The sequence below is a fragment of the Centroberyx gerrardi genome, chromosome 9 (genome assembly GCF_048128805.1).
Source record: "Centroberyx gerrardi isolate f3 chromosome 9, fCenGer3.hap1.cur.20231027, whole genome shotgun sequence".
NCBI classification, from domain to species: domain Eukaryota; kingdom Metazoa; phylum Chordata; class Actinopteri; order Beryciformes; family Berycidae; genus Centroberyx; species Centroberyx gerrardi.
This window is the reverse complement of record NC_136005.1, coordinates 3,019,100-3,140,995: the sequence shown is the minus strand read 5'-3', so window position 1 is coordinate 3,140,995 and position 121,896 is coordinate 3,019,100. Positions and strand designations below refer to the sequence as shown.

Genomic DNA, 121,896 nt, shown 5'->3' with positions numbered 1-121,896 from the left:
TGCATGATGTTTCAATCCTGTTGTATATTGTCTTTGTTATCGTTTATATTTTGTAATCTGTATTTCCATATGCGTTTTTAAAAGATTATTTTGGATATGTGCATGCTTGTGACTTGGGATTCATTTCAGTATTCAAAATATTTGTGTTCAGAATTTTGATTTCCACTAAAACAAAACGAATCACGTCTGCTACTTAGAATAAAATAAATTAGATAAGACAGGGCTGCACAATTATGGATAAAATTAAAGTCCCAATTACTTTGCTAGACATTGTAGTCATAATTAATTAGTTTCAATTATCCTTGATGAGTAGAGATACAAAATTATTTTTCTGCACTTTCTGCATCTTATATCAACATGTTCATGATTTTCAACTACCTCGGCCGTTCTGAATTAAATATTTCACTACTTCCGATATGCTAATATCCTATGATTATTGATTATAGAAACTAAAATTGTGATATATGACTATGCACAATCAGCTGTGCAAACCTAATAAGTGCTGAGATTCAGAATACATCATTTACCAAAATCCACTTTTATTCTTAAGTCACAACAGTTAAATCTTTGAAATAATTCTTTCTTCATAAAGCATAAACTGAAAGGTAAATATACAATTGACAATATTTTGTGACAAAATTATTTAAGACCGAAATTCATACAGAAGAAACGTCTTATTTGTTAACAGTCCAACAAAACACTTTATCACTGTTGGATTTTGGAGAACAGTTTGTTGGTTTTCGTGGTAAAACTGGAGAGATTTCAGAGACTTCTGGTCGGTTTTGCGTACTGTTGATTCTTCTGAGACCCAGTTGTGCGTTGGAATGTGTTCCCAGAATCCCCTGGGCCTGACCGCTGCTCATTAGGACACCAGCTGGACCTGCTGCTGCCTGTAGGTGTCGAAGTCCTCAGGAAGAGTATCTGGACAGAGAGACGATAAGACGTTAGGTCGCTGTTTTTGGTGTTAACATTCATGAAAAGTGAGAATTCAAAGGAAAATACCCAGTTAAGGAGAACAAAAATCACTTTTGTCATACATCTATTTTGCATTTTTAAATATTGGACTATTTACAACTAAATGGCTTTGTAATAACTGAGCGTAATGTCGCTTAACCATGGGCCGTGTATTACCCTACAGAAAAGTATTCAAAGTACACATTACTGCTGTGTTAGCACTTCTTGAAAATCTGCAATATATAAAGTAGGTAGGGTGTAATAACAGTTTAATTATAAACATTTACATTTGTACACTTTGTACATACATTATGTTGTTACACCCTTGTTAAGCACGGCTTTAGGAAAATGTCTGAAACCTTTATTTATCCACGGAAAGTCAAGAGCACCGTGTTATTTCCCAGCAACACATCACCCTGCTTCACCTTCACACAGTTCATCACATTCCCACTGGGAGCCGCCCAGTACAACCAGTCTGCTACTGGTGGACACTGACTAGTTCACTGGCTCAGTCGCAGGTTAAGTGCTTTGCTCAAGGGCTCACAGGCAGCAGCCCAGAGATCAGAGAAGCAGCAATGTGACTGGAGGGGTTGGCAGAAGCAGGAATCAAATCTATAGCAAACTGAGATAAGACTAAGACTGAAAGCCTCCAGTGAGAATAAACTCTTAAGCTGTATGCACCAAGTCCAAGACTCTCTGACTCCAGTAAGGAGGGAAGAGTCTAAAAGCTTGAAATTTATCATAAATCAAAGACTAGCAAATCAGGCACATGCAAAAATGATGTGTATAGACAGTGGAGGACCAAACCAAGGAAAACCGGAGGATTGCCGGTTTGGATTCCTGGGCCAGCTGGGAAAATGTGGATGGAGAAAGTGAATGAGTATCGCTTTCATCCTCACTCAACAACTACTGTCAATGTGCCCTTGAGCAAGGAACTGAACCCCCAACTGCTCAGTGTCCAGCAGTAGAAGACTGTGGTTGTACTGGGTGGCTCCTAAATGTGGATGTATGGAACTGTGAATGTGAAGCAGGGAGTCACTGGAAAAGAGCAAACGTGTTCAGTCGGCTTTCCATGGATAAATAAAGGTTAAAATAAAAAATAAATAGTTGTTGAGGGAAGGGAGAGCTCTTTCCGGTAGCTGTCTGGTCACACGGAAACGGTTGCCAGTTTGAGTTTCTCACACTGTCAACCATGTGGTCCGAAGCGCTCACCGTTGCAGCGGTAGCGGAGGTTGGCCCAGATGATGTTCTCCTGGGAGAAGCAGAAGACGCCCAGCCGGCCTCCTCTCATCGTGGTGTCTATGATGATGCCTGTGTCCGCCACCATCTGAGGACCCTCATAGAAACGCACCCTGCACACCAACAGACAGCAGATACTGACATCATACAGCGGGTAATGAATCCATTGTTATGTGGGGATCCTGGCATGTGCTGAGTTTGCTACCGCCTCCCATTGGAAGAAAACAACGAAATAACAGCCAAAATAGTTGTAAAATTAAAAAATGTACTGAAATACATGTTGCTTGGTGGATTGGATATATGCCTAATTGAAGGGTGGAGCCTAGCAATTTACATGATGCGTGTGTCTGCCAGTGAGTGAAGAAACTTTAAACTGCCAAATTTCAACATGCAGTTTGCAATGATGTTCTTTCCTGTACAAATAGAGAATGAGAGAATAGCGCGTTTTGGGGCCAATAATTAAAGGTGCTATATGTATAATTTTAAACACCAATATATCAGTGTCAAATGAATTGTGATACCTTGGTAAAATTACTGTAAACAAATTAGATCATGGTGGAGACAATTGGTAGGCTCTATCTCATGGTATTGTTAGTGCTAGCATTTCTCCACAATAAGACTACATTTCCCATAAGCCCCGTTGCTTCCTGTCCCCCCCCCTCCACCTCCCTGAAGAGGATGAACATTTTGGAAGTGATTTATTCCATCGGCCTTTCACTCCTTCCACCATCTGCTGCCAGAAACTCAAAAGTCTGTTTGCTCTGGAAGAACAGAACCTCTTCCTGTTTTGTGCCGTAAAGCGATCCAGCAGATTTCCCTCCAGATCCACCAGGTGGAGAAACAATGGAGGATGCAGAGTAGAGGCTGATAGAGGCTGACAGATGGTGATGGTCTTGTTTGGTTACAGTAATTATACTAATGTCTCAAAATGATTGTGGTCTTATTGATCTTGAAATGCGACACGTAGCTCTGTTAGCTCAGTCGGTACCTGATGTAGCCGTCGGCCGGCCGGTGCTGGAGGAACCAGCGGTAGGAAGTCTTGTCCTTCCAGCCGACGTTCCTGGCGTCTTTCCACAGCAGCTTCACCTGGTTGCTGGTGTCTCCGGTGTGCCACAGGGAGTTCCTCAGGTTTTCACCGGGTCCCGTGTCCGACTTGACAGCCTGGTCAAAGCCACAGATCACAAGAAGTCACAAGTCTACTTTCTAACATATTTCTCAATGCTTTGGTGCTAATGATGGCAGATTTTTATGGCAGTTTGTGCATGAGATGTTTGTGCATGTCTTTGAGAATATATCTGTGCTTTAGGAAGAACAAATCAACTTATACTTATACTGACTTTTCACTTTAATAAGGCAAGGCAAGTTTATTTATATAGCACATTTCATACACAACGGCAATTCAAAGTGCTTTACATAAATAAAATAGAAATAGATAGATAAAAAGACAGTGCAAGAAGATTAAAAAGATGAAGAATAGTGAAAGTGCATTAAAATCACATTTAAAAGAAAATGTAAAAGCCATTTTCACTTGGCGAGAGACATTAGCTAACCTCCAGCCATTGAGGTTCATCTCAAGAGAAATGTTTGTATACTAAAACTAAGATCACAGGTTTGAACTACAGCCATGTATCCTGTGAAAACGTCCCTGCGTAAGACACTGAGCCAATCCCTCCCCACTCATTGTAAGGCACTCTCAGTTTACGTGTCTAAAATGTAAATATGAATAAAATATGACTTTTAAGTAGGTGGACCGGTACCTTGAGCTGGATGCCCGGCTCGGCCACGGCCCTGAAGGGGTTTGCCTGCCAGTAGATCTGCTCCACCTGTTTCCACATCACCACGTAGAAGCTGGAGCTGTCCTGGTACCCGAAGATGAAACCCGCGTAGTCGTCGTCCGTTACCGTGTTTACATGAAACGTCCCTTCAAAATCCACACCGCTGAAGGCAGTGTAACCTAGGTGTAGAAAATATTGCACACAGCACCAGGTGTCTTTTTAATGGACTGAGAAGTGCTGGTCAAAGGGAAATAACACTCAATTTAAGAATTGATTTACGTTGTTGTGTTTTTATAGCTGAGGAGAGTGGAGTTGGCAAACATAAAGGACTTTCCCCCAAAAGCTAAGATATAGGGGTTTGTTTCAATGGATCAAGGAAACCTGAAAATGAACCCTCATCTCCAAGAAATCATTGTGGACACACTCAAAATCACTCTGTTTTTTTCCTATTCATTCTTTGAATAATGGAATAATAATTTGGTGTGACTCTGTAATGAAGATTCACTATTACAGATTGAGAAATGCAGGGGTATAAGAGCAACTAATTTTAGTTATTATAGTGTTATTCCCCTTTGATTAGCTACTGATGATGCCTTCACTTTTTGAGATTTATTAACCAGGTGGGTCCTTTATACAAAATTCAGAGGCAATTGCCACAATACAAGGTGTTCAAGCACCATCTTCAGTAGATCTGATTTTGTATTTGATTGTAGTTAGTTTTAAGTTCTTAGTAAGGACTGGATCTGTGGCAGATTGGAGTTAAACTCGTCTGGTTTTTGGCTCCCTCACCTACTGCTCTGTGCTGTGTGTTGCTGCCTTTTCTGCCTTTTTTACTGGTCTAGCGTTAAGCTTAGCCAGATAACTAAACTGTGGCTAAACTTTGGCTCCACCCAATGAGGTTCAATTCAACCAATCAGGTTATTTCTGCCTCGAGCAGCTCTGCCTCCAAGAAATGGTTATATAAATAAAACTCCTATCTGCTGATCAGTTGGATATGTAGCCTGTTTAGCTGCCTGGCTAATTAATATCCTGTGTTCCAGTCAACAGGCAGAGCAAGGCACTGACACTGCTAGGGTTAGGGGTTCAATTCCCATTGGGGCCACCCGTGCTAAAAATGTATGCACTCATGATATTGAAAGTCACTTTGGATAAAAGTTTCCACCAAATAGCAGATGTAATGCTCTTACCGACAGCCAGCCCGGGATCACTGTTCATCGTTTGGACAATCTCTCTTCCCTGCAGAAAAAAACAAGTTGGTTTAAGGGAAAATATTTCACACTAAGAGTATGTTGAGCATGTTGCAACCATTAGTCAAGGGAAGTTAAGTCAAAGTTAAAGCACTTTTTAATAAAAAGACAAAAAAACTGCCGAGCCACTTGGTACTCACCTGGTTCAGCACCACCCAGTTGGGGTCGATCTGAGCGTCTCCCTCAGGGTCTAAAACGACGGTCTGGTACTCCCTGAAGTCGGTGAGGGCGACCTCGGCGTTCTCTGGACAGACGTCGATGGTGTCCACAATGGTGTCGTTATCAAAGTCTTTCTCACATACGTTGCCCACACCGTTGCCTGGGAAAGAGGAAAGATGCATGGTGAATTATAGATAGATAGATAGATAGATAGATGACTATGAGCTTATATAATCATGCTCAACCTGCTCACAGCTTAAATAACAACTTAACAGTAACAGTAACACACAACATTAAATAATAATCTGTGACATTTTCGTATAAATAAATGTCCGTTTTGCAACTATCTATTGCCGATTGATATAACAATATGATAAACAATAAACACATAGTTTATATAAAAGCTCTGCTCTGGACTGGGACTAAGCAGTTTGTTTACAACTTAGTCATTTAGTATTCTTCAACAGCCATTATAAATAGTTAATGTGGGAATTAGCCTAACCCAAAATCAACTAATCTGCAACATTTTCATTAAAGTAAATATTCCTTTTGCTACTTTCTACCACTGATTGCTCCAACACAACCTTGATCCAATCTATACCCAGTTCATAAATCTTCTCCTCTGTCTGTTCTAAACAGCCGGTGTCTGGCAGCTCTTTCCTGGGAAAAATCCTCTAGCGCACAGGAAGTGATGCGTTTTACGTTTCCGGGTTTGTTTGAAATCAACAGAAGAAGAAGAACTGGGTAGTTAGCATGAGCAGTGATAGCCACCATGGCTGAACAGACAAAGAAAAGAGAAACTCAAACTGCAGCAACAGAAAATCCAAGCTCCGCCCACACTGTTTGATTGACAGGTGATCTCTGGGAAGTAGGATTTTTAGGATTACCACTTTAACACAACTTAGAGACCGGAGCGGACTGTCGGTACCCACCGTCAGAGTCTTCCTGCAGGGGGTTGGGGATCAGACGGCAGTTATCGGGACCGGGCGGCAGCAGGTCGGGGATGCCGTCGTTGTCATCGTCGTCATCACACTCGTCTCCCTTGCCGTCCTTGTCGGTGTCCAGCTGGGAGCTGTTGATGACGGCGGGGCAGTTGTCCCGAGAGTCCTGGTGACCGTCGCCATCACTGGAAAATAGAGACTTTGTTAGCACAGGCAGATTTACTGTAGGTCTTCAGCACGCTAATTACAGCAATGACAATGATACATATGGGTGACACAGATTGTGATTGATTAGGTGAAACAATACCTGTCTTTGTTGGTGTCACATGGGTCTCCAATCAAGTCATTGTCCACATCCAGCTGAGCAAGATGACATGAGTTACTATCAGCCTTAGCCCAACACATCGGCCTGTGTTACAGATGTCCTATCAAACTAATTTTCAAAAGCACACTCTTGATTTAGAGGAAGCATAGTGTTTCTACCAGGTTAGTGACTTTAACTAACTTCTTCAACTCTGTATGGTAATGAGTGCTTGAATAATACATGGTTATGGGCTGAGAACAGCATGGGTCACCTGGTCGGGGTTGGGGACGTAAGGACAGCTGTCACAGGCGTCTCCCACTTTGTCTCCATCACGATCTCTCTGGTCGGCGTTGGGAACCCTTTTGCAGTTATCCATGTGATTGAGGATTCCTGGGATTGAAGTGGACATTAGTGAATGTTAAGTAACCTGTAGCAGTCACTTATAGTCTTAAAACTCCAATCAAGAATTTCAACTCAAAAAACTGGTCTGTTTTATATCAATGTTTACAAATACAGCCAATTTTTTTTATTGCAAATTAGTCTTTTACAGCCTCAAAATCTATTTTAACCCATTCTAAAATTGATTATCTGTTACATACTGTCAGTTCTTATATCATATTATATATTATACGTTACATCTTGTATCAGTTCTTAAATCTCAATTACTCAATTTTTGAGTGTAAAAAACATAATTAAAATGAATCGAAACATACAGTCAGTATTGGAGTGAGTGTTGCAACAAGGGGCCCCATTCTGCAATTAATGATTTGGGCTTTCAATATACAGTAGATTAATGACTTTAATATTTATAGGTAGTTGAGCTTATTAAGTCACCCAGATGGCATACTGACCATCGCCATCGATATCTTCATCACATTCATCACCGAATCTGTCCACGTCTGTGTCCTTCTGGTCGTTGTTCTTGACGGCGCGGCAGTTGTCGCAGGCATCGCCAAAGTCGTCCTCATCCACGTTCCTTTGGTCCACGTTGGGCACCAGCACACAGTTGTCCTGTCAAACAAGCAGCTTTAAAGTCTGGTGACACAATACACAGTATTTCATGCATTCATTCATTTTTTTCTTTACCCTTTTAATCATTTTCAGGGTTGCAAGTGCAGGTTTTTCATTTAAAGGTGCCATGTGTAGCAATTTAACATCAATAAATAATTACCACATTAATTTTGAGACATAAGTATAATTACTGTAAACAAACAAGACCATTGCCTATAAGCCAGTCAGCCTCTATCAGCCTCTACTCTGCATCCTCCATTGTTTCTCCACCTGGTGGATCTGGAGGGAAATCTGCTGGATCACTTTACGGCACAAAACAGGAAGAGGTTCTGTTCTTCCAGAGCAAACGGAGCTAAAGCTTTCAGAGATGGCAGACGGTCATGTTTATCCTCTTCAGTAAAGCCAAAGAAAGAGAAACAAATGCACTTCTGTAGCAAAATCCTCTTTGTAACAGGAAACAATGGGGCCTGTGTCATCTCACCCATAGTTGTCCAAGTCCTTTACTACTTGCTGTGATTAATGAATTCCCGTCATGTGGTTATTGTATCTTGGATGCAGTACTCAGACCTCGTGACTCCAGACCAGAATGGTTTAAAGGTGGAGGCAGCAAAACGCTACTCTGCTGCATCCAGTTTGCCTAAACTCTTTTATCCTAAGGCCTAAGGTTTATTACACACCTTTAATTAATTTTTTAGAAGTTTTAGCCCGGCACAATATCTGTCACTGAGGAATGGTGATGCATGAACCTGTGTGTTGAGGATCCCATCGCCATCTGCATCCTCATCACAGGCGTCTCCTATTCCATCTTTGTCTGCATCTTCTTGACCAGAGTTGGGCACAGTGAGGCAGTTATCCTGAAAAGAAAGACACTCACTTTAGAGCAGACTACAAGAGAGAAGTACCAAAATCAAAAATAAATGTACATTAATTTGTCTTTTTATGGTATTGGTGCAAAGACATTGACAACGTGACAACTGGCACACAAGAACAACAGACCTCACATTAAATGCAAAGGCACAATGCATCCCATACACTACTATGGATCAGAGTTTCCCTACTATTGAATAGGTATGGTGGGTCACTCTGCCTTAAAGAGCTGCTAACACTAAAATAATTTCATTAGTCTGGGTTTCAGTGGAGAGTTTTAGTGTCCCATGATGGTCTAAATACTGTTTCAGATGATTTTCCATCCTACCAAGAATAAAATTCTGGGGATAACAGACTATAAATATTTCACATCTATAAAAATCAAGTCTACATAAGAGTGTCAATGTTTTATTCTTTGCAGATGACTACATTCTGATCTGTCTTTGCTTATGACTGTTTCTCGTCTCATTATTTTTCAAAGACTTTTAAAAGAGCCTGACCTTGGCACAGTTCCTCTCAGGACATTCCAGTTTCTCATCAGGGAAACCGTCGATGTCAATATCAGGCCCGCAGAGGTAGCCGTTGCCAGCCCATCCGACTCCACACTGTGAGGATGGAAAACGTTTTATCTACTGTACAGACTCTGCTCATTGCCTCAGTTATGTACTGAATACAGTATCCAATGTGCATAATGGCTCAAACAGAGCTCCGATGTCAAAAGACCTGGAACGAGCACGCAAAGTGAAATATTTCAGCGGTGAGTAAGAAATGTTTAAACTTCTTCATGATGTGTTTAACAGCTTTGTAAAACCTCCACTACTTTTATACTAACTCGTATATTTTAAGGCTGTAGTTGTCGCTCTCATCCTGAGCGACTTACAAAGAGTGTAACAGTAGAATATGCTTTGATTTCTAGATTTACAACATTACAAGCAACCGACAGAGTCCTGACAGTACATGTGATAAATATTCCTGTGTCACTCACTGCCATGATCATTTATGACGAGACAAGCTAGGTTAAAGCTGCACTAGCCAAGATTTTTTACGTAAAAATACCCCTGTCTTATCAGGCTAAATCACAAACTGGGACTGCAACACAGTAGAGTGTCCCATCCCTAGTAATTGAGACGCTGTAGATTCACCCTGTTTGCCCAAATCTATGTAAGGTGTTGGGGTACGGACCTGCTGCAAAAAAAAAACAATTTCACCATCTCCGACCCAAGAAGAAATTTAGGCCTGAGGTGTACACGTTACATCATTTCTGGGTAAAGAAGTCCTTTAAACGTTCAAAAAATTCAAACAGTTATCCCTGAGTGTGAAGTTGACCTAGTGCAGCTTTCAGAAATAACAACTGAGGAGAAAAAGTAGTTGGTTTTATTTTTTCACCTGACACTCGATCATCCCCTCGCGGTGGACGATGCAGTCGGCGCTGGCGTGGCACGGGTTGGGCTGGCCGTTCCCACAGGCTCGCTCAGGCTTACAGCCACGCCGCTGGTCCCCAACGTAGCCCGTCTTACAGGGACCGCACCTGAACGAGCCCTGGCAACACACACATCACATCCCTTATATCACTCATATGGGGACAGCTAGCAAGGCACATATACAAATCAGCACATTCTGTTCTGTAGCCTATTACCTCCGCCAAGGAGGTTATGTTTTTGGTGCTGTTTGTTTGTTTGTTTGTCTGTTAGCAGGATTACGGAAAAACTACTGGCCCGATTTTCATGAAACTTTGTGGAAGGGTGTAGCAAATAATCTCATTGGCTGAGTTAAACCTCAGTGGGTGGAGCCAAAGAACCACCATTTTTCTGGCTAAGTAACATTAGACTGAAGCCCAGTGAAAAAGACAAGAGGTAAGAGAGGAGGAAGCTAATATTATTAAGCACTCTGCTACTAACTGAAAAAAATAGAATCTAGCCAAACTAAGTTATCTAGGTTAGCTAGTTAGCTAGCTGACCTTCCAAGTTCAAACTAGCCATACTAGCCTTTAGCTATCTAGGTAAGCTAGTTAGCTAGCTGCTGACCTTCACCATCATGATGCCATGGTCATGAAGGAATAATAAAAGAAGTCATTCCATTTATATTTTTATTTATATTTTTGACCAGAGAACCTTCTTTGCCATTCAAGTTTGCCAGTTCTCTGAAAACTTTTTGTTTGGCTCCGCCCACTGAGGTTTAACTCAACCAATCAGATTATTTCTGCCTCCAGAGAAACTCTGCCTCTGAGAAATGTTTGTAGGCCACAACTAAAACTACAATCTGCAAAAAATTTCACTCAAAAATTTGAAGTGTGTCAAGGTCATTGTTTTTTTTTCAATGATTCACCCTCTGCACCTTTAGGCTATGGTGCAGCTATATGAGCTGTACACTTCCCACATGAAACATGAAACCTGATCACTGATAGCTGTAAATCAGAACAGTGTTTATACTCACAGGAGTGTTCATACAGACTGAGTTCTCCACACAGCCTCCATTCTTGGGACCTTCACACTCATTGATGTCCTTGCAGACCTTGATAGGACGAACAAACAGAAATAACATCCAAGGACTGGATCTCAACAGGCTGAGAAGAGTTTCATGTTAAGACTGGAATAACCAAACCTGTATCACAAACTCCCATAATCTCATACAAGGGCTGGGCACAGATGTTATTTTATTATTTTGTATATTCTGCATGATTTTCTTTTTTCTTTTTCTTTTGCTTTTATTACATAGATTGCTTAATGTAATCTGACTGTGTAATGTGTCGACTGAATGTTGATCTACTGCATAACTAATTCTCCTTTGGAGACGATAAAGACCACAATAAACTACCAAGCACAAGTCTTCCATTTTCTATAGCCAATACATGGGCGATATGGTTGAAATCAATATCACGATAATCATAAGGACTTTTCTCGATATCAATATATATCACGATATGGTTCATGTATGCAAAATCACGTTAAATAATCAAATTAATGTTCATCTCATTGAACCGAATGGTGATGTTAGTTGTGATGTCAAACAAAACAGAAATATTCAAATAATATTCCTACCATACCTCATTTTATGAGAGTTTTTAAGTAAAATTTGCTTGTCATCATCAATTTAGACAGCAGAAATGTGTGTCACGATATTAAAATATATTCATATCATCACAATATGATTCCACTGAAAAACGATAAACGATAATATTGAATTATCGCCCAGCCCTATGATAACATGATATGATTGTTTTGTTTTCTTTATTTTTAGAATACTACCATTACTAGTACTATTACTACTACTACTTCTTCCTATTCTTCTCCTTCCTCTTCTAAACTGAACTGAACAGCAGTGTGTTAGCGACGCTGACCTGTTTGTTGGCGGTGGCGTAGGCGAGGCCGACCCCCTGCACCTGGGGCCCGGTGTATCCAGCGGGACAGGGACCGCAGCGGAAACCTGGGGAGGTGTTGATGCAGCGGACGCCCATGTGACACGGCATCACCGAGCACTGCAGACACAGAGGTTACAGTTACAGTTAGTTACCTGTGAGCCATGTCTGTGGTACAGGAGTCTATTTGTGTTAAAAGATGCATTTTACGACAGTTTCCACTCATATCTCTGCTCACCTCGTCCACATCAGTGCAGTGGGTGCCGTTGCCCACCATGCCGTCAGGACAGGGTCCACACTTCACACCCTGAGGTGTCTCCATACACTTCACCCCAGGGTGGCAGGGGTTGGGCACACAGGAGGGGCGAGGCTGCAGCCCCCCCATCCCTGAGGAGAGAAACAGGGTCAGTATTAACTCAATTATCCCAGGTGAAAAAACAAACATATAGTTAAATTGTACTTATTGTCCATGTATTTATTATACTGTAATCATGTTTACACTAAGTTCATACTACATGTGCTATTTTGGAACAACTTTAAACATATTAAGTGTTCTTTAAATGGAACTTAAGATCAGTTTTATTCTATTGCAAATGTATTATGGTGTACTTACTTGTGTTAAAAATGGAACAACTTGTATATTACATGTATATTTATTGTAATTGAAAAATATTATTTATTCATTTAAATATAATTTGTGTATACTTACATATACTTATATCATATATATATATATATATATATCATATTATATGATAATAGCTCATTAATAGAATATATATTTATCTTGCTGGTCTACTCACCACAGGCTTCACACTCCATCACTGTGTTCTTCAGGAATACTATCTCTTTTATCTGGAAAGTATCATTGATTGATTGATTGAATTAATTGATTCAGACCTGTGGGCTTACACCAGTTATCAAACTGAATCTGATCCATCAGACACAACATTCTCAGCAAGTGAAGAGTTTCACTTGAAAACAAGATAAAAAGGAAGCCTGCTCACTACTAAAATGATTGCTGGCATGAAAGTAAACTTCATTTTGGAAACACATTTAAGTTAATAGCTCTTCTATATTTTTGAGGATTGAATCAGTTACATATTTAAATATCATGCGATGAATTTCAGTTATCTCATCTCTATACCTACAGTCCCATGTGTACCTGAACACATCTGATGTGTTCAGGTGCACACAGATAACCAGTGTTATGAACAGATTCATGTCTTTTCTCTTCACTTCATACCAACTCTGAAGCTGTCTCACCTGTTGTTTCAGCAGTTCTTTGATCTCAGCCAGGGCGAGGTTCGTCCCTTTGATCTGACTGATAATTTCCCCATCTGATCAGAAAAGAAACACTGATCCATCAGCAAAGGAACGTCAACAGATTCACACATTACACAACCGTTTGTACTCTAATCAACTGATTTCCCATATGAATCAGCCTGTACATACACATATTTAAACTTTACCCTCAGTCTGTTATTTGTCTTTGCCAGGCACTAAGGAAAAGCTTCTGTAGCCAACTGGCACTTCCCTGACCAAAAGCTGATATGTTAGCTCGTTGTCATTTCTCATTGAAACTAATGGTTAATTTTACTGCTAGCTGCAAGTTGCCTTATTGTGCAGCTGGTGCCTATTGGTTTCAGTGAGGAATGCTAACAATGCTTAAAACCCATGTTAAAATAACTGAAGTAAAAATGTTGAATACTTTGTCCCAAAATGTGACACAACTGGTGAAAATAACATTTAGGTTTTTTGCAAAAATAATGAAAACACTGAAAACAGAGAGAGAAATAATCTGATCTAATCTAAATAAATACAATTTGAGCATGTGATACAAGGGTCTTTTTCATGCAAAAAAAGTTAGATAAAAATCCAGACGACAAAGATCCAAATAACATCCAAACTCAACGAGAAGGAGAAAACTCTTAATTAAAAGGTAAGAGAAGTAAATTAAATTCTGAAGACCCTGACGCAGAAGATTCACAAAACAGATGTCTCTCTACGCAACATCATGATCCACTGCCTGTCCATCCATCATCCTCACCGCCTCATCTCTGTCTCACCCCCCCGCTTCACACACACACACACACACACACACACACACACCCCCAAGTCCCAGACCTGGCATTCCTCAACCACCGCACGACTGAATTACATCCAATACACAAGCAGTTGCTGACACTGAGCAGAGCCAGGTATTTGAGTCAACGTCTTTTTGATGCGGCCGCAAAACCGATTTTCCAGATATGGAACGATAAAAGATTTTCTGGAAGATACATTTTTGGAGCTTGCGTGCTATAAGGAGCTGAACCCCGGGGGGGCGTCCTGCTGGCCCGGCTCCATACCATGTGACCACGATGGAGACCACAATAAACTAGGAGGGAACTATGGGCGCCTTCACACCAGGAGCGGTTTCTCTGAACTCTGCAGTGTTTCCTCCTTCAGTTCAGTTGGTTTGTCCAGGTGAGAACGATGACCTTTTAACTCTGGTGGCACCAAATAACGGCACAGAGAGTCTCAGTCCTCTAACAAGAGAACTGTGGTGCGGTTCGTTCGGAGTGAGAACGTGATCCAACCAATGACAGGAAATGACCCCAAAACACAAGGGATTATGTGTAGAGGGAGATGGATGTTGACATCTGATAACCAGCAGTTCCTCATGCTTAGAGAGGGAAAACTGAGAAGGTAAATTACAGCAAACAGCCAAAGTCCATCATGCTGAGCTGAAGTTACAGGAACTGGAATCATTTGTTTTGACTCGCTCGCTGCCAAAACCTCTAACCTGCAGGATGACTTTTATTTAAAAGCCTTGGTTCACTTGTAATTGGACAGTGTGAATCTAAATGAACCAAACAAAGTGGACTTTTTGACTATGGCTAGGACCCCAAAAAACAACCCAAAAGGCTCAACAGATCAGCAGCTTCACATCTTGTCAGTATGGATCCCCTGGAAGTTCAATTTATGGATTTACTTATTTACCCCAGGGAGGTTCGCTGCTAGCTGGATAAGATGCTGCAGCAGACAGCAGCCATGTTGACTATAGTAACTGACCCCCCCTTCGCTCCCCACAACACACACACACACACACACACACACACCCCTCACCCCCTGGGGAGCTGTATAGGGCAGAAGTCTCTGAGCGTGAAGCAGAGGAAGTGTGTTCTTCACATTAGCAGCATCTCTGTTTACTGAATGAATTCCACAGAAGAAGAAATAAACGTCTGCAGAGCTGACAGATGCTGGAGGTGAATCACACACTGATGACACAAAGGTAAATGAGTCATTTTACAGCAGAAAGCTCTCTCTGATTGATTTTCTCATTGTGTGAAAGTGACATTTATAACAACAACAGTGGACTTGAGAAAATAAGGTTTTGCATGAAGATTTACTTCATCCAGAATGCTGCAGCTCTTCTGAGCTTTTCAAAACCTGTTGAATACTCATTTCATTTCTGAGGTTGTGAATGAGTGTAAAAACAACCAGATACTTTTTTATGAGCAAAAGAAATTCCTAATTCAAAGGATTTTTCAGACCTTTTCCCACCTTTCATTTTCTCACAACTCTTACACATTTTATTTCTGTTATTTCTCAATTTTTAAATTTTTTGCAACATTCCAATAAGAGCTTGATATTCAGTATGTCAATCAATTTGTGTTTATACGTACTTATATTTATACATGCTAACTATTTACCTACATTTATGTATACAGCACATATTTCATTTTTAGTAATCTATATTTACGTAAGTAAGGAGTAAAGAGGCAACTATAAGTAAATCCATACATCAGTAAATTCATACTCTTTCCCAGTCTTCAGTCTGTGTTCAAATTGTCAGCATCATATGTTTATTAATGCCACTGTTGTTTCTATTGTATTTTTTATTGCTTGTATTGCTTTCATTGCTTATTTTATAGCTATTTTTGTGCTTTAAATTTTCACCTTTTCTCTTAATGCTGCAATGATCCAATTTCCCGAAAACGATCAATAAAGTTTCATCTTATTTTTTCTTCATCCTAACTCCACATGCTCCCAGATAATGAGTCAGAAAGGTGTTGATATTAAATATTAAAGTGGAGTTGGGCTCACCTCTCTGGCTGGCTGCAGTGTGTGAGCAGAACGCAGCGATCAGCAGCAGAATCCGCAGCATGGTTTTATCTGCTGCAGGATGAAGCTCCTCTCTTCTGTCTGCTCGTCTCTGTCCTCCAGACCCACAGGAGGCCAGCTGGGTTCCAGCAGACTGTTTCAAGTCTTTCCTCCCCTGCTTTGGTTTTTATATCCAACCCCCCCCCCCTCTACCCCCCCTCTCCACCACTTGGTTGGAAAGTCCAAGGAACAGGGAAGAGTGGTGCTGAGGCTTCTGATTGGACGACACTGTCCACCCCACATACTGCTGGCACTAATACCAATACAGTTAATACAAGGATCAAACTAAAATGACACAAATGCACAAAAGCATAAGGCTTCAAACTGTAGATACACCAAGAATATAAATATGGTTGGTTGATTGGTTGTTTCATTGATTGATTGACTGACTGATTGATTGATTGATTGATTGATTGATTGGTTGGTTGGTTGGTTGGTTGGGTGGTTTGTGGGTTAGTTAATTGGTTGATGGGTGGTTGGTTAATTGATTTGTTGATTGGTTGGTCAGTTGGTTTGTTGATTGGTTGGTTGGTTGGTTGGTTGGTTGGTTGGTTGGTTGGTTGGTTAGTTGGTTGATTGGTTAGTTAATTGATTTATTGGTGGTTGGGTGGTTAATTGGTTTATTGGTTTATTGGTTGGTTGGTTGGTTGGTTGGTTGACTTTTTTTGATTGGAAACTGTAGTAATATAGTCATTTTCACAATCCAATAATTACAATATCTCCAAATGTAATGTGATATTAAGTATATACATTCCTGTGACCTAACCCTGCACCTGATCATGAATATTACAATTGTGATGTGACCACCTCTATAATTATTCTGAGAACCGATTTACTTCAAATGTCTTTAAACATGCCTTTGATACTTGACTCTTCAGGAAGCTCCTAGTAGGTTCAGGTAAACTGTTCCGTAACTTACAGCACAATAAGGAAACCTCCTCTCCCAGTTGATAGTCTCGTCCCTGGTTGTGTTTGCTGCTCTTGTTCCAGCTGAATGTCTGTGCTTCACTTGCTGGAATCTGCTGATTAATAAATAGCCTCGGCCTCTTTTTCATTTGCAAGTTATAAAAAGCATGGAGAACTCTTTTGTCTGTCAAATCTGTGACTGATGACCACTGCAGAATGTTTTGTAGTTCTACTGCAGGAGTATCATGTGGACATCTAAGATTCATTTTTGCAGTCTTATTTCTCCAGCAGCAGCATTACACACAACGGCTGCACAACAGTTCACTTGACCCCCAATCAGGGCCTGAGCCTTGTCTCAGTATCTTCATAGGTATTTAGCTCTCAGTCTATTCTCCTCTAGCTGCTTAATTAGTGCCATCGGCTATGAGTCATAAACTGGGCTGTAACTGACTTTTCCTCACAGAACCCATGAGCATTACCTCTGTTTTCTTCATACTCAATACTAATTTGTTCATATCACCCCATTCTGCATGCTGATTGACAGAGATTAAATCATTATAGTTTCCATACAACACTGTTTACTAATTATGCTTTCCAGGGTTAGTTAGTTAGTTCCAGGTAGGGTTGAAAAAAAACCCAATAGAAACAAAATCCACTGGACTTAAAATGAATCATTTTAAGTCCAGTGGATTTTGTTTCTATTGTTTTTTGGACAACCTCTTCTGTTGTTATAGAGGGTAGGGAAAAGGAACATGTCTTATCCAGCATTGTGTATACTATATACTGTGTGTGTGTGTGTGTGTGTGTGTGTGTGTGTGTGTGTGTGTGTGTGTGTGTGTTGTTTGCCAGTAATGGCAGCAGCAGATGTGGTAACATTCCTCTCTGGACCCTGGAGGTTTGGGTCCACAGCACCTTGACAGGCTCTCAGCTCCTCCGGTCCGTCCGCCCGCCGCTGGAAACACAAACAGCAAACTGACTTCTGTCCTGCTGCTGCTGCTGCCTGACGCTTCACCACACACACACACACACACACACCTACACACACACACACAGTGTTTCTACGGTCCTCCTTATCTGTTATCTGTTAACTGTTACCAACAGGAAATGAAGAGAGGATGACAAACGTGGATCAGGGTGTGAAGTAAATGTTTTTCTTTTCTTTATTGGCCTCAATAATATCTGTAATTTCTGAAGGATGCATGGATCCATTAATAAAATTGTTGATTAACTGATCCATAGATAGATAGATGGATAGATGGATAGATAGATAGATTGTGTTTGGGGTTACTAGTTACTTTGTTACTTACTTTGTTAACATGTTAGAATACTCAGATTACATTTTTCAATTCTTGTGATCCGTTATTAGTTACTTTTTAAATTTGGAATGTTGTTACTTTTACTTTTCTTTCATATTGTTTCATTTTTGTTGGCTTGAATTTTTTAAAAAGTAGAAAAATAAAATCCCGCCCCATCTTATACAACAGGCTGCTAATTGAATAAACACAATCTGAGTATACTTGATATAAATGAGATAGATAGATAGATAGATAGATAGATAGATAGATAGATAGATAGATAGATAGATAGATAGATACAAAGCTGGTTTCTGTCTGACAGAACGGGACAGGGAATGCTTGTTTTAGCTCCATGATCTCTTCTACTGCTGTGTGAACTGTAAGGTCAAAGGTCGAGGTGTCACTGCCTCCTGTAAAGTTCATTAGTGATGGTTTACTGCCTGCGCTACAAAGGTTTGTCAGCAGGGCAGCGGGACGGGGGGTCCAGCTTTCTCAGGACGTGACCCCGAGTCGACTTCAGGCCGGTCCTGTGACCTCCAGCAGCTTCACTGTTATGTAATGGAAGGTTTAGGTTTGAATTCTGCTGATTCACAGCTGATTCCTGGACTCATTTTCACTGAAATTACTTAAATAGCTTTTGAACTTTGGTAGTAGTATGCAGAAACTACAACATCTGTACTCTGTAACGGATGTGATTTAAAATATTTCAGCAAAATGTACTTAAAGGTCTGTTGAACTTTGGTAGTAGCTTGGGTTGTGTATCTTCCTCCATGATAAAACCCTTAAATCAGTGATTCTGTGATCTGTTGCTTCGGTAGAGGAGATTGAAGATATATATATTTTTTTTTCTCTCCATTCACTGCCATTGTCTGGAGAAACTTCTAGCACATAAAGGAACGCCGACAAAGCAGATTCTGACAATATATTAAAAAAAATTGTCATGTTGCTGAATTGTTTTTAAGTGAATCTCTTTCTTTATGTTTATTAAATCTTTCAGTTTGAACAGGTGTAACACCAAAATCCGGTCGTCGGAAACTTATGCTGATGGAATAATTAAATAGTACGTTTATCAATAATTGTAAATAGGCGGAAAAAAGTGAGAGACTTGTTTTTTATATATTGGCATAATCTGCTTTGTCAAAGTCCTGTCTGTCTCTGCACTGGAGCAACAGATAATCAACAGTACAGCATCCTCTGTAAAGTACTAAAACTTTCAAACTCAGAAAGCAACGATTTCAGCGAGGACACATCAGATGTGACGAGCTGAAAGTAGTGCAGCATTGCTGGAAATAGAAAGTAGAAGTTAATGTGGCCTAACTGAAGGAATTTGAAAGTAAAGCCACCAGGACGCCTCTGTTCTCATGACTTTATTACAAGACATGAAGTTGTCTTCTTCATCTCAGTGTAAAAAGCAGCAATGTTTCTTCACATATAATGCTTTATTCCCATTTGAATTTCTGATTAAGAGTCAGACTGTGTTTGCATTTCCAATTTCTTTTGGCACTGAACTAAGGTTCGATGGACTGACAGAAACCAAAAACCACTGATACTCGGTAATTCAGAACGAAGGCCATCCTAAACCAACCGCGTGTCTCCTACAGCGTGGATCTCCACATAACTGCTGCACACAGATGCGGATCTTCACGGATGAAAAACAAACACATAAATAAATAGGTCAAACTGTCCTGGCGGGGTTGATGTCTGAAGTGTGAAATGTGAGCTGTGGTATTTACAGAGTCCTCGTACTATGTCAAATGCAGAAAGCACCGTTTTGCTCCAATAGAAAGGGCCTCATTTGGTAAAACATCAAACTGCCCCTTTCCCCAGCAAGGAATGGGAAAGCCCGTCATGTGGAAGCCATGAGGGGGAGGTCGATGCAGTTTCCGCCGGCGGAGCGCGGCGTCTCTACTCGGCTTTCTTGGACTTCCTCTTGCGAGTGCCTTCGCTCAGCTCCTCCTTGGTTTTGAGCGGTGAAGACGGGGCGCCGCCCGCGGCGGCGTGGTGATCCTCCTCGCCGCTGCCCAGAGCGGAACCGAACAGCAGGTGGCAGACCCAGGACTCGATGAGGGTGAAGGGAGAGCCGTGAGAGTGGCGGGCGGTCATCACCACCTGGAGGAGGGGAAGACGCAGGCGGTTAGAGGGGTTAAAGGTGTTCAGTCTGTTTCACCAGAAGAGTCTGTCAGGACCCGCTTTATTCCAACCTGGTGTCAACAAATTTCATGAAACCAGCACCATGTCTTAAAATACAAATAAGAAACTCTGTGCAGGAAAAGTGAGAGTAATGTGTTTCCCCAGCAGGAGAGGATCAGGTGGAGGAGACACAACTAGAAAGCAGTTTGACATTGAAAGTAAGGGTGTGGAGGTCGGTTCCATTCATCATTCAGAGGTTCAACTCATTCATGAAGTGATGATTTCAGGTATAATTTGGGTATAAAGAGCAAATCTATAGTGTCTCAGTTAGAGGGGATGGGAAGCTCTTCTCTGTTGCAGCCATACTTTGTGTTTAAGTCTGATAAGACCGATGGATTTTTAGTTAAAAATCTTGCCTAGTGCAGCTTAAACAAGGCAGAATTTAATTTATTTCAAAAAATGCTGATTACTTTTATTACTGATGAGGCAAAGTGGCCTCGGTGGTGAGAGAGATCATCTCTCTGCAATGTGTCCATCAAGCAAGACACTGAATTCTGTCATTCTGGATGGGGACATCTAGGCTTGGGCCGATATTCGATATTATCGAGTATCGCAATATTTCATGAATATCGCGATATATCCCGCAATATAAAAAAAATATATTTTTAATTCAAGTGGGTTCCGTTTTCCCTTTTTTTAAGATCGAACTTCTAGGCTGTTAATAATAATAATAATTATTATAGCCTAGAAATTGTATGTAATTTGGAAGAAATAAAATAAAATACCCCCCAAAAAAACTCTGATACCATGATAATATCCTACATCGTGATATTTTGGTGGGACAGTATCACAATATTACATTTTGGATCAGCTAAATGCCTCAAATGTAAATGTACATCAAGACACTTTGACCCAAACTGCCACCCAGCAGCAGGCAGGCCATCATGGGTGCTGCGCTCACCTTGCAGGTGGCCATGAACAGGGTGAAGACCAGGATCAGGGTGCTCTTGGACACCGGCAGCCAGTGAGCCTCCTGCAGGGTGAAGAGGATCGCTCCGTACAGACTGGCTTTGGTCGGGCTGCAGAGACAGATGACAGAAGATCAGGGACTAAAATCAGCGTAAACCCACCTCAACTCAGATTACCGCCTTTTTATTTAGCGAATACAGTTTATCACCTTTTTACGGACATAAATCTTTATGACATAAATTCATAGTATGCATCCTTGTAAATACGATGCAGCTCTGAAGATTTGTATCTGCAAATCAATACTTGTTCTTTGTGGGGGGGGGGGGGGTTTTGTTGCATGAATGGATTTTCAAGCCTTCTATTGTAGACTCCAACGCTAACATTTAACAAGCCTGCTGGGTGTTTCAAATAACTTGTCAAATTTCATGCATCTGTACACTTGTAACACGTTCACCTTTAAGTCCTCTTCTTCACTGTGTGACTGCACTACTTGTCTTACTGTCCCGGGACAATCGGGGTATTTCAAACTAGGGTTCAATCAAAGTAGGGTATTTGTAGTGACAGTGAGTAGTGATATTTTTGTACTGAAGCTGCTGATGGACGATATTTAATGCGGATATTCAATATCTTTAAATGTGACCTCCGTGTCAAAAAATTGTCTTATTTAAAAAAATAAAAAGGGGTTTCTACCAGAATTGTATTTTTGCAGGGTGGAAAAGCCTCTGAAACAGCATTCAGACCATCATGGGACACTAAAACTCTCCACTGAAACCAAAGTGATGAAATTCTTTTAGTGTCAGCAGCTCTTTAAGGCAGAGTGAGATACTACAGTCTCCTTGAAACCAGACTGCAGGTTTTGGTTACACACAAATCTAAAAACTCCCACATGCTTGTCATGCTTGCAGTGACGAGTGTGTTCACCCATCAGCAGCCGGGAGCTGAAAACACACACACACATACACACACACACACACACACTTACAATGACATGTTGAGGACCTCGTTGGTCTCGGGCCTCCACACTCCGCGCAGCAGCTGCTCAAAATTGGAAATAAGAGCCACTCCAGAGCCTGGGAGGGTAAAAATAGAAAGTGGAAAAAATTGAGGACAAAAAGTCAGTGTCTCGCCTCACTGCTCCTGTCCGGCTTCTGCCTTTCTCCCCCCTGTTCAACAACATGGACGCCTGCAGGCCGGGAGGGAGAGGGAAGATCATTTTCATTTTCTTTAGATCATTTCTTTGGCATTTCAGCTTCAGAAACATTTGGGTTTTTGTTTAGGTTGACTTAATTTGTAATTTATCACTTTCTACATTTCCTTTTGTCCAAGTATAATCCACGATCTTATGTAACCTTGAAATTAGCAAGCTAACACTATTTGTTAGCCTACCAGAGCTAAAGTTAGCAGCTAAAACACCACCTACATGGGGAAATTTTATGTATCGTGCATGTGTGTGTGTGTGTGTGTGTTGGGTAGGTGGGTGTGATTAGTTATCTTGTAATTGTATGTTTTTAATTGTGCACTTTATTGTTCCTTTTGTACTGTCTTTTATGTTTACCTGCTACAGAGGGAAACTAGCTAAATCTGGTACAACGCATCATCTCTCATTACTTTTGAGACTTCTGTTCTATTGTGCATTGTCCCTGTCTAAATAAACTTAATAATAATAATAATAATACAATATTTTAGGCTACCTCAGGTGACCTTACACACCAGGAGCACCAACAATCTGACACTTTCCTCCAGGTGTTATTTAGTTTGTCAGGATCTTCAGAAGCTGACAGAGGGTCATATAATTCAAGAAATCCTGACATTAACATCGTAATAATTTCAGATTTTTGTCCGAATATGATCGATGCTGAGACACGGACCTTTGACGTATCCGACGATGACCATGATGAAGAAGCCGTGGTGGTAGGCGTGGTGGGCGTGGTGGACGCCGGCGGCGATCTTACGGGCGCGGACGACCTCCTTCAGGGCGACCAACACCAGCTTGACGGGCAGGAACGCCACGCACTTGTAGAAGAGGTTGAGCGGGCAGTAAAACAGCAGGTACCTGAGAGCGGGTTTGAGACAGAGAGAAACATGGTGGCTGAGTGAGGGAAGGGGCTAAAAATCCTGTTTCATGTTGTCATTACTGTGATGGAGAAACAGCTTTGATGGTGAAGTTTCTATCAACTCTGATCCATGCAGTGCATCTTGGCCAAATTTTCTATCAGCAGTGTACAGTCTTGTCAATCTTTGTATCAGGAAGAGGGAAGGAAATGTTTTGTCCACTGGCCACAGTGACAGGAGCATTCATGTAACTCAACAGTCACTTTAACTAATTTACCGGCCAAATTAAAAGCAGAAAGGGGACGTTCTAAAAGGCTTAATGTGAAAACGGCTTAACAAGGCAAAAAATATTTAACGTTGACGAAACATTTCGACTTTTTACCCAGGTATACAGCAGCATGAGAACTAGCAGTGGTGAAAAGAAAAAGAAAATTTACTCTTTTTTTTTTGTGAATATAGTGAAAAATGCCCCAAAAAGGGGGCTTAACATGGCTTGATGAAATTAAAAACTCTGAAAATTTAACCATGAATTAGAGACCATAACACTTCACTAGAGCCCAAAAAAAGTCTAGAAAAAATTTGACATCTTTCAAACATCTTCAAAGTCTGAATTTAGGAAAAAAACGAGGGCTTGATGTGGCTAAAATCAAAATAGAAAAATTCATCTTTAATTCAGGCATCAGGGGGGATACAAGGAGATGCTGTGGTGAAAATTTACAGTTAAAGGTAAATCAGTAACATGGTAAAACTATGACAAGATCCCCAATTGAAAATGAATGGAAATGATTGAGCTTAATGTGGTTTAATGTAGCTTAATCACCCAAAACTGATGAAGAAAAGTCTGAAATAAATAAGGGAGACTTCTTATCCTAATTATTCACTACCATCCAAAGGAAAACACCGGGTTGAAACCAGAATACTTGTAATTAAGTAATGATGTGGTAAATTGCCCTAAAACCATTAAATATGACTTCAAGCTTAATGTGATGCTTTGATGGCCAAGTTTCTCCCGGCACCGAACCGTCCGGCCAACACTTCCATTAGCCGTGTCGGACTGAAACTTCATCTCACCAGACAGCCGAGGCCAGCAGGATGTGGCTGTTGTGTTGGAAGTAGTCGAGCGGGCTGCTGCCCAGCATCACGTCTGCCAGGATGTAGCTGCCGAAGCAGTAGAGCATGGCACAGAGCCAGGAGGCCACGGGACTCCTGCGAGAGACCTCCACCGCCCCTGCAGCACACACACACACACACACACACACACACACACACACCTGTCAGGATCGTACTGTGACACAGTATCAAGGGTGGAAGTAACTAATTACATTTACTCACATTACTGTAACTGAGTAGCTTTTTTGAGAGATTTGTTTGTTATATATTGGCAGAATCTGCTTTGTCAAAGTCCTGTCTCCCACTTTTTTTTTTACGATTATTGGTAAACATATTATTTTCTTTGTTCCATCTGCATAAGTTTCCTCCAACCGGATTTCAGTATTCCACTTGTTCAAACTGAAAGGTTTAATAAACATAAAGAAAGAGAGTCACTTAACCACAGTTCAGCAGCATGATTCATTTTTTTAATATATTGTCAGAATCTGCTTTGTCGGCGTTCCCTTATTACTAGAAGTGTGATTTTCAGACTGTTCCTCCATACAATGGCAGTGAATGGAGAGAGAGAAAAAAACACAATTCTCCAGTCTCCTCTACCGGAGCAACAGATCACAGAATCACTGATTTTGGGGTTTTATCATGGAGGAAGAGACACAACCCAAGATACTACCAGAGTTCAACATTAAGTACATTTTGCTGAAGTATTGCACTTAGCTACATTTTAAATCACATCCATTACAGAGTACAGATGTTGTAGTTTCTCCATCAGCAGCAGAAACTGGATCGACGTAAACTGACAAACTGTGGATCCATTCACAGTGAGAAGAGGAATCTGACTTTACTTTGTTTCTGCACTTTATTTTGTCGTTTCTAATGTTTCCAGTGAAAAGAATCTAGTTTGAACTCTGACCTCTCTCCTGTTAGAATCACATGGAAAAGATCACAGCTAACAACGTTCTCTGTTCTAAAGAGGAACTCAGGAACTTTTACTCTGAGGGCATTTTAAATGAGACACTTTTTACTTTTACTGCAGTAGATTTTTACACCAGTACTTTTACTTCTACTTTAGTAAAAGATCAGCAAAGTAACAGCACTTCTACTTGAGAATGACATCTAGTACTCTTTCCACCGCTGCAAAGTATTTGAAAATAAAAATATTGTGACATATGAACACAGAAAATAGGAATTTATTGCAGTGTGAATATTTAGGTAGGATAGGGGCGTTGGTGATGTGTATATACAGTATCTGTGTGTGTGTGTGTGTGTGTGTGTGTGTGTGTGTGTGTTAGAGGGTATTAGGCGATACTGGGATTTTACTAAATATCAGATATCAGCCAGTCAGTGTCAGTATGGAGGTTCCTCCTGACCACAGCTTCAGAAAAACAGTCTGTAAAACCGGCAACTAGTTTTTATTTTCTTTGCACATTTATTAATTTAATTATATTTAGATTAATTCTTCATTTAAAGGCAGTAATGTCAGAGTTTCTCTACCATTGAATAGGTGTGGTGGGTCACTCTGCCTTAAAGAGCTGCTGACACTAAAATCCCCATCAGTCTGGTTTCAGTGGAGAGTTTTAGTGTCCCATGATGGTCTGAATGCTGTTTCAGAGGCTTTTCCACCCTGATGAATAGAAAACTCTGAGGCAAACACTGAATAATTGTTATTTTTGGGCATACAAATTGTCCAATTAAATAAAAAATAAATAAAAATAGTGAATATCAGTTAAAAAAACAATTAACCATCGGTAGCTTCAATGTAAAAAATACTGCTGTCGGCCTTCAAAAGCCCATATCAGCCGACCCTGCTGTGTGTGCACATGCTTTGTTTAATCTTCTCCAGGCCCGGCCGAACATTTCAGCACACACCCTGATAATACAGCGTGTTATCATAACTCCATATTGACTCAGCATTTCTGCACTCATTTATGAACTGACAATTCGCCAACTCAACAAACGGCCGGCTCAACAGCTTACCCTCTGTTTATTCAATATAAATAACATTTATTGCAGGGCTACAGGACTACAGGAAACAAACTGAGCAGACTTGCCAACGTTACTACGAACTTTACATCGAGGCTGTTGTTAGTGACATAAATCTAGATGTGAGAGTGACTGTAAAGATATCCAACAACAGGTGGGTATCAGTGTCGCGGTGCGATTAGCGCACGGTTTAAAAGAGCAATCCGATCCCGAGAAATGCCGCCCTATAAATACACCGCCGCTCGATCGCTTCTCCTGCCTTGCAACTGTCGGGCCTGACTTAACCTCTGACCCCCACGCTCCTCCCGCCGCCCCTTCTCAATGTCGACCCCCAAACTCATTCATGTGCTCTCCCACCATGTGGTGTGAACTAGGAAACTCTAGTCAGGTGTGTGTAAGGAATGGTGAATACAAGTTTCTCTTGCAGGACAAATGTTAGCTGCACAAGCAGTTTGACCGCCTGGACTCAGAAATGAAGCCTTTTAACTATTTTCAGGCTACAATAAAAGTCATGAAGTCCGAAGTTCATGAAGTTGAAGTTTAGTAGCCACAACACATAGTTGCAATTAGAATGATTTCAATGCCTGAACCCTATGAAATTAAGGCTTTTTACGCCCCACATGGATGCCTTGGACTGTATTTTTTGTTTAAATACCAAGACAAGTACTTAATGTGTGTATGCATCCATGTGCATTTAATACAAAATACAATAACCCATGTAGAATCAAAGTGTGGTGAGATGAATGTTGGTCAGTCCCAACCTCTAAAGTTCCCACAGCTACAATTACATGAAGAGTTTTGAGTACCAGCACACCGTAACCTATTGTGTTTTGATCTCTTCAAATGTTTGGGATACTAATAACTATATTTGTACATAGTTAAAGGAATAGTTCACCCCAAAATGAAAATCCAGTCATTATCTACTCACTTCCATGTCAGTGGAAACTCCATTGAAGTTGGTAGGACCATCAAACACACTAGGTCCAGGTCAGCCTCCTAACAAACTATTGAAGTTAATGGAGCCATCTTTTAACAGCTTAAAAAAAGCATAAAATGTCCATCAAATTTCTCCAAACTAGAAAGTGTTTTGTAGCCAAACGATTGCATTGTGGATCCAAAAGTCCAATATTTACTTCATTATCTCCTATATTTACTTCACTGACACTGGAGTTTTGGACCACAACACAATTGTTTGGCTACAAAACACTTGGATGAGCTGTTTGGAGAAATTTGAGGGACATTTTCTGCTTTTTTTATATCAGTAAAACGATGCCTCTGTTAACTTCAATAGTTTGGGTTAGGGGCGAACTCATTGTGTGTTTGGTGGTCGTACAAACTTCAATGCAGTTCCCACTGACAACGAAGTGATTAGATAATGACTGAATGTTAATTTTGGGATGAACTATTCCTTTAAGATGAAGTGATTGCGTTATTCAGGATATAGGATGCACACACTGAGGACTTCTAAAGGTCCGGACAGTCACAGTAACACAAGGCCATGCTTGCTCAACAGCTTATCCCATGCTAATTCAATGTAAATAACATGTTAGTCCACCGAGCCGCAGTCTTTCATTCTCCTCTACAAGTGTCTGAGGCAGAGGGGCTTCGGAGGCCCACTGACATCTATTTCAGGACCTGCTATTTATTACCTAAGCTGCTGGTATGCACAGGCTCTCTATCAGGTTTCTTACTCGCCCAGCTCTGTTGGTCAAAAGAGTTAAATCTTGGAAAATGTCAGGCATTAAACAAAGCTGAGTGGTTTAATCTGCTCCTGGCTGGTTCCCACTGATTTCCATAATGAAAATGAGGTCAGGTTGCTGCAAGAACAGACGTTCCCTTTTCAAAAAGAGCTGTAGTGACCCTGTAATACATTTTAAAAGGTTACTATACACATATCTGCAACAGCAAGTCTCTATAGGAATATTATAGGAATGTATAGTGATGCCATAAATACCATAAAGTAAAATAAGGTCACTATAAACTCACTATTGAGTACCACAGGCACACTGTGAGGCCCTTTAGGAATATTATATGAACATTAGAGTGACTTTTCATTAGGGTCATCACTGCTAAGTTCTTAAGGTTTAAAAAATTAACATTTGATTCTCTATTTTAGAAAGATGTAGCTGCCAGACAGATAGATTTTACTTGCTGAGTTTTATGTATTAATTTATATTAACACATAGGCCTAGTGAGTGTGAGGTAGTAGGCTATAATGCCTTTAGAATACAGTCCCCATGACTTTACCTGCCAAATAACACACAGTATAGACAATACAGATAATAAGCCTAGTTGTCAAGTAATAAATCACATTATTAACCAGCAGAAGCCGGGGAAGCCACTCACCTGGCTCATACTTGAGGTAGAGTATGGACACGATGTAATACGCAAGATCAAACACTGGAAACATTCCCATTTTGGAGAAAACTTGGGCAATATCGCCCAAATTGAGAACCGCCAGCACGTCCATGTTGGATGTTTGATACCTGCGAGTTCCTATACTGCATGTATTTTATTCCAACTGCGCAGTTAGAATTGGAAAGCCCCCCCTGGTCCGGCGACTCTCCACCAAGCCCCCCAGTTCTGGACAGTAAGAGCCTGTGACACTCAAGCCTTCCTATTAATACTCCTCCTCATCATCTGCTGTCTTCCCCCTCCGTGCCAACTGCTGTGTGCAGGAGGAGGTTTGCATGCTGCAGCACAGAGGAGGAAAGGCTTCTGTCCTCAGATCAGCATCATAAGAAGATGCGAGAGGCTCGTTTTTATCCGAAGAAACCAAACCCACTACGCGTGTCCATGTTTTTACGCATGGAGATCTGTTCCGCCTCTAATAAAGCATCCTAACATCCTAATAAAGCGTCTTAACATCATGCATGCCGCCGAGCTTCCTCGCGACCAAAATAATAATCCTACATGCACTAATGAATCCATGTGTAGCCTAATAAGGCTATTTGGCGATCCAGGGTATTTTCCTCCAGATGATGTAAGAACGGCATCGTTAAAGGCGCAGTAATAACAGAATTACACCGAAACCAGGTTTTATTTATTTCTGTCTTTTTGCTTTTATGTCTTGAAAGGAACTGTAAATAAAATAAAATAAAAGATTTAAAAAAAGGATATTTTTTACTTGTTTCAATGATTTTGTAAATAAAATATGATTTTAGTAGATTTACAAAAGAAAAACACATTTCTTCAGCATCAGTGGATGGGTGGGTGGTAAGATTGGACAATTGGCTGTGACCTAATTTTTATATACATTTTTAAGAATTTGTTGTTTTTAAATCTGAAATAAGAATGATCCATCCATTGTCAAATAGGAAATGATGCAGGCATATACATATCATTAGCATACATATATTCTAAATATAACAAAGCAAACATAGCAAAGAAAATAGATTTATAGTTAAACTAATTAAGTCTATATCTGGTTTTTGACAGATTCTACTTCTGTATTTTGGATGCTAAACCAAGTGATGGCTCTGTGTCACTTCAACTCCCAAGATCCACTTCACCTCCCTCCAAATGGGATGAACCATGGGAAATGTAGGCAGGGCCAATGACACCACTTACATTCTTGTTTTTGTCCCAGCCTCCATGGAAATTTCTACAATATGTCCATAGTCCTATTCTCTGATTCAGCAACAAAATCACCAGTAGGCTACTATCAATTTTAAAGTGATGATCTGTGTGAGATCAAACAGTGTGTCAATCAAACAGTGTGGGCGGAGCTTGGATTTTCTGTTGATGCAGTTTGAGTGATAGCCACCATGGCTGAACAGACAAAGAAAAGAGAATTTCTTTGTCTGTTTAGCCATGGTGGCTATCGCTGCTCATGCTAACTACCCAGTTCTTCTTCTTCTGTTTATTCCAATCAAACCAGAAACGTAAAACACATCACTTCCTGTGCGGCAGAGGAAAGAGCTACCAGACGCCGGCTGTTTAGAACAGACAGTGGAGAAGATTTAACTGGATATAGGTTGAATGTTGTGTTACAGCAACCAGCGATAAAGTGTAGCAAAAGGGATATCTGTTTATGTGAAAATATTACAGATTAGCCTATGACTTACAATTAATTTGGGGTTGATTTCCCCTTTAACTTTTTCTCCACAGCTAAATGTTTTGTCCCACTCTGGAATGACTTTTATATGATGAATAACTACTTATATTTTGTGGCCTCTGTGGCAGCGAGACAGTCATTTCTATACACCAGTTCACTTAAATATGAAACATCCTTTGTGGAAGATTTCTTTACAGGGAGGTAGAGCTTGGGCAGAATTCAACTATTGTTATAAATATATGTATATCTAGTCTTGCTGCGCATATTTAGCCTTTAATACACTATAGCTTACAGTGTGTACACCCTTTTCTTTCTTTGGACTCAAGGACTATATCTTATATAGCCTACTGTGCACTGTATATGGTTGAATTACAATAAATCTGCTTGACTTGACTGATATATAAATTAGACAGCAACACAAAATGTCACCAGAATGGATAGACAACTTTTTACCTGAGATAGGCTACAATATTTTTATATTATGCTACCACAAAATGTGCTTGTGTTTCAGGTCCAGGTTTACGTGCTTGTAAAGAGTTTAGAAACTACCTAGACCCAGTGCGTGCTGTTCTCCTGTATGGCCAGTGCGTCGCGCCAAACACCGTTCAAAAATCCGACAATTACTTGTTTCCTTGTTTACCGGTAAAAGTACATAAGTGGCAGAATATGACATAACCTTTATGAATTAGTAGGGTCTTCTGGTAAATTCGGTAGATAGATAATCCACAAAGCAGCAATTAATTTCAATAAAATCTCAATTTTTATAATTCGTTCACACAGCTCGCTACCACCATCCACTGTGTACTGTTTTTGTGGAAGAAGATTCTGGGAAAACTGGCGAAGAAATCGTAAAAGTTTAAATTTTTATTAAAATACGAGCAACTTGGTGTATTGGGTGTACGCCGAATTGAAAAGTGTAGTCTAAAAGTTCGTGAAATGTTTTAACAATGTTCTTGGATGTGTGTACTTTTGCCGCTAAACAGAAGCATATTAAAATATCAGATTTTTTAATGGAGTCTGGATGCACTGTGGTTATAAATGACAATGCTTGCGCGGCGCGCCCCCTTCAGTATGATCCATGGTATGATCTTCTGTGAAAGGAGGTCCAGTTCTTCCGGTTATTCCAAGATACCAAACTCCTATTGGTTAGATTCCCCGGTTGCGTTTGTGAATGCGGAAGTAAGGTGTTTGTGTGATGTGATGTGGACAAAATGATCGGAGATCTTTTGATATTCGGGTAAGTTGTTCGTTTTGTGACATACAGTCACATACCGAGACATTAAAATGAATTGATATTTTCTGTGTGTGTGTTAGTGACCACAGTGTTGTGAGTCTGATAACTTACCAGCTAGCTAAATAAGTAGCTAGCTCCGTGCTAATGCCAGCTCACCAGCTAGCTTAGCAGGTAAGACTAACCTGTCAACAGACAGTCCTTCACCCGGATTTATCTCTCTTTGTTTTGCAGGACCTTACTTGTGAATGCAGGAGCTGTACTGAATTTCAAGCTGTGAGTATTATAATCATAATAATAAACTTTGTCATTATAACACTTTTCAAATAAGAACTACAAAGTGCTCTGCAGATAGCAAAACAACAATATATTAAAAGGAAATCAGATGAACACTCATCATTTCAGTGTGATGCTCAGTTATGAAACAATAGGAGGTTAACTGTAGATGTTTTGCAGCAAAAGGAAGGAGTCGCAAGGATTTGGAGATGAGTCCAGAGGACCAACAACAGGTGTGTGTATGTGTGTGTGTGTGAGAGAGAGAGAGAGAGAATGAAAAATAAAGTAAGAATTAGTGAGTGACAGATGCCTGTACCTTTTTCACAAACTGCATTGCCAAGTTAAATCATCAGAGTTTGTCTTTTAGGGGACAACATCAGAGAGTTCCTGCTCAGCCTGCGGTACTTCCGGATCTTCATTGCATTGTGGAACGTCTTCATGATGTTCTGCATGATCGTGTGAGTAACACCTGGCCTGCTGCATTAAGGCTTGTGATGCTGCTGTGGGGATGTAATGGATAAATGTGATGGTGAATAGACTTTGTCCTGTGTTTGTATGGGAGAGAATGTCACATCAGACTGCATGCTGGGATTTGTCAGTTTAATGTTTCCTTCATCAGCGGCGTACATGGCTCATAGTACACAACTTAAAGGAAAAATTCCCTTCTGATCCTCTCACTCTGTTTAATATCTTCAGCCTGTGATGTTCAACACATTCCAGGAGTTATTTAGTGATGAAGTGTTGTGAACCCACTTCCCCTCAACCTGCCTCGTCTACTTCTACTGCAGTTAGTAATTTCCTACATTTCCCAGAATGCCTTTTGACAACCTCCAGAGAAGGGGCGATAACTTGTTGCTTTCAATCAAAGGTGGCTGTACGGGCGTATAAATATAGCAAGCTAACAAACTAGTTTGAGATAATTGGGGCGTGTCTATCATCGCAGCCCTTCCTCAAACCTCCTGTCTCTCTGCTGCATTGCATTCTGGTCTCTCTCCTGCTCCTGTGGGTGGAGAAATTGGTCTCTCTCCTCTTCTACGATGGATTTCTCCCTGTATGATTGTTGAACGTCTCTTGGTGCAAAGTGGCGGCTCTAGAAAGAAGCCCTCGCTCTTTGATTCTGAGGGACTGACACCAAAAACCTGACGTTTACCACTGATGTTTTAGATCGCTGAAACATTTTCTCATATCAAACTCCATTGTGGCTACACTGGAAATATCTTAAGGTGTTTTCGGGTGGATTTTTTTTTTTTCATGGGCTCACTCCTTATTTTGGCACACATTCAACCCACCAAGCAGCACGTCATTTCAACAAAATTACGAGTATGCAGACTCACCACGACTTCCCTCAGTGTCTTTCTGCATGTTCTCTCCCATACAAAATAGAGAAAGAGAAGAGAAGTATATGTATCAGGGCTTCTGCTTGAAATTAATACAATGTGTTTAATCTTCACAGATTGTTCGGTTCCTGATGGCCGGACAGATCCTTTTCAAGATGGACGCTCTCAACCTCGCTCTCGATCGGCCTTTGCTTTCCTTTAGCTCCTTTTTAACTGTAATTATGTTCGGTTCCTCTGCCACCCGCCGCAGCACCTCACCTGCTCCTGACTGTTTAGAACTTTATGAATCAATATATTTATTTTGTCTTACGTGTTCGTAAGACAGACTCGTAGAATTTGTTACATTTTGACTTCTTTGTTGTGTTTAAGCTGTAAATATTCCGTCATCCCTGCCTCTGCTGGATATGTGTCGTCCTGTTCCCTTCTGGTTCTGTTTAGAACATGAACGGTTTCTTCGCTACATCAGTTTGCTTCCTGAAGAGATGCCGGGGTTTGGAAGAGAAGTCGAATGCTGGTAAATGTTTGTCTGTGGCTTGTCAGTTGTCCAGTCTACCAGCCACTCAGGCAGGTCACCAGCTTCATGTAAAGCTCCTGTTCTGTCTAAAAAACCCGACATACTGCTAAAATAATCCAAGTGGCTGGTGAAGTCTGTGATTTCCTGCCCAGAGGGAAAACTTAACATTTTGAATATTAGTTTGTTGTTTTTCTATTTTTTCCTGTTTCTTGCAGTTAGCTGTTGCTTCCAGTAACAAATATCGACAATGCTAACATGCCATTTTTGGAAAAGCAAAGGACAAATGTGTTTAAAATTTTTGCCAAAATGTGACGTGAGTCTGATGCAGAAAGGCAACCTACTACAATTTAAATTGTTTAAGGATCCCTTCAAGTCATATACAGCTCATTTAATCTCATCAGTTCTCATTGCTATCAGACTTTTTCTGCATACAGGAAGGCTTTTACTGGAACTCATCAATGTCTTGTGGCTCTCATCAAGAAGATTTGGGTTTACTTTTTCAACATCAACTACCACACACCATGTAAATCTGCATTTAAAATGAAATAACATCCAGGATATTGGCCTTTATGTCTGGAATCATAATGTATATCTTTTATCCAGTTTTATAATAAAGGTTTACTCTGAAAACAAGCGCGACATTTTATTATTCAATGAACATAAGAGTTGATTATTTCCACGATCTGAACCATTTGGTGATCAATATACTATCGATCATATTTTACATGGGTCTCCTGCCTGTCTGAACAGATCTCCAGTTTAATTTCCATATAGGCAACACAGGATTTAGAGGCTTTGAAATTCTAGAGATAATGTCATCTCACCCACTGATTTTCTCCTCTGTTTAAGTACAAAAGTGTGAAGGATGACAGTTTCACACCTCAGTTAACAGGTGAAGTGATCAACTGTGAAACAATACAAGCAGAAAACAAATCAGAAAGTCTTTATAACTTAATTATTGAGGAAGCTGCAGACCAAACACGGATTCCAGATTCCATGTAGTTGCTAATATGTATTTTGCAGCAGACTTCACCAGTGCATGAAATCGTTCAATTGTTCAAATAATCATCAAATTTGCTGACAGTTTTTCTTGGAGCACTGTCGAACTGGCAGCTCAAAACTTGTTAAGATACCATTCACTTACAATTTGAAATTGTTTCTTTTTCACTGAACAAATAAACATCCATGCATCACATTACAAAAAGCACAATGGGAAGAAAAACTTGACACAAAAGAAAAAAACTACCAGAGGTACATATACATATAACTATATATAATTAAACTATATTTAGACAATAAACAAAAACATTTTGACTTTTTTTCATTTAGATGTCACCAAAAAGACAATTTGAAGAAAACTTTTTTGCCTTAGACAAAATCTAAGATTCACAATATATTTTTTTTGCTTTCACAACACCCACCATGCCCCTGACAATCGCGTGCACAACTGTGCGTCGTGGTCGCGCACGGAGAAGGAAACGCCGCTACGTAAAATTTCCCATCATGCCTTTTCCGAGCGCTTCAGAAAAGCCCGATGCGAAGGCCGGAGAGGAGGCTACCAGCGGAGGGTAGCCGATCCCAAAGAGGATTTTGTATTTACGACATTTGAATCGCCAAATACGTGTCGGCGGCGTCGAGAACAAAGAAATAAGCATCATAAAACATGATGCCCATCCTCATAGAACATCTGCTGTTAGGCCTGTGAGTGTCGGCAGGTTTCCCACCGCCGCCTCTTCGGGGGATTCTCCTGTCTGAGTCCGTCTAGACCCGCGACACCGCCAGGCAATGACAGCGGCTACCGCGACTCCGCAGCTAATGAGAGACCGGCTGCTCCAGGCCATCGACGGCCAAAGCAATGTGAGTAACCGTTAGCCTGCTACTGAAGGATAACCGGGAGGCTGGAAATAAGGCCGTGCTGACCCCAAGTCACCCCAGAAGGCTGACAAAGTGGCGGCAACAAGTGAATAAATGTCATTTGCTAGCTGGTTAGCTCGCCAGTAGCTCTAGTTAGCATATGTCAGACACTCCAGAATCTGGCTAACTAGCTAAGTTACTGTTGGCTAATTAGGTGGCTAAATTAGCTTATTTGCTGATGTTGAGATGTACAGTGCTGTGGGACTGGAGACTAGCTAACGTGAGCCAGCAGACAAGAAGTCAAAAGCTAAAGATTATTACATTTCAATGAAATGTTGGTTACAGCTAACTTCAGGTTGCTGACAGATTACTGTCAAACTTTTGTCAGATGCTCTCCAGTTTGCTGCACCTTGGCTATAGACAATATTTCAAAACTGCTCTGCCAGTACAAACGCAAGCTTTATTAACTAGGGACGTTATTTGCCAACGTGAGTAAATGGGTAAACAAAGCAAAACAGACTGTCGAGCTGTGCTCACATTCCTAGCAAGCAAGCTAGCTAGCTGATGAGTTGGCTTCTAGCTGGACATCTTATGTGTAGTGTTGGCCTTCAAGCCTTCAAGAAGAAAACCATCTCAGTCTCCAGTGTAGAGAAAGCTACAAGATCCAGACCAAACTGAACAGACGGTATTCACATCTCCTTTTCTTTAGGGTTTAAGTAAGTAATGGTCTCATCCTGATGTAATACTCAGTATAATGAATGTTTTGTACAATCCTGTATGCTGTACTGGGTGAGAGATGATTGGTGGGATACGCTTTTTCTCCTGTCGTACTTGTAAAGCAGAATCTAATTTAGTCTGCTTGAGGGGTAAAATGGCACATTTGCATGTAATCTCAGTTCGTCATATTGAGCCTGAAACCAGCAGCGGAACAGTGCTTGTTGATGTACAGGTGCACATTTGAAAGTTCATTCAAATTATGCTTTAGCCCTTCTAATAATCTCTCTCTTTTTCACTTTGGTGACAGAATTTGTGCGTCATAAGTCTATAAGAATCAGAATGAAGATGTAGTGGTCTCAGGCACAAACCATGTAAACGAGACATCCTGCATTTGAATCCGGCCCCCTCTCTCCTCCCGTCTCTCCCTACTTTGATCTGTCCAATAAAGGCAAAAATGTAAAAAAAATAAAATAAATACATGTAGAAATGGCAAAATAGTTGTAGTCTCATTAGTATCTGGACAAAGGCCTGAAAGGCGTCAGTAATTCTATGCATAACACCATGTGTCTTTTCAGCAGATATGCAACATGGTGGCAGTTATGGAGGTGATCTCTTTTTTGGAGAAATATCCTATCACCAAAGAGACGCTGGAGGTAAGTTATGCTACGAGTTACGTGCACTCAAAATATAATAAACTGTATCTCAGCTTTTCAAAAGTCAAGTCACGGCCGCTCTTAAACCCCTCCCTTATCTCCGTAAAGGAAACCCGTCTTGGCAAGCTGATCAATGACGTACGGAAGAAGACGAAGAACGAGGACCTTGCCAAGCGGGCCAAGAAGCTCCTGCGAAACTGGCAGAAGTTGATCGAGCCGGGGCAGAGTGAGGTTTTGTCCAAGGGGCTCACCGGCACATCAGGGTCTTCCAACGGCGGCGCTCATCCCTGCAGAGCCGACATCTCCGCTCCAGCTGCCACCACACCATCAGGTAAAACGGTTCCAGAGTTGAAGAGCAGAAATGACTTCAACAACTGCTACTCCCCCAGGGTGGAGAAAACGGGCAACCGAAAACGTAAAGGCGACCAGAAGGAAGGACAGCACTTGCCAGCTAAGATATCCAAAATGACTCCCTATGATAAAACGCAAAATTCCACACGGCCGCCAACAAATGGAATCGGCGGCGGCCCTGACGCTTTCACAGAGGCGTTGGACTCTCGTGTGCATCAGCCTTCAGACAGGGAGGTTTCTGAGCATCCGGACAATGACAGGCTCAATAAAATCCCCGTCAATGCTGTAAAACCTCACCCAAGTTCCCCGGGATACAGCAAACCCCCTAGCACTTCTTCGTTGCTAAAAACATCAGTGTTGCAGCAGCATGCCAGACTGGAGCAGGCCGCCTCCGGAGGGCAGTATCAACCCAGAAGCCCCCGCTGCTCCTCGCACAGTCCTCGAACTCCAAAGCAGGAAGCGGCAGTTGTCAAACAAGCTGCACCAAAAGCGTCGAGTGTCTCGAGCCCGGCCAGGAGCCCTCGGCCCGTGGACGGCTCTGGGCTGGGGCCGCCTCCTTTGCCTTCCCCACAGCCTTTAAATGTTTGTGTTCAGGGTTTGCACACCGCCGGCTCCTGGTCTGCAGATTTGGACTCTCAGAGCAGCTGGTTATCCAAGCCTGCCAACACTTCTCTACACAACTCAAACGCCGCCTCCTCCTTCAGTGAGGGGGTTAATTTGGAAGATGACGGCGGCGTTAGCAATACAGGGAAAAAGAAAAGACAGAAATACAGGCCTAAGGACTATGTGGTAAATTTAGACGGACAGACCGTAGAGGACAGCACCAAACCGGTTAGGTTAAAAGACAGGAGATTGACCTTTGACCCGGTAACGGGGCAGATCAAACCCTCCTTCCACAAGGAGCCGTGCCAGGAGGGGGGGGATGTCAGGCCGGGCCGCGCGCCGGAACAACGGACAGAACCGCCGAAGCAGACCCCCCCGGTCGCTCCCAGTCCCTTCCAGCAGACGAACTGGAAGGAGCTGTCGAGGAACGAGATCATCCAGTCTTACCTGAGCCAGCAGAGCAACGTGCTGACGTCGTCGGGGGCGCACACCTCCGGGGCGCACTTCTTCATGAGCGAGTACTTGAAACAGGAGGATCACCATATCAAAGAGGCGAGGAAAATGCACGTGCTGGCGGCAAATCCCCCCGCCGCGGACTTACCGGGCGTTAGCAGAGAGGTCACCAAGGACGACCTGGAGCGGTTACACACAAAGCACTGGCCCGGCGTCAACGGCTGCTACGACACCAAGGACAAGTGGTTTGATTGGACAGAGTGCATATCCTTAGACCCGCACGGAGACGAGAGCAAGCTGAACATACTGCCGTACGTCTGTCTGGACTGAGAACCGAGGTCCGGTTTCAAATTCGGAAGGCACAAGTCGCCTCCATCTTGCATTTCTCCATGAGAGCGAGGCAGTTCATCAAAGCCCACTCTGCTGCTTTGCACAGTTGGTGAAAACGGCCTGAATCGACGTGCTGCCTGCTTAGGAAGGGGGGTCGGGGGTGGGGGGGGTCAATGATCAGTGTTTGATGGGAGGAAAACTTAGCTGTACCATCACTGAATTTCTGGAACATTCTGCGAGGGGAGCGTGAAGGGAAAAGGCTATGCATAATCTGCCAGTTCAAGAGTTGGTGTCGGATAACTGTATGGAACGAGTTTACAGGAAGAGCACTGGCTCAGATACACGTCATTCTGTATTTGTATGGGAGAGAACATCACATCAAACTGTACGCTGGAATTTGGCATTTTACATTGCCTTGGTTATCAGTAAACACGGGCCTCATAAACTTCTCTGATTCATCAGTCCACTCACATACATCCAGTCCACCAAGCAGCATTTGTTAAATAAGATTTCAACATTTAAAGGGGCATTAAGTAATCTGATGACTTTTATCGACTTCTAGCAGCCATCAAGGAATTGCAGCAACATGGACAGATCTCCAGTGGCCTGTGATTGACACAAGACAAAGTCACATGTTTAACAATAGAATGATTTAAGCTAGCAAAAGTGCAGTATCTACTTTCTCTGGGTTTTAAAAGTCAAAGGTTGAAAGTAGAGTTTAGATTTCATACCAACAAAAATGAAACCATTAAATACTAAAATTTTCACTTCAGTATCAATATTACTTTTGTCAGCACAGGAGAAACTGAAGTCATTTTTTTTTTTTCAGTGTCACTACTTGCACACTTACTGCTCTTTGCCTTTACAGGGTAGAATTATAGGCAAAATATCACCATGCAAAATACTGGGATAATGATTCTGCTTTGTCATTTGCTTTTTAGCCTTCGTAGCTGAAATGAACGCTTGCTTCGAGCAACTGTCCTCCATTGTTGAACGGTTGAAAATGCCAGTATGTTGGGGGGTTGGGAGTGCCTTGAAACTCCAGTGCGTGGGGAGTTTTTGTTTCAAAGTACAGGTCACAAAGTGAGTTTTGAAAGCCAGGGATCTCCGCACCTGGTGAAGTAATCATTGAGTCATTAGTATTGAGCAAGAACCCTATCAACCCCCTCCGCAGATATAGCCTATTATGGTCATTTTGTGCTATGAGGCAGTAGAAATCTTACTTATTGCTCCTTTAAAACCACTGTTCCCACTGTTCACGACCACTTCTGCACAGTGATGTTTGGTAGAAGGAATAACTGGCAAATCAGTTTTAAAAAGCTTGAATGTTATTGAAATCAGCACTGCATTGAATGCCGAAACGAGGAGTGGACCCTAAAGATTCAGGAAAAGTTCTTCCGTCATGTTCAGTGAGGTTTGGATGTTTGCCGGAGGGTAAAGTGACATTAAGCTGCCAAATCTCACCATGCAGTTTGAGGTGAGACTCTCTCACATGCAGAGACAGAAAGGCTTGTATCAGGCTGGAACAACACAAGCTGGCGATGATGAAGAGCTGCGGCTATCATGTATGAATTTATTTATCTTGACTTTGCATATTCTCTTCATTTTTGCGATTTTTACATACATGTTCAGACGACACTCAATCATTTCTGTCTGTTTGATTTCTTCAGCCTGTCATTTCTTCAGATTTGGTTCGAGGATACACACCAACCTATCTTACACAGGGAAACTGTCTCCAAAATGACACATTTTGATAATGTGAACTAACTGTTTTTGTTTTTATTTTATACTTGCCTTTTCCTTTTCCTGTGTATTTAGGTTGTAAAATATGAATTGAAATGGCAAAGCAGATTATGCTACAACCTTGCATCTTTTTGTACTGTGAGGAAAAAAACTGAAAAATAAATTAACATGCTGGAAAATGTACTTAATACCATTCCTTTAGATATTGTTTGCCTTATGGAAACCTGTGTTTTCCCTAAAAACAGAGCCTTAGTGAATGTACAGAAATTAGCCTTTTGTGTTCAGGTGAATGCAGAAGAGAACATATTTGCTACTTAGTCCTTTTAAGTGGACATGTTGATATGTGTTAATAAAAAAATGCCGAAATTGTGATTGTTTTGTCCGCTTTCACTTTACATATGAATCCTTACACACGTCGGCTTACTGCCTCTTTACATTTCCTCACGACAGATGAATTCCCTCTGCAGGATCTGTGCTTTTGGGCCAAACTCCTCTACATGCATGTGATTCTCAGCTGGATTTGTTTTCTTTTTTTTATTCCCAATATATTCAGACTTTTTGGACACACTATTCCGGCTCTAATGAGGAATTTCTTGTTTTGTTTTCTTGTGTTTTTTTTCCTGTTAAACCTCCGTTGGCCAATTCCAGACAACATTCTCTGAAGCAGTTTCTAGTCTTTTCAAACAAATGTTTTTCCTGCAGAAAGTCAGCTGATGTGGAATCCTACATATTTGAGAAGTTAAAAAAATTATTTAACATCAAAGCAGGGCTGGGTGATACGGTTGAAATCAGTATCACGATAATCATAAGGATTTTATTCGATATCTCTATATATATCACGATATGTTTCACATATGCAAAATCACCTGTTAAATATCAAATTAATGTTCATCCCATTGAACTGAATGGTAATGTTAGGTGTGAACAAAACTGAAATTTTCAAATAATATTCCTTAAAATGTTTCATACCTCATTTTGTCAGAGTTTTTAAATGAAATTAGCTTCTTATCATCAGTTAAAACAGCAGAATTGTGCATCACGATATCCCAAAATCACCATATCATTACTATATGATTCCACTGAAAGACGATAAACAATAATATTGAATCATCGCCCGGCCCTAAATCAAAGATTGTGTAGAATTTGGCCAAAGTGTCTGAAATCAGACGCTGTACTGCCAAGTTTCCTGCTTGTCACTGAATTTCTGGAATATCGTTGAATTTTGAGCCGTGGATTTCAGACGGGATGGTCACGGAATATCAGGGAATCTTCACAGGAATATTTGAATGTATTTTCCAGCTTGTTCCACACATTTCACATAGAGAGTGTTGAGCTGAAAACCAACATTAACAACCCAAGAAAGAAAAGCTTTTAGCTCATAGGAGCGCTCCGACTTAGTTATGGAAAGTCGTGGAAAAGTCATGGAATTTTAAATCAGTGCCACAGTTGGAATCCTGAACTACTTTATCTCCATCTTTATCGCATCACTGATTTGTAGCTGACCCAAGCAGCGACCTATACAGTATATGCAAATATACTTGGGAACAACAATTTTTTATACATAATGGTAAAATTTGCATACTGTAGTGGAGAGCTGACCTACCCCGTTATTTTTGAACTTGAGTTTACCCCTTTTTAGACTATTAACAAATCTGTAAAACATAAATTTAATAGTGCACATTATACTAAATATCAGACTAATACAAGTAAAATGCAAATGGGATTTTAAGGGGGGAAATTTAAGCATAAATTAATGATTTTCGGAAAACGTAATTGTTTTTTATTCATGTAAATGGCCGACTCGAGGTTTACCGACTTTTTTATTTACCACTACATCGCTCAATATATTAAATTGAATGTAGTTGTGATTAATATAGTTGTTGTTTATTATTTGGATGTTTATTAAAACCAGGATGTGACTGGAGTGCTGTAGCTGAATAGCGGAAGTGACGTACATCTGTTCTCCACGTCTCACTTTTTACAGCTGCGTCACGTTTGCTGGAGTTAGCTATAACGAGACCGGAAGTGGTTTGATATAGCCTTCAGAATAAAAGCGTAAAATTTGTTACTCGACGAAGAAAAATAAATGTCATCCATTAGGGTGTAAAGAATGTGTTAGAATGCTCAGTTCATTTCCTATAGGTTCTTCATTAAATGCATTATTAGTTTTCACTTCTAACCAGTGTTTGGGAGTCGTCTCAGTAGCTATGTTTTACAATAGCTACAACTAAATTCAAATATGGACAGTGGAGTTTTTGTCATTTAAGACATAATTAATAAAGCTCCTACCAACTATTTCACTATTTTGCTTCTCAAAACTTCATTCAACCTTATATTTCCCACCACTTTCATCTGTGAAGAACATAACCTAACATTCCTTGTACTTCTTCATATGATGAAGCCAGATTGGGCCAGATATTTGGTTTGCGTTTACATCCAGACTATAGACCTTAAAAAAAAGACGAAGATCCAGACTCTAGTTTCTGGCAGAGTATGGCCATTATAAATACAGTGAACATTCCTTCCTTTTTTCTTTTCTTTTTTTAAATAAAAATAGCACCCTAAGTATTTTTCAGCTGTAATTTTGTTTTATTATGCTGTTGATTGTAGATTATATTTTTTTAGTAGTTCCAACCACATTTTTCTGTGTAACCAGTTAACAAAACTATATTCCTCTTGATGATAGCTGTGCTGTATTTAACTTCTCCCAATGTGAAGCAACTGGTAGCTTGTAAAACTAGACTTTCAAAGTAACTTCCCCAGTAGTGAATACTGAATGCATCACTCAATAATTTTGAAATACACGTCCATACGTGTTTTATTTTGAAAGTTATTACAGGAAGTTGTAAGTTTCATTGTAGCTAGCTTGACAGTTGCCACTTCAGCAGCGCTGCCCCAGTGCCACCGCACACCGCCGGTGACTCGGAGCTGAAGATGGCTGCGGTGGAGCGTCCCCCAGTCAAGGAAGGGATCCGGATCTTTTTCCTGTGTGTGTGCTGGTACACCGTCAGCTCGGGAGGCAACATCGTCAATAAAATTATCCTCAATGGATTCCCGTATCCGGTCACGGTCTCTCTCTTTCATATATTCTCAATCGTCGTCTTCCTCCCTCCGTTGTTGCGGGCATGGGGAGTCCCCAAAACAGAACTGCCCAGCAGATACTACCGCTGGTACATCCTCCCCTTAGCGTTCGGAAAATACTTTGCATCTGTATCGGCTCACTTCAGTATATGGAAAGTACCTGTTTCATATGCACACACCGGTAAGTAACGTGGATTTGGGTTCATTTGAGTACAATTTGAGGCCAGCTGGAGCGCGTGAACCAGGGTAACTGATAGCTAATGTGTCTGTAATGCGCCAGCTGATGTTAGCTAGCTCGGCTAACGTTAACTAGCTAGCTTAGTTTTCCTGGTGAACTGCGTGTCAGCCACTATTTAATCTGATGGCATGTGCACATCGTAAACAGATACATGCTTTGATGTGACTAATTCCCTTGGCGTGGACTTCAGTTAGCCTCCAGCTGGACAGCTTGTGACTCTCTTTAAGGATGACCAGCAACCGTTAGCTAGCTGCTAGCTTAACTAAGGCTAATGTTATGTCAGGGGGAGGGTCCGTGTCCCTAAACTTGTCCTTTAATGCTGCGGTTCCAAAACTTTTTCACACTAAAGATTCATAATAGATACACAGTACGGAGCCTGATTTAATTTCCCCCAAGGAACTTCATGTGAGAAGATACTGGTTGCTGGATAGTACTTGTTAAGGAATTTCATAACGCTAACTGTTAATTCACGCAGTGGGTACAGGGAAACCTGTGAACAAAGTAGCCATCGTTCACATGTTGGGACCCCCTGGAATCCCTTCAATGCCCCCTGGTGGTCCCTAGACCCCAGTTTGAGAACCACTGCTAATGGTGCAAGCTGTCAGTAAAGTCATAACACATTAAAATCCTTACTAGACAAAACTTTGCGGCTTGTCCTCCTGCATGACTGTTTTCATCATCTTTTTTCACTCATTGCTATTTAACCTAAAGCCAGTCTGAGAATTTGAGCTTTGACTCATTGACTTGCTTTATAAAACATCAGAATGCCACTGTCAAGTAATGCTGTTGCATTGTTGCTGACACACACCCCAAGAAAAAACCCAGTGGCATGCTGCTCAGCATTAAAGTGACGCAATGCTTTACAGGTGCGTGGCGACCTGAGTGACACATGTTGAATGTTTGACAAGGGTGTGTGTCTGTCTCTGACGTGGATTACAGCTAATTATTCCTTTAGGCTATTTAAGCAGGAAGTTTCATTGATATCAAGATCTTTGAGAAGAGAGACCTGCTAACAATAGTAGTTATAGAAAAGACGTTCATTCACACATTGCCGCACAGCAGACAATCAGCAAACAAAGACAAATCAGAGGAAACGGTTACAGTCAACGTTAAGAAAATCACAGTTTAATCACAATTTTTTTCTAAAGAAACTGGATTCTAATTTTAAAGACTTTTGCAAATCATTCCATTTATAAGGCGCACAGTATCGAAAACCATTTTTGCCACGCTCCGTGTTTACATGTGGAATATCTAAGATTATGTAATCCTGAGACTTGGTTCTACAGTTACTGGATTTAAACTTAAAACTACGGCTTCAGCTTCATTTTATACTTGAAACAAATTCAATCCCTTCACCCCTGCCCTCTGCTGTTCCTTGCCCATGGCATGCAGTCAAGAAAACAAACAGACTGTTGTACATTTCCAGCTGACGTTGTCCCTTTTTACCTCTTGTTCCACAGTCAAAGCCACAATGCCGATATGGGTTGTGCTGTTATCGAGGATTATCATGAGGGAGAAGCAAACGACAAAGGTGAGTAAGCTCAACGCAGCGAATAAGGCAAAAGACCTGCTGTGGTTTACCTGTTAGTGTTTGAGGCTGAGCGGCGGGGATGTGGCATAATGTGAGCCTGTACTGCATCTCGTGTTACTGCCGTCTGCAGGGCTTTTTGTTCTAAGGTGACCAGGTTCCCCTAGGGGAGGGCGATGGGCAGGGCAGGAAACTAGCTTTTATTTCCGCTGGCCGGCTACAATGGCTGGTAAACCCCCAAATTCACTTTCAATATTTTACCAGCCAACTAAGTTTTTTGTTAATTATTTTTGGTTCAAAGTGCATTTTGCCAGTGCATAGGGGAACTACGGTATGTGCGCTTTCAGCCACGTATAGCCCTAAGAGGGAAATCCAGTGTGCACTCGTATACCAGGCAGTACGGTAGAAGTCAAACGAGCATCAGCTACCTGGAGGCTGCTGGCTGAACATCCGCAGACCAGGAAGTATCTGCTAATATTCGAACTGTCCTGGCTAGGCAGGCAAAGCAGGAATTATGTGTTGAGTTCAGCGATTCTCTTAGTTCCAACAGCGCTGCACCGCCACATCACCTTGGTGTTAACAGGTGGAACTTAAAGCTAGCGTAGTTTCACTCACTCCAATCATACAGACCCCTCCACCCGAGCACCTAGATGGCGTTAGTGCACTCGTTTAGAAAAAACTGAGCAACCACAGCCACAAATGTGGCTGGCATTTATGCTATGTTCCCTACAAAGTTGGACGTCGGTAAATTCCCAGTTTTTAGGAATTACAATCTCAGTGCGTTCCAGCTGTCCAGCTCGGAAAAACCCAGGGGAGAAACATGGATGCCTGCGAGATTTTTACCCAACGTAAAATCCTGTTCCCCACGCAGCAGCCAATGTCATGTCAATGATATTTGGCAGCGTTAGCATAGAATGCTAGTGACGGTTAGTGCAGCTTTACATTTAATCATTTGTCACACAGGCGTTTTGATAGATTTAAGGTTATTCTGAAGTGTATTTTGAGGATTATAAACATGTTAAGAGTAACGCTGTGTAGCGTTTACAGTATATGCCTCCGTGTTGATGTTATGTCCGATAACTTTCTGGGCAAAGTGCTTGTTTCCTACTTGTAATTCCAACTTGAGGGGCCGTTCCTTTGCATTTTCCCTAGTTGGAAGTAGGATTTTCCGACATTCCGACATCTCTGGGTCACAGCATAATTTCCCGTCCTGGTGGTGCGACATTTTGAAGTCAAGGTTGGCTGAACATCGATCAGAAACATATCTACTCTAACATCAACCCCAACTCTAACATCAGCCTGTCATGTTTAGTTAACAGTCTAGAGTTTACTGAGCAGCCGCGCTCGGCCAAGAGAGAGAGGAGAGAAGTTAGTCTGTTAGTGACGTGTTACTGTCGGTGTAGAGATCCTGTGTGAGGAGCAGCAGACAGACAAATGTTGTCAGAAATCTATTGAAATATCTGCTTGAATAACTAAATATGAAATGAACGGGGAATTTATCAAAATAAGTCAGTAAGTCAAGTTCATGTTTACTGCACTTTAGACTCAAATTGGTGCGCGCACACAGTCCAGAATTTACATGAAACTGTTTTCCACACACAAAAAGATGCCAGATGTCATAGATGCAAAAGTAATGATTTGAATTGCTAGAAGAAGAGAATGCATACAAGTGTGCTCTACCCTCTTTTAATGTTTTTGCTAGTCTACAATTACAGAAAGCCTTAGGACACCTGAAATGGGACAGAAATCTAGGACTATGCTAAAATAGGCAGGACTCCTCTTAACTATGTGAGAGAATACAACCAGCCGCTGGACAAAAGTGTGTTTGGCTGGTAAAATAGTGCAAGTGTTTGTTGACTTTTGGGAGGCACCAGCCTGTATCAGCCGGTGGACGAATGTTAGTTTTGTGTCATTTTTTTATCCTGCCTGTGTTGAAGAAGTTGTGGCCTGGAGCTGCTCAGCTTCCTCGTCTTACTTCCTGTTAAGGCTGTTTAATCATCAACCAACAAGTCGGCCCACAGGGGATCTACTTTAACTTTTCTACACTTGAAGAGAGTCTCATTCCAAAATGGGATATCTGCCATTTGAAAAACATGACATCTACTCTGATAAATTCATTTTATCAGAGTAGGTGGCTGGCATGAAAGTAAAACTCATTACTGAATATTATTAAAAGTATTAACTATCTTAAAGGATAAGGCCGGTGTTTTTTAATGCATTGCTTACCGTCAACAAATCCTATGAAAATAACAAAATCAGCAATGATTTTGTTTTGCCAACAAGTCTCGTCCATGTAGCCGGTGCCCAATGAAGCCATGACCCAGCAACCATAGAACTCCATTGTATTAAAAAACTATTAAAAACACGTCAAAGAGCCATGCCGTTGCTCTGGGCAACATATTTCATCATCACGATGCACCGGGCCAGCCGACTTTTTCCTCAAACAACTTAATAAGCCGTCTGTAAACACGTTTGCGATCTCAAGAAAGTAGTTCCATAGCACAGAAAATAGTCCCCGGCGTAATGAAGAATTTGTTCCCATTTGATTTGGTAATAACTACAACAGTCTGACTTTTCATGGTAACAGTAGCGATTTTTAAAATGTAAACTATGTCTTTGTGAGCTGTATTTCAAGGTTTTTAGCTTACAATTGGAGCCAATGACTTCCAGGTTGACGGCTAAAAACGGTACGTGGGAAGTCAGAAAGTAACGGGAGTAGAGCAAACGCATTGTTGATTTTGTTATTTTCATAGGATTTGTTGACGGTAAGCAATGCATTACAAAACACCAGCCTTATCCCTTAAGCCCTTTACTTACAAAACGGTAACTTTTTGGCAAATGCAATCATTTCTGTTTTAAATATCAAGCAATAAACATCAGGTAACTGTTTTTCTTTCCAAAAGAGACAAATAAAACCTTTCACTTTAACTGTGGCTGCGCTCCGCTGAGCCAAGCTTTACTTTACTGTTGTTATCCTGTAGTTGAAGAGACAGCATCAAGACCTAATTTAGATGACTAATGACTTTTTGTTTCACGCTGTTGTAAAAAGGAGGATGTAGTAATGGATGCAGTTTTCCTCCATGTTCAAGAAATGCTCGACTGTAAAAACTCTCACTCTGTCGCCTCACTGTTTGGCATTGAGCCTAACCAAATATGCTTTGCTCACACTTCTATCTAAACAAGGCCAACACATTTTCTGGCTAAATCCACTGGTTCTTAACCTGTTTTTCTTAAGGCCTTAGCTCAAGTCTGATACCCCCCTTCTTGCTGTATTTTTATTTTATTACTGACTTCCATAGCCTTCCAGCAGTGCAATCAGTCACGTTTCCAACAGAGATCCATGTCCATATTCTACAAATAAGAGACCTATTTCTTAAATTTTAAAAAATGTTATATACTTACGCATAATATTTATGCATTCGTTTCTATACTATCTCTAAAAGAGACCTGCTCACTACATTTCTACTTTTAAATTTGATCTATACTACTTTTTTATACTTTTGTGTGGCCTTTCCCTCCTTCCACCATCTGCTGCCAGAAACTCTTTCAGCTTTAGCTCCGTTTGCTCTGGAAGAACAGAACCTCTTCCTGTTTTGTGCCGTAAAATGATCCAGCAGATTTCCCTCCAGATCCACCAGGTGGAGAAACTATGGAGGATGCAGAGTAGAGGCTGATAGAGGCTCACAGGCTGCTCGGCTATAGTCTTAGTTGTTTACAAAAGTTATACATATGTCTCGAAATTAACATGGTATTCATTTATTGATGTTGAAATGACACATGTTGCACCTTAATTATTGGACTCGAGGTGGCACCAAAAAAATAGTGGATTGCAACAGGCAGCTCATTTTGTCCTGGGCTCATTTTGATATAATTACTTTGCCTCTGACATCCTCTGAGCGTCCTCACGGCGGTCCAGGACCACAGGTTGGAAGTCACTGCCTAAAGCAAGAAATTGGTATTCTAGTGCTTTGCTGCGCCGGTGTGTGCACTAGATTTAAACTGCTTAACTTGGAGATGTTATTTGTCTTGTGGCTGCTGCTCCTGCTGCTGCTGCTGCTGACTTTGTCCTACTTTCCCTCTGTGCTCCTTGCTGTAGGTGTACATATCTCTCATCCCCATCATCGGAGGCGTGCTGCTGGCCACGGTGACCGAGCTGTCCTTCGACGTTCTGGGCCTGATCAGCGCTCTGGCCGCCACGCTCTGCTTCTCTCTGCAGAACATCTTCTCCAAAAAGGTAAGCGTCCTCCTCGCACCGGTACGAGTCACATGATCTCGACACCAAAGATCTGTGTGTTAACTGTATGAGGGGGGTGCTTATTGGTTTAATGTGTAGAATTTGGCATTAACACTGCCAAGGTTAAGGGTGCAATTCCCACTGAGGCCATTGATCCTAAAAAGGTATTCACTTATGTTATTAGAAGGCGTTTTAGATAAAAGCATCCATGTGAAACTTAATTTAATATGGATATTACCTGAAATGGTAGGATAGCTCCTGATAGGAAGCTCTAGTGGGAATCGGCTCCAGACATGTTTCAAATGCACCTCGTCTGTTCCCATGGTAACATACCTGTACTGTTAATGGGTTTGTGTTGTGACCCCTGTCCTACTTTTCACTGATTATGAGATGCTTCCCTCCACTCCACTAATGTTTGTGCTGGGGATTTTTTTTCTCTCTTTTTTTTGCAATGAAATGAGTTTATTTGTGCAGTGAAAAAGCATGTGAGTGAAGTGGTGAAGCACGGGGATGAAATACGAATCTATTAAGAACAGGGAAAGAAGAGAAACCTGCTCTGAAATTGACGAAAACTGAAATTGATTTGTGGGGTTGTTTATGAAAATGCAAAAGAAGTGACTGATGTTATGAACCGAGTTGGACTCTGTCATCTATATATTATCTCCATTATATTTTCTGACACTGAGTTTAAAGTATCTCGTCTCAGAAAATGTCTCTCCTTTTAAGATACAATCAAACGACCATTCAAATTGTATATTCATTGTATACGTGTATTTTCGCTCATGGTCTTTGAAGAATTTGACTTGTAGATGAAAAATAAGTTTTGGAACTTTGTAATCCACCATAACTCAGGTGTATTATTACAGGTGTATTTTATAAACGCTACAAATCTAAACACAGCCTCAAAATACCTGTAAAACTCATGTTTTACTGCCAGTCCATGCATAGAAGAGGCCAGACAATATATTTTGGAGTGAAAGAAATATCTTGAGTATTTAATCACTGTGTATACAAAGCCAGTGGCGCTCCGGTGTTTCAACAGAGGGCGCCACACTCTGTAATCAGAGAACGGGGCTTTAAGGGGCCTTGAAGTGACTTTTTAGGTTCATAGAGATGGATTGTTGCTATTTTTAAAGGGGCAGGGTGTAATGTAGCTGTGTACTCTGTCTCCAAAATTAACTTTTTGGCTCATCTGCCAAGAGCTGGCAAATTAAAAACAATTAGCCTGCCAAGATTTTTACCTCTCAAAATAATCACTGTTTCGAATCAGGTTCTGTGTGTTCATTTAAAACTTGCTCACTCACTTGTACAATGGATCAAGTTTGTAATTCAGTCAGTAAGAGCAACAGAATACAAATTACAAGAGAGCATTTTTAAGTATTAACCATTTGATATTAATCTTCAAGTAATGTCAGGCTAGTTATCCATCCAGACAGCGGAGAAAGAGAAGGTTAGACACCACCAGCATAACAGGCAGCCAATCAGGAGCCTGTTTGATACAGAGCCATTGTTTTGCGTTGATTTGATTGGCTCACGTTTGGAGGGAGTGTTCGGTGGCCAGCAGGGACAAAGTTTGAAAACAGGCAAAGACCCAAGGACTGTTTTTGTCATAAGAAGTTAGCGGCCAGTGTGGCGAGCGGCCCTCATTGATTTATCCACCGAAGACAAATTTTACCTGCATTTGGCGGTTGGCGGGTGTTAATTTGGGACCCTGCTTGTTCTTTAAAGGTGTTGCGGGACACACGGGTTCACCACCTGAGGCTGCTCAACATCCTGGGCTTCAACGCTGTGATCTTCATGGTGCCCACCTGGGTTCTGGTGGATCTGTCGGTGTTTCTGGTGGACGGAGACCTGGTGAGTAGCAGGAAGAGACATTGGTGCCAACTGTTCATCATCAGGCTGTAAACAACCAATCAGATTTCCACGCTAGCTTTTTTCCCCAGTGATGTGATTTAGTTTGAACAATAGTTCCACCTGTAAAAATGGATGAGATGTTGATTCCAGCCATGCAGAGCTTCCCAGTTCTCCAGAAACTTTTAGTTGAAAGACTACAGGAGTAAACGTCTCAGAAACAATGCTGGAGAATGGTTAAGCTCTGCAGTAAATTTATTCTGTTTATTTTCTATTAATGATGCATAATTAGTGCTTGCTAAAATAGATATAAATAATAAAAGATATTGACAAAAAATCGAATTGCGATTATCTGTCAGATTATTGTAATTGCGATTTAAACTGCGATTCATATCATGTCATACATTTTTTTTTAGGACTTTAAAATTGTCTAAAGAAAAGTAATTTTGTTTAAAAAAAAAAAAAATAGATGTCAGTGTGCAGGATTTACTGAGTTTGAGTCTGATGAAAGGTTTTTACCAATATTGTATTTGATTCATGGACCAAAGATTACCTGCAGCTCTAAAACACCTTGTTCAGAAATCCATTTGGACGCTCCTCTCTCTCTCTTAAGCAATTAACTGCAGCCTCTGCGATCTGGTAATGGCAGAAGTTCATATTGCGATTTCAATTTTTTAAATTTAGATTAATTGTTCAGCTCCACAAAGCAGTGAAAAACACATGATGTGCCTGTTCAAAGCACTACAGAGATGCAATCGGAGCTTCTGGCCCCGCCCACAGTCTGTCAGAATAGAGCGGCACATCGACCAAGTTGTTGGCAGTGTGAATGCAGGATTTAGCAGACAAACTTTCCCGCCACGTTCAATATTTCCTAGCACTTGTCTTGTGTCTGGTGGTGAACGTTTCCTGACTGTGTGTCCTCGCTGCCAGTCGGACGTGTCTAGCTGGAGCGGCACCTTCCTCCTGCTGCTGGTCAGCGGCTTCTGCAACTTCGCTCAGAACGTCATCGCCTTCAGCGTGCTCAACCTGGTCAGCCCGCTCAGCTACGCCGTGGCCAACGCCACCAAGAGGATCATGGTCATCAGCATCTCGCTGCTGATGCTGCGCAACCCCGTCACCTCCACCAACGTCCTGGGCATGATGACGGCCATCGTCGGGGTCTTCCTCTACAACAAGGTGAGTTATCCTGACCGCTGGGTGTTCGGAGGTCAGGGAGGGAGGGAAGGAAGGGCAGACAAAGGTACAAAGATGGAGAATTTAGATGGAGAGAAGGCGAAATGTTGGAGGTGGAAGGTAAAAGAGATGAATGAAGAGAGACTTGTTCCTTTTAGCAGGAAACTCATCTTTTCAACGCTGCCCCTCGTTAGGGTTCATAGTTCAGGGTCGGCCAGATTCAGTGTCTTATTTAACAACACTTCTACAGGCCAGACAACGATAGACATGGAGGACTGAATTTGGGACGCTCAGGTTACAGGACAGTCTGCAAACACTAGGTCACCCTGCAGTTTATTCTATTAAATCAGACCGTTGTGGCCATCCGTGTGTGTGTGTGTGTGTGTGTGTGTGTGTGTGTAAGGATGCACTCAGACTATTCTGTTGTGCTGCCTCAACCACATTTTGTGCTGATACTTTTAAAAAAGCATGTCACGCAATATGCACTTTGTTTCCATAGCGACCAGCTGCCACTATCAGCAAATGGTACTGATGTCCAGTTGTCACACACTCCACAACACAGCCACTGTGCTCCGTACTGAGACTATGAACAACTTCTACTAGGACTTTCTCCATTTTCAGTCTGGTTGTTTTCCTTGTTGTAAAGCTGCCTATGTACTGTGAAAGTTGAACTTTTCTCAGCTTTATAAAGTGCTTCGCTCTGCCTAAAAAAACGGCAGGCGCAGCATCTTTCCTCAGCAGTCGCTTTCCATCCGCCTTACGGCTGCTCTCCGTTGACTTTCGTGTAAAATAAGTGCTGGCAGTTTGAAAATCGTGAACTCACCCTAACATGTTCAACTTCCACACAGTCTTCTAAATGCATTTGCCCCTCTGCTCTGCCAACAGGCCAAGTACGACGCCAACAAGGAGAAGAAGCTGCTGCCCAGCGCCAAGCAGGACCTGATCTCCTTCGACGGCCCGGGGCTGGAGAAGCTCCAGGCCAACGGCTCAGTGCCTTTCTCCCACAACAACGTGCTGACCGACCACTTCCAGTACAGCCGGCAGGCCTACACGACGAACTACAACGCCAACCACCAGTATGTGGTCTAGGAGTCTCCGCCCACCCGCCCCCCACCCCCCTCCCCACCCGGGGGACCTGTCAGACATTACTGTATGTGGCCTCCCTCCCGGCAGCGGGTCTTTAAAGCCACTCTCCAAACCAGAGACTGAAGGCAAGTGCTGTTTGTTAAGGAGGGGAATGATGAGTCAGTCGTGAAAGAGCCGGTGTCTTCTCCCACGCCCCGCCTCCGCTAAACGTCGCTTTCTAACAGCTCTGCTGCATATCATTGTTTATTTATTACTTTGGTACTGACTGTATGGGACGGTCTGAGCCAAAACAAAACATGCATCAGCCGTTTTCAGGCATCACGGTGATGGATTAAGCCATGTAATCTAAACGCAGCTATTGTCACATTTTATGACGGGATTGGGGGGATTGAATGAAATGGCGTGCACCGTACCGTCTGGAAACGTCTGACTCACTTTTGTTTTCACAGCCAGCCAGAACTCTTTAGGGGTATTTTGTTTACGTTCAGAGGAACGGATGTCAGCTGTAATTATTTACTGTGAGCGCTCACGTGTGGAAAGAAGAGTCGGGAGCAGTTCATTTTCTAACCAACAAAGCTTAGAGGGAAGCCTTGATATTTGGATTTTACTGAACACATATCAGTTTTAGGTAAGTCATATTTCTTCAGTAGGCACTTGGCACAGTCTAGGGAGCAAGGTTGTACATTTATCCTCCACCTTTCCTGAAAACTTGTTTAAATTGTTGCAATGTTGTCAAACGGGTAGCGCTAGTCACAAGCTAATGTGCTAGCTTGAGGCTAGTGGAACCTGTTTGTTTCAGTGCAAATTGCTAACGATGCTGAAAGACTGCCGGTTCAGGTAACAGAGAAAAGGTCAACTTGGGAATTTGTTGTCGGTAAATTTGTTCCGGTGGCTTTTAAATTTGTCGATTCCATCAAATTTGTGTATTCTAAATTTATTGATTTTTGACAGCTTTTTTCAAAGTTTATGGAGGAATCTGAATATACGAATTTAACTGCTAAAAATTCAGTGCAACTCGTGAAATTTCTGCGTTCACTTGCCAGTGTGGCCGCTCAAAACTTGATTGACCACCCTGGTGCCGGTGCAGAAAGTTTCTCCATAAAGTGCCTGGTGAAGAAAAATGACACCAAAATTCAAAACGTCACATCCGTTGGCGTTCATCGTGTCCCTCAATAGGCCGCCGCTTGCATTTGATAAACTTGCCGCTCTTACTGATCGGGGAAAGTATCCATTATATCAATTAACTGAAGTTTCAGTCAGACTTGTTATCAGCGTGTCTTTAACTGCCACATTCATGAAAATGCTTTTTAGAAACACTAACACACGAAGGCTCCGGGTGTTTGAGCCGAGGCAGTGAGACTCGTTCTGTTATCCAGAGCAGTCAGTGACCTGCAGAAACCTCTGACTCTGAAGCTTTGAGCAAGGAAACAAAGAAAAGTTTGTTTTCTTTTACTATCATGGAGTCTAAATGTAAAAAAAAAAAAAAAAAGTTGATTTAAAGGCCCTGACACACCAAACCGACGTCAAAGAACCAGCGGCGACGAAGGCCGACTGTTGCGTCACCTCACATCTCCTGCGTCTGGTCCAAAAAGTTGCACTTGAACACACCGCAAAGACTACAGCCAACGGCCAACTGGCACGTACGTTCTGCGCCTGCGTGAGGGGAAATAACCATATGTCTGATAAGAAGTTGCAAATGGCACTGGCGTTGTCAGCCCTTGGTCTTTTGGTTGTGGAAGAAGAAAGGAAGAGGCGGAGGCGAAAAATAAGGAGAAACCGCACTAAATGGGTGAAATCATGAATACTCCAGCGACAGGCTCAAGGGGCTTTCCCGAACCTGTGTCGAGAGCTGGAGATAAATGAAACCTCCGATTTAAAACATTTTGCTCGGCTCTTTCCTGTTCAGTTCCACATGTTGAAGGAATTTATCAGTCCAATCATCCAGAGGCAAAACACGAACTACCAATCAGAGTGATCTCTCTCACCGACGGGCTCCGCCGCCGATTCAACACGCTCAATCGGCCGAAAAGACGCCGACAGGGTCCGACTAGTGCCGACGGTGCGGGACACACCGCAAAAACTAGGGACACCGACGCTTACGGACGGCCCGACATTGGCCAACCGTCGGCCTGGTGTGTCAGGGCCTTAAAATGAAGTTCACCAAAATAAAGCAGAAAAAACATCCTTGTAATATGCAATCAGACATCTGCATAGTGTAAGGACGCTCTTTGTTCCATTTCTTATGGAGTCTAACCATGGAAAATGTGTGTGACAGTGAAGGGGAGAGATGTTAAAATGGATTAAGTTATGAGTTTGGAGTATTTGTTAATAATTGGCATTTGTCAGACTATATCATGAGTAACTGGTCTGCACAGCTTCAGCCTCCAGGGCAGAGAGGGATATTCCCTCCTGTCAGGTGATCTCAGGCCGTTACAGTGAACCACAGCTGCTCCGTCGACTCGACCCGCGACACGCCTGCACATCATGAAAACGACTAAATTAATTATGCAGATTACTGTGACTGTCTTTCAAGTGGTTTTGTTCAGTCCTGGTGTTTAACTTAAAGTCTAGAGACGCAGTAAGGTTTGCGTTATTGTAACATTGGTATCAACTGGCATGTATGAAATCAGTGGTACGGTTTGTGCAATTAAAGATTCAATTGTAATTTCAGGAGGACTAGAGGCTTGATTATAATTGATATGTTAACAAAACTGGTAATCATAAGAGTTGCCACAGACTGCTGTATTGATCTCTTCCCTGTCCAAAATGTATTAATAACAAGCCTGTTACACTGCTTGAAGAATTACTTTGATGCCAACTCAGCATCTCCATATCACACTGCAGCAATATCAAGTTCAATTCAGGTTTCAGACTTACATTTTGTGCTATCTGTGTTTATATAAAATTGTTTTAACACGTTTCTTTTGTGTGATCCAAAATTACCTTTCTGGCTCACCTGCCAAGAGCTGATAAAGTAAAAAAATAATTAGCTGCCAAGAATGATTAATACACAGTTTTCATAGAAATATTTTAATTTCACCCTGCCCGTTCTCACTGCTATTTCATGCGAAACATTCAAGAGATGACAGCAGATTTAGATGTTCACTTACTAACTCGTACACTGTATATCAAGACTGTAATTTGTCATGAAGTGCAACAGAATTCAACGTAATCAATATATCAAAAACTGTATATTATCAAGGCATTCAAATGTCATCTCCACAGGTTAGTGTGGTGGGTGAACCTTTTTGTTTTATCCAACAGAGACAATTTTTACTGGCACTTGGCAGATGTTCCTTTTTGGGTGTTGAGAAACGGTCCGTTAGACATTTGAGAAGGTGTGGGTGAGCGAGAGAGAGGGGAGAGAGGGGTTATCCTCTACAAATTAGGCTTTTTATAGTCTACTAAATTATGTTCGCCTAGTCTGTTTGGCAAATTCAAACACTGTCATGGTATTTTGGTTTGGAGACTCGCACCACAATAATCCAGTAAGGTGTCTGATGGGGATAAAAAACACGCACATCCAAACGATAGGTGCTGGATCAAAGATAATATACAACACACACAAAAATGCTCCTGTATGAACATTTTTATAAAGGCGTAGTTTTCATCTGACTGAGGAAGAGCTGCACAAGCATCGTAGCATCTGTGATCATCTGTTTACTCCATTCTGAGTCAATGGAGCAAATAAGATCTAACTGCTAAGATGAGACTCTTGGAAACCCAGGAAGTCAAACCTGCTCTGTTGTTCTCCGGCTGTAAGCAGGGAGGGAAACTACCAGCAGCCATATCTGAAACTGTGGCTGCTCAGTCGGTCCACACTACCAGGCAGTTTGCCAGGTAACCAAATCGTAAGATCCTATTCTAAAAGTGTAGTTGGCTGGTAAAATTCTGCAAGCAGGTGGTGAGTTTTGCAGCCTGGCCTTAGGAAATTTTGTGAAATGAGCTTCATTTCCTGACCTGGCTACATGCACGAAAAAAAGTTTTTCTTTAACCATGACCCAAAACCACAACCCTAACCTTAACCAAATTGTTTTACTTGCCTAAACTTAAGTGTTAGCCGAATTTCACAACTGCAGAGTGATGTGATGAGAAACAGCAATCTGGTTTTCAGAAGTAACGGACCTCAGAATGCGTTCATTGGCCAATCAGAATTGAGTATTCATCCGTGTAAAAATGTCACATAAACCTGTCGTGATATTCACATTATTCATGTAATCTGTGTTTCACAGTTCATGCTCATTTCACAAAATTTTGTGAGATTGTGTTGTTATTTTGGGACGCAGCAGCAGCTGTTGCCGGTGGCCTGAAGTCGATTTCCTCCCTGATAGCAGCGATTTCAGCTGCTGATCCTATGAACTAGAAGGATTTTTTATTTTTATTATTTTATTTTATTCGGATTGGGATTATTTGGATGAATTTGATGATAACTTGGACAAATGATTTGGTTAAATTTGGTTGTCAGGAATGCCAGATTGCCTGACACCATTGTAATTGTTTTTCTTTGCTTTTCTTTGATTTTCTTGTTAACATATCTGGTCATTCTTATACGGTTGTGGTATTTCATCAAGAGAAATTGGGTTTTGTCCATTTCAACTGTATTGTTTTCTGAATGAACCTGGTCTTATGCAGGGAGATATTTGTTGACCTATATAAGGCTTTAATAGTACAAGGAAGTCACATTTTAGTTTGATTTATCACACTGGCCAGTACCGCCATTAGTATTTTTTTTTCTTTTTCTTTCTTTTTTGTTTTATTTCTTCCTGTCTGTCTGTCTGTTCATGTCCTTCCTCATGTTGCCAAATGAAAAAAGAAGAGTTTAATCTTCCTGTCGCTAATGCAACACAGGATGGAGGCCTTGTTTGCGGTAGCAGAGAGATGGCATCTGACACGAGTTACGTTTTTGTTTTCAATATCATGCTGGGTGTTTGGTTTGTGTACAGTAAGCTAACTGGCTGCACTCTGAATTTAGAAACTCTCGAGTCTTGACAGATTTGGGATGTTGGCTTTCAGCTGTAAAGCCCTTGAATGGAAATACTGGAATGTAAATGTTGACGAGTGGGAAGGGGGGGGGGGGTTACTTTGTAAAAGTTGTACAAATTCACTTATTTTGTGTGTGTTAAAAGGATCTCGAGAGACAGAATTTTTACTGAACCAATGTTTATAGATTTTTATTTATGGTGTCAAGGTACAAAAACGTTGTACAGAGGTGCAGCCATGCACAGTCTTGTCTGCTTATGTTTAGTAAACGCTATTTTTAAATGTCGGGAAAGAATAAATGCATTGTGGAATACTGAATATGTTGAGCTGCTTTTGTTTTGATGCTTCTAAAAGGCTGTTTTGATTAGGCAATAATTAGAGGCAGATGGGATATTGGGAAATTTCACAAGCAAGTATTTTTAATCACACTATTATTGTCATTTTGTCCTATGGGTAAAAAATCTTCCACAGGGTTCACACGGGCCTTGAAAATCCTTGAAAGTTTGTGGATTTGAGAAAAATTAAGTAAGACCTTTTTAAAAGTTCTTGAAAATGAGCGATTGGCCTTTAAATTAAAGTATTGCACCTAAATTCATAATTCCTCACTCTGTCCTGGGATCAACAGTTCACATCTTGAGGAAAACTCTTCGATGGAGATCTGTGTTGATATAGACTTGTCAAGATTTTGAGTCCTTGAATTTCACCAAACAATACCTTGAAAATCATTTAAAAAGTCTTTGAATTTGATGTACAAGTGAGTGTGGGATCCTGCTAACGTCTTTTAGTGTTTAAGAAGATTTGATCAGGGATTAATGAACATCTGGATATCACATACAAAAAAAAAAAAAGTAATTATCCTGCCTGGGTCTGTTCATATCAGCTTCAGGTGTGGATCTTGTGAAATGCTGGGAACATTGTTTACTCAACCTGTTCAGTAAGTACACATCTTAAAAACTGTCGACCCGCCTTCTTCCACAACTATAGGTCTTAACTTTAGTGCCTTTACTTTCAGGAGAGCTTGGCTCCTGAGAACGGAGCAGCTGGGCATTTTGAAACGAACGGCCATTTTGAAGAGTTGCAAATAACTTCCTGGACACTTCATCATGTTTGTTTTATAAGGAGTGTTTACGTGGAGCAGAAACTAATCCTTAGTCAATAATTTATCCTCTCTCTCTCTAGTCCTCATCAACAGACACTTGCATTGCGAAATTCAGTTTCTAAACCCAAATAGTGCATCTTTCTATGACCCTTTTTAAATTAGAAATTCAAACAGTTGACTGCAGAAAGCCTGAGGTGAATTTAGATGAGAGCATCCAGGAAATGAGCTTCACAGACTGGAAGAAGATAAATTCCTGTAGATGGTGCTCAGTTACCGTCACTTCTCTACTTGTGGTGGGAGTGTGGGAGGTAGAAATGTCCTGGTGAGACCCAAACAAATTGTTTATTGGCTCGCTTTCACAGGCTGCTGGCAGGGTTACATATTCCTCTCCAACACAAACAGGACCGGACCTGCTCAGTGTTTCAGTGGGAAACCAAACGCTGCTGATACTGAACTCTCAGGGGAAAAAAGGTACAGAGTTGTACCCTTTGTTGCTGGGGCTGTACCCTTTTCTTCTGACTTTGTACCATAACCAAAGCAGGCATAAAAGACTTGAATTTCTTTCTTTCAGCGTAAAACTCACCTGCACATCTCAAGGTAGAAGAAGTACTACGAAACACACGCAAGGAGAGTCATTCAACATTTATTATTCATTTGAAAGAGATCTATCTTTACAGTCCAGAGTTCTTGAATTCATAAAGTCTAAAGAGGGAGCGTGAGGTGCAACTGCTCTCCCAGTGGAAAAAAAAATGTCTAAGCATTATTGGTTCCTTAGAACTGTAGTCAAGACCACTTTAGTTACATTCAAATCAATCCCAAGCCAAATCCAGTTGAGTTCAAGTCAAGAACTGGGTCCATAGAGGGTTGAGACCAAGTCTGGACCAAAACCAGAGCAAATCAAGTCCTATTCAAGACCAAAATAGGCAAAATAAACAGTGTACATGTCTTTCCAAATGTAAAAATAAAGCTTAAGGAGTTTCTTAAGGGTAAACAGAGATGCAGATTTATCTTCAGGAGCTCTGGACTAAACCCTTCAACATCCAACTGATCACTGTGTACAAGTTTGAGGAGGATTACATTCTACACACAGGTTGAAATCCCTTAAATAGTTTGTAGTGCTGAGGAGAAAATAAATAAAGATTGACCAGATGAACGTATCTTAGGTGTGAAAAAGTCCAGTGAACATCCAGTAGCGGCCGAGACCAAGACGAGTCCAAGACGTCTTAAAAGAGTTCTGGAGACGGTGACCATGACCGACTCGAGCACATCGAAACATCATGTTTTGAATATGATTAACTCTTAAATCTTGGACATTTTCTTCACAGGGAGAGCGTCGCACCTCGCCCTCCATCAGTCCAATTTCATTAAAGGTAGCACCTCTCCCTCTGGTTGCTTGAGCACAACTGTTTTCACAGTTTGCACATTCATAAAGTCAAACTGTGCTTCCTCACTGCGAGCAACACCATCAACAAGTCACCAGAAGTCCATTCATTTCCTATAGATCTGAGCAACCAGAGAGACTCGGCCAATCTGTGGACAGTCAACAGGTTCATCCGCTGAGAAAAGCCGTCAATAGCCAATCAGATTCCTTGTTCCTTGTTCCCCTACTGGTGTGATTTCGTTCCATGAACAATATTTCTGTCTGACAAGTGCAAAATGGACAAGAAGTTGATTCCAGCCAGTCAAAGCTTCCCAGTTCTCTACAACTTTTATCTGAGAGACCACAGGAATAAACGCCTCAAAAACGATGCTTGAGAACGGTTGCATCCATCGTTGGGGTCAGAAATAGTCAAAATAATTGAATTGGAAGTCACATAGCTTATTCTTCTTGGTCAAAACTCTGTAGCTGCAGCAGACCTAGAAGACACAGCTACAATCGGAGCCTCTGGTCCCGCCCACAGTCGGTCAGAAGAGAACGACTCATCGGCCCAAGTTGCTCGCAGCAAGACCTTGGTAGTGTCGCGCAGGTCGGACATGTCTTCGGTCCTCAGCGCTTTACGTCTGGCGGAGGCTCTCTGTGTCGTAGGGGGTGAATTTGACGGTGGCGGGCAGCTGAGTGATGATGCTGGAGTTGCACAGCAGCTGGCCGAACACATGGTCGTCCCTCATGATGTCAGGATACAGCAGGTTCCTGTGAGGCGTGGGAGGGGACTTCCTTTTGCGACTACTGCCGAATCTTTTGGACAAAGTCAGGATCCGCCGAAACAGAGACCTTCTGAGGAGGATGTAGATCCAGGGGTCCAGGATGGGGTTGACGGAGGCTATCCGGATGGCTGCCAGATCGGCTTTGTAGTCGTTCTCCTGCATCATCTGGTTGGCAAACACACGCACCTTTAAACAGAAAAACAAGTTACAACTGGGTCTCTACAGGTCAAAGGTCCACAGTGGAAATAAGAGTTTTAAGTCACATTTCAAATCTTCAAATATACAGGATTTGTTTTTTGTTTTTTTTGTTTGTTTTCGTCATGTATCTATATTGATATGTGTTCTATTTTCCAAATCAAATCAGATCAAGGGTTTCATTCCAAAATGTCCCTTATGAAAAATAACTATAGTAATCCTATGATAAACCTAGAAGTAGACTATAAATGTCACAGCAAAACTATAAGCTTCTATAGCAATCTTATAGAGATACCATATTAGATTAAAAAAAATATATAAAAAAGTAACTTTTGAGCACCACAGACACATTTAGGAATATTTTTTATTTTTTGTTGTAAAATGTTAATTAAGATAGAATACAATAGAAAATCGATGGCCCATGACTTCAACAGAACTTCCTCATTCAACTTCCAGAGTGAGTTTTAGCTTCATGCTTCTTTTTTCTTCATCTTTTCTTTTTGCAACTTGACTGCATACGATTGCAACGATTCATTATATAATATAATAATGTATAAATGCACACCTGTGACCACACAACAGTTCATTTAAACATTAATATAATATATAAATACACCTGTAACCACATAAGTTAATTTAGATATTTCAGATATAATGACAAATAATTTAATCATAGCCTAGGCTAATTGATGAAAAAATAAAAGCTCTCGTTTGAAGTTGAACATTTGTGTTCTTTTTGTACCATGGTGTCACTGCTGTTTTAAGCCAACCGAGCGCTTTACTTTGATTTTCAGAACAGTTAAGAGGGTTTTAGACAACAACTGTAAACCAATCACTGCTTCATTAAAACACCATGTGTACTTGACTCACCACTAACGGAGCGGAGCAGGCCAGCACCACCGAGGAGGTCATCACCAGCACCGTGATCATCTGCGTCTCCGCGGCCGAGGACAGCGCCCTCCACCGCTCTCGGACGCTGGCTCTGGTGACGGGCCGCTGCACGGTGCGCTGCCGCATCACCAGCAGCGTGCCGCACACCGCCAGGTTCAGCACGATGCTGCCCAGGATCAGCAGCAGGCTGACGGCGCCGTACAAGAAGGAGTAGGCGGCGGCCAGCGGCTCCTGCGTCCTCCAGTCGATGAAGCACCAGGTGAGAGACGGCTGCAGCTCGCTGTGCGCCATGCCCAGCATCGGCAGGCAGCAGAACAGAATGTGGCTGATGTAAATACCGAACAGGAACTTCTGCGCAAACCGCCGGTCCAGCCCCCACCTCTGGTAGGTGTACGGACAGCAGATCGCCAGGTATCTCTCGGCGGACATGGCGCATATGATGCTCAGTCCCGTGACGCCGAAGAACAGCAGCAGAAACGAGAGGAACTCGCACAGGTGTCCGTCCTCCAGCACGTGCTGGTCCAGGTAGTTGGCGATAGTGAGCGGACTGGCGAGGCAAGTCCCGAGCAGGTCCGTGACCGCCAAGCCGCGCACCAGCGTGTAGAAGGCGGACGATTTTCGCTCCTGCCTCGATATTGAAAGAACGACTATTGCGATTAAATTTCCAACAGCGCCACCGGCAAACATAAAAATCGGTACGGCGATTGCCTTCATCGTCCGCGTCTCGTTGATGGGAACAGATTCGTGCGTAAAGTTCGGGGTTTCCATCGCAAATACATCCACTGTCCGCTGTTTGTCAGTGCGATATCTCCTTTGGTCTGTTGCGGACTTCAAAGTCTATTCCCTTTTGAATTTCCTGACAAAAGTAAGGAAACAAGAAAGGCATCTTCACTGACAGAGATTCATCTCTTCTGCTTTCCAGCAATCCACAAGTCGGTGACCGCAGTCTCTCGTAATATAGTGTGTCTGTCAGGATGGATGGATGCTCTGAGCGGAGGAGGAAGGAGGAACGAGAGGTTTTTTTAATTTCCTTTTCGTGTCTCATCAGCAAGTGTTGGCGTCACCAAACACGTGCGTAATCTTTGTGTCCGCCGCTGTCGGGAGGTCGGTTTTTACGAGGCCGATGAGAAAAGATAGATGACACACACACACACACACACACACACAGCCCACACACACACACACTAACACGCAGAGGCAGACACGAGAGGCTTCAGCTGACCTTTTTTTATCCAAATGAAATTGAGTCATATTTGCATGGAAATCTCCTCCTAAGCATCTTTCTGACAACAAACATTTTGATTCTATTTTAGTTTGATCAACCCAACTCACACTTTTTTATCCATGTATATACCAAGATATATATATATAGCCTATATAAATTATATAAATGTTTAAAAATAAAATTATATAAGACACTGGCTGCAAACGAATTGGGGGAAATGTAAACCTGACAGATAGGAGTAAATGGGCTTTAACTGTAAGACACCAGTGTTCAACTTTAATTTGACTCTTTAGATTTTAGATTTGACCAGCTGCCTCAGATCAGCTCATATCATCTCAAAATAATTGTCACTGAAAAATCAACACTTATTATCACTGTAAAATGTGCTGTGTGGAAGGAGATACAGATCACTAAATCAGAAAGTAACTACTGATATAATATATTGCTGCTGTCATGTGAAAACCTTGTAACTTTTATTTTGGTGATTTTCATGTTGTAACTTCAGTTGAAGGAGTCCATGTTCCTCTCAGGTTGAGGGTAATTCTGCATGACTTGGTGAAACCCTTTAATTCCCACATGATAAACCACTAAAGTCATGGTGATCAGGCTAATAACAAAGCTGTTTTTTTAGGTAATGAAAAGTTTATTATACATTTTGGAGATACAAGGTTTTCACCCAGCAGCAGCAGTGTGCCAGAACACCAGCAGCTGGAAAACATCTGTCTCAGCTCAGCTGTGCAGAAACTGATATTCACCATCAAACCAGAGTCAGAGATCTGTTTTCAGATCTGGAGACAGTTTGTACAATTTATGGAGAACAAACCATGGAAAACAGTTCTGTGTACCTGATGACCTGATGATTAAATTCTAAATATAGACCACTGTTACACCTCTTTTATCATTTTTTATTATGTACTTTGATGACTTGAAAAGGTTTCTCATGTCTTGACTTGAGATCTTGTGTTTGTGTAAATGACTTAGATTGAAAGTGATGAGATTTGTTCCAGCAGACGACTGAATTTAAATTCTGTTTTCTGAATTTGTATGGAATGATTGAATTTATTGAAGTTGAAACTGATTATAGAAATCAAACTCATGATGCTCTTACCAAGTTTTTATCCTATTAAAACCATATTGCATTGAAAGGTCCTAGATATTTAGTTTTCTTTAAGATATTAAATTGATACTGGACTCTTGATTTGTTCTGACTTGACTTGGTAATCTACACTTAGACTTGGGACTTGACTTGAGACTTGTGCCAGAAGACTTGAGACTCGAGCAAAGTTGACTTGGTCACACCTCTGTTAAATGATCGAACACAACACAGTCAGTGACGCGCCTCAGCAGGCCGTGTTGTTGTGGTTGGTATTTTCCCAGTGATCCGCAGCAGAGTCCAGAGCTTCGTCCCAAACAGAGATGACTGTAAATGGTTGTGAGGAACAGGAGCCGCTGATGGACGGAGAGAACACACGGGACGTCAGCGCACTTAGCCGGCTCCGACTCTCTACCCGTCCCACATTCATTACAGCATGACTAATGTTTACACTGAGCGGCAGCAGCGAGGGTCTCTGTCTGCAGGCAGCCTTAAAAGACAAAGCACAACACCTCAGTGAGAGGTAAACCACTGCTGCAGGCAGAGGGGAGATGGCAGATCCTATAAACATCAACAAACCACTTAAGTGATGCCGAGGCTCTGTAACTCCAGTGCCAACCGGGTCGTTTTTCAGCTCAGAAATGAAGGTTCACAGTGAATCACGGCATGTACAAGCTGTTCCTGCCTGTTTTATTGTCTCTTCTTGAATGTCGTAAAGGTAATTCCCTTGTTGCAGATGCACTTAAACTGTTTCATCACAGTCTCTGCTCTCTGTACTGGGCTGGAACTGTAAAGGAAAGATATTTTTGGCATGTGGTTGGTACTGTCTGAAGTTGCAAAACCGCACCTTGTCATAATTTGCCCCTAAAAGGTCAATATGGACCGATCTCTCACATTAACCATCACCTTATCCTTAACCTTAAAGGATAAGTTTGGTGATTTTGGACCTATATATAATGAGTCTCTTCCATCCCTGTAGTTCTTGGACCCACAGACAATATTGTCTCCAGAGTCAGCTCTGTTGCTGCAACAATGAGTCTGAACTGTTTGTCAAAATATCTCCAAAAAAGCCGTTTGTGGCTCCACAGGGAGATGAGAGGAAATGGATCATCTCCAGATCATTTTCACAGACTGGATTTTTTGGAGATATTTTGACAAACAGTTTGGACTCATTGTTGCAGCAAGAGGCAGCGGAGCTGCTTCAACTGACAGCTGACTCTGGAGACAATATTGTCTGTGGGTCCAAGAACTACAGGGATGGAAGAGACTAATTACATACAGGTCAAAAGTCACCAAACTTATCCTTTAACCTTACCAGAAACCATGCCCCCAAATGGACATAAAAAGGGAATTTTTTTGTGATTCTTTTTGGAAAATAATCATATAATAATGACTTGGCTGAGTTTATTGTTTATTTGTGATTATTTTTGGAAAATAATCATATAATAATGACTTGGATGAGTGTATTGTTTATTTGTTCATAGAATGAAGCTAAAGGAGCGCTGCTTTGCTTACCAAGTTTCAAAAAAGGTGCTCGTTGGAGTCAAGGTTTAGATATCAATAGACAGAGAAGGGAATACAGCTCATCTCTAGTGGCTGGGATGGCTGATCCTCCAAAAAAAATCCAAGGCACACTTCTTTGCTGAAAAACTTAAAAAGCCTTTATTGTATAGGCTATGCCAACACATTTCAACTATACAGTCTTCATCAGGGCATATAGAGCCAAGTAGAAGGGCTTGCTTATATAGAGCTACCTAGTGATAACAAAATTGGCACCAGGTGGCTCAATCAGCAGCAGAAAAGTGGGTGGATATTCACTGACACTCATCTGTTAAAATGTATAAAGCAAATAAAGCTGCAGTTCACAAAAAACATCTCACAACCATTATTCAAAATATCTGAAAAATCCTTAGGAAAAATTCCATCTAAACTGGAGAAAATTCTATATAATCTGGATACCCCAAAAGGCCAGTCACCTGTAGATAAAGGGGGCTGCAAAGTACACACACACACACAGAGAGAGAGAGAGAGAGAGAGAGGGAGAGAGAGACCATATACATATCTAAATACTACCAATAACAATTTGAAATTGAGTCTACAGTATGATTTCAAATGGATAGATTTTTTGGATTTGACCTTATTTAAAGATGACGATGGCCGACTACATACCACAGTTTTTCTCAAAGAGACTGATAGAAACACATTGCTTCGGGCTGAAAGTTTTCATCCCCAGAAATTGAAAAACAATATCCCTTACGGACAATTCCAGCGCCTTAAGAGGATCTGTGACCAAGAGTCAGAATTTGAAGATAAGGCAAAAGACATGCGTAAGAGGTTTCATAAATAGAGGATATAAAACAAATACCATTAATGAAGCCTACAACAAAGCAAAACAAGTTAAAAGACAAGATCTCCTTAAGCAGAAACCAAAGGAACCGGATGAACAGCAAAAACTATACTTTGTGACACAATATAATACTAAAGCGAACAAAATCAAACAGATCATCAGTGATAATTGGGAAATCATAGAAAGTGACCCTCTCCTTCAAGATGTGTTCCCATCAGCACCGATTATCAGCTACAAAAGAGCGCCCACTATAGGAGACAAACTAGTCCACAGCTACTTACCAGGAGACAAGAAAGGTACCCGGCTTGATCGAAGACCACAGGGTTTCTTAAGATGCAACCACTGTGCCACTATGCATCAAACGAATACGTTCAAAGACGTCCACGCAAACAAGATCTACAGAATTAAAGGATTTATCAACTGCAACACAACCCATGTGATCTACTACCTACACTGCCCTTGTGGATTTTTCTATGTGGGAAGAACGAAAAGAAAACTCAAAGGGAGAGTTGCCGAGCATAAATATGCTATCCGAATCGGAAATGAAGACTATCCAATGGCAAAGCACTATAAACAGCACCATGGATGTAACTCAGACTCACTTAGGGCAGTGGGTATAGAGGCCATAGAAGTGACTAAGAGGGGAGGAGACAGGTTGAAATAGCTGTTAATAATAATAACAATAATAATAATAATAATAACTTAGATTTATATAGCGCTTTTCAAGAGACCCAAGGACGCTTTGCAAAGGGAATCTTATTGGATCTTCAACCTAAGAGCCATCAAGAATCCAGGCTTAAATGAAGAACTTGATTTTGTCCCTTATCTGTAACATTGAATATGTATATGCTCTGTCTCTCTCTCTCTCTCTCTCTCTCTCTCTCTCTCTCTCTCTCTCTCTCTCTCTCTTTGTGTGTGTGTGTGTGTGTGTGTGTGTACTTTGCAGCCCCCTTTATCTACAGGCGACTGGCCTTTTGGGGTATCCAGATTATTCTTTATTTATTTGAGAAACATAAACTGGCAAAAGATAGAAAGAAGAGAAGAAAATGGCCCAAAAGGGAGAAAACTCTGAACCCAGATGAGAGGAAGAGTAGGGAGGATGAAGCTCCAGAGAGCTGAGAGAGAGTGAAGGAGCTGTGAAAGGAGGGAAACAGGAAGTGAGTCAGGAGGACTTCCTGGGTCTCCAGCAGTTCCAGGGAGCCCACGGTCAGCTCTTAACACCAGAGGGTCAGGAGTTATATCACCAGACATCAGTGATTCACAGCTATCAGAGTCCCATGGGGAGTATATTGTCCCTGTCAAGTGAAAACCTCGTATCTCCAAAATATCATCTTTTCAGGAACTAAAAAGCAGCATTTTTTAACTTGATGACGGGCATTTTTCAGTGTGTCAGGTTGATTTTGAAAAGGTTTCATAAACCCCAGTCTGGTTGAATTTTCTCAGCCCACAGAAAGCCATGTCAGTTTTCAAATGAAGCCAAAACATCAAAATTACCAAAATTGGAGTAACAAGGTTTTCACATGAAAACAGCGATCTGAAGAAACAAATTAAGAAGTTAAGTTAGACTGAAGCCCAGTGAAAAAGACAAGAGGTAAGAGAGGAGGAAGCTAATATTATGAAGCCTAGCGCTCTGCTGCTAACTGAAAAAATGCAATCTATCCATACTAAGTTATCTAGGTAAGCTAGTTAGCTAGCTGACCTTCAAGTTCAAACTAGCCATACTAGCCTATAGCTATCTAGGTAAGCTAGTTAGCTAGCTGCTGACCTTCAACATCATGTCATGGTCAGGAATGAATGAAAAAAGAAGTAATTACCATTTCTATTTTTAGAGTTTTAGAGTTTTTTCTTTGTTTTTCAAGTTTGCCAGTTAACTCTGAAAAACTGTGGTTCTTTGGCTCCGCCCACTGAGGTCTAACTCAACCAATCAGATTATTCCTCCAGAGTAGTTTTGTTTGAAAAGGCCAGATTTAAAGTATTGGATGATGTTTTTAAATCAATAATGCCAATTCATCATTGACCATTTTGCCTCATAATTACCATGTTTACTTTACTCCTCAATGTTAATACATCTCTTTGCAACACAGCACAATGTGCAGTTTGGATTTACAAGTTTACTTTCACATGAAGACTTCTCTGCTGTGGGGGTTCATGCAATTTTACAATTGCATGCAATACATTCTCTTTCTGGAGAACGGTCCTGAGCGCTGCTGTAGCTGTTGGGAAACCAGTAATAATAAAACTGTCAGGTTTCTGAGGAGTCACTCCCTATCTTCTGTAGAACCTGAAGTTTCATCACTTACAGAAATGTTCTCCTCGTCTTTTCCATATCTCCCTCCTCTCCTGGCTCTAATCTCTAAATCTCCTGTCCGGGAACAAAATCCTTTCTGATTTTTAAGCTGCTCGTTATTTTTTTTACCTGCTACTTTTCTACCAGCCACAGACATTCAGGGGTCAGAGGGATATTTTGTTCCATCTACTGTCTGGTTGTTGTGACCTCTGACCCTTAACTTCCATACTATCAGTTGCTTATAATGTTGGTGATCGAGGAATTTAAGCTTATTCTACTGTGGAACTCACTGTACGTCTCTCTGGAGCGTCAGCTAAAAGCCTAAAATATAACGTTAATGACGTTCTCATGTGTGTGATGAAGGCAAGAATCTGTAAAGTGACGTATTCATTGTTTCCCTTACTGGCAGACTGTGACCTGAACATGACCATATGGAGATATTCATGGCTGACTTGATGAATGAGTTGTGGCTTATTTTACTAAGTGTCGGTGGATGAGAGCATCAGGAAAATCCCTAAACAGTGAATGTAATGTAGGTCGCCCGTTCTTGCATTTTAAGATAATGTGTGTGTGTTTGCAGGCATATATCATAGGAATTATACACATTCCTGCACTTACAGGTCACATTCCTGCACTTACAGGAAGTTGTGGACGTTGAAGTGACGCACTTCATCGTAAAGATGTACGTCCAAGAGGAGGGAGGAGGGAACTTCCCGCACCTCATCCCCCTGCTTTCTATTAATCCATTCATTTCCCAGCGACCGCTACCTTCACTTTCAAATATTTAGCCGGTGGAAATCAAAAGAGTTCATGTGATTAATGTGGTGATCTGCAAGTTTCTGTGTTTTGTTTTGTTTTGTTATTTAGTCTCCATCTTTGTCCCTCAGCCTCACTGTGGTGTTTCTGCACTGCACTTCCCAGAGATCACCTGTCAATAAAACAGTGTGGGCGGAGCTTGTTTTTTCTGTCGATGCAGTTTGAGTTTCTCTTTTTTTTGTCTGTTCAGCCATGGTGGCTATCACTGCTCATGCTAACTATCCAGTTCTTCTTCTATTTATTCCAAACAAACCGGAAACCACTTTCATGAACTGGATATAGGTTGGATGGCTGTTGTGTTAGAGCAGAGAGAGAGGAGCAGAACATTTATTGATATGGAAATGTCACAAATTATTACTTTAAATATAGAAATTCAGATGTAAGTGCGGTATATTTCTTCTGCTGATACTGTTTCAATATTTCATTGTTGTTGCTTCTCAGCTGAATCGAAGCAGTCTGACCCAGAGTTTAGAGAAACCCATCAACAGGAAGTCAGTTGGTGTGAAAGGGGCATAAGTGACATTTTGGGTCGAAAATTGGTTTGAGAATGAATTATATGTCATTGGAAAGCTCTTGTTGATCTCTATCTGATGGTCAAAAGAGCACAGTTGTATCCATAAAGACAACTGAAATAAAGGGGAAAATCCCAAAAACCCAAGGTTCAATTTGGTGGAAAAAGGGTGTAACTGCACTTAATCAGTTTTTATAGAATATCAATTTTCTGAATCTTAATCTCTGTATGAGTATGAATGGTTCTTATGTTATTTTTTGACTAAAGAAGATGCAGTCAATCAGTTTTCAATAATTGCTATCAAATTAGGAAACAGTCATTTACGCCCCTTTCACTCTAAACCCTCGATAGGTTCGATCCCAGCAGCCGTGTGAGCTGTCGAAGTGTCACTGAGCAAGGCACCTGCTCACTCACTGTAGGTGGATCTGGACAACAGCGTCAATGTTAAATGCCTAAAACATAAATAAACATAAATACATATTGTTCTTTTGTTCTTCCTCCATGCTGTCGTCTGCAGAGAACACTTGGCTCTAACATTCGTCAGACGGCTCGCAGTGTTTGGAAGCTCACTGAGGATTATTCTAAATATAATAAAATAATAAATTGAGTGACATGATTTGTGAAAACATGTACTGTTAGTGAAGTAACACAGCATCCTATTTGCTCTGTATGAGTTTGTTACTGTACTGTGAATGTAAACTGTTCACTGTTTAAAGCTCCTGAACATTAAATAAACTCTTCCTCTGTGTTTGTAAATCGTACCAGCGGCTTTGTTCAGCAGAAGGTGTCATTTACATTTCAGGCGTTCGGCTGACGCTCCGATCCAGAGACTCACAGTGAGCGAGCAGGTGGAGCTCAGAGTCTCGGCTGTTACGGGAATTGAACCTGCGACCTTCTGGTGACGAGAACCCAAACAGAAGAGCGAGGGCCCAAACTAAACACAGACCTCAGAATGGATACTTATTGTTTGAAAATGTGACAAAAAACATCATTAAAGTAACACGGGTTGAGTAAAATAGCTTCTTAGGTTTTTTATATTATCAAGATTGTTATTAGTCAACTTAAAACTTGACCATGTTGTATGGATGTCACGCACCTCTGGACTAAATCCTTGGACTCAATCCTGCACAGACTCCATTTAATGCATAGAACTAGAATCATTTATAGTTATTATATTACCTTTCTTATTACCTTTACTGTATTGTTTTTATTGCCTTTCTTGCACTTTTTTTTTTTTTTTTTCACCTTTATTTATTCAGGGGAGTTTCACTGAGAGCAATGCTCTCTTTTTCAGGAACACCCTGATCATATTCACACCTGGAAGCTGACCAGTACAACCACAGTCTGATCTGCTGGCCACTGAGCAGCTCCACTGGAGCGGTTGGGGTTAAGGGCCTTGCTCAAGGGCACCTCAGTGGTGGTAATGAGGGAGGGGCAAGCGCTGCTTTTCACTTTCCCCACCCAGATTTATCCTGCCGGTCCGGGGGATTGAACCGACGACCTTCCGGTCACAAGCTCGCTTCTCTAACCTTTAGGCCACCACTGCCCCTACTTCCTTGGCATTGTTCCACCAGTTGCTGCTGTGGCACCCAAATTTCCCCCAGGGGATCAATAAAGTGCTATCTTATCTTATCTTATCTTATCTTATCTTATTTTATCTTATTAGGTGCCATTTACATGGGCAATAAGTCAGAGTTTTACTGCCATAGCCAAAAAATGACCATAATACATCTGATCATTACCAGTGACTCAACGATTTCTTCACCAGCTGCTGAACATTTTGGCAAAACTCACTTTCTGTTCTGTACTTTTGTTTTGGAACAAAAGCTCAAGACTTCTGTCGCAACACATCTCAGCTCCAGAAGTTAAGACAGCCTCGTTCTCAAGCCAAAAAAGCGAATGACAAAGCATTATTATTATTATTCCGGTATTCTACATGGGAACTCTTCAGCAGACGTTTCCCGCTCTGATTAGCTTACTGCTCTCCATTGTGAAAATGTGACTTCATTGTTTGTGTCAGTTACAGGCCACCGTAGCTCAAAGGGAGGATGGGTGACACTTTATTTGGATCGTCCAGTGTTGATGCTCAACTATCTTGTCAGGTGACAAAAAGTAGATGTTCAACAAAGTGTCACCTGCCTGTTTGGTGAATCTCCACAGACTGTGACTCTAAACCCTGACCTTACACCTGAACTACACAACATGCGTAACATTTGTGTATCTGAACTTTAAGCTGCTACACCAGATCTGTTCTTGTTCCATCGGTTGTGTTGCACCTATCTACATTTTACCTATGGGCAAGTGAACATAATTATCTAGTTTTGCTTATTTTTCCGGGTTTTTGTGTACCGTGAGGAACATTAATGTACCATGTAGAGTAATTGTGTCACTTGTTTGAGAGTGTAGGTGTACTGCAGCCAAACAGAAGCTTCTCAGCTCATCTCCAACATTTATTTAAGTGACACTGGTTTATGTATCCTCTATTTAGTTTACTGACACGGTGATGAATGACTGTAATAAGCACAAGCTTGGCATGTTGGCACACAAACAGAACAGAAACGCACCCAGTGTGGCTGAGCCATTAGCCTAACTCTAACCCTATTACTAAACTTATCCCCAACCCCAAGATTAACCCGAGCCCAGACGCTGAATATATATAAACTACTGTTCACACAGTTATGAATCTCACTTGAAACTCAGTAGACTGTTTAGAGACACATTATGGTCACTTGATAGGAATTAGAGTATCAACACTGGACTATCCAAATAACCGGACTGGACGATGCTGTTGAACTGAATTAATCTTTAGCAAATCCCCAAAAAATTTACACTCCTTCTAACAGTTTGCAGGGAAAGTTCGACCTGCGGCCTCCTGGTCTGTACAGTGTGATCTCTCCTATATAAGGCTGTGTTTCTGTTTGCGAGGACACACACAGGCATTTGGCGTCCGGCCACACTGTACGCTCCTGCGGCCACCTTGTTCCACCTTGCTGTTTTCGTGACCGTTTGACGTGTGAATCTGGAAATCTTTCACAGTTTGTCCGCTGTGGGAAGACTTTGTTCATGTCCATACAAACCGACCCGCTGGGATAAACAGCTTGTGTTTTAATCACAATCAGAATCAGCAGCTACGATAAACGTGTACGGATCTGGAACTGGTGCAGAGAAGAGATCAACAACAAACTCAGTGACACAGAACATCCCGACAGAAACAAGGACAGCAGAAACTCAAACACAGTGCAGAGGAACGATGCAAGAGGAGACTGGAGAAATGTATTTTTTTTCTCTCTCCATTCACTGACATTGTATGGAGGAACAATCTGAAAATCACACTTCTAGCACATAAAGGAACGCCAACAAAGCAGATTCTGACAATATATAAAAAACTAGTCATGCTGCTGAATTGTTTTTAAGTGAATCTCTTTCTTTATGTTTATTAAACAATTCAGTTTGAACAAGTGGAACACTGAAATCCAGTCAGAGGAAACTTGCAGATGGAATTATGTAAGGAAATAATACGTTTATCACTTTAATGTCAAAAGGCAGCGTTTTAAATCATGAATGTCTTATTTTAAAGATAAAAATGTCTAAATTCTAGATTTCCTCACTGTCGGGTGAAAACCATGTATCTCCAAAATCAAATAAATAAAAACTGCCTCGTGTTCAGCTTGACCACAATGCATTTTTCAGTTTATCCAACAGGCTTTGAAAAGGTTTCATAAGACCAAAGGGTCGTGTAACTTTCCCAACCCACAGAGGAGCGTGTAATCCTTCAATTTAAGTGAAAACATGAAAATACTTAAGAGGTTTTCACACGTCAGCAGCAGATTTGCTTCCTGCGTATTTTTCGACAGCGGATGTGGGAAACGCTCGACTGCACTCGTCACAGTGATCCGGCCGAGTCGTCTTCAGATCCGCCCGCTGGAGAGCAGCCAGCGCCTTCGATTCCACCGTCCGGCCGCAAATATCCATCTGGAGTCACGTTCAGGCCAGATCCTGCCAGGAAGGAATTAAAGAATGTGTCACTTTACAGATATGAACATCTTTACTTAACTTTACATTTCACATTTTAGGCTTTTATCTGACGCTCCAGAGTGACGGACAGTGAACGCAACAGTAGAATGAGCTTCAATTCCTCGATGAGCAACATTACACAGCAGAAGTGTGACCAGGGGCCAGTTGCATAAAGCTAGTTTAAGCCTAGTCTAAGCCTTAGACTGGTCTTAGATTCTCAGGTTGGACTAGGCTAATTAAGACTGTCTGTTACTTAAATATTACGACTGACTTATTTTGAGGTGGGAAAGTTAGCCGCCTTCCCCCCTGGCTAATCTTGAGTTAAGAATTTTGTTGTTATGGCAACGAGTCGGCCTAGGAGGTTTAAATACTGAAGCTATTTCATAAAAGATGGCAAATATTTGGTTTTTGGAAAGAACCTGAAGAAGAGTGAGTCTAGAGACAGAAACGACCCATTAGAGATCTACAACTATCAAGAAGTAGTAGGAACAGGTATATATAAGTGTCTATAGTATAGTTTGACTTAAGGTCACATTTAAGTCTAAGACTAGGTCTATCTTTATGCAACTGGTGCCAGGTCAACTCAAGTCCCAAGTCAGTCTGAAGTCTTGAGGCACAAGTCTCAAGTCAAGTCCCAAGTCTAAATGTAGAACAGCAAGAACATCTTAAAGAAAACTAAATATCTAGGACTTTTCAATGCAATATGGTTTTAATAGGATAAAAACTTGGTAAGAGCATCATGAGTTTGATTTCTATAATCAGTTTCAACTTCAATAAATTCAATCATTCCATACAAATTCAGAAAACAGAATTTAAATTCAGTCGTCTGCTGGAACAAATCTCATCACTTTCAATCTAAGTCATTTACACAAACACAAGATCTCAAGTCAAGACTTTAGAAACCTTTTCAAGTCATCAGAGTACAAGTCAGAGTCAAGTCCCAAGTCACCAGAACCCAAGTCAAGTCAGTCTCAAGTCTTCTCTTCATGCAGCAAGTCAAGTCTCAAGCTATTAAAACTGTGACTCGACTCTGACTTCAGTCCAAGTCATGTGACTCGAGTCCCCACCTCTGCTCCACAGGTCTGGAAAGAGTGGAAATGTATGGGGAAAGAATTTGATCAATATGGAAATCAAATTAAGAAATCAAGAAAAAGTCTGGAATTTTGAAATTGAAACGCTGCACAAGCCCTTATCACATGAAACTAATTTTAAGGAGGTGAAGGGTCAAAGGTCACAGCGGCCTGACAGTAGATGGAGCTAAATATTCCTGTGAGCCTCGATTGATCATGTTTGATCGAGAAGAGCTGGGGAAAGAAATAAGAGCCAGGGAGATGACGCAGAAAGGGTTTTTTAAACTTAATAAACAGGAGCATATTAGGGAAAATAGACTAAGAATAGAAAAATAAACTCATTAAATTCCTGCATCACCAACATTACAAGTAACAAACTGCAAGGAGCGTAAAGATCAGAGCGATAAGAAGCGAAGAGAAGAGCTGAGGAGGAAAGATAGAAGGGATTTTTAGAAGTTAGAAGTTCAAGACAGAAGCAGAGGAGGGAGGGAGATATGGGAGAAAGTGTGTGTGTGTGTGTGTGTGTGTGTGTGGAGGTGGGGGATGGGGGGACGGGGGGGGGGGGGGGGGGGGGGGGGGGTCTGATGTATCTCATGAAGAAGATGAGTTTTCAGTGTCACTGTTGGGAAATGTGACTGACCGATATCTGACACTTATTAAAAAGAAAACTTGAAACCCCCCTCAGTTCCAGAAATGATGCCTTTAATCTCCGGGGTCTTTTCCAGCGTTGTGTCGTGTTTTCCTGCAGATCGACCAACAAAGCGGATTAGCGTCTGGTATTTCGTGTCCTCAGGTTACTAACTTCTCCACAGCTGACCTAAATATTCTGGTTTTTCCACATTATTACAACTCTGAAGGAATCCGTCTCATTTAGAGGAGATTTTGCAGGAAAGCTTCGGCTAATCTGAAATAAAACTCTCTTCCTGCTTCTGGGGGGTTTAAACAAATTTGCTTCGCTTCCCTGAGAAAAATGTGTTTCGGCATGCAGAGGAGCCTCTCTCTCTCCCTCCGCTCACCCAGATATTAGTCATCGTCTTGTGATCAGGCTTCCCGGGTCATAAATATTTATTCAGGAAAGTGCTATGCGGGCGTTTTAATGCTTCCCACCAGGCGGGAGACAGGGCCGAAAGTGAAACTTCACAGGTTCGCTGCCCAAAACAAGACAGTGCATCTCCATTAACAGCCATGCAGCCTGTCTAACTGTCCCGGACCGAGACACTGGACTAAACAGAACTACAATTGGATAAAAGCTTTGACTAAATGTGATGTTATTTTAAAGGAGAAATCGCCCTCACATCCTCTGCCACTGTTAGATCTCATCAGTCTTTTGTTCAATGCATTTCAGGAGTTATTTAGTGATTTTTTTTTTGGTGAACCCACTTTCCCTCAACCTGCCTCGTCTACTTCTACTGCAGTTAGTGATTTACTACGTTTCCCAGAATGCCTTTCGACAAACCCCAAAGAAGGAGCCTGAACTTGTTCCATTCAGCTGCGGGTTGTGTGTGACCTGAGTAAAGATGTTGATATTGGATATTCGGTGGGTTTTTCACCTTCAATAAATCATAAAGCAAATCATTTAAAACACTGAATAGCCTACATTTGTGATTATTGGAAGGAATTGGAGGAAGAACAATTTATCACAATGTTTGAGAAAATATTTTCTGGGAAATTAGCTATTTAAATTTGTGTGTTTACTGTAGACCTTTAAAGGTCCCATATTCTCCTCTTTCCAGTGTTTTATTTTGTGTCTTTAGGTCCATTCAAAGCTGTGTGTGTGGTGTCATGAACCAAAAACACTCTCAATCCATTTCTCCACGTTCATTTTCCAGCATCTCTCTGAGCCTTACCAAGAACAGGCTGTTTCTGTCGCCGTGTCTTTAAGGCTCATTAATATTAACGACCCTCTGTTCCGATTGGCTAACGATTGGTGAAACGTGAGACGCCGCGGCCCGGCGGCTACAGGTAGGGAAAACTCTCCGGTAATAAACGATGACGACCGCTCGACCGCTTTGAAAAAAACACTTTGTTAGTCTATTATTTCTTACAGAAATGATAATGAGCGAACCTTTGTGACGCCACAAAGTTACAGAAGTCCAAACGGCTCGTTTAGAGGCTCGCTTTTCTAATATGGATTGTGTGGATTTAGTTTTGATACTTTCACCATGTTTAGATAGACCATCCAACTCCTTTATCATCACAGAGGCAAGGGGAGTCCTGCTTTACACCATATGGGACCTTTAATGGCGGTCTACATGATGGAACAGTTAACAAGACTAAAATCCATGTGTGTGCTTGTTTGAGAAACATATCTTAAGATTTCTGCTCCAACAACATGATGTATTTTTACTGTTACTGTTTCGATATTTTAAACTAGTTATTTCCTCCTTTTCAGTTTATTAAAGTGGTAATCTGTAAGAGCCAAATTTTTTTTTTATCTCGATCTTTGTCCCTCAGCCTCACTGTGGTGTTTCTGCACTGCACTTCCCAGAGATCACCTGTCAATCAAACAGGGTGGGCGGAGCTTGTATTTTTTGTTGATGCAGTTTGAGTTTCTCTTTTCTCTGTCTGTTCAGTCATGGTGGCTATCACTGCTCATGCTAACTACCCAGTTCTTCTTCTTCTGTTGATTCCAAACAAAGCAGAAATGTAAAACGCATCCGACAATGGACAATGGAAAAGCTTCATGTTGGATCACTTGTGTTAGAGCAGGCAGAGAGAGAGCGTTAAAATAGACATGTAAATATCGAGGATTATCACTGTAACAGTCTCAGTTCTTTACTGTCTTCTTCCTCTGTGTCTTTATTTGGAGCTGCGGTTCCTTATCGCCTCATCTCTCTCTGCAGGAAGTTTGCCCCCAAGCTCTCTGGAGTTTCCTTTCCTTCCCACACACACACACACACACACACACACACTCTTACTACTGTTCTCTCTCTGTCATATGCTAAACTATGGAAATGCTTTAGTCAACTACTTTTATATTCAAGATTAAAGATTAAAACCTTTATAGGCCATTAAAGTGAGTGGAAAACTTTATTTGTTTCTGCCTTGGTGCCCGACTCATTAAAAACTAGAAGGGCACTCGGAGAGCACAGACCTCCGCCAAGGTTCGTGCTATTATTTCTTGTTCGTGAGTCGGATCCACTCAAAAATTTAATGGGTTCTTCCTTGGCCCATGCTACACCCTTCCACAAAGTTTCCTGAAAATCGGGCCAGTGGTTTTTCTGTAATCCTGCTAACAGACAAACAAACAGACAAACAAACAAACAGCACCGAAAACATAACCTCCTTGGCGGAGGTAATGACGCACTAACAATCCATCATGAGAGCTGGAGCGGCACTTTAAAATAAAACTGCACATAAATTATAATTATAATTGCAGAATATAATCATAAGTGCAGTGCAAAGTGTTTCAGATCAGTGCTACATGGTGGAAGGAATCTAGGGGTTTGAATACTTTATGGGGCAACTGTATAGTTAATGCCATGATATAAAATGTAATGTTATTTTCTGCTGTTTGTCTGATGATTATATTGTAAGAAACGTTTATAATCTCCTTGTATTTTAAATTGAATGTTAGTTTCCAAGTTTTCTGATGATTATATTGTAAGAAAACTTTATCTCTGCTTCTAATAGGTTTATAATCTCCTTGTATTTTAAATGTAATGTTATTTTCCAAGTTTTCTGATGATTATATTGTAAGAAAACTTTAGCTTTGCTTCTAATAGGTTTATAATCTCCTTGTATTTTAAATGTAATGTTATTTTCCAAGTTTTCTGATGATTATATTGTAAGAAAACTTTAGCTTTGCTTCTAATAGGTTTATAATCTCCTTGTATTTTAAATGTAATGTTATTTTCCAAGTTTTCTGATGATTATATTGTAAGAAAAGTTTATCTTTGCTTCTAATTGCTCTACAATCTGCATGTATTTTAAATTTAATGTTATTTTCCGCTGTTTCTGATGATTATATTGTAGGAAAAGTTTATAATCTTTATTTTTTTGTAGAATTTACAGTCTATGATCTGCCTGTAATGCATCAAAATGCTCTTCAAGTAAAGTGCTACCTAAAGATATATTATGGTGAGTTGTGTTTGGATGAATAATCTTTTAAAGCGGCACTTCCTGGTCCTGGATCTTCTCAGCGGTCAGGCAGCTCCGTGGTTTTGGCAGCCAGTCACATTTAAATCGGCGGTTATTTTAGGGAAATACCACCCATAAGCACGTCCTTGAGGGAAATACATGAACTCACACTCCCCACTTTACAGGGAAAGCATCATGCTGCCTAACATGCACTAACCTTCCTATCAGAGCCACTTCAGCCCTCTCCATGTTCCCATGTCTCCGGCCTCCCGGCGGATGTTAATATATCACCAGTGAGTCTTTTGACCTTTGACTCTGAGGAGTCTCGTGCGGCTGTGAGTCGAGCCGAGGAGAGGAGAGGAGAGCGCTCACAGTCCAGGAACCTTCCCGACAGGTGAGATGGATGAAACATTTTCTCCTGAACTTTACAGACAGGAAACTACTCCAGCATGTTGAGGATTTATCCCACAATTTGCTTTGTTTTACTAAGATGTCTGACACCCGCGATGAGTTTGGTTTTTACGCGTGTGTGTGTGTGTGTGTGTGTGTGGTGTCATGTTCCTGAACAGGCCTCGTCAGGCGGTGCTTCATGATGCAGACGGAGCGAGAGGCGTCGCCTACAGCTGGGAGCCGTCCCGCCCCGGGTCTGGGTCCCGTCCCAGCCCCAGCTTCAGGTCCAGGTCCGGCCCCAGGTCAGACTACCGTCAGGACCTGGCTGTCCTCCAGCAGAAGAGGTAGGAGAGCTGGGCTGCTGCTGACTCTCAGAAAGAAAAGGTACAGAGCTTTTGATCCTCGGTGCTCATGAAATCCTTTCAGAAATTATTGGATAAACTAAAATGCACGGTGGTCAAGACAAAACTCCTGTACCTTTTTTTCTGGCATCGTTGAGTCACTTACTTTAAAAATTCTATTGCAGCTAGTAGTTGCCTTATAAAAATGTTTTATCAGTAATGTAATCCAAGGGAATAAATTACTTTAAGTGAATAGGTATAAAATTACACATGAGAAAAAGTGAAGTCAGTGAAAAGTAATTATAAGGTTTTATCTGAACCTTATTATAGTTTTTATTCTTTCTTTGTTTAATCAAAATTGAGTTATTCATGATATTTTTGGTGTGAAACATTTAATAAGATAGAAAGCACATAACAGTTTTGCCAGCTGGTATATTGTCAAATATTTGATGCTCAGTATCTCCTCCCAGATAAAACTTCACCAATTTATATTGTTCAGGAAATTTATTTCAGCTTTGCATATAAACACAATTTTTCTTCTGCACCACATTTTATTTTAAGATGTAGAACAGCTGCCACAAGTATCTGTAGTCAGGATACATTATATCTTTGGTAATGTAATAGAATACAGTTACATTTTTTTGTATTTAGAGTATGTTATGACATTATAAGTATTCTGTTACGACTCAAATGGATCGGTTTGATACTGTCAGTATGAAGAAGAATCCCATTCCAAAAAGATGCATGTCCATCTTGTAATAAATAGAAATAATTACCTGGAGTCCATTGTTCACTATTTCTAATATAGAGGATCCAACCTGTAAAGTGCTGCCATTTTGTCAACCGATGACTTAAGTTGCCTGCTGTCCTTTAAAGAGAACCACAGCTTGTTTTAGTTTTATGCTTTCATTTTGTAAGAGTAGGCGTCACTTTTTCAAAACTCTTCTTCTATGGTGTGTTTCTGAACACTTGTGGTAAAATATTTCCTCTGCTGGGATCGGGGGTGAGCAGGTTGTTTTCAGGTCCGACCGTCAGACTGTTTGGTTCCTCCGTCTCCCACCGCTGAACACTGTCCAGCTTTTTTGACCTCGAAACACTTTGTTGATGTTCGCTGGTTTGATTATACAATAAAGTCTTGCTGGAAAACCCTTAAGACACTTCCAGCCTCCTACGCTTTCATGCACAGCGGACTGATGTCTGTTTATACTGTAGGTGTCGGATCTGCAGATGAGCTCTCATCGCTCCAAAACCAACATCTCTTCTGGTATTTCCATTTTGCAAATTCAGTTGTTTTGTGAACAGAGTGACAGATAATCTGAGAAGCCGTCAAAATGTAAATCTTGCATAATCCTATTTACTAGCTTCTTTGACATGTTAACCATTAGCCACCAAGACCAATGGTCTTTTTTTTTTTTTAGATTTATTCTAGGCATTTTATGCTTTATTGACAGAGATAGTGTGAGAGAGAGACAGGAAGGTATGGGAGAGAGAGAGAGGGGAAGACATGCAGCAAATGACCGTGGGCCGGATTCGAACCCGGGTCACTGCAGGAAGGACTGAGCCTTATATGGTACGCACGCTACTTGGTGAGCCACCAATGGTCTTTTATAGGAATTTGATTACTTTGGATGAGTCTGAATTCCAATTCTGTGCCTATAAAAATACCAGCAAGCCTGCAGTAGTCACACTTTCAAGGTAAAATAGGGGACAGGATTGTCGAAGCTAATCTAATAAAGCTGTCCGGAATCTCATACTGTGTTCTCGCCTTAGTTTGTTTAGTTAATTTTGCAGTGATAAAAGACAAGAGCAGTGATAAAACATAGAATGAGGAGAGAGCGAATACAGATTTGTTCAAGTGGGATAAAAAAACCCCAAGGGGCGAATAAAAACTCACCTGAAAACAAACAGAAACAAACCATCAACCAGGAAACAGATACTGTACGGGATAAACACAGATACTCTAGACCAGGAGATTTCATTCCATAGAAATACCTTCAATTAACCCACATGAATTCAAATCACATGTGCTTTTTGGACACATGTTGGTTTTCATATGTGAACATGAGAAATTCCCCCTGTAACAAGACGCTTTAACCTGTGAACTGTCTCTCTGCATGTGAAATTAAGTTTTCACATGTGAAGCAAATATTGTCATGTGTAACGGCAAGTGAAACGCTTCACATATGATTTGAAATGTTCACATCTAAAGTAAAAACTGTCACATGTGATGTCAGAATACAACGTGAAAAAATTTGTTCGCATATGAAAACCAACATGTCCAACAAGCACGTGCTTTGAAGTCACATGTGGGTTTTCACGTGACTTTTTTGTTAGGGTTATGAAATAAACTACAGCTGACTAAGCTACACATCAGTAGTTAGTATCACACTGATGTGAGTTACCTGAACAAAAACGCAGAAATTGATGTTTTTTCTGAAAATGTAAATGATTTTATTTATATTGCTGGTTGTTTGCCTCAGGATGACCGACTGGAGGTCAGAATTTAACCTCCTTTTTATTGACAATATGTTGCAATGAAAAATAGCATAAATGTGTGTTGTGTGTTCAACACTGAACCAAATAGCGGATGAAAGCCATGAAACTGTTACACAACCACAGTGATGCTGTTAAAGAGACAACCTTTGTCACAACACACACACACACTCACATTTCCATAAACGCTAATTGTCAATTCCATTCCAGGAAGTGGGATGAAACATTGACTAGGGATCAGGCAAACGCTGGCTCAGCAATACACACACACACACACACACATAAAATACATACTCTTACAAACACACCCATACTCACATGTCCATGTACACTCATACACCAACACACAAATATACATCACATATACACACACAAACATACACACAAAGATACACAAGTGCACACACACATACAAATGCACACAAACACACACACAGGCATACAAAGACACACACATTCAGGCACAAACACATACAAACATAAATGTACTTTACTCACATTAACACACACAAACACAAGACACATACACAGAAACACACAAAGACACACACACACACACACACACACACACACAGCAGTCCTCGCTGGCTGTGGGTCATAGTTGACCCTTCGTTGCGGCTCATTGGCCCTCTGTTCTTGTTTCCCAGGAGCCGCCTCCGCCGCCTCCAAGACCCCCGGTGACACCTCCTCCCGTTTCCATGGAGACGGGGTTCGGTACAAGGCCAAGCTCATCGGCGTGGACCCGGTGCCCGACGCCCAGGGAGACAAGATGTGTTTGGACTCCATGATGAAGCTCAAGGTATCCTGCTGGGAGGGAAACGACCAGAACGACCTCACTGCCAAAACAAACCCCCTCCTCCTCCTCTGATGTTCTCATCTCCTACAAACAGTCAGTTCTATCAGAGGGAATATTAAAAAATAACATTTCTGTCTGTCATCAAATGATATGTGAGATTAAAATCTGTCATCGATAGTTGTTATGACTTAGAGTTCTCCAGGATTCATTTCCAGAGGCCGAGACAACATGCAAAGTCCCGCACTCATCCCATGATGCAAAATCCCCATAAGTGTAGCATTTTAAACATTATTAATATTATGGATCCTACATAGGAAAATAACAGCTGTAAAATTAAAGAATTTGGTTCCAGAATGACAAGCCACCATTTGAAAAAGTTACACTTACAAAATGATTGATGCTGCAGCACAAAATCAAAACAAATGATTTTGCTTTTTAAAGGATTGTAGGTCATTTAAAGCTAAGTGTATTGTTAGCCCCGCCCCCCCCCTCCCCAGCACCTGTCAGTCTTGATGATGTCATCTCTCCTGAGGCTGAGGTCGCCGGCAGCGTAAAGCCTCCGCAGCCGATCTGACGCCGATGTTCACCGTGTTTCTGAACGTTTCGCTTCGCTCTTCTTTCTTTTCTTCCTGCTTTCCTCCATTGTTGTTGTTGTTGTTGCTGTGACTTCCTGCTCTGTGGCCGCCAGCCTCACCTTGACAGACACACCCGGCTCACCGCTGGCCCCGCCCACAAGACACGCCCAACATGCCCCAACATCATTGAAAAGCCAATTAGGCAAACAGGAGATTTAGGCCTGAACACACAGACTGATAAAGTCTTTATTTAGTGGTATCTTAATGCAGAAAAGTTTTGCTTATTGCATCCTTAAGTCCTTTGTGGACAAAATGATCAGTTTTACCCTCTGGATCCTTGATATTTTAGAAATATTGAACTATAGTTTTTTTTTTCCCAAAATGGATATGTAGCATTTTGGAAGTGAATTCTTCTGCTGATTAATTGATCGGGGCACGAGACAGATGAAAACCTCTTTCTGAACTGATGCCTCACCCAGCAGGCTGTTGGTTTGAAACACAGCTCCTTCCCAACCCTCCAGTCTCCAGTCTCCAGATGATTTGGTTTGTTGCTTTTCTTATACAGAGAAACATGAAGCAGAGTGGTTTGGTGGTTAGAGAGAGACCATCTGTAAAGTCCAGATTGATCCCCTGTGACAAAAAACACGCTGACTTAGTTTTTTCATCCTGCAAATCTCTTTCCCACTATGTCCCATCAGGGCTTCCATACAACAATAAATCTTCCCCTACAAAGAAACAATTTAGAGTCAATCCCAAGGTCCTTCAGTGGAACCGCAATGGTTTCACTTGACCTCCTATCACTGGAGACTGCAATGTGTGTGTGTGTGTGTGTGTGTGTGTGTGTGCGTACTCTCTAAGGGTCTGGAGGCAGCAGGCAGAAGCCAGGGGAAACACAAGCAGAGAGTGTGGCTGAAAGTTTCCTCCAGCGGCCTGAAGATCGTGGACGAGAGGACAGGGGTGAGTCTCTCTCTCTCTCTCTCTCTCTCTCTCTCTCTCTCTCTCTCTCTCTCTCTCTCTCTCTCTCTCTCCCTCACTCTCTCTCTCTCTCTCATGTCACACAGCGCTGGAGAATTACATAGAAGTAGATTTCACTTCCTGGGTTAATCAGTAACAGTTAGGTCACCTGGTTTTGACTTGATTATCTGTGATAAAAACATGCTGGAGGGGCTCACCTATGCTCAAAATGAGAGTTTCTTTACATGTTCATTACACTAAATGAGACAAGCAGAGAAAGAATCATGCTGGGGTCAATTTGACCCAAAACATGACAGGAGGGTTAGAGTCAAAACATACACGTAAAATTACTGATTTAAAAATTCATTCAAGTACACAAAAAGCTACTCAGTTACAGTAATATGAGTAAATGTAAATTGTTACTTCTATCCTTCACTGTAATCTATGTAAGTAACAGATTACATTAAGAAAGAGAGATTCCCTGTTTGTTAACCTGTGAAGCCCAGATGAGACGAGACACAACATGTTGACCATTTGTTTCGCTCCTGCAGAGGATTTTAGAAGATATTTTGATGATATTCTGTAGTATTTCCACCAGAGTGTACAGAGTATTACTACAGTACAACCTGCTGCTGGTTTGGCTGTGCCTGGGTCAGAAATGAACAGCGGCTTGGGCCAAAAATGCCTTTGAAGGTTTAGAAGAAGCCAGAGAAACTAATAACGAGGGCGATTTTTGATCAGAGAACATCTGAGTTCGCAGTAGAAAATGTTGGCACCAGGCAGCCAGCAGGAGGAGAAAATGCCAAATAAAACAAACCACTGAGTCAGCAAAAAATAGAACAACCAATATGGTAAAAAAAAAACAATGGAGGAAGATGGACTGATTGGGACAGAGAGTCTGGAAGGCCCGCTGCCAGTTTCCAGCAGTTAAAATAAAACTTAGTGGTACAAATTAGGCGTTTTTTTTGCCAATATGCAGTGCAAATGGATTATTTCATAGTCAAAGAAAAGTTAATTGTGTCCAGTTCATTTCATACCGTCGTCTATTCTGAAAGTCACTTTGGCAACCAACCAAGCAGCCATGTTGAAGTCCTATTCCAGTCTCTAGCAGGTGAATTTCGGGACATGCCAGCCGCTGTGGACAGAAACAGTCGGTTACCACACTGATGTCAGACTCCATCACTGAAAACACACCGAGGTTCAGACTGTTTGTGTTCCTCTGATTTAATTTTCCAAAAATAAGACATTTGACATGTGACAGGCTTCCTTTGGGAAGGAGAGCGGAGTTTGTGCACAACAGACCTGGAGCGCTGCCATAAAACTGCTCTCTGTTTCTTACAACGTTTTCTTTGGCCTTCGGTTTTTCTATTTTTCTTTTTTTCATCTTTTTCTGATGAGAGAAAAAAGGTTGATTCCGCTTTTATATTGCCCCTTAAAGGTAGCACTCACTTGCATAGTTGGATTAAAAACCTCAGTAACTCCAATTTTGGTGTTTTTCTTCCTTCAGTTTAAAGATTACTTGGTCCTTGGTATGTTGAACAAGTGCCATGACTCTTGGCCTCATGAAAACCACTGAAAACATATTCTGCAATTTCCAAAACACCGAGGCCTCAATTAGAAAATCAGAGCTCTGTTTTCATTCCCTTAAACGCAGGATTTGTGGCATCCACTACGAGATTTTCTTCCAGCAGCACAGCAGCGATAAACTATTAATCTTAAAAAATTCAACTGTCAATAATGACACTTGCACAGTGTTCCCCTGTGATTTTATACAGTAGTGGTTCTTTATGGGTTTTTGGGGGCTATTTAGGTTTTGGTTCCACATCTGTCCCTGTGTTGGTCCAGTTTCTGGTTCAAGCTCAGGTTGCAGTGACACCTAGAAGGAAACGCAAACCTCCACCAACACTGAACAATTCTCCAACTTGCTGTTAAACCCAAACAAATCATTCCTATCACTTCAATTTAAAAAAGTAACTTAAGACCAAACCAAAACCTGTGTAAAGCTGGTTAGGGTTAGGGTTGAAATGTCCATCTGCTTTTTGGCTGATCTTTGGTGCCAGGTTATGTCACCGTCTTTAGAGTACAACAGGTGGTGACATCACCTGGCACCAAAGATCAGCCAATAGCAGATGGACATTTCAGTAGCATGTAAACGCTCGCTGCAGATAAGCCTGTCAGATAAACTCCAGTGATGTGATGTGATGTTTCCCGGTCAGGCTGTGCAGCACGACCATGAGAGCAGCAGCATCAGCTCTCTGAGGAAAGACGAGTCTGATCCCCGAGCGCTGAGCTACATCCACCTGCACCAAGGCAGCTACCGCCTCTTCTACATCAAGATGGCCAACCTGGTAACAACACTATGTTTATTTGAGAAAAACCCGAGAAAACAATCAATCAGTCAGTCGACCAAAACTTCATTTATAGAGCAGTTTTCGTACAAGTGAATGCAATTCAAAGTGTTTTCCAGTGCAGCAGATAAGACAGGATATGGACAGGTTACAGCAATAGAGACCAATGTACAGAACAGTTAGAGGTAATACAAAAGAATAAAATACAATTAAACTACAACAATACATTACACACCTCGGTAAAAGCCAGAGCAAAAACAAGGTAGGTTTTGAGCTGGCATTTAAAAATATTAATATTATCCACCTTCCTCAGATCCTCTGGGAGGCTGATAGGGCCATAGGTACCAAATGCTGCCTGTCCAAAGGTTTTAGTCCTGATTTTCGTTACAGTTAGCAGGGCAGTCCTAGATGATGACAAGGCAAGGCAACAAGGCAACAGTTAACATGTCGTCCCCCACGAATGATGCAGTTCCCTCACGGCTAATCACAAATCTGTCACCTTGACCTGTAATTGAGGGAAGAAACAAAATATAAACCGTTAGAAGGCTGTTGTTGTACCTGGCAGCACCCAGGGGTGAATGTGTGTTTAAATGAAATGATTGTGAATCGAGGCGTTGTGTGTGTTTTCCTCTGTGTTGGACAGGCGGATCCAGTCCTGGACGACATCAAGGAGGTTTGCCAAAGTCTGGACCAGGAGACGATACAGGAAGCCACAGAGGAACCAGCACAGGTACCAATCATTATCTTTCTCACTGTCTTTTTTTTTTTTATCAAGGCCTTCTTTTTCCATCACATTTCCTGTGTCTTTTTGATTTCCAGAACAGCGGCTTACTGCTTCTGGATGAGAGTTCAGCCCCTCTGCCAAAGGTAAGGAAAGAGAGAGAAGAGAAGAGAGGAGAGGAGAAAAAATAAACAGTAAGAGAAGAGAAGAGGGAAAGCACAGAGGAAAGGCATGAGAAGTAGTTTCAGCTCGGTCCAGCCAAAGATTCCCAGCAAACATTGTGAAACTGAATAGATGTTGACACAACGACCTGCACCAACATGAAAACCCATGGAAATACAGCTGAGAAATGAAAGTGGAGACGATGTTAGTCATCGTCGTTTGGTGAAATCAGAACCTAAATATCTATCTGATATCAGTTCAAAACAGTTTCCAAAGCTGTTTTAATATAATTTTTTAATAATAATAATAACAAAAAACGTTATTTGTATAGCACCTTTCTTAACAGTGTTACAAAGTGCTTCACAAAGCAAGTACAACAGTAAAACAGAACTAGAATACATTTCTTGGAGAAAATGCGTGGGCTTGCTGAAGAGTACCGGTTGCTAGGGTATTTCTTGGTGGTTGCTAGGGTGTTTAAACTTGGTTGCTAGGGAGTTCTAGGTGGTTGCTAGGGTGTACTAGGTGGTTGCTAGGGTGTTTCTAGGTGGTTGCTAGGGTGTTCTAGATGGTTGCTAGGGTGTACTAGGTGGTTGCTAGGGCGCTTCTAGGTGGTTGCTAGGGTGTTTTTAAGTGGTTGCTAGGGAGTTCTAGGTGGTTGCTAGGGTGTTTCTAGGTGGTTGCTAGGGTGTTCTAGATGGTTGCTAGGGTGTACTAGGTGGTTGCTATGGTGTTTCTAGGTGGTTGCTAGGGTGTTTCTAGGTGGTTGCTAGGGTGTACTAGGTGGATGCTAGGTGGCTTCTAGGTAGTTGCTAAGGTGTTTTTAAGTGGTTGCTAGGGTATACTAGGTGGTTGCTAGGGCGCTTCTAGGTGGTTGCTAGGATGTTCTAGGTGGTTGCTAGGATGTTCTAGGTGGTTGTCTCTGAAGTCTCTGAATCTCACTGACTGTGTCCATTTGTCGTTTCCAGACTCCAGGTGATCTGGATCTGTTCAGTCCGCGGCCGAGCTGCTCACCAGGACCAACAACACCCGTAATATTCACACTATTAGTGGATTCACTATTACTATGAGTGGACGGCCCAGTGGGAATCAAACCTCTAACCCAGTGTTAGTGCCTTGCTCTGCCTGATGAGTTACACAGGATCACCAGTCAGTTGATATTTCTGATTGTGTTGTATACAACCCAAGTCATGGTAGTTTGGTCCCCAGGAAAAATAGTGTTTTTACCAATAGATCAATATTATTTACTGATGAATGTTTTGATTCAGAAATAACATAGCAAATAGTAGCCATGATCATGAATGAATGAAAAAAACAAGTCGTTGCCATTTATATTTTTATTAATTTTACCAGAGTTCCTTATTTCCCATTCAACTTTGCCAGTTAGCTAACTTGTGCTTTTGTAAAACTGTGGTTCTTTGGCTCCACCCACTGAGTTTCAACTCATTCACTCATTGTAGGTCGCTCCCTGGGCACTAGTTGTCAGATAAATACTTACTACTATACTTACTGGTTATAAAAATAGTGATGAGGTTAAAGTAGAATTATTCAAGGGAAGATTTTTTACTGTACAAGTATGACCCATGCCCTTTTCTTTAAACCACTTACTGGTTAAAAAAAAGACAAAAAAAAGCTAATTATCTATAAATATAAATGTATATTTCAGAGTGAAGTGTTTTTCCGTTGCTCTGTCTGCAGGCGTCACCCAGCGATGAGCTGATGGAAATCTTCTCCGTCCGACTGGAGGAGCCGCTGATGAGCAGCCAGACCGCTGAAACCAGTCAGCCAGGTCAGTCCGTACAGAGGAGAGAGGAACATATCCTGCTCAACTACAACTTCTGTTAATGGGCTCATATTCTACTTTAGTATAAGTAAAAGTCTACTTAAAGTCTACTTAAAGTGCTGTAGTATCTTGGGTTGTGTCTCTTCCTCTATGATAAAACCCCAAAATCAGTGATTCTGTGATCTGTTGCTCCGGTAGAGGAGACTGGAAAATTGTGTTTTTTTCTCTCTCCATTCACTGCCATTGTCTGGAGGAACAGTCTGAAATTCACTTCTAGCACATAAAGGAACGCCGACAAGGCAGATTCTGACAATATATAAAAAAAACTAAACTGCTAAATTGTTTTTAAGTAAATCACTTTCTTTATGTTTATTAAACCTTCCAGTTTGAGTGGAGCACTGAAATCCGGGCGGAGGAAACTTATGCTGATGGAACGAAGAAAATAATATGTTTACCAATTAATTGTAAATAGGTGGAAAAAAGTAGGAGACAGGACTTTGATAAAGCAGATTCTCCCAATATATAAAAAACTAGTCTCTCACTTTTTTTCACCTATTTACAATTACAAATGGGACGAAGTGGTCAGACTTGGCACTGACACTGACCTCTGACCTCTGACCTCTCTGTGGAGGGGGAAGAGAAAAGAGAATTTCTCTATGGGGGATCAATAACGCTTCATATTATTGTACACATAACTATATTCCCATGATGACGCTAGCTAAGAACCAAGTCTCCGTCAAGCTTCAACTTTATATAAGTTCATGACATGAGTCTTATGTTCCCTGTGGTGTATACTATGTTCCCATGGTAACGCTGGCCAAGAACCAAATTTTTTATCACGTTTTAATGTTATACAAGTGGGAGGAATGTGCAGTGTTTACTGGGCATCTGACATCGGAATAAATAATCTCACAGTTTATTTCTGTCTCTTTCAACACGCGCTCCGTTCCCACGTTGGAAGATTCACTTTTCCCAACCTCAGGGAAGAGCAAGCCTGCCGCTGCTGCTAGAAATAGAAAAAAAAGATAAAATGTTGATGTCTGGAGCTACAAGAAGAAACAGACAAGTAGGAATTTACATTTTTGCATTCTAAACATTTTGGTGATGAGAGCCGGCAGGACGCTGTAGCAGGAAACATGGCCGCTGGATGCAAATCAGCTGCTGTGGGACTGAGGAGAGTCTGACCGGTCAGCACAGCCTCAGAAAATATTGTGAGATGAGAACGAACATCTGAAACGCAGATTATGTGTTGTGGACATAAATTATGTGAACCACCAGGAAAGGATTACGTGACGACAACAACAACAACAAGTTCAGGCAAATAAAACAAGTTCAGTTAAAGCTGGGGTTAAGGTTAGGCAACTAAAACAATTGGATTAAGGTTTTGGTCATGGCTAAATAAGAAAAACTTTGGCTGAAGATTAAAATTTCACCCAGGGAAGAAAACTTGTGAAGAATTCCCACACTCACTTGAATATCAGAGTCTCGTTTGGTCAAATTCAAGGACTCAAAATCAGTAAGTTTTAGGGGAAAACATGACATTTGTCAAAATGAGGCATCGTAGAGGCTTTAGCTTGTACTAATCATCTCGTCAAGTTAAGAAATCCTGCTGAGAGTCTTCATTTTCAATCTGTTGCTAGGATGGAGAGCGGTCCAGAGGTAAAATTTTAATAAAAAAATGAATTAAAAAATACTTTCAAGGCCATCTATTCATTTTCAAAAACTTTCAAAGCATTATTTTTTTCAAATCCACAAAATTTCAAAGATTTTCAAGGCCCATGGGAACCCTGCCTGTGGTTCTCAGTGGGGTCTGGGGCCCCCTAGTGGTCACTGAGGGGTCTCCAGGGGTCCCCACTGAAATGAGGAATATATAAATGTCCCTATAATTTACTTACAGGGATTGTTTATCAGGTTATCAGAGGAGGCCGACAGGCTGAAAACTATCAGTATTTCACAAGAAGAAAACCAAAAATTAGAGAAAAATATGTAGAGAGAGTATAAATATGTTTTTTTCCTATCCCATAAATCATCTTGCTACCCCCTTCCCCCAAATTTTCTTTCATTTAGCAAGGGTAAAAACCTAAAAAGTTGAATGTAACTGTAATTGAAGCATCTGTCATCTGCACTTTATTTCAGAATCAGAGTCAGAATCTGTTTTATTGGCCCAGTTAGTTTGCACATAAGTTGAATTTGTGTGGGTGGTTTGCTCCTGTAGGTCACATTCAGCATGAAAACAACACAAAATGAAGACAAAGAGAACTAGAATAAAACATTAGAAGAAGAAGTTAAGGAATAAGTCTCTTAATGAGGCAGCACGTAATTCAGTTCAATTCAATTTGCACTCATCAGACAGACACACACATTGCTAAGAACAACATATATAATACCACAAAGGGCACAGTGTAAAGAAGTAATATACAACTATATAAATATTCAAGTATAAGTGGTATAGAAAACTAAAAATAGACAATTTTCCTTTATTGTTTTTTTTTTTGTTTTACTGTTTGCTCTCTACATGTGTCCATAGTCAGGTCATTTTTTGCACATTCCTATGCACTTTTTACTATGTCTCATGTGTTGTAATATTCTTGGAAGTGAAAATAAAATATTAAGCAACAAATACAAAAAAAAAAAAAATTAAATGTAAGATGTAAGAAATGTAAGAAACAGGATTCTTATCTGTACAGTAAGAACATGTTTCTCTGTTGGAACTGGACTGATTGTACTGGTGGGAAGCTGTGGAAGACAGTATAGAGAGATTAATAATAAAACTAATACTAATAAGCAGGAATATATAGAGAATATTGCAGTGGGTATTAATATGTAATTATGCAGCCAGAACAGAGGACTCACTTTATCTCTCTTCTGATTTCTGTAGGATCTCCACATCAAGCCCTGCCTCCCCTTCAGATCCTCTCCTGTTTCCCCGGGCAGCCAGCAGGGGGCTCTCCCTACTCCCCTCCTCCCAGCATGCCGTGGGGCCAGCAGGACCCCACAGGGGGCTCTCCCATGGGCTCTCCCTACTCACCTCCTCCCAGCATGCCGTGGGGCCAGCAGGAGCCAGCAGGGGGCTCTCCATACTCCCCTCCTCCCAGCATGCCGTGGGGCCAGCGGGGGCCTGTGGGGAGCGTCCAGTGGGCGGGTCCGGCCCCGGCGCCCTGGCCCCCCCGGCCGAGCGCCCCGGTGGCGTGGGCCCCGGCGGGCGGCGGGCGGTTTCCAGCGTACGGTGTGAACCCTCAGCCTGGGGTCATGTGGGGTCAGATCCCAGCAGGACGTCCCGCTGGAGTCCCCGCTGGAGTCCCCGCTGGAGTCCCCGCTGGAGTCCCCGCTGTCACATGCCCCGCCCCTTTAAACGCCCCGTACGCCCCCTCTGGAGGGACAGGAGCGCTGCAGCCACTGTCCCCCACCACACCCCATCAGCCCTCACTGATATGAACTGGGCGGACTGGGAAATGGCTGCTGTGGTTTGGTTGTTGGATAAAAGTGAAGATGGCTTGATGCCTTTGCTGTGTTTTTGTTTTATTGTGCTGATATGAATCTCTGAATGGGCACAGTTCTGTTTTTTGGGGCCAAAGGGGATTTTTTTTCATGCTTATACTTGTATTTTCGTTTTCCTTTCTGCACATGAATCAAAATCATTTACAGCAACTTCTTAAAGTCATGATGAGTCCAAATCTAATTCAGCTGCTCTGTGTTTTTTTTTTCTAGGAATATCAGCGTCTAACATGTTTACAAATCCAAGTTTACAGAGTCTGATTTTTGAAACTACTCAGGTAAACTGGAAAATTAAAACACTGAAACAAGTCGTTCAGTGAGTTATTAAGTGTCCAGCAGCAAACCAGTTTTCATTGAAACAGTTTTCCTCCATTTTGTCGTCTGCGTGTTGAAGATCTACAGATGTATTTAAAACTTTAAACTGGAATATACTGATACTGTAGTTCTGATCCAAAATGAAAACTCTTGTTTCTCATAATAAGAACAGATCGCTGGTATTGTTTTGTCAATGTTCAGCAATATTAACATTAATGTCAGCACTTGATCCAAATAAATAGTCATGGATTCCTTCAAAGCCTCTTGGTCTTTTATAAATTCACATCCTCATTTCTTCTGCATACACAATTCTGACTTCCTTGACTTGAAATGACTTTGCTTTGGTTTACTTCACAGAGAGAAAATGAGAGAAAATGAAAAGAATGACACATTGCATCAGTTAGACAAAGAAACCCCAAGCTGCTTTTCTCTTGAAATGACATCACTTTGTTTTGCTTCCTTTGCTTGGAATGACTTTGCTTTGCTTTACTTCACTTTGCTGTACTCAAATATACATGATAAAACACAAATTGTCCCACTGAGACAAAGAAACTTACTTAGGGCTTGGATTTACACTTTTCTTCCTTTGCTTGAAATGATTTTGCTTTGCTTCACTTTGCTGTACTCACACATATAAATGATAAAACACAGAAAGAACAAAGAAAATAAAAAAAAATGGCGCCATTGAAACAAAGAAACCCCAAGTTACATTGCCTTTACTTTTCTTGAAATTGCATCGATTTGCTTTGCTTTACTTCACTTTGCTGTACTCACACATATAAATGATAAAACACAGAGAGAAAATGAAAAAATGAAAAAAATACAAATTGTGCCACTGAGACCCCAAGTTACTTTGCCTCACTTTATCTGAGATGCTTCCCACTTTGCTTCTCTAAAACACAGAGAGAACAAAGAAAATTAAAAAAAAGTATAAATCGTGCCGGTGAGACGAAAGGCCTTAAAAGAAAGAAAAGAACAAATAAATGAAGAAGCCAAAAGTAGGACAGTGATGTGGAGTCAGAGTGTGTTCATGTCGTTCATGTCGTGACGCTGGAGTCCCTCTGCTGCCCACATTAAACCACACAGCATTTCCTCATCTGCAGTTAAGTTTAGTCACACTGCAGGGCAAGCAGCTGGATGTACAGGAGCATCAGCCAGGTGGGACACCGACTCACTGCTGGACATGGAGCGCTTCGGATTCAGCTGAACAATCACCCTCTCTCAGGCAAATATGGTAAGAAATCTGACATGAATTCTTATTTTTTTAATGTTTTTTCCCCCTAAATAATCAACTGTTGGAGCGTTCAGTTGGTCCATGCCACCTCTCACACTCTGTCTGACTCTGCTTCACACATGTAACCTCTATTTACAGCATTGTCTCGCCTGTCTTATCAGGCTCGTTTCCTTCTGACAGTCAAGGTGTCTATGAATAACCTCGCTGAGATGTGAAGCTCTTCTGCTGCTTTTTCTGTCTCACTCTGGGGTTTACAGCTCAAGTCTGCTTCCCTCATGAGACAAATAACTGCTCTTAACCTGGCAGACATTCCTTCATTTCATGTAGAAGTATATTAGGTTTCAGATACAAAATTTGTGGCGTATGTAAATCCATGTAAAAACGCCAAAACCTGCTCTCCTTGTTGGTGTTGAAGTGCTTGGTCATGGTAAAACTCGTCATGTTTGCAGTAAAAGGGAACTTGGCTCTTGTCAACTATTTAAAGATGTGCTGCTGATGAAAGGAAGCATTATATTACACTGTTATCACTAGTTAATCATTGACACACTCCATGATACTGACAGCGTGTTCATTCAGTATCTTCTCCATCTCCTTCTCCAGAGTTAACTGACATTCATTACTCTCTATTTAAAATACATATGGCTTCTAAAAATGTTACTATTTTCTTGGCAAAGGTCTTAAAAAGTCTTAATTGGGGGATTTGAAGATCAGTATCAATACTGCTGTTTTTAAACTGAAGGCGCCAATAGCTGATATTTTGTAGCAAAATTCAATAACATTTATTTTGATAATTTTCAGAACATTTTCAGAAGTATTCAGTGTTTTTTCCAGAGTTTTCTTCTCATCAGGGTGGAAAAGCCTCTGAAACAGCATTCAGAGCATCATGGGACACTAAAACTCTCCACTGAAACCAGACTGATGAAATCCTTTTAGTGTCAGCAGCTCTTTAAGGCAGAGTGACCCACCACACCTGTTCAATGGTAGAGAAACTCTGGGAGGCATTACTGCCTTTAAATGAAGAATCAATTTAGAAAAAAAAAAACATAACTGTAGAATTAAATGATTAAATGAAATGCGCAAAGAAAATCAAATATCATGTCAGGTTTTGAATGATATCTGATATGTAATAAAAAGACAATATCGGCCCGATGTATCAGTCTAGTCTTAATAGAGATGAGAACTTTTACATTTTTTTTACTTTTATAATATTCCAGAATGAGTTTTCATTTCGTACCAGCAAGCATTTTAAAGAACAAGTGCCATATTTTTCAAATAATGAAGTAATATCTCATTCTGTCTTTATTTGTTGTTTCTATTGTAAATATGTAATTCTGATGACAGAGTTTGATCTTCAGCCCACCTGCTGAGAGACCGTTTAGACATCTGAGAGTGTGACAAATGCCAAAGGAGGCAACACACACACACACACACACACACACACACACACACACGGTTCCACTTTCAGTCAGCGGGCGGCTGCAGAACAAAGGCAGAGGTGTGTGTGTGTGTGTGTGTGTGTGTGTGTGTGTGTGTGTGTGTTGTGGTGCAGACCTGAGCTTTTTGACTGTTTCCTTTGTTTCTCATGTTAAGAGAAACTAGCGCTAGCAGAGCTTGCAGCTTATTGGTGCAAAGTTGACGGTGAGGGTCGTTGCCGTGGCGACGGGTGCAGGATGCTGGTGAGGTGCTGAGACGTGTGGTCTGCACTGCACTTCCTGCTCAGCATCACTGCCTCGCTTTGGCTTCACAAAGGTTACAGCTTCAGGTGTTCAGACGGCAGATGGTTTCACTCCTTCAAGATCAATATGTTTCTGTTTTCGTTTCTGTTTTCGTCAATATAACAGAGTCAAACACGCTTCATTCACACGGTGTAACACAAGCCTCCACAGGCATGTTCTTATTTTGACCAGAGTTCCTTCTTTGCCAATCAAGTTTGCCAGTTACCTAATTTAAATAAATGTGTGAAAAGCTGTGGTTCTTTGGCTCCGCCCACTGAGGTTTAACTCAACCAATCAGATTACTTCTGCCTCCAGAGCCGCTTGGCCTCATGGTACAACTTTTGGCACATTCACACCACATTATTTAAAGTGGTTTATTCAAATTCCTCCCTTAGTTCAATGACCTCTGGTTTGAACTCTGGTGGCACCAAGTAACGGCGTCCAGAGTCTCAGTCCTTTAGGAGTGAGAACGTAATCCAACCGACTACAGGAAACCACCCCAAAACACACGGGATTATGGGTAGAAGGAGACGGATGTTGACATCTGATAGTCAGCAGTTCCTCATGCTTGGAAAGTCTAGCAAAACAAAATGAAGCGAGGGCAAACTGAGAGTCAAGAACAGGTGAAATGCCTCCTCAGTGTCTGGGCCGAGGAGCGTTTGTTTTGAGGATTTGTTTTGACTTCCTCGCCGCCAAAACCTCTAACCTGCATAACGACAGGTTACCAAAACTCTGTCCAATAAGAGAGATGCGTGTGAGTCATGTGACTTTTGTTTGGAAGCCCTGGTTGGCTTGTAATTGGGCAGTTTGAACCTAAACTAATCAAATACAAAAATGCGACAAAGTGAACTTTTCCACTCTGGTTCAGACCAAAGAAAATAAACTGTAGGTGTCGCACCCAAATTCTAAAACCCTAAAACTTGCTTTGGGCTCTACTACAACACAACGTTCAGTCTTGACACAAAAGACATTAAACATTGTAATGTGTCATTCAAAACAGACTCCCATTCATTCACTATGGAGGAGCTTCAGGCTGATCATTGACAAAGATCTCAGTTCTCTTGCAAAAACTGTCCATCTTAGCAAGTCATGTTATCAAGTATTGAGTCTTAAAAGCTTACTTTTCTTTAAACAAGAGTGTAAAAACTGCTTTTGAAGCGAGATGATTTGATTTTGTCCCAGCTGAGCTCAGGTATTCTCTCCAATAAACTGACATTATCTTGTAATGATCTGCCTCATTTCAAGATTTTGTCATTTGTTGCAGGGAAACTCTTGAAGTAAGTGAAACTACACTGGAAACAAGTGAAACTTTCTCACCCTGTTGGCAGATTTATACGCTTTTAACAAAAATATTTTAAGCCTTAAGACATTTAACACCAGATTGATCGGTTTACAGGACATTCATGTTCACAAATGTAAGAATGATTCACCCCTGTATTCCTGGCAGGCTGTTGCTCCTCACACTTCACACTTAGATTGTTAGCTGCTTCTCAAAATATACTGACTCTGGATGAAATAACTAGCATGTAACTTTTTGTTTTTTTCCAAAGTGTACTGCCTTTACTACCTTAGTATTTAGACTTTAGAGAAGTTTCATCTGGTGCAAATTGTTGAATATTGTTGGATGAGACTTGTCAGTGTTATGAAGTTTTAGAGTCACCCAGTTCCTGTAATGATCAAAACACCCAGGAAACTGCGCTGTGTATTCTGGCTTTGCAAAGATAGCTGCAGTGTAGGGGTTGGAGGTTTGCTGTGTGTGTATGTGTGTGTGTGTGTGTGTGTGAGAAAGAGAGAGTAGGAGGGATGCCTTGCTCTGTGCTGCGCTGCTAACTTCCTGCTTCAGAAGCAGAGCGGCTGCAGTAGCTTCTCCTCTGTGTTCAGGAGGAGAGTGTTGACGTCAAGGCGCTGAGGGCCAAGTTCCACGGCAGGACCAACACGTCCGACAGTGGCAGCTGGGACAGCGGCTCCCCAAAATCCCCCCGGCCTGGTTTTGGGAGAGGAGTCCTCCCTGGGACAGAGAACGGCCTGGTCCGACACAAACTGTCTCCCACGGTTCCTCCGCCTCTCTCTGGACCGGGCGCGGTGAGGTTCCCCGGGCCGAGGGCTCCCTCCTCCCCCAGGCCTCCTGCCGCTCCGCTGCCGCAGGCCGTCGGCCCTCGAACGCCTCCCTCTCCCGGCCTCAGAGCCGCCGCCCAGCCGCCAGACTCCAGCAGGGTCAAGCAGACAGGAGAGATGCTACAGAACATGATGCTGAGGCACCAGGGGCCGCAAAGCGCCAGGCCGGGCCCCAGCACTCCCAGCACTCCCAGCACTCCCAGCATTCCCAGCAAACCCATCATCCCCGGCACTCCCAGCAAACCCGTCATCCCCGGCACTCCCAGCAAACCAAGCATCCCGGCCCCCGGCCCGGGTCCGGCCCGGCAGCTGCCCGGCCAGAGGGCGGTGGGGGACGTGACCCCGCTGAGGAGGCCCCTGCCCCATGAGGGGCCCCGGCCCATGAAGCCCAGGCGGCCTCCCGCCGTCAACCTGGAGCCGTACCTGAGGAGCAGCCGAGCTCCAGCAGCGCTGCCTGCTCCGAGGAGGAGCGAGGGTGAGAAGCTTTCTCTGGAGGTTAACGCTCAGAAACAAGTAGGTAGGATCGCAGATAAAGACCCGTGTTCATCCTGGGAAAATTTGATTGTAGCCAAAAAAATGGCAGGTAAACAGCAGACAAATGGAGGTTCTTTTCTGTTGTAAAGGTTATTTGGGCTGGCAGAACGTTTAAACTGGCTGGTAAATTTGGAAGCAACACCCAATGTAGCTGGAGGATTAAAAAATGTAGTTTCCTGTCATCTACTGTCACCAGCTGTGACACGTTACCATTTTATTTGTCTTACTGCTTCACTGGATGATGGCAAAACCTCACAATAAACCTTACAATCTATTTTCCAAGATGAAAATGTCTCAGTAAAATCTGCTGTCTTCAGAGGAAGTGAGGACTTCTTTTGCACTTTTACTATTGGTTGCTTATTGTAATGTTGCACTCACTGTAAATCATCCTGATGAAAAGAGTCATACATTTTAAAAGAATCAAAGGATCAAAGAAAAGAAGGGTTTGATTCTAAAACACTATAAATCCATTTTTTTAAAAGTCTGCAACCTGTAATGCATCAGTCAATATTTCCAAAACGCAGATGCCTCTATCCTCAATAAGTATTTCATAAGCAAAGGTTTTAAGACGGCTCATAACTCTATCTCTCTTGATTAGAGAACAACAAAATAGAACAAATAGAGCGTATTGAAGTTAAAGTTACAGTTTGTCATGAGTCAGCGTCTTTTTTCATTTTATAAGAGTAGGTGCCATTTATCTCATTTTGGAATAAAACTCTTAAGATCTGTCTGGTTCCTCCTCAGGTTCTTCAGGCTCTGGAGGCAGCAGACTGTCTTTACCTGGACTATTCAGTCCTCCAGGATCTGGATTAATGAATCTTCCGAGACCCGGGTTAGCCAGCCCACTCGGACCTGGACTAGTCAGTCCTCCAGGACCTGGACTAATGAATCTTCCGAGACCCGGGTTAGCCAGCCCTCTCGGACCTGGACTAATGAGTCCTCCAGGTCTGCCACAACGTCCCAATAAACCCAGCAGCCTGCCGCACCAGCCCGCCTCTGTGTGAGTATTAACCAGTCCACAGGATCTCAGAGAACCAGAGATGAGACCAAGTCAGCTTCCCTCAAGTCCCAAGTCAGGCTCAAATCTGGAGGCTCAAGTCTCAAATCAAGTCCCAAGTCTAAATGTAGATTACCAAGTCAAGTCCAAGTCAAGTCCATGTCATTAATGTCAAGTCTCAAGTCTAAATGTAGAACAGCAAGCCAAGTCAGAACAAATCAAGAGTCCAGTATCAATTTAATATCTTAAAGAAAACTAAATATCTAGGACTTTTCAATCCAGTATGGTTTTAATAGGATAAAAACTTGGTAAGAGCATCATGAGTTTGATTTCTATAATCAGTTTCAACTTCAATAAATTCAATCATTCCATACAAATTCAGAAAACAGAATTTAAATTCAGTCGTCCGCTGGAACAAATCTCATCACTTTCAATCTAAGTCATTTACACAAACACAAGATCTCAAGTCAAGACTTTAGAAACCTTTTCAAGTCATCAAAGTACAAGTCAGAGTCAAGTCCCAAGTCACCAGAACCCAAGTCAACGAACTACAGGATGAGCGCATACCGAATCTGTCTTGGATGTTAAAGGAAAGGAAATGCTGATTTGATTTGATTTATTATTTAACTTCAAAGACACATTCAGCATAAATAAAAGCATTAAGCATGCCACAGGAAAGTCAGAAATGTATTTTCATTGCAGTTCTCATGATATAAAGACGGCAGGCAAGCAGAAATGTATGAAATTACATTTGAAAAATCAACTACAACCATTGTCATAGTATATAAACTTAAGGCACTTACAGTAGAGAGAGTAAATCTTGATAGACAGTAATCGGCTACATTTATTTTATTTATTACACTTATGTGTCATCACACGGGCCCACTGTCCAGGAGACATTGTTAAAATCCTTATTTTTGCATAAATATAGCCAATTACTGCGTTATTGTCAAGATTTACTCAGATTACAACGACTATAATGTGATGGGTGAGTTACATCTGCAAATCCTTACTCTTCATCACTCAACATTTCAGAAATACAGACGATTACACTTTCTAAAATGTCACAATTCTGCAAGTTAATATCTGAAGATACCTTAAAAAATAAATCACACTCCTTAGTAAGTTTTATTTTCATGTTCAGAGTCATTTGGTGTCTTTTTTCATTTTGGAACAAAACTCTTCATTTGGTCATGAGTGCTGCAGAGTGAAAACACAAAAGGTTTTATGGTGAAGAAATCATCAGGATAATAGATTGGTATTTCAAAGTAAATGTTAGAAATAGTATTAAATCAATGCTTTTTTTGTTAGTCGGTTGTCTCTTTCTTTCTTTTGTTGAAGCATTTCCTATTTTCAGAGCAGATATAAGGAAACACTTACTGGGAAAATACAGTCATTGCTGAATAACAAATGGGAAAAATGTATTTGTTTAATTTTCTTGATTTTCTGCATCTGCAGGCAAATTGAAGATAACCAAGACACGTACGACGACATTGGCAGCTTTGAGCAGCACGGTAAGAGCGGCAGCATCGTGGGATACGCTGCATCATGCTGCTGCTTCGCTTCTTACAAATCCACCAATTTCTGTGTTTTGCCATTATTTTCACACTTTCATCTCCAGTATATCTACCAGTTCCTAGTCTATTTTATTATCCAAAGATTCCTTTAAAAGTACCTTCATCTCCTTAAATTTTGTGCTATCAATCATTTTGCATGAGAACGTGTCCCTTTTTTAAATGGAGGAAATCTCATGTTGTAGTGAATCTCTTTCTTTCCAGTTTCAATCTTCCTGTGACTTGACTTATCTCTAATTCATCCACAGACTCCTGGAGTGACAGTTCACAGTGTATGGAAGCGGTGAGGAGAGAATAATGATAACAACAATAATAATAATGATAATAATAATAATAATAATAACACATATGACCCATCAGGAGAAACTAAAACTGAACTTAACCTAAGAATCCGATCAGTGAACATTTTTCATTTTGTTCAGTGTAAATTAACCCTCTCTGTCGCCTTTCTCTTGCAGGGCAGCGATGAAGTTTATGAATTTATTGATGAGTAAGTATAAACATTTCTGCCTTTACCCTTTAGCCAAGGGTTGCCAAACTTTCCCAACATGCAGCCCACTGCAGTATCTGTATTTAAGGGATACGTTTGTCGATTTTGGACCTATAATGAGTCTCTTCATCCCTGTAGTACTTGGACCCACAGACAATATTGGCTGCAGAGTCAGCTGTCGGTTGAAACAGCGAGCTCTGTTGCCTCTTGCTGCTATTGTGTATGTTTTTAGCATTTATTGGTAAACAGGTGTACGTTATGATATGGAGAATTGGTTTACTAGGTGAAAAAGTCATTTTTCATTTCATTGTGACTTTAAAGGGACCAACTGGAGCTGAACCGGAGTCACAATGAAAAGAAAACCCAGAAGGAAGTGAAGAGACAGCAGGAGCAGGAGAAGAAAGATCAGAAGGAACGTCAGAAGGAACGTCAGAAAAGAGAGAACGAGCTGAGGAAGAACTTCCAGGTAGAGAACCGCAACATCCGTCCAACCAGAAACACTCTGAGGTCCGGCTCCTTCAGAGGAAACACACCTGTCGCAGCAGGAAGACATTACTGTTACTGTTTAGATGCAGCGGTAGTTTAGGGAAACACACCAGCTCACAGAACAGGAGTCTCATTTGCAGATTGGAGTTTTAGTTATAGAAACATTTCTTGGAGGTGGAGCTGCTCTGGAGGCAGAAATAATCTGATTGGTTGAGTTAAACCTCAGTGGGCGGAGCCAAAGTGTCACAGTTTTTCTAGCTAAGTAACGTTAGACTGAAGCCCAGTGAAAAAGACAAGAGGTAAGAGAGGAGGAAGCTAATATTATGAAGCCTAGCACTCTGCTGCTAACTGAAAAAATACAATCTACCATACTAAGTTGTCTAGGTTAGCTAGTTAGCTAGCTGACCTTGAATACCATGGTCATGAAGGAATGAAAAAAAAATTTTTTAATTTATATTTTCACCAGAGTTCCTTCTTTGCCACTCAAGTTTGCCAGTTAGCTAACTTGATAAACTGTGGTTCTTTGGCTCCGCCCACTGAGGTTTGACTCAACCAATCAGAGCAGCTCGGCCTCCATCTCATTCATTTCTGTAAATTGTCCAGTTAGCTCACAGCTTACACAGCTTGTTTCCTGCCGCTCTGCAGCTGCAGGGGGAGGTGGAGGTTCTTCACACGGCGAAGGTCCGACACGACTGGCACGGAGGGAAACTGGACCTCAGCGTGCGACAGGGAGACAGCGTGGAGATCCTGCGGGTGAAGAACAACCCGGGGGGCAGGTGGCTCGCCCGCTCGCTGACTGGCAACTGTGAGTCTCACTGTCCAGTTAAATTAAGCATGTGTAAAGAATATGCCACTTCTAACCCTCTCCCTAATAAGAAACCCATAATGAAGCTTGGAGCCACCATGGCAAAACAGGTTCTGACAGGCCTAGGTCTAACTGAACACCAGAGAAGAAGAGACAAGCAAGTCCATCATGCTTACATAAATCATAAGTTACAGGAACTGGAATCAAAACCCCCTGCCGCCAAAGTCTCTAACCTGGCAGGATGACAGGTTACTAAAACTCTGTTCAATAAACAAGCTACTTGTGACTTTTGTTTCCAAGCCCTACTTTGGTTGTAATTGGTCAGTGTGAACCTAAACGGACCAAATACAAAAATACAAAGTGAACTTTTGCACTCTGGTTCAGACCAGTGACAGTGAACTGTAGGTGTGATCACACCCTCAGCTTCATCACAAAGTGCTTTACAGATATTAGCAGACATAAAGAGAGATAAAAACAAGAAAGAACAAAGACACCACAGGTTTTAATATATGGGGTCAGACACGCATGTTTTTTTGTGTTTAATATATATTTTGGTGCAGTACTGCAGCATCCTTGACCGTGTCACGCAGACAAAAATCTGCCTAAAAATATTGCACATCATATTGAAGCCACAGTGTGTCTCCTTGTCCTTGCAGACGGCTACATCAGCAACACCTGTGTGGACATCGACTATGAGGAGGTGAAGCGCAAAGTGCTGCAGGCCAGAGGAATCGACCCGTCGCCGTTACCCCCGCCGCCGCCCGACCCGCCGCTGACCAACAACATCACCTACATGGATTCCTCCAATCACACAGACAGGTAGAACATGTATACCTCCAAATACACACAAACACACACCAGGTTATACACACACACACATCCACACACACACATGTTTGTATTGCTATACTTGTGAGGAACTTCCATCAACTCCTAACCCTTATCCTAACCGAAACCTAATCCTACTTCCAACCCTAAACCCAGCCCTAACACTAAACTAACCTTAACCTTAAAGAGTAACTACACCCTAAACCTAAATCTGAGTAAAGCCTAACACCTGAAAATTGTCATCTGCTATTGGCTGATCTTTGGTGCCAGGTGATGTCAGGTGATGTAAAAAGTGTCTGATTTAAAATGTCCTCAGAGTAAAAGTTCCTGAGTTCCTCTTTAGAACAGAGAACGTTGTTAGCTGTGATCTTTTCCATGTGATTCTAAAAGGAGAGAGGAGAGAGATATGAAGGTAAATATGTCGCAAAATGCGAGAGCTTGTAGACTTGATGTGAGAACTTGAAGAACAAAAATGAATGTGAAGTCACAGAAAAAATATTCACAAACGTGTAGATTGATATTTACATGAATACAATGACAGCTGCAAACTTGTAATCCAACATTTACTCATATTTATTTATTTTACTTGAGTCCATTTTCCAGTACAACCACAACTCCGTGATTACGACCTCTCGAATCGGTCACTGCAACTTCACAAATGTGCTCTCTTGCATCACAAAGTGACGAATCTGCGCGCCTTGACTTTTGCAACACTTCTTGCGATAAATGTGTTGCAAAACTCACTTGTAGAAATCGGAAGACGAAGTGCTCTTTTGCTCCGCTCCATGCGCTGTCCTCAGGACGTCCTCCATGTCTGCGAAGTTAGATCCGCTAACCTTATGGCACACCAAGCCAGGGTAAGTTTCTTCCAAAAGCAGCTACAAGTGAGTTTTGCAACACATTTATCGCAAGAAGTGTTGCAAAAGTCAAGGTGCGCAGATTCATCATTTTGTGATGCAAGAGAGCACATTTGTGAAGTTGCAGTGATCGATTCGAGAGGTCGTAATCACGGAGTTGTGGTTGTACTGGAAAATGGACTCAAGTAAAATAAATAAATATGAGTAAATGTTGGATTACAAGTTTGCAGCTGTCATTGTATTCATGTAAATATCAATCTACACATTTGTGAATATTTTTTCTGTGACTTCACATTCATTTTTGTTCTTCAAGTTCTCACATCAAGTCTACACGCTCTCGCATTTTGCAACATATTTACCTTCATAGACAGAGTTCAAACTACAGATTCTTTTCACTGGAAACATTAGAAATGACAAAATAAAGTGCAGAAACAAAGTAAAGTCAGATTCCTCTTCTCACTGTGAATGGATCCATAGTTTGTCAGTTTACGTTGATCCAGTTTCTGTTGCTGATGGAGAGACACAATCTGCTCTGTGATGGATGGGATTTAAAATGGAGTGAAGTACAATACTGCAGTAAAAATGTACTTAAGTAAAAGTAAAATTACTGACTTTAAAAAATACTCAAAGTACACCAAATAGCAAGTCAATTACAGAAACATGAGTAACTGTAATTAGTTCCTTCCACCCTTGCTCTTCAGGTAAAGTGTTACCAAAGCGTTTAAAGTCGTATTCAGTATATCAGCTCACTTATGATGAGCTGCACTATCAGTCCACCTGTAAACTGTATTTATTGCCTGGTTGCATTGCTTTTCTTGGTTTCCTCCATGTTGACTGATGTGTTGGTTTGTGTTTCCTCTTTTCTGCAGCTTGGCTCAGGAGGAAGAAGGTGAGCGGCACCGCAGCTTCAACACCTCTGTCGCTTCGATTTAGGAACATCTCAATATTTACTTCACTGCATCTCAGAGACAACACGGACAAAGCTGCTTATACTGTATTATAACAGTTTATATGTTCAAATCAGGGTTGTTATAGTTTGGGATTTTAGATTTTTGTAAAGTTTCCAATCTTTATTTAAGTTTCAGTTTAGTTTTAGTTTGTTTTCAGCGTGGGTTTGGCTGTTTTAGTTCAGTTTTTTATTTTTTACACGTTTAGTTTTAGTTTAGTTTTTCTTTAGTTTCAGTTCTAGATTTACTATTTTTGGTAATTTTTATATGTATACATAGGTATAGTGATAGAATTTTAGATCAGGTATTGCACAATACCTGTCTAATACAAACAGTGAATTATACATAATTTTTCCATTTTATTTACATCAATTTTTCATTACATGCTCAACTAACTTAAAGTTGGGACCACTTTAAAATTCTTCACCAAAGATTCACTTTATTTTGTACCCTCCATATAAACAAAGAGACGAAAACTAAAAACATTTCAGCAATTTTTATTTTGTTTTAGTTTTACAAGTACACAAAACAGTTTCAGTTCAGTTTCATTTTTTTCAGAAAGTCTCTTTTTTTTCCAGTTTATGACAATGTTTTTTAACACCTAGCTTTCATCTTAGCTTTAATTTTATCTTACGATAATAACTTTGATAATAACCAAAGCATAATGGTTTTGGAGGTAATTACGCAATCATTTTAAGTTGAAAATATGTAATATGCAACTTTTTTCTCCTCTCAGATGACTATGATGATGTTCAGCCAATATCGGAGGATTTTCCCCCTCCGCCTCCTGAAATCAGGTATCTGTCCCGATCTGCTTCACTGAAAAGGAGCGGGAACCGGAAATTATTGATTGATATTGTAGGCTAGGGATAGAATTGATTTACTTTTACTTACTTTGTTAATTCTCTGGGAGGAAACTGGGGAAAGTGTGTTGTTGATAGATGGATTAGCTTTAAGCTGCTTTGTGGTTTTGCTTTTGCCAAAAAATGAATAAATCATCGCCATTTTGTTCCAGCATAGATCCAAAACTGGAGAAGGAGCTGAAAAAGAAGTTTAAGGTAAATATTTCTCATACAAACTGTTTAGCAGCCCCTTTCTAAAACCCTTTGATTGATTTTGTTAACAGAACTTAGAGAGACATGAAGTAAAACTGAAACTTATTGACGAGGGCTCTTTACCAGTGGAGGTTTTACCAGTAAGGCTAAAAACAGATGTTTCTTTCTATAGCGGTTCCACTTCTATACACACTACTGTGCAAAAAACTCTTAGGCACATGTTAAAAAAAATCCATGAAGCGAAGATGCTTCCAAAAATAATGAAATGAAAAGTTTCTAATTATCATTCTACTGACACACTAATGCAGAAAACAAATAAGACAAAATGTATATAAAAAATCTAGGGTGCCTAAGACTTTTGCACAGTACTGTATATCCATTATTAGAAAGACTTTTATTGATTTTTATTAATGAATTTAGATTTTTATTGATCAGTATTCCAGAAATGCAGACAGTTTAATTGGCAAAAATGTTACTATTTACTATGCCCGTAACAGCCAGCATGTGTCCATCAACACTGAACTCCTCCCTGTTCACTGACTGTAAGTCTCTCCAGATGAGACTCTTGTTTAAATAATTGAATGTCCCGGTTGTCTCCAGTTTGAAGGGCCGCTGACCGTCCTGCACACCATGATGGTCGATCCCAACGGCGTCATCAAGAAGCTGGGGGGGAAGGACCTGTCCGTGGCTCAGGGAGAAGTCCTGGACGTCATCCAGCTCACCAGCGACAAGAAAGCTCTCTGCCGCAACCAGTATGGGAAATGTAGGTTAACTTCTGTCTGCGGTCTCATGTTCCTTTAACCTACAGGCGGTGATACATGAGCAGCTTTTTAGGATGAGTGAGCTGGGCAATACTGCCTGTCTGAGAGATGAGGATTGACTAATGGAGGTGTAAAGTTTTGCCTGGTTGATCAGAGAGTTTTCATGTGACTAGAAGCTCACAGGTTTGATTCCAGCAGCAGCAGTCATGTGTCCGGTCAAGACACTGAGCTCCAGTCTCACTAAGATTGTGTTGTGAGGGCGATCATTTCTTGCACCTCAGTTGCTTGAGATAAGAACGCAGTTTTCGTCTTACTCACAAGGAAATTTGTACAAGTCAAGCTGTGGCACAAACAAGCCCTGAGCAAGCAAACAGTTCCTCCATCACCGCAGCTGCTTCAGCTGTGAGACTGATCCACCGGGCTGCAGCCTCTTTATAACAGCAGCGTCTCTGATCTGATCTGAGATCAGGATGGAAACCCTCTGCCTGCTGTCTGACCCGCTGCGTCTCCTCAGCAGCCGGTCTGAATGGACAAACTCAAAGTCTTTGCGGCCTCCTTTAAAGGATCTTAAATGAGCTACAATCATTCGGGAGGGTTTGTGTCGGAAGTGTCAGTGAATTGGGTGCATTCTCAATTTGCGTGGACTCACCTACAAGTTCAAGTTGATTTATTTCTACAGCCCTTTATCACATGCATGTCTCAAAGGACTTTACAGAGAATGAGCCTAACTAGATCTAACTCTAACAAAATGAGGTTTACATACAATTTGCAAATGTATGACACGCGCCAAGACGCTTTATTTTTTTGACCAGTGCTGTCAGGCAGATTTCCACTCATTGCACACGGTTAGTGAAGAGGATTCATGCTCTTCTCTGACCTGAACCCTTCCTGCTCTCTGTAAGACATTCTGGATAAGAAAGAGGGTTTTTCTAAATCTAAATATAAATGACATCTAATGTAAGAGATGAAAATCTAACTGGAACACCTAGTGGGCTGTAAGTCCATGTGTCTTACAGTAAAATACACCGTCAGCATCCAGTATGAAGACATCGCCCTCTTGTGTCAGAGATCAGCTGTTGGCAGATTGATACAGAGCATGAAGAGAAACACAACTACTAAACATCAAAAAGACATGAAAGTGGCAGAAAATCCTTTCATGGCATTTATGACTGTAATCTGTAATGCTCTTGCAAAGTGCAAACAGCAGCAGACCAACGTTTTGATGTCACACCTTCATCAGTGTCTCACAGGCTCCTGCACAGATTTCTACAGGACAGTAATTTGCTCTTTTTGTTCAGTGTGTGTTCAGGTTTGGGGTGATTGCTTGACTTGCAGACCTTTTAAGATTCACATTTCCCTTCACACTCTCATGTTCCTGTGAAAAGGCCACAGTGAACTTGCTGCAGAAACTACTTTCAGCAGGTTTGTACAGACAAAAGAAAACGTTAGGTTTCAGACTCGGCAGTGTGAACCGGCTCGCTGGCTGGACTAGTTGAGTTCTTCACACACCGGCTGCCACCGTGTGACCGTCTGCTACTGGTCTGAAATATCACATGATCGGTTGTGTTGCCTTGTGGAAAAGCATCTCCATCATTTCCTTTTCTGGTTACTTGCTGTCGTCTCCCTCTCTACGGTCGACTCTGAGAGGAAACTGAACCGAGATTTTGTCTCCGTTATTTCCTGTTTGCCCAGGTTACGGTTACCTCTTTAATGTTTTAAATAAACAAACAACACCAAGCTGCAGCAAGTATACGCAAATTTATATGTCTCTGTATTTCTGTTTTGGGCATGATGAACTTTGTTGTTAGTACACTGCTGCCATAACACACTGCCAGGCTTACAGCTCCCACTGAGCCTCCTGTGATGAAAATGCAGTAAAAATCAACTCATCTTTAACATGAACTCAGTGGATACAGATGAGTTTGTTAATTTCAACTTGCTGGTTATCAGCCTCATAATTTATAATCATCAGTTCATGACTTGTGACTTAAAAACATCTAACACCTAAAAACACAGTTGAACATCTTATCACTTAACTGATAATATTGTATTATCAGACTTCCCAGCATGCATTGCATCTTAGTTAGCTCTCCAGAAACTCTTCCTTCTTCTTCTTGTTTGAATACAGCTACAGGACAGAGGCTTGTTATGTGTGGGTGAGAGGTGAAACAAAGAGAAAAATGAAAAGAATGAAAACCACGATGAGAAGTGGTATCCAGTTTAAACCTGACACAACACTACAAACAACAAAATACATCAACTGACACTGAAAACCTCAACAGTAAATAACACTGGAGTTCATCAACAGTGGATTCAGCTGATAAACGCTTGCCAACATGAGACATTTGCTGATGAAAATGATTATCTTCCGTTATTTTGCGGCATCAGAGCAACTAATGAACTTTGACTAAACTGTTCACTCCTGTTTGTGTCAACACAGCAGAGAAACTTCTGGTTTTAAGTGGAAGTTCCTCAAAAGCTTCAAAACCAACTGCTTCATGTTCTCAGATGACATCATTCATAAAACCTTTAATAACAGCTGGATTATTTTAGCACTATAAATGGATTGTTTTACTGTGTTTTAAGTGTGTATCTTGTCTCACTCCTCACAGATGGATATGTGTCCAGATCTCTGCTGCTTCAGATGTAAGTGAATATATAATGTAATGTAATGATGTAAATGAATATATAATGTTATGTAATATATGATGTGAGTCCTCATCAGTTGGTTTCCAAGGTTCATATTTGACTTTTTAATGTCAGATGTTTAATTTTCTTTATCCAGTAAATTAAATGAAATATCTTGTTTAATACTTTTTTATTGTCATCATAATAATTGATGTTTAGTATATTATTTGTATAATGATGTAATGATGTAATAATGTAATAATGAAGTGAGTCACCTAGTGATACAACACAAAATAAATAAGTAAATAAATAGTATACACATACAAACACATACACAAACTCCTAAATATAGTACATAGATATAGGCTGCTAATATACAGTATACACTAATGTCGTACACATATACACACTCTGTATATACACCCATTCACATATACACATATCTACACAGATACACAACTACCTACCTACATGTGTATCTATACACACAGTCTTAAACGTAATTTATAATACACTTTGTTGTCATCCATAATTACACTATAGTGATAAATTCCATTTTCACTTCATGCTGACTAACGTTTTTTAACAGATTTTTAATAGAAACAGTTGAACAGCCTCAGTGTTTCTTTACAGGGAAGGAGACATTTACGACGATGTCGACCATTTTGACGGTGCGTAATCTTTGGCTACCTACATATTTTTTTCTTTCTTTCTTTTTTAATGTAATTTTTACTAGACAAATTCTTGCATTTGCTTAAATTTTTGATTTTGCTTGAAGATTTTGCTTTTTCTCGTAATTGTTGATGAATGGTGCTATAAAAAAAATAATAATAGTAATAAGTTATTAAAGTTAAAGTTGTGTTGGTACACCAGTGTGAGTCCATGTAATTATTGCTGCTGTTCTTTTTTAAATGAGGAGTAACTGTTGACATGTACTGAGTGACTGTCCTGAGCTTTGGGCTTTATGAACTCTCAGTTTGAATTTTAAATATCCACATCTGAAAATCAGTCTTAGAACTCATGTTTAATATCTTTATTTGGTGTTTTATGAAGAATGAAAGAATGACGCTTCCCCTCTGATCTGTTCTGTTTTCTTCTCCTTCCAGACATTTACGACAACGACTCAGTCCCGTGAAACCTGAAGACTGAAGATTAAACCTGTCAAACTACACACACACACACACACACACGCACAGAGAGAGAGAGAGAGAGAGAAAAGAAAGAAAGAAAGAAATGAACAGAGAGAGTGAGAGAGAAAGAAAGAAAAAGAAAGAGGGAATGAAACAAACTATAACTAACTAACTAAGAAAGAGCTGGAGAGACAAAAACAAACAGAAACAAACAAAGAGAGAGAGGAAGAGAGAGAAAGATTGGCATAGACATACAGTCATGCACATACACACAAATAGAGAGAGAGAGAGAGAGAGAGAGAGAGAGAGAGAAAAAAGAAAGAAAGAAAGAAATGAACAGAGAGTGAGAGAGAGAGAAAGAAAGAAAAAGAAAGAGGGAATGAAACAAACTATAACTAACTAACTAAGAAAGAGCTGGAGAGACAAAAACAAACAGAAACAAACAAAGAGAGAGAGGAAGAGAGAGAAAGATTGGCATAGACATACAGTCATGCACATACACACAAATAGAGAAAGAAAGAAACAAACAAACTAACTAACTAACTGAGAGAGTGAAAGAGAGAAAGAAAGAGAGAAAGAAAGAAAGAAAGAAAGAAAGAAAGAGTAAGAGAAAGAATGAAACAAAGAAAGACAGAAATTAAAGAAAGGAAAAAGAGAGTATGAAAGAAAGCTAGAGACAAAAACAAATAAAGAGAAAGAAGAGAGAGAGAAAGAAGACTGGCATAGACATACAGAAACACACACACACACACACACACACACACACACACACTGATCCGTGCTGAGAATAACAAACTTGTATGCTATAGAATAAGAATCGTTTGACAAACTGCTTGTATAAAACATGAATACACTATCAGCTTTGTTCATTGCTTGGTCTGTTTTGAGATAATTTAAAGAAATAAAATCACTTTTTCTGGTATTTGTCTCCCAGTTTGAATCTGAATCCAGTTGAAGGGCTGAATCCAATCCGCTCGGTTTAATCGGTGATCGACTGGTCGTGCCTGTTTGGCTTACTTCCTGTTTCCAAAGTCCAGCAGCAGCAGACTGCAGTGTGTGTTGTGTGTGTGTGTTGTTGAACAGGACTGGATGATCTGCAGGATGCAGCTTGTTACAGACGGTTATACAACATTTTACACTTATTCTGCTTTGTGTTAAAGTTTCATTTATATACATTTGGAGGCAGTGAGACAGTAAGACAGTGAGACAGGCTGGTTTCCAGTTAAACCTGCAGACAGACAGAGTGACTGACTGATCTGACTGACTGACTGGTTAACAGACAGACAGACATGCAGGAGTCTGTGGAGTCCCTGGTCAGTCTGCTGGAGTCCTACAGAGGAAGAGACAAAGTGGTGAGTTTCACTACATTAGTCTTTATTAGTCAGTAGTCTACATTTATTAACAATAACCAGGGAGCCAGTGGTGTTGTGGTAAATAAAAAGAAGGGTGAACTCTGACCTCTAGTTGTTGGTTAAGGCAAACAACCATCATGAACACATATCAGTAACATTTTCAGATAAAATGTTACTGATATACTGATATGTGATAGATTTTTCACCATAAAAGACCTTATCTTTATATGACTTGCATCAGTTTGTAGTTACTGTGATGCATTACTGCCTTTAAATGAAGAATTAAAATCCAACAAAAACTAAGTTGAACAATTAACTAAAGATAAATAAAATGACTGGCCGATACCCGATATTTAATAAGAGGTCAGTATCGGCCCCATGCATATATCTGTCTGTCCCTACTGTGAATACACATCATAACCATTTATGTTGACCTAAAAATGTGAGTAAACTCCAAGCAACATTCAAAGATCATGAATATGTGGATAACTCAATTTTGATTAAAAAAAAAAAAAAAAAAGTCAGATAGAACCGTATAATTCCAAGCTCACAAAATGTTTAGTTTTAGTCTAGTTTTTATTTAGTTAAAGATTTCTGTCAGCCTAACAATGTGGATGAACTGGATTCTACAAACAGAAAAGGATGTTTTCCTGCACTGCATCCCAGAACAGAAGAGTCACATTAAAAACTCTCCTCTCCCTCAGTCCTCATGGTCTCCTCTGCTCTCTGTTGCAGATCCGGACGGTGTGTTACGGGTCCCAGCTGGTGGGGGGGGTTTTGTCCCGGGGCGGGGGTGCGGGGGCGGATGGGACGTCCCGGCTGGGGAACAGCCTGCTGCTGCTGTCCGCTCAGCTCAGCCACTGCAGGACGGTGCTGCGGCTGTTCGACGACCTCGCCATGCTGGCCTACTCCTCCAGCTACGGCCTGGGAGCAGGGGTGAGCTGTTGGTCAATCGATTAGTCGAAAATCAATCAATTAAGTAAAAATACCAAACATTTGCTGGTTACAGCTTTTCAAATGCTACGATTTGCTGCATTTCTGCATATGGCAACCTAAGTAAGACATTTGAAGAATCACTTTGGGCTCTGGTAACATCAGATGGCCATTTGTCTTTATTTATGATATTTTATAGACTAAATGATTAATCGATGAATAGAAAAAAATAATCAATAGATTAATCGATAATTAAAATAATCATTGCAGCCCTATCTGGATGACACCAGTCTGTCTCCTTCTGTCGCTCTTCTGTCCTCTTTTTGTCTCCCATGATGAAATTGGGGATTTGTTCTTTAGAGTTCCAAAAAGGGCAAAAAATGACTCTAAACTTCCTTTAAGAGAACGAAGCGTCTCATTGCTCCATTCTGCCATTTTTAAAATTAGACTGACTGGCCTAAGGGGGGCGCTGCAATGTTTGTTTACGTGTTTGTCTCTGTGTCACATGAAATCTCACACACTGCAGGTCAGATGTTTCTTTTTTGGCTGCATGATGCATCTCACCGCTGTGTTTCAGCAGTTTCAATCACTGATTGGTCCAAAGGGAGTGCCACTGTTACAGGCCAGAACAAGGAGACATACTGGTTCCTGATTGGCCCAGATGGAGACTGCATCACTCATGGGGGACGATATGTTTACTGTAGCGTGGTTCTGTTTCTTTTCCCAGCACTTTGCAAACTACACAACTGACGATCTCTGCACCGCTCACATTAAACATCCGGCTGTCCTTGTCGGTGTGCTCACTAAACCAGCTGTCGGTCTGTCCCGGACTATTTCATTAACAGATACAAATTCTTAAACCCTGCACTAACGCACGTTTCCCCTCTGTCCCAGGAGGAGGACTCGGGCCTGCGCTGCATATCGGTGCTGACCAACATGGCCGACCAGCTGTACTATCCCTGTGAACACGTCGCCTGGGCCGCCGACGCGCAGCTCATCAAAGTCAAGTCTGATAAGTGGTGGCTGGTCAGCACGGTGCTGTGGGGAGCCTCCCTGCTGCTGGGGATACTCAGGTGAGAAAATCAAACGCCTCAAACCAGTCACTGTCAAACTTGGGGTGGGGTAGGGGTGTGGAGGGGCGGGGCGGGGAGGTGTGTGCATGACTTGAGAGTGTGAAACTATGTTGACTTTAAAAACTCCACCTGTTAACACCAAGTACACACAACTGCATTAAGAAGAAGCTCAGTAAATACAGACCTGAGGCTTTTTTCACAGTCATTTGCACACTGAGGATGAGGAAACCTGTTTTCCCCTGTAGTCCAGAATGTGGAGCAAATGACCATGAAACAACTCTCAGTCTAAAGTTAAAATGTTTTGTGACTCCTCCCTCCTCAGGTCGGTCAGAGTCCTGATGCTGCTGAGGAGGAAACTGAGGAGAAGTGAGCAGGACAGAGGAGGCAGCAGGTATTTTCCTTCAAACATTCACTTTCTGTGCTGCTGATACAGGACGACTGGTCATCAATGTGTTATGACGGCCTCACAAGAGGTTTAGGAGAGCTTTTATAAGATTTTAACGCATTGAGTGTTCAGCAGAATTCAGCAGAGCCCAATATCTGCAGTCAGGGTCGGTCCATTCATGATCTGAATAGAGAATTCATGGTAAATCAATTCCTGGAATGTGAATGTGAATGTCACCCAGCTGCGAGGGAACAGAACTGAATTGAAATGACAGGAATCAGAATTGAGGTCCATTCAATTCCATTAAATTCCACTTCTAAATCAAACATTATCAATCAAATAAAAGACAAATCAAACACATTCAATCATAATGTATGGATTATGATGACATGTTCTGCATCAAATACCAGCTGAAAGGTTCCTTTAACATTTTATGATATTCAGTATTGATAATATAAAACACTGTGTATAATCTCAGATATGTGGTAAGAAAAAAAAAAAAAAAAAACATGATGGAATTTCACAGAATTTCATTTAATTAAATTCAACTTCCTGAAATTACAATTCAATTGCAATTCTGTTTCCTGTTGGTTTTTTCAAATTCAAGTGAGGAATTGGAATTGATGAGTTCATTCATGAATTGACGCTAAGCCTGATGAGTGTGTTTGTTTCCCAGCGGCTCTCAGCTCAGCCGGCAGGTGCGGGCGGAGCTGCTGTCCGTCCTCAGCAGCATGGCCGACCTCAGCAACGCCGTCCACTGGATGCCGCCCGGCTTCCTGTGGGCGGGACGATTCCCCGATTGGCTGGTGGGGCTGATGGGCACCGTCTCGTCTCTGATTGGTTTGATCCAGATGAACAGCGACGGCGGCGGCGGCGGCGACCAATCGGACGCCGCCTCGCCTCAGCCTCACAGCGAGGGCTGACTGAGACTGCTGGGAAATGATGTGGAGCTGATCTTCATCATCACACAGTGGGAGTTTGATTTGAAGATTTAAATATGAGATCAATCAAACTGAATCGGCCTCAGACTGAACTGACTAAACAACATAATCAGCAAAAAAATGCACAAATGTGAAATTTATGTGCAAATTTCACAAATTCCTTGTTTTTTTTATGCAGCTAAAAGCATTTAAGTTGCATATTAGAGTTGTGTAGAGCCGTGGTTCTCAACCTGGGGGTCGGGACCCCCCAGAGGGTCACAAGATAATTTGGGGGTTTCAAAATATGATTTATGGGATAGGAAAAAACATATTTCTACTATACAGATGTATTATCATGTCTATTTTTTCTTTTCTCTAATTTTTAGCTTTTTTCTTGTGAAATACTGAATAGTTTCCAGCCTCTCGGCCTCCTCTGATAATGAATCAAATGAAACAGCGTGGCACAATCTTGAACTGTTCGACACTTTGCAGATGCAGCCTGTGACGGGTGAGGAGGCATCGCTTTGTTTTAAAGGGTCAGGAGCCGAAAAGGCTGAGAACCGCTGCTGTAGAGGATCTCAGGAAGCGTTTTGATCTGGAACACAGCAGTTTTTCTCCTGCTGTTGTTTCCTGGTGGGATGGAAAAGACTCTGAAACAGCATTTAGAGCAAGTGACACTCAAAACTCTCCTTCACAACTTCAACTGATGACATTCTTGCTAGTTGTTTGACAGATCATTCATCATGTCTCAGACAGTTCACTCTGCTGGACCACCTCTGTTCCTGAAAGCTTCAGATAAACAGGTTTCTGCTGTATTTAGAGTCAGGGTGGAAAACTACCACCAGACGGAGAGTGATAAAAGTTGATAATATTGTTCTGGTAAATTGTTGCCTCAGATACAAACCCCATGCATCTGATTTTAAATGTTACATCGATTCATAAACTGTGAAATATTATATCTTGTCATTTATTTGAATGAGTTGCCTTAATGCTGGGATCTCTCTCAGGTGAAAATTACATTTCTGAGTGAGTCTGTGTGGCTATCTGCATCTACCAGATAATGATTAAACATTATATGACAGATACCCTACAGCTTCTTTAAAGCAGTGGGTCTCAACTGTGTGCCATCAAGGCCCAACAGTCTACAGGTTTTCGTGAAAACCTGAATAAAACCACTAAAGCCATTTGGTAACACTGGAGAAGTTTTGTATGGAAAAGTCTGAACAGTCACTGCATCATCCCGAAATAGAAGCTGCTTGAAATGTAAAATAAAAGTAAGTATATAAAGTAATCTAATATGAAAGAAATGAACTGTTTTTTAATAAATTCAGTTTTTCATTCGTTTTGTCTTGGGTCCGTTTTTTGACGTTCGATTGAGCGAGACTTGGACAAGGCTGACGCATGCGCACATTATTCACTTTTTTTTTTTTTTACTTGTAAGCGAATGTTGCCTTCAGGTGCTGTCGGAAATATTACTTTTACGATTGTTGGTACTTGGGTGCACATGTACAAACCGACAAAAGTGGTAAATAAGCCTGGGAAAGTCTACATTTTTCTATGGCGACCGAGTTGCTAACTGCTAAGGTGTGACGTTTAGAGAGCGGGGAGCATGGAAACCGCCTTAATAACTGAGGGTAAAAGTGATGTATACAACTTTTGGCCAATAAATCACTTAATATATTAATGACATTGCTGATGCACATTTTCTCGTCCTCGTTCTTCCACTACAGCACAACGTAGCTCTGTACAGCTTTATAATTAAACAGCCACCAAACAACGAACCAAAAAACGACTTTTCTTGGACAATTATGAACATCCATAGCCTATACATCACAGTACAATAGGCACAAAGAGAAGAAAAAACATTAAAAAAAATAAATAAATAAAAAAACACGCTAGAGGGAATGGAATGATTCAATTGTTAATTTAGGGATGTTATAGAGTCCATTTTGTTATTATTTCCGACCAAATGCACTTGAGTGCGCGACAACTCGTTTGGGAGTAGGAGTTTACGGGAGTAGGAGTTTACGGGAGCACCTGAAGGCAGCACAAGCACAGAGTCAGCGAATAAACCTGATGGCAACAGCAGCAACAATGGCAGGAAAATTGTATTAGGTGATTTTTTTTGGACACAAGAATTATGTGAGATTCCCACAGAGTCATATAGCAAAATGTTGCTGTGGTTGTTAGTATGAAGAACAAAACACAGCCGAGGTTTTGGAAAAGGTTCAAAACCACGTCAACTTGTCTATCGTGTCAGCAGAGGAGTTTCTGTCTGAGCCACAAAGAAAGCTAGCGACCTAAAATACCAGGTGAGAGCAGCTAATTATTCTGTTAATGAGGGGCTACAGGCTTTCATCTGTCATACAAAAGACAGTTGTTCTCTCCGAGCTCTTTCCATAGGGCGCTGAATGGGTAATTAGCTAACGTTAACTAGCATATTAATTGGAGAGCTAACTTTAGTTAGCCAAGTTAGACTGAGCTGTTTTTAGCTTGTAACGTTAATTAAAGTAGTTATAGGGAGACTTAATATTTTTTAGAACTAATCATTACGTTTTTTACACAGCAGAAACATCTCGTTATTGTCAGCCATCTAGCCCCGACACTTTCTGTTCTATCTTGTATTGAGAGAACCTCACGCCAAACTCTATTCAAGAGTCTGTCAATTTAATGTTTCGTTGCTACTTCCAAAGCCCATATCTCATAAAATATTATACGCAGCCTTTTCTGAATAATGAGGAGCCGCTCTTCAATTCGGCATGCATCCAATATACTATGTAGAATGCATTTCAATAAAATTGTAACTTTTATAATTGGTTCGCTTGTTACTCCTGCATTCTTCTTCTTCCATAGTACATCGTGGAGGGCGATAGCAATACGTGTGAACCAGTTTTAAAGTTGTGATTTTATTTAGATAAAGTGCTGCTTGGTGGATCACCTATATGCCGAATTTACCTGAAGACCTTAATGATTCGTAAAATGTCTTAAGTCATGTTCTACCAGACTACTACGTTTACCAGTGAGGAAGACGACATTAAGTTGTCAGGTATTTGAAAGGGTTTGGCGTGCGATGTCTCCAGAGGGAACGTCACGTATCTGCCCGCTAGCTCGCCTACTGCCAAGTAGCCTATTATTTATGAAGCACTTTTCATCCAAATGTAGCACAACGTGATTGTGGGTAGCCTACATTCAAAAAGTTGCCTGTTTATGGAAAGACCCCTTTATGGTCTTACAGGGGTCTCTGATGGTTGCCCATACTGCACAGGGTGTACATGCACTTTGAGCCTCAGGGCATGTAACTGTTTGCTATCTTGATGGCCATGGGGCAATGAGGACAAGAGTGTTTTTGTATTTCAGTGTTTGCTTTAATTGTTTCAGTTGTGTCTACTAGCAGCAAGGAAAGACTGAGGGCTCAGTATTTTGATAAATTCACAGCCACATGATGTAAGATAGTCTTTTGTTATGCCAACAGCTTAACTCAGTTCCAGTTGCCATCCCCAGGTATGTGTTACTGATGGGCTTTTTGAACCATTTATTACAGCACCATTCAGCCTGTTGGAAACCCAGTGCTGCTGAACAACTCAACTGGACCAAAGTCTCGATGGCATCTTAAAGGGAGCTGAGTCAAAGCGCTGCGCTGTGGCTTCTGCCTTCAACCAAGTAATGCCTCTCTGCCTCTGACAGGCTTGTTTGTGAAATGGAATTGGACAACTGTCCCGCTGATCAGCCCGCCTCCTCCCAATTTACCGCCACTCTCCCTGGTGAAGGAGCTTCTTCAGTTGTTGAGATCAGTCGGCGGACCATGGCAGATCTGCCCGGCTCCGAGGTGGAGGACCTGGACTCCTTCAACTTGATCGAGCCTCCTCCATTAGACTGGAAGTCCGACTCCTCCAGCGAGGCAGGCTCAGCGGACGACCTGGACGAGCCCAGCTTCCCTCCTGCTGCGGACGGTCTGGAAGAGGCGGGGCCAGGTGGGTCGGTGCCGCCTTTGGAGGTGAGCGCCGCTGCCGCTTCGCCCGCCGTGAATCGGCAGGAGCTGGCGGACGATAACACAGAGCCAATCCAGGATGTGGAGGAAGGGGATGTAGGGGTTGAGGAACAAGAAGGGGTGAGGGTTGAGGAGAGGCTCGCCGAAGAGGAGGAGGCGGAGGTAGGTGATGAAGAGGAGGAGGAGGAGGAGGTGACTTTTGAGGAGGCAGAG

General features: G+C 41.3%; 9 protein-coding genes across 15 annotated transcripts in view; 6 read left to right on the top strand and 3 right to left on the bottom strand.

The window, feature by feature from the left end:
• Positions 1 to 781: 781 nt before the first annotated feature.
• On the bottom strand, positions 782 to 16,005 carry comp (cartilage oligomeric matrix protein). Its single transcript, XM_071911739.2, has 19 exons — positions 15,945 to 16,005; positions 13,119 to 13,192; positions 12,656 to 12,707; positions 12,091 to 12,239; positions 11,835 to 11,972; positions 10,931 to 11,008; positions 9,884 to 10,036; positions 8,998 to 9,102; positions 8,377 to 8,484; positions 7,471 to 7,630; positions 6,891 to 7,009; positions 6,623 to 6,675; positions 6,307 to 6,500; positions 5,356 to 5,534; positions 5,156 to 5,204; positions 3,951 to 4,147; positions 3,182 to 3,354; positions 2,167 to 2,306; positions 782 to 921 (listed from the first exon to the last, which is right to left on the bottom strand). Exons 1-19 carry the CDS (start codon positions 16,003 to 16,005, stop codon positions 863 to 865), a joined length of 2,241 nt encoding a protein of 746 aa, XP_071767840.1. The 3' UTR covers positions 782 to 862.
• A 3,551-nt stretch (positions 16,006 to 19,556) lies between these two features.
• tmem38a (transmembrane protein 38A) lies at positions 19,557 to 29,338 on the bottom strand. Its single transcript, XM_071911764.2, has 6 exons — positions 28,790 to 29,338; positions 24,425 to 24,581; positions 23,170 to 23,354; positions 22,284 to 22,371; positions 21,294 to 21,411; positions 19,557 to 20,311 (listed from the first exon to the last, which is right to left on the bottom strand). Exons 1-6 carry the CDS (start codon positions 28,911 to 28,913, stop codon positions 20,108 to 20,110), a joined length of 876 nt encoding a protein of 291 aa, XP_071767865.1. The 5' UTR covers positions 28,914 to 29,338; the 3' UTR covers positions 19,557 to 20,107.
• A 2,314-nt stretch (positions 29,339 to 31,652) lies between these two features.
• smim7 (small integral membrane protein 7) lies at positions 31,653 to 34,491 on the top strand. The gene is made up of 5 exons (XM_071911763.2): positions 31,653 to 31,737; positions 31,966 to 32,007; positions 32,188 to 32,240; positions 32,375 to 32,465; positions 33,461 to 34,491. Exons 1-5 carry the CDS (start codon positions 31,712 to 31,714, stop codon positions 33,474 to 33,476), a joined length of 228 nt encoding a protein of 75 aa, XP_071767864.1. The 5' UTR covers positions 31,653 to 31,711; the 3' UTR covers positions 33,477 to 34,491.
• A 914-nt stretch (positions 34,492 to 35,405) lies between these two features.
• LOC139921507 (mediator of RNA polymerase II transcription subunit 26) lies at positions 35,406 to 40,919 on the top strand. 2 transcript variants are annotated; one of them, XM_071911766.2, is made up of 3 exons: positions 35,406 to 35,715; positions 37,008 to 37,082; positions 37,191 to 40,919. In XM_071911766.2, exons 1-3 carry the CDS (start codon positions 35,644 to 35,646, stop codon positions 38,817 to 38,819), a joined length of 1,776 nt encoding a protein of 591 aa, XP_071767867.2. In that variant the 5' UTR covers positions 35,406 to 35,643; the 3' UTR covers positions 38,820 to 40,919. The 2 variants fall into 2 exon arrangements, with proteins under 2 accessions (XP_071767867.2, XP_071767866.2); XM_071911765.2 differs by having other exon boundaries at positions 37,005 to 37,082.
• Positions 40,920 to 43,492: 2,573 nt separating this feature from the next.
• Positions 43,493 to 59,051, top strand: slc35e1 (solute carrier family 35 member E1). 2 transcript variants are annotated; one of them, XR_013505095.1, is made up of 7 exons: positions 43,493 to 43,824; positions 45,342 to 45,412; positions 49,506 to 49,643; positions 51,372 to 51,497; positions 52,425 to 52,670; positions 53,553 to 55,223; positions 55,895 to 59,051. XR_013505095.1 is itself a non-coding variant. In XM_071911767.2 (6 exons), exons 1-6 carry the CDS (start codon positions 43,497 to 43,499, stop codon positions 53,754 to 53,756), a joined length of 1,113 nt encoding a protein of 370 aa, XP_071767868.1. In that variant the 5' UTR covers positions 43,493 to 43,496; the 3' UTR covers positions 53,757 to 59,051. The 2 variants fall into 2 exon arrangements, 1 of the variants encoding a protein (XP_071767868.1); XM_071911767.2 differs by having other exon boundaries at positions 53,553 to 59,051.
• A 2,776-nt stretch (positions 59,052 to 61,827) lies between these two features.
• On the bottom strand, positions 61,828 to 63,831 carry LOC139921499 (prostaglandin E2 receptor EP4 subtype-like). Its single transcript, XM_071911755.2, has 2 exons — positions 63,043 to 63,831; positions 61,828 to 62,163 (listed from the first exon to the last, which is right to left on the bottom strand). Exons 1-2 carry the CDS (start codon positions 63,829 to 63,831, stop codon positions 61,828 to 61,830), a joined length of 1,125 nt encoding a protein of 374 aa, XP_071767856.2.
• Positions 63,832 to 95,988: 32,157 nt separating this feature from the next.
• On the top strand, positions 95,989 to 113,954 carry LOC139921488 (uncharacterized). Of its 2 annotated transcripts, XM_078285661.1 has the most exons (16): positions 95,989 to 96,110; positions 99,707 to 100,415; positions 101,219 to 101,474; positions 102,930 to 102,985; positions 103,294 to 103,328; positions 103,504 to 103,535; positions 103,857 to 104,001; positions 104,667 to 104,826; positions 105,483 to 105,645; positions 107,381 to 107,400; positions 108,195 to 108,255; positions 108,474 to 108,516; positions 109,114 to 109,276; positions 111,887 to 111,920; positions 112,536 to 112,573; positions 113,009 to 113,954. In XM_078285661.1, the coding sequence occupies exons 1-16, from the start codon at positions 96,108 to 96,110 to the stop codon at positions 113,035 to 113,037; spliced, it is 1,947 nt and encodes a 648-aa protein (XP_078141787.1). In that variant the 5' UTR covers positions 95,989 to 96,107; the 3' UTR covers positions 113,038 to 113,954. The 2 variants fall into 2 exon arrangements, with proteins under 2 accessions (XP_078141787.1, XP_078141788.1); XM_078285662.1 differs by lacking the exons at positions 111,887 to 111,920; positions 112,536 to 112,573; positions 113,009 to 113,954 and having other exon boundaries at positions 108,479 to 108,516; positions 109,114 to 109,252.
• Positions 113,955 to 114,098: 144 nt separating this feature from the next.
• pex11g (peroxisomal biogenesis factor 11 gamma) lies at positions 114,099 to 119,027 on the top strand. Of its 2 annotated transcripts, none has more exons than XM_071911741.2 (5): positions 114,099 to 114,384; positions 115,120 to 115,320; positions 116,212 to 116,390; positions 116,713 to 116,781; positions 117,452 to 119,027. In XM_071911741.2, the coding sequence occupies exons 1-5, from the start codon at positions 114,322 to 114,324 to the stop codon at positions 117,696 to 117,698; spliced, it is 759 nt and encodes a 252-aa protein (XP_071767842.2). In that variant the 5' UTR covers positions 114,099 to 114,321; the 3' UTR covers positions 117,699 to 119,027. The 2 variants fall into 2 exon arrangements, with proteins under 2 accessions (XP_071767842.2, XP_078141881.1); XM_078285755.1 differs by having other exon boundaries at positions 116,713 to 116,795; positions 117,445 to 119,027.
• A 740-nt stretch (positions 119,028 to 119,767) lies between these two features.
• LOC139921502 (amyloid-beta A4 precursor protein-binding family A member 3) overlaps positions 119,768 to 121,896 on the top strand; it is a 13,943-nt gene continuing 11,814 nt past the window's right edge. For 2 of the 3 annotated variants that reach the window (XR_013505101.1, XM_071911759.2), the window contains exons 1-2: positions 119,768 to 120,007; positions 121,237 to 121,896. The exon at positions 121,237 to 121,896 is cut by the window's right edge and continues 546 nt beyond it. Coding sequence is in view for 2 of the 3 variants with exons in the window: in XM_071911759.2 (XP_071767860.2) it covers positions 121,393 to 121,896 (504 nt within the window). In the remaining variant the exon portion in view is untranslated. The remainder of the gene's footprint in view (positions 120,008 to 121,236) is intronic. The other variant, XM_078285754.1, reaches the window with a different exon arrangement.

Coding starts and splice junctions, on each gene's coding strand:
- comp (XM_071911739.2), bottom strand. CDS start 16,005: ATGCTGCGGATTCTGCTGCTGATCGCTGCGTTCTGCTCACACACTGCA. Junction 5,535..6,306: donor CCTGCAGGAAGACTCTGACG/GTGGGTACCGAC, acceptor CCTCTTTCCCAG/GCAACGGTGTGGGCAACGTA. Junction 2,307..3,181: donor CCGGCCGACGGCTACATCAG/GTACCGACTGAG, acceptor GTTGGTGTGCAG/GGTGCGTTTCTATGAGGGTC.
- pex11g (XM_078285755.1), top strand. CDS start 114,322: ATGCAGGAGTCTGTGGAGTCCCTGGTCAGTCTGCTGGAGTCCTACAGA. Junction 114,385..115,119: donor ACAGAGGAAGAGACAAAGTG/GTGAGTTTCACT, acceptor TCTCTGTTGCAG/ATCCGGACGGTGTGTTACGG. Junction 116,391..116,712: donor CTGCTGCTGGGGATACTCAG/GTGAGAAAATCA, acceptor CTCCCTCCTCAG/GTCGGTCAGAGTCCTGATGC.
- smim7 (XM_071911763.2), top strand. CDS start 31,712: ATGATCGGAGATCTTTTGATATTCGG. Junction 31,738..31,965: donor GGAGATCTTTTGATATTCGG/GTAAGTTGTTCG, acceptor TTTGTTTTGCAG/GACCTTACTTGTGAATGCAG. Junction 32,008..32,187: donor GCTGTACTGAATTTCAAGCT/GTGAGTATTATA, acceptor GATGTTTTGCAG/CAAAAGGAAGGAGTCGCAAG.
- LOC139921507 (XM_071911765.2), top strand. CDS start 35,644: ATGACAGCGGCTACCGCGACTCCGCAGCTAATGAGAGACCGGCTGCTC. Junction 35,716..37,004: donor CCATCGACGGCCAAAGCAAT/GTGAGTAACCGT, acceptor GTGTCTTTTCAG/CAGATATGCAACATGGTGGC. Junction 37,083..37,190: donor TCACCAAAGAGACGCTGGAG/GTAAGTTATGCT, acceptor ATCTCCGTAAAG/GAAACCCGTCTTGGCAAGCT.
- LOC139921499 (XM_071911755.2), bottom strand. CDS start 63,831: ATGGAAACCCCGAACTTTACGCACGAATCTGTTCCCATCAACGAGACG. Junction 62,164..63,042: donor CCTGCTCCGCTCCGTTAGTG/GTGAGTCAAGTA, acceptor TTCTGTTTAAAG/GTGCGTGTGTTTGCCAACCA.
- LOC139921488 (XM_078285661.1), top strand. Junction 105,646..107,380: donor TCCTCCAATCACACAGACAG/GTAGAACATGTA, acceptor TCTTTTCTGCAG/CTTGGCTCAGGAGGAAGAAG. Junction 112,574..113,008: donor CGATGTCGACCATTTTGACG/GTGCGTAATCTT, acceptor TTCTCCTTCCAG/ACATTTACGACAACGACTCA.
- slc35e1 (XM_071911767.2), top strand. CDS start 43,497: ATGGCTGCGGTGGAGCGTCCCCCAGTCAAGGAAGGGATCCGGATCTTT. Junction 43,825..45,341: donor TGTTTCATATGCACACACCG/GTAAGTAACGTG, acceptor CTTGTTCCACAG/TCAAAGCCACAATGCCGATA. Junction 52,671..53,552: donor GGGTCTTCCTCTACAACAAG/GTGAGTTATCCT, acceptor CTCTGCCAACAG/GCCAAGTACGACGCCAACAA.
- tmem38a (XM_071911764.2), bottom strand. CDS start 28,913: ATGGACGTGCTGGCGGTTCTCAATTTGGGCGATATTGCCCAAGTTTTC. Junction 22,372..23,169: donor CATCGTCGGATACGTCAAAG/GTCCGTGTCTCA, acceptor TTACCCTCCCAG/GCTCTGGAGTGGCTCTTATT. Junction 21,412..22,283: donor GAGGTCCTCAACATGTCATT/GTAAGTGTGTGT, acceptor CTGTCTCTGCAG/CCCGACCAAAGCCAGTCTGT.